Source organism: Chiroxiphia lanceolata, chromosome Z, assembly GCF_009829145.1.
Source record: "Chiroxiphia lanceolata isolate bChiLan1 chromosome Z, bChiLan1.pri, whole genome shotgun sequence".
Classification (NCBI taxonomy): domain Eukaryota; kingdom Metazoa; phylum Chordata; class Aves; order Passeriformes; family Pipridae; genus Chiroxiphia; species Chiroxiphia lanceolata.
The window spans coordinates 70978994-71122837 of NC_045671.1; the positions used below are offsets into that span (position 1 = coordinate 70978994).

Consider the following 143844-nt stretch of genomic DNA (forward strand, 5'->3'; position numbering starts at 1 on the left):
CCTTTTGCTCGCACAGCATGCCAGTGTCGTAAGTACTTCTTTCTTTGAAACTGTTGCCTCTGGCTGTCGTGGGCAGGGCAGCCAGCAGTGAACACAGCCTCCAGTAACCCTCTTGCAGTTGCACTGATGCTCCCTGCGCTGTAGCTAGGAGGCAGTAGGCAAATGATGGGGGATAGAGTGAAATGACCGCAGTTCCTGCTACTTCTTGTGTTCTAGTGGCTCCACTACAGTGTCTCAGTCTGTAGGGCATGTCCTGTTCAAGGCCCCTGGTGTTTTTTACTTCCCTAAGGACGAGGTATTTTCGGTGTCAGGTCTCCTATCTCTCTGCAGCCTGACTGCATTGGCTCTTTTTGTCCCCACAGGGAGCATAAGAGAGGGGCATGCAAGAGAGAGAAAACAGAAGGTAGTCACAACTGTAAAGAGAAAACAGAGCATTGCCTCAAGCAAGAGTGACTAACTTTTAAGCAGAAATAATTACACAGGAGTCTGGCAAGACTGGCAAATTATATAACCATTGAGGTGTACATCCCATGGCATGTTGAAATTGGGAGGAATTCACCTCCTGTAAGACCCACTGCTTTAGGCTGTGGGCAGAGCCTCAGTGATTTTCTCCTTCATTAAGGTTTCACAGAACTGAGGCCTGGTAAGTCTTCACTCTTTCAGTACTGATGAAAAACAATGTTGCCCATTACCATTAAAAATATCCACTAAAAGACTTCAGTGATGTTACGGTAGGTGGTGGTCTTTTATATGCTGTTTGAGGAAACCACAAGTGGAGAAACTTTTCACGCGTGGTATTGTGCTGTCGTATGTTTCAGGGTTTTATTTTTACTCAGAACACATTAGTAGAAGTGTAGCACGGTGCAGCAAAAATCCTTCACTCAGCACCCTTTGCGGTGAGTGAATCCACGGGAGACAGACTTTGTCCAGGCAGAACTCTGCTGCAACTTTATTAATCCATTTATATACACAATAAAAGTCTGAGCCATCGAGCCAGACCAGGTGTTACTTATCTGCAGACATACCACACAGACACTCCCGTGGCCACCTTCAGCCACAGAGAGCAATCATGCTTCAAGCAGCTTTCCAGCTTGACCTTGTGATTCTTTTTACACACACACTAATCTTAGCTCTTGCTAGCTCAGGACCACAATATTTTTGCTTTAATATTTTCTTCTTCTTCTTCTTCTATCATCCAGGTGGCTGGTATTGTCTTGCTTAGCTGCTCCTACAGTGCAGAAGTGTCAACTTACAGGATCAGGCTTGGGATTCAGCAGGCTCTCGTGTGCTTCATCTTGCCCACATCTTGAGTACTCACCGTAAAAACACAGAATAAGTCACCTAAACAGCATACACGACTGGTGAAAATATAATACATGGTAACAAAAATAGTTGGTAGAATTTAATGGCCTTCAGAACAATTCTTGCGCTCTGTGCAGTATGTTTGGGGTCTGTACGTTAACATTCCATGTTCCTGCTGTCTTTGTGCATTCCTGGGCAGCAAAGACAAACTGAATGTTGCAGTTTTGAGATGAAAAAAAACCAACGTGATAGGAAAAAGGCTACTAATGTAAGAGGCTGATAGGCCTCTCTTATTCAATATATATATATATATATATATATATATATATATCTATAAGAGCAATAGGCCATTGCTCTCATTCAATATGGTCTTAAATAGGAATCCAAGGGATATCTAGACCAGGATAGATAGGAATCCAGATATGTAACTGAGCCTAAAAGTATTTCAGAGTTGGCTGCTGTCTCAGCCCAGCAGGTGTTTGCTTTCTGCAAATTTAACTTCGCAGTCTTGAAAGACTCACAGGCCTGCTTAATGAGCAGCTGCTAATTAAAGGCTTCTTTGTGCTAGTTAGTTGGTGGTAGTGACTATTCCTCTTCCCCTTATTTCATGCTTACCTGTTGGTTCACATTCCAAAACCCAACCATCTTCCCAGTTTCCATTTCCATTTTCATTTCACTCTGGGTGTGAATCTGTTCTTGATACCACTGGCTTTGTGCTTATACACATCTATTTTCTTTCATTAATATCAATAATGAATAAGACAGGAGCTATTGTTGCAATCCCTCTGCAAAGTTTGAAGTTTTAACGGGGAAAACATTTTAACTAAATGGCTTGGGAGGGAAAAGCCTGATTCTTTACAAGATAGACTGCAATTTAGTAGGCTTACAATCACATAATTCAGTCGTATTAAACTTTTTCAGGTTTACTGGAATTGCAGAATTTTTAAAGCAAATGTGTGTGCCTTTCCTTCTATAGTATGCATTATCAGTCTTGAAAGATAAACCTTGCAGGTAATTGTTCTTTGAACTGTACAAGGTTTCTTCAATTGTTTGTTGGGTTTTTTTCTGCCAATGGTAGATCAGGGTAGGGACATTTGTATGACATTAGTACATTTGCTATAGACTGATACTCATAAAACACAGGTCATAGATTTAATCTATGAATTGATTTTATTTGCGCGGGTAGGATTTGAGTTTAACTTTTTATAGTCTTCAGGTGAAACACGGTGGCTTTTCTGATTTAACAAGGCCAAATTATTCCCCTTCTCTGTTCCTGTGCAATTTGGTAAAGGAGACATTTAGTTGCTATTTTTAAAGGGAGTGCCTTTGAACCACGGAGTGACTCCACAAAGAGCTGATCTGGAAGTAGCATTAAAAATTTAATTTGTAATTCTTGGCTTGTACATTCCCTAAGGATCCAAGTTCTCAAGCAGTTTTTCAGGTAATATGAGATCAGCAAACCTGTGGCAACTTCAGTAACTAAATTAGCATTAGCATTTTTTCTTTTTCTTAGAAGTCCTGATGGCTGAAGGAGCTGAAGTAGTCTGAATGCTGCATAACATTATGAGTCCTGTTTGTATCACAATGGACCTGTAAATACAGCTTCAAGTACTAGCAGTTCTTTAAACTTCCTTTACAGAAGGGGAAAAAAATATTGACAATTGAAAACTAAAAATAAAGGCTGACCAACTTACAGGAAGAGCTGAGTCCTTGTACTTCCCAGCCTTAAATAACTCTTTCCAAACTACTTGCAAAATTTGATGCTAAACTCTGAAGTTTGGTGGTCTATCAAATCTTTGATCTTCCCTTTGATAAGGGAAAGGAGGTAAGGGTCAGCCTCTTCTGCCACACCTGCGGTGTGAGGACTAAAACTGAGACAGAGGAGATTCATATTAGATATTAGAAAAAAAAAAAATCACTGTTAGGGTGGCACTGGAGTAGGTTTCCCAGGGAGGTGATGGACTCACCATCCCTGGAGGTGCTTAAGCGACATCTGGATCTGGTGCTGGGTGATATGTTTTACTGGCTAAGGGGTTACAGTGGTAGTTCTGGGTTGATGGATGATCTTAGAGCTCTGGATGATCTTAGAGGTCTCTTCGAACTTTGATGACTCTATGATTCTGCAGTTACAAAAGTTTGATGTTTTGATAACTCTAGTAGAAATCTAGTCATCTTTGAGAGTAAAGTGTGTGTAGCTTTTATAGGGTAACTTTGTGGTTTAGATATCCAAACATCTGATTCTGTTGAGAGACTTCACCAGTGAAGCTTTTGTGATAGATTTATTCCCTGTTTTAGAATTCTGCTTTCCTACGTCTTTTTGTTGTTTTCCTGCCAGCAAGAGTAAATCTGAGGAGAGGACAAGAGAGGAAGGTCACACCTCTATACTTTGAAAAATAGCAATAGGTTTAAATAATTTGCTCTTTTTATAAGCAAATATTTCCCTTTAGTTGGAACTTCAATAATCTGGTTTGCAACAGGCAGAGGAGGAGGAGTGAAAACATCTACTTTTCAAATCATGCTTTCATTTTTCTTGCAGTATGTGCTTCAGCTTTCCACCTCATCCAAAAGGCTGTGGATTGAATCCAGGACTGGTCAGGATTAAATAAGCAGCTGGTGGAACTTCAGCCTCTAGAAGCAGGGGGAGAGGGTGGCGTGCTTTGAGTTGGGCCACGAAAGTGGGAACAGTTCCACTGTTACACCTGCTGCTGCAGCAGTAGCAGCCCTGTTCTCTGAGGTGGGTGGGTGAAGGGTTGACTCAGCTGCCCTCAACCACCCCTTCCAGCTGAAAGACATCTCCATAGCTGGCGTGGGGCTTCTGTCACTCCTCTCGCTGTGCACTGGAACTGTGGAAATGAAAACAAGCAGGCAGCGACCCACACAGCACTCTGCACTTTTTCCAGTCGGTTTGTAAAGCAAAAAGCCCAAAAAAGGCTCATTGCCACGTTTCTCCTTCCCTTCCTGAGTGTGTGTTTATTATGTCTGCAGATGAGGCAGCGCTGATGTTGCTGTGCGGATCTTTTTTTCAGTCCTTTTGTGCATTTTCTGTTTGGGAGGGTTGCTGTCCTTTGCTTCAGGTTTTCTCCTGATGCTGGGAGGTACAGTCTGAAGTCAGTTCCTTGGAAGAGTTTTGGAGGCTCAGCACAAACTGCCCATAAAAAAACAAGCGCTTTTAAGGGGAAGGGACACAGCAAGATATGTGCATTTTTCACATCTTGCTGTGTCATAATTCATAGAATGTGGCTTCCAGGCTTGTAATGCTTTTGGATGTGTTTCCAAAGGCTACATAATATATAGTAAATTCTTGAAACAGTTCGGCCTGTTATACTACAGTGTTATACTGTATCAGCATGGAAGAGATCGCTATAACACCACAGTACTGAGAAAGGGCAAAGAAGGAATCCCTACCTAGCTAGAAATAGTCCCTAAAGGAATCTCCCTTTAATGTTAAGAATATCACAGATTTTAACTTTTTTTTTTTTTTTCCCACTGTTATTTATTTATGCATGTGGTTTCCTCAGCAATTTTCATCTGAAAATGCTTTGTGGAAATACAAGCAGACAAGTGGTCTCACTGGGCCCTGCAGCATTGCCCAATAGTAGCTGAGGTGAATCTGGCTCCTGTCAAACCAACAAATGAAATCCAAAATGAATGAGCATATGAATGAGGGTGAGAGCATTAAAATGCATAGAAGGAAGAGTAAATGGAATAAAGGGATATTAAGCACCACTTTTGCACTAGTGAAACAAAAATTTCAATGTACTAACTGGTTCTTTAAACAACTTTCCTCTATAGATAAATGTCAGATTGTCATTGTTTAATTATAGTCTGCAGTGCAGACTGGAGGTGAAAGGAAGACTGATTGTATTTGGACTGAAGAGGAACAGAGGATTGAACAGAGAAATAATGAAGGCCAAGAGTTTATTTAATTTGTGCTTGATCTGGCTTCATTGCAGTCATAATTAAGTCTGCAGCATGTTCAGAAAATAACTTATCTGAACAGAAAGGTTTAGGGTCAATTATCTGTTTTGCAGACATTTTTCCATCTCTGCTTTATTTCTGTTGCATTCAGTGGGACTTAGGTAAATAAATTCTCGGCTGTGATGACTTGTGGAGATTTCTGGCTGTATTTTTATTCCTTATGGAGAATGAAGGAAGAGAATTTCTCCTGTAAGGCGACTGTAAAACTCTTAATTAATTAAATGTTATAATGAGGAAGAGCACATAAAAACTTCAAATGTACCCATATTACTTTCTGGTGACATTGTAGATGTGCATACATTAGGTAGTAAACTCTCAGCTTCTCACAATTTCATCAAAATATGGAATCAAATACATTATAAACATGGTAAGTATGAGAAAAAGAAACATGGCAACTTAGTGTCAGACTAACAATACAAACTCCAAAAAAAAAAAAAAGAAGAAAAAAAGGGCTCCAGAAATTGTGAAGTTCATTTTACAACTTGGCACACAGTTGTAAAGGTGCATTACCTGCCTTTGTCAGGTGGGAAGCATCAGTTATGATGCACCAGCTGCATCAAATGATGAATCATACTTAAAGCGCACTGTTTGATGTATTTACCATTCCCCTAACACAGATTTATTTGAAATTCTGTTTTAAGATGCATGTTGAGATGTCTTTCACTATTTTTTAAACCACATTTCAATGAATATTTAAAACTATAAACACTTAAAATGGAGAAAAACCATGCAAATGCTGACACATGTTTTTTCCCCATTGCAGGGCAGAAGACCTCAAATATACAAGAGAAAAAGAGTGCAAAAAAAGCCTCCTAAACCAGGGAACAAAGTACACAACACTGTTTCTGAGATCAAGATATCCAGTAAAGCTTGCTGCAGATTTTATCACCTTGTTCTTGTACAGTTCCATTTATTTAAAACTTAATTTTCTAACAGATAAAGTAGTTACCTAAGTAATTTGTTAAATATACAGTAACTCAAACCACAGAAGTTAAGTCAGATGATCTCTCAGGGATTTCTCTTAAGTACCATTTCCTCTGCTGCATGTCAAAGAAAGAAAATAAACAGGGAAAGCTAAAATTTTAAAGAAACAAAAAAAGCACAAGAGCATTTGAACTGAACTGCCTGTAACATCTGGAATGGTTTTGAAATGAAAATCCCATTTAATCCTATAAAACCCACCTCTGTGGAACTAATGGGACTTGGTAAGTTTTAGCAAGAAGAAAAAAATATGAAGAATTTTGTTTTTTATTTTACTTAGAGGACTGTTTCATAAGTGGAAATTGCTGAAGTCAGGCTGGAACAGTGTGACAGCCTACAACTGGGGCTAAGAGGAAGTGGGGAAAATGTTGGCTGAATATCAAGAAAAGCATGAAGTGCCATTCTTATGTCAATTAGGCTGTGATCAATGACTTACCATAGCAAAGTATTGCCTCCTGGAAAATGGGCACCCTTTTGGTTAGGATGTTTGAAGTCTCAACTCCCACAGTACCAAAGCACGCTCAGTAGAAACATTAGAATGAGCAGGAATAAGGATTCAGCTGGGAAAATAATGAGTTGTACCAGTTATATGTATGTTAATGTAGCAGCAACGTGCTCAAAGACACTGAAGGCAGCAGAAGCTGAAAGGGAAGGAGATTCTTACAGCTTACAAGAAAACTCGGAGACAAGGAGAGAGACAGTCCAAAAATGATGCTGTGCTGCACTTGGCTCTGTGGGAGTGTATCTGCCTGTAACACCCATGTTACAGTTCATGGTCTCTACTGTAGAAAGTCGTCCTGCCAGGTGACATAAAATGAAACTTGTGTGAGGTGCTAGTCTTCTTTTTTTTTTTTTTTGTCTTAATAGTTTATGTATGAACATTGCACGTTTGACTTCTGCCTGTGGGGGGCCAGGGGGTTGACACTGGCAAGATGCCAGGTACCCATGGAAACCACTCTGTTTATCCCATTCTCATCTGGACAGGGGAGAGAAAACTTAACTAAAGGCTTGTGTGCTGAAATAAGGGCTGGGAGGAATCACTTACCTGTTACCAGGATAGGCAAAACAGGCTCGATTTGGGGAAATAAGTTGAATTTATTACAAATAAAATCTAGTGTAGGATAATGAAAAAATAAAAATCTTGAAACACCTTCCCCCCACCCTTCTCTTCCTTCCAGACTTAACTTTACCCTTGATTTTCTCTCCCTCCTCCCTCTGAGTGGTGCAGGGTAGCAGGGAATGGGTTCTGTTCATCACACATGGTTTCTACCCCTCCTTCCTCCTTACACTCTTCCCTTGCTCCAGGGTGGGGTCCTTCCCATGGAAGACAGTCCTCCACTCACTTCTCCAACATGAGTCCTTCCCATAGGCTGCAGTTCTTCACAAATTGCTCCAGCATGGATGCCTTCCAGGGGGTACTGTCCTTCAGGAACAGACTACTCCAGCGTGGGTCCCCCGTGGGGTCACAAGTCCTGCCAGGAAACCTGTTCCAGCATGGATTTCCTCTCTTATTGGGACCACAGGTCCTGCCCATGCTGCAGCATGGGCTTCCCACAGGGTCACAGTCTCCTTCAGGTGCATCCACCTTCTCCAGCATGGAGTCCTCCATGGGCTGCAGGGGCACAGCTGCCTCACCACGGGCTGCACCGTGGGCTGCAGGAGAATCTCTGCTCCACGACCTTCCTTGCCCTTCCTTCTTCACTAACCTTGATGTCTGCAGGGCTGTTGCTCTCGTGCATTCTCACTCCTCTCTTCTCTGGCTGTGATTGCTGCTGCACGGAGTTCTTTTCCCTTTCTTAAGTACATTATCCCAGAGGCAATACCAATGTCACTGATGGGCTTGACCGTGGCCAGTGATGGGTCTGTCTTGGAGCTGGCTGGCACTGGCTCTGTTGGACACAGGTGAACCTTCTGGTATCTTTTCACAGAGGCCACCCCTGCAGCCCCTCCTCTACCAAAACCATGCCATGCCAAAACAATACACTGTGCCCCTCAGGAGCTCTGTACAGAGCCAGTTTCCACAGAGGTTGTCAGGTACTGGCTGTGAACACCATATTAGCACAGGTTATTTAATCCCAGATGGATTCTGAATGTACTACCCCTGGAAGAATAACAGCTAAGAATCATTTGCAGGGACTCTGCTGTTGCTTCCACCAAGTTAAATGTGAGGAAACTCAATCACACTTCCATCAGTGGGATTCCATTGTTTTCACTCCACATGTTTCAGGTTCATTCAACAGCTATTCCAGGAATAGGAGAGGATTTCTTGTAAGTATGAAGTTCTGATTCTGCTTTCCAATGTAATTTTGGCCCCCAGCAAACTCTGACTTGGGTACAATAGTCAGAACAGACTTAGACTGTGTACAGAAAAATGTCTTTTTTCTCTATCTTTTCTGTCCCTTGGCCACCATCTGTCTTGATCTTCTTCCCTCAAGACTGGTTATTTTCTTGCTGTCTGAGAACCAAAATTCTCCTTTTTGTCAATATACAGGGACCGATGCTAACCATGTACCAAATATCTCAGATGATTCTTGTTGAGTGATTGATGGTTTTTTTCCACTCCTGCTGAACTCTGAGAAGAGTTAACAGCAGCCTATTCCATGCCAGATGCTATATGTGGAACTTGCAGATCACTGTGGATATCCTGAGTCCATTAAAACCAGAAAGACCAGTGCTTCTTGTTGCCATATCTTTACCCATCAGTCTCACAGCAAGGAAGCAGAAAGATGCTGTATGGAAACACCATTTTTAAACCCCTGTTTGTGTAGCCCTCACCCACACCATTACTTCTGCAGCAGTGGGAGAGGACTTTCAGTAAGGAGTGTCTTACTTAGAGCATGACTTTATATGAAAATTCCAGCAGTGGCATAGAATTCGAACTGGGGCAGCATTTGAGCAAATACATGCTCTCACTTATATAAACAACCCGACTGAATCCACTGCTTAAAAGCTTGCAGAGCTGGCAGTGTGCTTTATAAGGACAGTTTGCCAAGGAAATAAGGAACTTGGGAGCAAATCTTTCCTGCCTTGTGTACAGAAGCAATATCATGGAATTCATCTCCGCTCATAGAGCAAGAAGAATTTGGCATAATCTTCAAAGTGTGCCCAGCTCCTGTTGGCACTGAGTGCCTTTGGGTACGTAGTTACCTAAAAGCAATACAGAAATCAATAGAAAGAATGTGTGACCACTCATTTAATTTCTGGAGCCATTTGAAATCTTTACCCTGGAAAATATCTGTATAGATCTTCGCCATGGTGACTGATTTCTTTTCAAAGAAAATAGCTCTGTGGCTCATGTCTTGTGTGTTTTGTCTCTACTGACAATGAGGCTGTTATCTAAGAAGTGTACCTAGTGCAGTTAAATATATACATATGTGTGTGTGTGTGTGATGGTAACAGTCCAAAAAGATTTAGTCACAGAACCAGCTGCAGAGAGCATCAAACCTTCAGACCTTCAAACCTGCACTTACACATGACATTTTGGTAAGGAATAACAATATTGTCAAAGAAACTTCATAAAGCTTCACATTACTGAATACTTGCACAGCTGTGCATTTGTGGACATGCTGCTGCAAAAAGCCAAATTAGATGGTGCATCAAGTTTTTTCACTTCCCTCATTTTTTATGCTCATCTTCCTGCCTTTACATATGGTAAATTAATGCTTTAACAGGTTCTAGGGGGTAATTGGAACATATGTTTGACTTTTTGAACTGCACATTTGACACGATAAAGAATTCTAGTTTTCTGTCCATCTGTGTACCTGAACATCCTCAGATAACCTTAGATGAACAGAAGCACATCAAACACAAACACCAACACACAGCTGCTTTATGGCTTTCATCTGTGCTCTTGGCTCCTTTACTGTGTGTAATAATGTGTCCTTTCAGGAAAGAGAGGAAGCTAGAGATGCGAGTGGAGAATTGATCCTTGGCATTCTAGTCAAAAACCTGACTCCGTATTTTAGAATTGCCTTCTCAGAGCTCCAAATGGCACACAGTATTCTGGACTATTTCCAGCTGACCCTAAGGAGCCTAATGAATGAAATCAGGTGAGGGGCAAGCGAGTCAGTCCCTGGGGCCCTGCTTGGAGAGGTGCATGGAATGGGATCAAGGAGGGCTAGTTGTACTCACACTCACCCACAGCTGTTGTTACTGGCACTTAGGAGTATGTTGTGCAGGACTTGGTGCTTTTTAGTGTCCTAACCTTCCTGCACAGCCATCCCCAGCCCCCAGACCAGTCACAGTTTCAACATCCCAAACAGTGCTTGATAGCCTCTCCCATAATCTAGCAGGCAGGACTGGATCCTCTCAGCATCGTCGATCACCCTGGTCATAGCTGACCCCTGGCCTGTTAGACTGGGGTGCTGGCAGTGACCAGCCCCAGGCAGGGCCATTCTCAGTGTCTGAGCACCAACAGAGGGAGGAGGTACTGGGGAAGGCATGGCAGGTGACAGGGGATTTGTGGGAGGCAGACATCTCCCCGATATGCAGAGCTGGGTAAGACAAAATTGCTGAGGATTTCTGGAAAGATCAAAACGCTTCTCAACAGCTGCCTCCAAAGGTCTGGAAATCCACAGAAATTTTGTAATTCCCTTCAGCTTCCTGCTCGGAGTTTCCTCACCAGTTAAACCAGGTGAGTGGCAGCAAGCTGAGGAACAGCTAGGAAAAGCTGATGTTACTGACCACAGAAACTCTTCCTTATTTTCTCTCCTTTAGCCAAAGAATTTAAAATGATCCATCAGCTATACACCCATACAGCCTTCTCTCATTGAAAATCTGTCAGCAGCAGGTATTGCCCATAGCTGGACCATTTGCAAGGCACAGTTCAGATTTGTCCCTTTTGTTGCATTAGGTGTAGATAAATATTAGTTTTACTGTTTTAAGTTGCAAATGCTGTGTAACTGTGCAGATTATGTTTGCATTTTGATTCCAGTATAAAGGCTGAGGACTCAGTGCAGTCCTAGAATCCTGAAGATTTCTTCATTATTCCTTCTTGACAGGACCAGTAGTCCAGAATATAAACTTCTTTTTTTTTTTTTTTTTTTTTTTTTTTTTTAAAATTTCAGGATTTTTGTGCTGGAGGTAAACTGTCAAAGGGGTTGAATGTGTGGTATTTGAATGTCAATACCAATAAATTAAGCAAAAGAAAGAAAGTGTGTCTGTTACTCTTCATATTTGTCACAGTAGCAAAACTAGTTAGATTAGGTACTTCAAAGGAGGATTTTTTATTCAAGCCTCAGCTTGATAGGCCAGGTGTTGAGGGTAGAGCTATCGTTATTAAATGGACAAAGAAAATAGCAAGAAATTGAGAGTAAGGTATCACAAATGATAGTCTGTTGAATTTCATTACTCGGTGATATTTGGCTGGTTTTTTTGTAGTCTCCAGAAAGATTAGTTTGGTGTTCCAGGCCAAACCTTGCAAAGCCAAGAGCTGCTGTATAAATGAATAGTAATTACAGCTATTTAGAATTTTAAACAGTAGTAAAAGCGAATGTGTGTGGGGGGGAATGCCTTAAAACGCAAGGAAGAGATTATAAATTTGTTTAAGATGCAGTGCAGCAAAGGTAGAAACGGTGCTGGATACAACAAAAACTTGACCTAGCTGCTCAGCCTAACACCACAAAGTTTTATTTTACAGCATGTATGTATCTATCATATCATAACAGAGACAAATAAACTGAGATAGAGGTATGGAATAGAAATGGGAACTAAGGAGACATTTTCACAAAGAAAAAAGCTGTAGATAGTCAGAAAGTGACCAAGGGCACCTTCAAGAGGAGAAAACCATGACGTGATGGTAGCAGCCTAGCAGCGTGGAGGGTGAGATGAAGCAGAGGCTGAATTCCTGGGAGGGAGCTGGCTCCCACTTGACTAGGAGGTCAGAACACCAGCCCTGAGCTACACATAATGAAGAGGATTGACAGGGTCAGGTTTACAGCCAAGTTGCACATTTTTAACATCTGCTTTATTCAATAGTAGTGGGGAGCCAAAGGGAAAGAAGTTTTAGTAATCATGGCAGTAGATTGTGGGAATTTATACTGACAGTTTGGTCAACAGAACAGCAGAAAGAGAGCAGGTCTTAAAATTTTCTGTAGGAAAAAAATATTCTGTGTGTTGTTGTTTTCCTCGTATTCTGATTATAGCGATGGGTAGTGTTTAGGATAAAATATCCCTGGCCTAGCTAGGATAGAAATACAGCACTGGTTGTGATATAGGACTGTTTTGAATGGAAAACAGGAAATTAATATCTGATTGAGATCTGTTTCTTATCACCCTTGTCCTACTTTGAAGTTCCTATGTACAAAGCATTATCCCTGCAAGCACAAAATTGTTGTCATAGTAATAACTTCCCACCCTTCCTCCCTTCATGAAATTAGCTGTTGATTCCTTTACATAAACTCTCTGTAAAAAACATCTGAGGTCGAGGCAGGAGTGAGATACCCACGTCAGGGTCTGGAGGGTCCATCTGTGTGGTAACACAGAGGCACCAGGGAGTGTAATGAAAGCTGCCCACGCTGCCTGGTTCAGAGCAAAGGAGAGGTCAGATGCCACTGAGCTGCCAGATGTCTGGCTAAGCGGGGGGATGAATGTTGGCTGTGTGTCTGCAGTGCATTAATGGCCCGTGCACAAGTGGCAGCTGAGGGTAAAAAATAGACACTGTCAGCAGAAAGGACTAGAGGAGGTTACAGTTCCCAAAGGCAGAGAAAGCTAGCCAGAGAGCCACGCAGTGTGACACCACAGTTGCATTTCAGAATGACTGTGTATCTCTCTTTTGTCTTCTGCATTTAGCTGTAGGAACAGGACCAGGGTAAAACTGAGCAGCGTCAGGAGCACGTTTGCATCCACAGCTCACAAGCAGCAGAGTGTGCACTTAGTACAGTGGCTGTACCTGAGTATCCTGCATAAGGTCAGGATAAAGGGGTGGGGTGAGAGCTGGTCCATGAGGCAAGTGAGTAAGAGTGATCAGCAGCTATGGACATGACCACAACAAAGAGGACACGTCTTAAACTGGAATAGAACATGCAACACGAACAGCCAAAGAAGCAGAACAGCACCTGCTCACAGCTGGCCACAAGCAGACCTGTGAAAGGGGACTAGGAGAAAGGAAAAGTGTAGTGGCATTGCAGAGTTTCCTTAGGGGGGACTATCTCATCCTTATTAGTGGAATCAAGAGCTTGGCCCTCCAGGGTACAGGGGTAAGGCTATCTGTTTAAAACCCTTCCCTTCAGCATGCACTCCAGGACCTGCTCATGCACCTGGACAACCTTCTCTGTGTGGAGACATATCTGCAGAGGCAGTTCTCATTTCTCACCTTTAAACTAATTTGTGCCTGAAGAGGAAGTTGTATAAAATGACATGGGGGTTTTTTGCTAGTTTGGTGAGAGGAAAACACCTCTTTACCTGGCCTTCCCATGACATGTCCACAGATCTAAGACTGGGACAAAAGGCCTGGAGGAAAGGCAAGGGTCTGGGAATTGGGGTAATGTTGTGCAGGTCAAGTCCTTTTTTCACAGTGTGTATCTGATATGGATGTAACAATACTGTCAGGGGAGAAAGGTCCTGCTCATACTTCTCATGGATCTTCAGTCCTTGAGGTCACATCCTTGTTATTCTTGTACAAATAACTATACTTTGTCTTATTCATCTTGTAATGCCCAGTTTTAGAACCCTGCCCCCTTACATGAGGAGGCTGGTACCTTTGTATGTGATTTGCATGTTTGTGTATGCACTCACCAACACATCTCACGCACAAAATGTCTTGATAACAGCAGTATTGTCATCTTGTCATACATTAGGCTTGATAGCTTACTTTCAAATGGTTTTTTTGCAGTGAAACAGTAGTACTTTTAGGGCTTTGTATCCAGAATAGGGAATCTGGGAGCTGAAGAATACATCTGCAGGGGCCAAAAACTGTTCCAATTTTTCTGCTTCCTACAGCAGTATTTTTTGTTAGAAATTGCTCATTAAAGTTGATCCAGTGAGATATGGTGCAATGCTGTAATTCCCTGACGAATTGCATACAGCATCACTGTGGTACTACAAAAAAAATATTTCACATCAAAAATACTTTCTGAGCAATAATCATTTGGCAGACATGCACTATCCATGACAGGGCTGGGGAGAATTTGCTGGTGTCCACAACAGGATAGCAAAGATTATACAAAAAAATTGCTATAAGTTTATACATCAACTTAATAGTTGTTGTGTGTACTGTTTGATGCTGTATGCTTCTGCAACATAGATAAAAGGAAAAAACACAGCCTCTTTGCCTTCAACTTGTCCTAAAAGAAGCTCTGAAAATTATGTTATTAATAAAACGCTTAGATTATGGTGCATGCTCTGTGTGTTCTTGCAGATTTATATATATGTAATTCTTGAATGTCTTGAGCCATCAGGTGAGACTTAGATCAGAGGATCTGACACTCTGTAGCTGCCCCAGTCAGTGTGGAGCTCAGCTCAGGATCTGAACTGTGTCTCTGTGGGTTTCTTGCTCTAGCACAAGCTAGACCTTACCTGAGCTGTGTAGGGCCAGTGCCCTTGTAGGGGTGCAAGGACAGACCCAAAGGGTTCCTACTGCTACATGCAGGTTTCTCAGGTAAGTGTGGTGGCTGTGTTTGAAGTTGGCTTAGCAGGTGCTGACACTGTCAGGCTGTGTTTGGTGAAGCTGCCTTTTGACAAATGTGTAACGCTGATGGAAGTTACACGAGGGAACACTGAAGACAAATCCTGGTGGTTCTGGTGGAGCAGGATTTGTTCAAGACATTTTCTTAGCATAGTGTCATTGCTGGGTGAAAATTGCTCTGTGATAGAGTTGCCACTGAGGGTGGCTATGCCTTGCTCCCAGGTACATGTTCTCTTTCGTATCAAAATTAGGAATTTCTTGACAAGTCAGGTAAGTTTGTTGATCTGGTTGAAAACGATGCCTTTGAGCCAGAGTGTGCCCAGGTGGCCAAGAAGGCCAATGGATCCTGGTCTGGATCAGGAACAGTGTGGCAGCAGGAGTAGGGAAGTGATTCTTCCCCTGGACTCAGCACTGATGAGGCCACCCCTGGAGTGCTGTGTCCAGCTCTGGGCCCTCAGCTCAGGAAGGACATGGAGGGGCTGGAGCAGGTCCAGAGAAAAGCAACGAGGCTGGGGAAGGGACTGGAGCACAATTCCTGTGAGGAGAGACTGAGGGAGCTGGGGCTGTTCAGCCTGGAGAAGAAGAGGCTCAGGGGAGACCTCCTCACTCTGCAACTCCCTGACAGGAGGGTGTAGCAGGTGGGGATTGGTCTCTTCTCCCAGGAACCAGCAGAGGGTTCAGACTTAAGCTCTGCCAGGGGAGGTTTAGGTTGGACATTAGAAAAAAATTTTTTACAGAGAGACTGATCAGATGTTGGAATGGGTTGCCCAGGGAGGGGGTGGAGTCACTGCCCCTGGAGGTGTTTAAGATGAGACTGGATGCGGCATCAGTGCCAGGGTCTGGGAACCACAGCAGGGTTGGATCAAGGGTTTGACTTGATGATCTCAGAGATCTTTTCCAACCCAGCTGATTCTGTGATTCTTCAAGGAAGAAACACTGGCCCTCAGAAAGATATGTCCCGTGGCTGAAGGATCCCTAAAACAATGTGAACACACAGCAAGCCTGAGCAGCTGGATGTCACAGAGGAGGGCAATTGCTTCTTTTAACAGCAACATGGCCTAAGATCAGCTCAGGGTGACACTGAAAACATACCCTCACTCAGGATCAGCACAGTGCTGCTCCTGTCTCTCGGGGGATAACAGAGTACCCGGAAAAAACAACTGCTGACCTGTTTCATGACAAATCTCCCTTTTGGGTTGTAAATGTCATAAGGAGCCACAGACAGTTTACACCTCTGTGTTTCCTTGGTGGATGTGATTCTCATAAATTGAATCTCTCTTTTTTGTTTTTGATTTTGGTTTGGGGTTTTCTTTTTTTTTTTTTTTTTTTTTTTGTTGTGAGGCTTTGGAGGGTTTTTTATTTGCTTGGTTTGGGGGTTTTGGTGTTTTGTTTGTTTGTTTGTTTCAGTTGCAAGCTGGCTAGAAGTCTAATAAGGCATTAGTAGGAAAAGTTAAATCTTCATTTTTGAGGGAAAATAAATGAACATTAGTTGTACCCTCTCCAGCAGCCCTCGCAGCCTACACTTATATTTAAAATTATCTGAGCATATATTTCATGGCTTTCTAAAAGCCATAGTCAGAATAGTTGTCAGAAATTAACTGATTCGTAATCAATGTTGCCAGGAAGGCATCCTTGATGCAAAGTAAGTATGTGGGCAGTGTAATGAAATAAACCTATTAAAGGAAGCAACAACAGCCTCCATATATAGAAGCTGGTGGTAATAAATGTTAATAAAGTACCTCTTCTTGGCACCATTCTCTACTTTTCCCAAACCCTCCATGTGTTTCTCAACTCCAGAAGATATTCAAATTGGGAGCCAAATAGTATATATTCCAAAAATTATGTTCATTTTCAAGATGCACCAAAAAAAAAAAAAAAAAAAGAGCCTGAGAATTTTAATAGATTAAATCCCCAGGGCTTGGAAAGTATTGCCTTTCTCATCCTACAAGTGAAGAAACAGATGCAGGGAGGTTAAGTGGTTTATTGAAAGTCTTAGATAAAGTTGGTGGCAGAGCTGAGAGTGTACTTCAGGAAGACTAAATCTCATGACCTTGATCTAACTGACTCTCGCTTTGGAAGGCATCATTGTCTGCAGTTGCTTTTTTTTTTGCATAATAGCAATACTGAATTTCAATTACAGGAAAGAAGAGCTATAAAAAGTGGTAAGTTATGAAAATAAGGCTAAAATCACTAATAAAACAGAGGAGGATGTTTACTGCTGAGAAAAGTACGATGTTCAGTAAGCTGGGATCATGAACACTACTAGTTCTGGCTTCTGCAAACAGACTTTGTTAAATTAACAAGTGGCACAAGGGATCCTCTGCTTCATTTCCAGATATGGGCTTAGTTTCCCCAGGGCTGTCTTCCATGCATTCATGTTTAAATCATATAAACCATGACTTCCCGAAAATAAAAATAGCTTTGTTAAACTTAGACTGTTAATAAACTACGTCAGATTACATGAGGCAGGAAAAGTATTTCTTTGCATAATAAAAGTTTCTGGCTAGTAACAAGACATTTTAAGACTTAAAACATGTACAAAATTCTGAGCCTCCTTTTGTGTTCACCAACTCTGAGTAGAATGAACGCCACTTATTTCCAAACTTAACTTCCTCCTCATGCTGAAGCTTTTAACAGTAATAAAACCCTAAACTCTACATCTGAATTCTTCTATCAGACAGAGAAGTGAAACAACTTAGAGCAGCATCAGCATTTCATATTTTCTTCTCCGTGCACGGCAGGACTTCAATCTGCATGCAACTTTGTGAACAGCCTTGCTGAAGGCAAACTTAACTGTTCTCCTGCAAGGGGATAAAGAAGAAGAACACACCTTTTTAGCTTGTGAGGCAAATTGCCATTCCAGCATTATCCACAGGTCATGTGTTAGGTGAAACTGCAGCTCTGGAAGCAGACTGCCAGGTCGTGTAGGTAGTGTTCGACTGCTGGGCTACTTGCACTCGCCTTCAGAACAGGCACTTGGTGAATGCAAGCAGCACAAGGTAGAGCACCGTGACAGGCAGTGCCAGACACAAGTAGCTTTGCGTTTTCAGACATGCTAAATGAATGAGACAACTTGTCTGTATGAAGTCTGACATGGATGTGTGAAGGACTAAGGCTTTAGTGACGTATTAGACTCATTGCAATTACATTTTCATGGAAAAAAATGAAAAAGAAAGCTAAATTCTGTAGAAATCTCCTGAGACCCAAATAGGCAATGTACTATACAGTCTTCCTGATTTTGTTTGCAGGTCTGAATCTCAGAGAACTGCTTGCAGTGCATTTTGTCTGTTCGTCAAAATGTGTGTTTCAAAAAAGTCAGGGAATTTGTGTTTTATTCCCTTTCTGTGCCTAACAGAGCAGGGGACCCTTTGCATCATCAAAGAATGGGTGTTCATTCAGCTTAGCCCAGGCAAAAGCACAAGCCAAGGAGATTATTCGCATGCTGAAGAAGATGCTGAAGAAGGAGCCCTTCTTCCATGGGTGCTTTCATTCATCCCTGTCAGTAGCTCTCTTTCGTTCACTTCTGTGCTGCTGCAGGAGGTCTATAACTGTTCATGATTGTAAACCCACTTCACCACTGACAGCAGAGACAAGTGACGACTGGAAAAGATGTATAGGAGAGGCAGCAGTTAAGAACACACCTTTCTATAGCACTTGCTGCCAGCCTGACTGGAAATTATAGAGCTATGCACAACATCTTCTGCAGTAGTTATTTTATCTGGGATAATAGAAGCATGAAATGAGAAAAAGTCAGCTTGCAGGATTAACAGCCTTGCAGTATTAAGATATTGTGGCCATATAAAGACAGCTGAAATTGCTTCAGCTGTTTTTTCTCCGGATAGCAGCATTGGCAATGACTCAAAAATACAGTAAAAATCGCAGCAGAACCACTGATGCAAAAGGGAATAAAGAAGAACAATGGGGATGTTTTTTGGTGAACCACTTGCTCTGCTACAGGCAGTTTCCAGAGATTAATTTTATGATTAGTTTACACACTGTTATTTGCAAATGTGCTCTTGCTAGTACACACCCCTGACTAAGTTTGAAAGGCACTTCTCCATTCTTTATGCCCTCACAGAGTTTATGGTTGTTGGAGCTTCATGGAACTGGTTCCTTCTCTCTGTCAACCATGCATGCATGCACGAGTATTTGATCTCAATATTTATTAATTCTCTGTAGAGAATATAAGTACAACAGTCAAACAGTCCTTTTATGGCCAGGGTCCGACAGTCTCATTTTTTGGAACAATATTGAAGTGAAATATTCTGTGCACAGCTGTTCAATTTACATCTTTTTTTGTACATCAGTGAATTCAGGTGGCCTAAGTTAACTTTTAGGGCCCTTCTGTATTTTGAGATCTCTGTGTCACAGTAGGTTTATCTGAAACTTAAGTGTATATGAATGCAGTTTTCTTTTTTTGTATTGCCAAATGAGGATGCAGCTCTACCTGTCTTTTTCAAATGTGAAAATAGAAAATAGATAATCTGCAGAATGGGGCTGCAGTGATATCCTGAGTATAGGCTGGGAAGCCAATGGCCCCGAGTTCTGAACCAAGTTGGAAGTTGCTTTCAAACTCTGATGACAAAGTTACATATGTAAATCCACACTTCAGCATTATAATGGAGTACACATTGTGTCAGGGCTGTTTAGGAAAGGCAAAAAGCCCAGCACACTCCAGCCAAGTTCTGTCTATGGGTTGCTACAGTCTGCTGTGTGACGTGCTTTCTGTAAACCTGGAATAGTTCAGAAAGACAGTTGCTACATGAGTAAGTAGCATGATGCAGCAGCAGCAGTGCAGTAAAGCAAAGCATCCAGTTCAGAGGACCCAATGTTTACACTACACACATTGTGGAGGTTTTGGAAGACAAATGTAGGTGTGAATTAATTGGAAATTCCTGAATCCACAGTACTTGAAAAGAAAAATTATTGTAAGCAAAAGAGACAATTAGGGGAAAAAAAACAAAACAAAGCAAAACACTGCGCGCGCACACAAACACACACACACACACTAATCCCCTCCACAAAAAAAAAAAAAAACAAACAAAAAACTACCAGAAAATATGTCTGTGGTCCAATTTTATTCGATTTTTTTTTCTTTTGTATTACAGTTCTGCATGAATTGAGCACCAGCAAAGGCTCTTTTTTTCGGCATCAAATTGGGTTGAAACGAACCATTCTGATAGAAACCTGGGCAGAAAGATCTGCCTTTTTGTGGGTAGCCTGAAACTGTCAGGCTGGTACCAAGGTGTGCTGGCTTTGGCTGGGGTAGAGTTCATTTTCTTTGCAGTGTCTGGTATGGGGCTGTGTTTTGGATTTGTGCTGTAGGCCAAGGCCTTTTCTGCCTTACCTACTTGCCACATTGGTGAGGAATTTGGGAACACATGGGAGGTTGGGAGGAGACACAGCCAGGAGATGTGACCCCAAACTGACCAAAGTGATATTCCAGACCATATGACATCATGCTCAGTATATAAAGTGGGGGGAAGAAGGAGGAAGAGAGGGATGTTTGGAGTGATGGTGTTTGTCTTCCCAAGTCACCATTACACGTGATGGGGCCCTGCTCTCCTGGAGATGGCTGAACACCTGCCTGCCCATGGGGAGCAGTGAATTCATTCCTTATTTTGCTTTGCTTGTGTGCACAGCTTTTTCTTTCCCTATTTGACTGCCTTTATCTTAACCCACGAGTTTTCTGTCCCTGTACCCTTCTGATTCTCTTCCCAATTCATTGGTGGGGGAGCGAGCGAGCAGCTGTGTGATGCTTAATTTCCACCTGGGCTTAAACCATGACACAAGATCACCTAGCTGACCATTTAACCATTCTCACTTCCTCCTTCACAGTTGTTTCTTGGTTTTGCTTTTTCTGTTTTCTTCTTCATCTTGACTGTGAGCTCCTCTGGGCAGGATCTCACAGGTTTATCACCCTCTACAACCTAAAAGGATGTTGTAGCTGGGTAGGGGTTGGTCTCTTCGGCCAGACAGCCAGCAACAGGACAAGAGGGCATAATCTTAAGATGTGCCAGGGGAGGTTTAGGTTAGACATTAGGCAGAATTTCCTAACAGAAAAAGAGATTAGGCATTGGAATGGACTGCCAGGGAGGTGGTAGAATAACCATCCCTGAAAGTGTTTAAGGAAAGATTGAAGTGTTACTTGATGCCATCATCCTGGTATGGTGGTTGGACATAGGTTGGACTCAATGATCTCAGAGGTCTTTTCCAGCCTAATTGATTCTGTGATTTCTACATACGTGAGAACTTTCTTTTTTTTATTTTAAATATGCCATAGTGAGGCTTTTGGAAGATGGCCTAAGGTAAACAGTAAACAACAACAAAACTTGAAGTAATCATATTTAATATCCTGAGTTTCCACTACATTTTCAGCCTGTTTCTTCTCCCTGTTTTCAAAGCAGTTGTCCACTTTGAGAAATGAATACATAACCATTTCCTACTTCTGTAGATTCAGTTTGTTGTACTTATAAAATATATATGCAGGGGTGAACTCCAAATGGACAGAAAAGCCAGAGAAACTGGTTCAGACAAATACGTATCAGTAATTACAAAATTTGAACTGAAATTTTACACTTGTGTTTTTTGTAACATTAATATGGGACAAATAAACACTGTCTTCGCTGTGGGGTAAGCACACTTTGTGGCAGACCCCATTTGATACTTTGAAAGTTCCCCCTTCTCTTTTTTGCCCAAGGTAGACAACTATTTTCCTATTAAAGTTCCTTTAAAACTAAATAGGTTTAATCCAGTTCCCACTGAATTTAGTGGGAACTGTTAAACTGATTTCACTAGGAACAGAAACAGGCCTCTAGGATATATCTTTGCATTATTATTTATTTTATTTTCTTTGGTCAGATTATGTCATCATCAGTACATCTTCGTTCTTGAGGAAGTCACGCGGGAGATAGGTAAAGAATTTCACCTCCCAGGCAATTTTTACAGATCTAGAATTGTCTGGGCAAAAAGACTTGGAAGAACACACTCCAGATCTGTCCTATGATCCATGAGTTAGCACATTTTTTTGTTTAAGCACCCGCTAACATATGCCTAGATATTAAACTCAGCTTGCCCCTTCAAACGGGGGCTTATGAAGCGTCCTCAAGTATCCAACAATCTGTAAACTTTTTCGCTAGAGGCTAAAAAATATTTTGTCAAAAACTTCCAGCATTTCCTGAGTGGTGTGAATCTGCTGGTGTAGCGTTACAGGGAGAGCCCTGGCAGCTATGTGGAACAGGTCTGAGCAGCCTTCATTGCCAGCAGCATGTCTTTGCCGTTGTTCCCACTTGTTCTCCACATCGCTGAAGTTGCCCTAGCACCAGCAGCATGCAGGTTAAAAAGCACCTTTAAACAAAGGCTTAGTGCTTGAGAGGATTTAAATAGCTTTCAAACATGATCTCACATTGCACGAGTGAATTGCACTGATTTTTTCCAGCAGCGTTTTGGTTTAGGGCCAGATCTGGCTATCAGCACTTGAAGTGCCATAGGGACAGGGCCTCAAAATCAAACTACTATGTATAACCAGATGCTGACAAAACTCTAAAAGCTGGAGGGGAGTCATGAAGCAGAATACAATTTCCAGCCCTCCACACACAACTCCCCTGCTTTTGGTGTCCTACACACCCTTGTCCACCCAATAAAGCCCATAACAGCAGCCTGTGTGATACTCTTCCATGTTTTGAGTTCCTTCCTGCCCGGACAGGGCAATGCAATGTCTTAACAACCAGGATGTCTCAGCTGGTTCTGGTGTAGTCACACAGGTAGGCTTCATGTGGTCTTGGTGCAACAAGTGGTGGTTAGCTTGTTTCCAAATGTGCATTTGGACCAATAGGTCTAAAAATGCAGAAACCAGAAGGGAAGCAGTCACAGGGTGGACACAAGGCACTTAAGTATATACTGACTTTTCAAAATTATACATCCTTATATCCTCCAGGGCACAGTCCTGCTTGGGTATTGTTGCCAAGTACAGCTCAGCTGTGGGTTGTTTGTGGAAAAGACCCTTTACAGTTTCAGTGAGGTATTCAGCACAAAAATCCTTGGAATGTTTTCCTAAATATGTAAACAGGTAGATAATTTTATATAGTTGTTCCCTACTGCTATCCTCCACATTTTCACTATAGCTCTTTTTTTAAAACATTTTTTGTTTGGTTGTTTTTATTTACTTACACACACTGTAATCCGTCTCCTTGTCATGGATTTTCAAAGTTGAAACCAATTCATCAACAGTTTGTTTGGGTTATTTTTGGGATGTTAGGAAAGTATCAGTTGTATTATTTAGCAAAGGGTAGCCTATTAAAACCGCTGAACCTGTTCTGGTAGAATACTTGCTTTGCTTATGAATGTTGCCTACACTAGTGTGCTTTGTTTACAGAACGAACTGTACGGGAATGAATGGCTGAAACCTACTCAGACACAATAAAAATCCTATTGCTTTTTAATAGGAGATGTTGCTGAAGTTGCTGTAAATTTCAGTGGGGGTTCAATATCTGAGGCACCTCCCACATCTGGCTCCTGATTTTGAGCCTGAATTACACATACTATCGATTCGAGGCCTAGAGTGTTTTCAAGTTTGTCCACCCAGTCTTGTCATGCAGTGCCTGTTTTTCCTTTGCAATTACTCAGAGTCCACCCAACTCTACTAAGATTGCCAATTAGCAGGATGTGAATGCTTCTATTTAAAGGGGAAAATCAGGTGTGCATTCCTGCAGGCTTTTTCACTTAGTTGTATGAATTAGTGTGGTTGTTTCATTACTTTTCTTCAAGCAGTTCCATAATAAGATGGAGGTAAGGCTTGGGTACAAGTGGTGAATTCTGAATGGCCCGAGATTTCTCTGAGTGACTGCGAGGGAATGTTTCTCCTCACTGCAATCACCTCCTGCTGTGCTGCTGTTGATGTCTCACCAAAAAAAAAAAAAAAAAAAAAAGGAGGTTCCAGGAATATGTGCAATACAACACAGAGCAATAAACGCTGGTTAAAACTACTTTCAGTGCCATTCAAAGTGTTTGTTACCATATTAAAGAGTGTCTAAAATCTTGTCTCACTGAGTGGAGACCTGATGTAAGTGCCAGCTGTAGTAGGAAGGAAGCTTTGTCCATCACACCCTCGTTACACCAGCACCAGCCCACTGCACTGCACTTGCTGCTGGCTGCCAGGTGAAACCCCAAAGACACAGCTGCTTCCACTCAGGGTTCATACTTCTGTATTTCTGAAATCCACTTCTTCTAACACTTCTCAGAAAGCTATAGTTGATTATGTTTTAGTTTGCAGCTTCCCAAATCTTCATTCGACATGCCTAGCCATGAGTTTTCAGCTTACCAATTCGTTCAAACAGGTGAACCTTTCTTACCTTTCTTTTTTTTTTTTTTTTAAGCACAATTTCCAAGGCATTAAGTCCCCTTATTTTACAAGTATATTTGTACATACTTTTGTCTTTCAATATACTAGGATTGTATTTAATTCAGGTTACATATCCTGACGCTCTGATATGTTATACAGAAATATTGTTGCAGAGAGCTCGGCAGCTCTGAGGAAAGCTTCCTATGTTTTGCATGGTTTCCTGAGGAAAGGAACTAAATTAACCATAGACTAGTAAAGGGAAACAAAATGGTTGAATAAATGCTGCCTTCTCAATTTCGTGCCATAAGGGAGAAAAGACAGTCACTCAAGACAGTGAGGAAATAGAGTTTCAAAGAATATTTGGATTGCAGTGTGATTTCCTGGCAAATCTTATTGTCATCATATATTGTTAAGGGCATAAAGCTGGAAAAAAAAATCTATTCTGGCTGCCTATGGCAGGTATGATTTTCATCATGTCATTTGGGTAGTTGGGTAGACTCATTTCCTAGGCCAATTCTCCAAAATATATACATGTGAAAACCAGAGATTTTTTTACAGCTATTTTCCTGTTACTCTACTTGCTCTCTTTTCTCAGTTTTGTGGCAGAGCTTTTTGGGGGGTTTTGTTGTTGTTTTGTTTTGTTGGGGTTTTTTTGTTTGGTTGGTTGGTTTGGGGTTTTTTTAATTATTTTTTTATTATTACTTTTTTTTTTATTTTTTGTGCCCACATAAGTAAGGCTCTTCTTATTTTAGTTCAAATTGTACATGCTGTACCTGTCTATATGTTTATTATAAAAAGGTAAAGTCCCAGTTTTGTAAGTCCCTACAAGTTTGAGTAAAAGAGTTAGCCCAAGAGATAAGAGAAATACTGTCCAGGAGATGGAAAACAACAGAATATTTATTAATCTGTGGAGAAATCCCATAGTAGAGACTTTGTGAATGTCTCCACTGCAAGAAAAACTTCAGTCATCTGACTTTTTTATGAGACACCAGGGAATAATCACAGAATAAAAACTTTAAGAAACTAGAATATATGGCTTATAGCATTCATGGAACTGCATACTGTTCTCTTATTGATAGTCCATCTTAGCTCATATTTCAACCTACATGCACACATCTGTCCTTCTCTTTTGTAGTTTTGGCACAGATCGAGATATCTCTTCCCTTTGCAAATCTGAGACCAGCCTTCAGAATGGATGCTAGCATCCATTTCCATCTCATGAAAACATTCTCCTACACCATTGTCAGTGTTATTTGCTACATCAGTGGACTTGTTCAGTTCAGCAATAAAAGGGCAGGTGTTTGGGTGCTGGCCTGTGCAGACAACCATGCCCTGTTGTGGTAAATTCTCTCTGTCTAGCAGCGCAACTGGACGTGCAGAACTGCACCTTTCCCAAGAATGAATCAGTGAGGCTGATGGCATGGTGATAAAAAACCTCTGTAACCTCACACACACATTTTCTGGGGCGTGAATAGCATCTGAGTTTAATTTTTGAGGCAACTTCATGTATATCCTGCCTCTGGATTGATCGGAGAGTTTTCTGAAATAACCCTTGCAGTTAGCAGGATTCCCGTTCTAGGAAAAGCTCAGTGTGTTTTTCCTAGCACATCAGCTAGTTCTGCCGTAAGCCCCACCTCTTTTGACCAGTACTACTGGATGCGAAATACACCACCTGAACTCAACACTGTCCAAAATCCCAGCTGCAGGTTCGAAGAGCCAATGTTTCGAGGCACAGAGTCGCTGCTCTATGAGATGCTTAGGGTGGTTGTTGTTTTCTCATGAATACAAACGTTCAGTTCAAACCAAATGTTGTCAGCCTATGGTGGCCTAGGACTGAAAGCAATTCCGAATTGATCCAGAACGTTTTCAAGAGATCAAAAATACCAAGGACATATGAGTTGATGCAACTTACTGCCAGTTACATAAACAAGGAAGGCATCTTAATGGAATGGTTGTTGGCCCAGCCAAATACTGCTGCAAACAGGCTTTTAGTACTACCTACTCATCAGCTGTATAAGATTCTGAACAGAATGAACACTTGCTTAAAATTAAATAATTAAATTTAACTAGCTACAATAAAGAGCATAGGATTAAAAAAAAACAAAACAAAACAAAACAAAGCAAAGCAAAAGTTACACTGTATTTCATAAGATGGAGCGGAACATGGAAGCCCCTGGTATAAAAAAAATAAAGACCCAAACCCACACAGTGCTGTGGGTTTTTACATTTTTACATTTTTTACAATGTGAAAAACTGGTATCACTGAAGACAATGGCATGTCTTCCACTAAGTCATTCAAGTATTAAGGTCACTTTGCTGTGTTTAGGAACTAGAGAACATTTAATGGGTATGACAGAATTCACCTTAGAAGCACAAAATACCCCTGACACTGGATACAGCATCCTACTGCATTTTTTTAAAAGTCAGAAATAGAGTTATTCTGAAAGTATTAGGAATGCTGGTTTTCTTTTCAGTGTTCCTTTTATTCTGGTGACGGGGCAAAATGGATGGCTTAAAGCGATGGAGATTACTTTAAAAGAAATGGAGATTTATATTCTTATTAGATGAAGACTTGCCACCTTGTCATTAATCCTCAGCTACACTGAGCTGGTTCTATTGCAGGGACTGCAGTTAGAATGTGAGTACACCCGGTTTGCAGTTCAGAACAGGGCTGCTATGGTTGCTTTCAAAAAAACAGTAAGTATGAATCTGTCGTGGAAATGGTAATTAAAAAAGAAGAAAATGTAATAAGAAAATTAACTGAAAGATCAAAAACAAGGGAACCATGTCAGCTTTCAAAGTGCTGCCTGGATGCTAGAAGGGATGATGGTAAGTGGTTCAGAGGCCTGGTAAGCCACTTACCCACAGGTCCTGTTGACTTAGGAGGACTTTTTCCCGGACAAATAAAAGCTTCCTGGGAAAACACTTGAACCTAGGTAGGAGCACTGATGAGATAAGTCTGTAAAACTCTCCGTGCCATTAGCAAATCACCTAGCATTATTAACAGCAGTGGTAAGGAAAATTAGATGTCACAAAGGATTCCAAATGGTTTGGAATTTTCCAAACCGTTCCCAGACCGTTCTACCTGGTTTTTTGTAGTGCCATGTTGCAAGGCCTGTAAAATGCAAGGCCTGTAAAATGCAAAGCCAGTTTTTTACCGTGCCTAGTGGAATGCCCCCAATCTCTGGCATAACCAATAAAACTACATTTTCGTAAAAAGGAAACCAAAGTAAAGCCCTAGAGCTTCTGAAATAATAACGAATTTTAAAAGTGTGGAATTATTTGCTATTTGTATCACAATAGGAAGCAGAGAAGTCAAACAAATTGGGAGTTGCTTAATACTGGGCAATGTGCAAAGATAGCACAAACATCCCAGAAATATGCAACCTAAACAGTCCAGACTGTTTAGCCAGAGGGTGATAGAGAAAACACAGATGCATGTTAAACAATTATGAATTTCCAAAGCCAGAATAAAAACTAAGGGAACCTACAGAAAATACATTAGAGACCTAATTATCAGCAGGTTTCCTGCCAGTGTAAAAAATGCTATTGTTTGTGGAGTTTCATTTCTACTGGAGAAAAAGGGCAATGAATGAAGGTATCATGCAGATATTTCATTGCAGGCTCACTGTGAAGCAACTATATAACTGCAGCTACTTAGCAAAGTTCCTTTCTGATAGAAACTACTATTATCTGAGAAAATCCCATTGGATTTTCACTTGGTGAGCTTCTTTTGTTTAAGGATCTTCTTTTTATTATGCAGAAAAGCTCTGAGCTACTTTGCTCAGGTCTTTACATGTTGAGTGAGAACTTACTGAGCCAAGAGGGCACACATTCTTTTCCTCTCTCTCCACACTTTCTTGGTGAGAGGTAAATCCGCTTCACATTACTTGGTGAAACAGCACCTCAGTTTGTGTTTCAGGTCTCTGGTTCCAATTCAGAAAAAGACATTACGGTACCTACAAGGCCTTCAGGGAGCAGGCATGGTGCATCAGCTTCCACATGGGCAGTTATTGGGCCACATAGAGGGACTTGTATCCAAAATACACACAGATTCAGAGGCTTTGCTGGGACTTCTGGGTGAAACTCCTACTCTTCCGGAAAAAACAGCAAGCTTTTTCCTTACCCTGTCTTGTTCACAGAGAAGAATCAATTAGAGAAACAGTGGAAGGTGAATATCCCCGCCAGCTTCTTCTTTTACCATAAAAGAAGACAAGCAAGAAGTTAGCCCTTCTTCTCTGCCCCCACCATCCCCACTCACTGGGCTGAGCTCCTCTTAAAGCTGGTGGCTGTGACTGGACTCACCTTCTGCATTGGCCATGGACAGACCCTTGCAACTGACTGAACGAGCAAAGCATAACACGTTGCCTCTTGTTAGCTGAGCCACAAGAACAGGCTGTATTCCTGGTTTCTTGCCTGTGGCAACTGCGAAACAAAACATGTTTGCCCAGGCTGCCATCACGAATCACACACTCACAGAGTCATTTAGGTTGGAAAAGACCTCCAATATCATTGAGTCCAACCTTTGACTGGTCACCACCTTGTCAACTAGACCATGGCATTAAGTGCCATGCCCAGTTTTTTCCTGGACACCTCCAGGGATGGTGACTCCACCACCTCCCTGGGCAGTACATTCCGATGTTTAACAGCCCTTTCCATGAAAACATTCCCCATGAAGGTATGAAGGTACGCAGTTGCCACAGGTAAGGAATGTAGGTATGGTCAGCTAACGCAACTCAGTGAGTAGCAATTACCACTTGTAATTGCTTGTACACACCTTCACTGACTTGTATGTGGCTACAGTAGAAATAGAGGAATCCCATGGAGTTTATGAGCGTTATACCCACACACTATTATTTAGTCACAGCTAACACATTTGTTGTATTGTTCATTCAAAGGAGGGAACAACATAATGTTAAATTTGGAATTATAAGGTAATTTTTCCCTTTCGTAATCCATCTTTTTTTTGTTTTGGTTTTTTGTTTGGTTGGTTGGGGGGTTTTTGTGGGTTTTTTTTGTTTGGTTGGTTTTGGTTTGGGGTTTTTTTTAGGGTTTTTTTTTACAGACACCATCAAAGCCAGCAACAATGGATTTTTCTATTTGTTGTGTTTGGTATGCTAACTAGGAAACACTCTGGCCCACAAGGTGAGAATAATGTTGTTTACCATCAAAGCTTCATATAAATATTGATTTATTTCTGCCTGACCATTTTTTTTCATGCTTTGGCCTGAGGCCCTGAGAACAGCAGGAGAGGAAGAGGTTTTTGAAAGAAAAAGTTCTTGCCCAAATTTGGATATGGAAGAAGTAATTAGTGAAAATAGATAGTAATATGGACAAGACTGTCACTGGGGAAAGAAATCAGAAGAATGGTCAGTATTTAGTCAGAAAGACACAAGAGAGATACTTGGAAAGTGGTAAAAGCACCATGACTGTGCCTTTGAGGAACTAACCCTAATGAAGCAGAACACAAACTATTGGTCAGAGTACATTTGTCCAACTCAGTTCAATCTACTGAAGGCTTAATTGAGTTTATTTGTAAGCATGGCAGGCTCTATACACAGTTTGTTCTCACACACAACACGATTAGTACTTCATTAGTGACAACAGCAGAATAGGTACCATTGCTGCCAGAAGCAGCCTGGCACATGACTGTCTTTGACAAGTGTTTGGCACATACTTTCACAACACAGATGAATATTTTGACTCTGCTGCTGGACCTGGTTTGAAAAGGTTGTCTTCTCAGAGGTTTATGCTACTGGCTACACAACGTCCCTTTGGGCACACTAGTGTGTGTGGAAACACGTGACAGTGGGGATGCCTGAAACCCTGAAGTTGTACTGGAACCATCTAACACAGATGACTGTGGGTGTAGGCACTTTGTTCCTTGAGAGGAATTGTTCAAGCCACGTGTTACCACAGTGCTTGATGAAAATCCCACGACTCTAAAGGAGTATAATGGTAATCGTAAAGTGGATAATCCTTCAGGATATCATTGCTATGTTAGGTGCTTTGGCCAAAGATTTCTGTGATGTTTCTCCAATTCGCCTGCTCCTGCATGAAATTTGACCAATAAAAACGGGAAGTTCTTACATCACATATCTTAAATATACAATATTGAAACAGCACATTTCATCGCGTTCACGTTATTGGTTTGTACGCTTAAAAAACCAGGACAATGTTTCTGCTGACATTTTCTGTGTAAATATGCCTACTCTCAACATTTCAATTCAACTACACATTATTTTTTGTGCAAGTTCAACAGAACTTCTTGTAGCGTGTCTTCTTCAATATTGCTTTGTTCCTTCTCCCAACAATTTTTCAGGAGTGGAGTCCCAAGAAACAGAGCTTGAGAAAGAAAATGAACTTGTGGTTTAGACTGACTGATCTTCACTCAAACGCTGGATTAAGTTTCTGGTTTTACCACATCCTATATGTATGACCCGAGGCAAGCTTTGTGCTGCAATTTCTCATCTTGAAGGTGGGGATAATAATACTTTCTCTACATCACAGGATTCTTGTGAAGTAAAGTCCATTAACAGTAATGAAAATCTTCAGCAGAGTGGAAATAACTGTTGCAGCTGTTCTTTGCAGGTATGAATAAGGTGAAATGCCAGGTCCTCCACTTGGATTGCAGCAATCCCAAGCAGTGCAACAGGCCTGGGGAGGAATGGCTTGAGAGCTGTTCTCAAGCAGGGACTTGAGGAAGGGACTTGGGGGTGCTGCTTGACAGCTGGCTCCATATCAGCCAGCAGTGTGCCCAGGTGGCCAAGAAGGCCAATGGCATCTTGGCCTGTAGCAAGAATAGCTGTAGCCAGAAGGACCAGGGCAGTGACCATCCCCCTGTACTTGGCATTGTTGAGGCCACACCTCGAGTACTGCATTCATTTCTGGGCCTCTCACTTTAAAAAGGACAATGAGGTGCTAAGACTTGTCTAGCCAAGGGCAACAAGGTTTGATAAGGGTCTGGAAACCACCTTTTAAGAAGAGCTGACAGAGCTAAGGTTTGTTTAGTCTCAGGAAGAGGAGGCTCGGGGGCACCTGATCGCCCTATAACTACCTGAAAGGAGGCAGTGAGATGGGGGCCAATCTCTTCTACCTTGCCTGCAATGAGAGGATTAGAGGAAATGTCCTTAAGCTGAGACTGGGGAAATTCACTTTAGATATTAGAAATTTTTTTTCACTGTTAGGGTGGTCAGGAATTGGGATAGGTTGCCCAAGAAGGTTATGGAGTCATCACCCCTGGATATGTTTAAAAGGCATTTGGGTCTGGTGCTGGATGATATGATTTAGTGGCTAAAGTGGTGGTACTGAGTTGATGGTTGGACTGGATGATCTTAAAGGTCTCTTTCAACCTCGATGATTCTGTGATCTAAATAAGGGTGTTCATAATTTAAACACATGGAACAGAAACACCATTTGCAGGGCACTGAGCTGAAACTGATTTTTTAGTGACTCTCTCTGCAAGGTGAGATCAGTGGCAGGGCATGCCTGATGCAGATGTTCCTTACACCATGTCCTTCTGAAGGCAAATTAGACATAAGCACATCTGGTACCTCAGCAGACACAAAGCCCTCTTATAAAAATGTCCAAAATTGTAAAAAATTAGTCTGGAAAAATAATAAAAACCAAACGTTGTCAGTCAAGAAGTCTATATTGTTAGTTAAGTGCAAATGTCAGTGACGCATACAGGCTAAAAAAAGAAATCAAAATGTTTTTAATTATCTTTTATATGTATGATACTCTTTTCACACTATTTTTGTGGATTTACGCTAGTTTGTGGATTTAGGTATAGACCAGGAAATTTTCCACTCCACAGCTGGTATCTCCAGTTGCTTTCCCAGTGATATCCAAATTCAGGTTACTGGCAACTCATTAGCACTGCCACATTTTCCATTCTAACTCATGCCACTGAACCACAGGTGATGTGCAAAACTTGGACAAGTAGTGCACAGGTGAGATGGCAACCTGTCTCTGTGTGGAGAGCCACATCTTGACTGGGTCACTGGGTAGAGCTGTGCTTCTCTACCCACAAGGAATATCCGATTTTGTGCATTCATCATATTTCAGATTTGAGTAATGGTTGCCACCTTTAGCATTTTCGCCCTCCTTTCTGTTTTTAAAAGACAATACATGAGCTGGTGGAACAGAGTGGTAACAGCTCTCTTCAAGAGTCCCAGTGGCACCTATTTTGAACCAGTAACCATTCACAGGTGTGGAGCACCCACGATGAGCCATCACCTCTCTGTCACCGACTGAAGCGACTGCCGGGGGCGGGGGGATGTAGCACGGGGAAATTTCACTGACGGTCAGAGTGCGTTTGCTGCTGTCAACAGAGGGAGATCAGAAGCCAGAGACCCGGAGGTCCGGCCACAACCACACCAGCTTTCGTGACCTGGTACCCGCTACTCCTCTCCGCCCCGGCAGAGTCCGGCCGGGCGGCGGGGACCGCTCAGCCCGCGGGCGGCGGGGGCGGAGCGGGGCGGGCGGTGGTTTGAAGGCGCGGCGGCGGCGGGGGAGGAGCGGGGCGGGCGGCACGGCGATAGCGCTGACGGGCAGCGGCAGCCGCTCTTTGTCCCCTCCCCTCCGCGGCGCGCCCAGCCCAGCCCAGCCGGCAGCGCGGAGCGGAGCGGGCCGGGCTGGGGATTCCCTCCCCGCGCCGCCGAGGTCGCCATCTTCGCCCCCGAGCTCGCCTCGGACGCTGCCGGCCGGGCCCCCCGGGAGCCACCGGGAGCCTGCGCCGCGCCCGCCCGCTGCATGTGACCGCCGGGCGGCAGCGGCCTCCTCCTCCGCCGATCTCGGCTGCGTCCTCCTCCGCCCCCGGCGCGGCGGGGAGGGGGCGCGGGGCGCCCGGCAGCGGGACACGGCGGTGCCGGGGCGCGGCGGGCAGACAAAGGAGCGGGCGCCGCCGTGGGCAGCGGTGAGTGGCGGGGCAGGGTGCGGGGACCCCGCGCTCGCCGCCCTTCCCTGTACCTGCCGGCGGGCTGGGCTGCGCCGCGGCCGCTCCCTTCCCCCGGGGGGCCGAGCGGAGGGATGGGGAGGGGGGCGATGCGCTGCCGCCGCCGCCGCCTGGGACAGCCCGGTGTTTCCCGGAGCGCCGACCCCGCGGCCGGGAAGCGGCGAGTGCGGGCCGAGCGGGGTGCCCGGGGGCGGCGGGGGCCGGTGCTGGGCGGGGCGTTGCGGGGGAGGCTCCGGCCGCGCTGCTCGGGCAGTGCCGCGGGCGCGGCGGGGGATGCTCAGCGGTCGTCACTCCTGGCGCTCGGGCGAAGAGAGGAGCGAGCGGCAGCACATTTTCTGGTGGGCGATTAAAAAAAAAAAAAAGATGAAGAGGGGTTGTTTTTTCGTGATGTGTGTGTGTGTGTGTGCGTGCAGGGTTTTGTTTTTTTTTTTTGGGGGGGGGGGTGAGGGGTTTGCTTGCTTGTTCGTTCGCTTTTTTAATGGTCGTGTTCCCCCGCCCCCTCGCCCGAGCGTGCGGAGGCAGGGCAGGTGCTGCTGGGGTGCTGCTGTGGGCAGGTGGACGAGCGGCGGGGCAGCGCGGCCTGGGCTCGGGCTTTGCTGGGGCTGGGCTCGGGTTTTGCTCGGGCTGGGCTCGGGCTGTGCCCGGCGCAGGGCGTGGTGCCGTGGCGGGGATGCCGCGGCGCCTCCTCCCCTCCCTCTGTCGCACCCGCGTCCCCGAGCCCCGCGGCGCTGCCCGAGCGCTACGAGGCCGCCCGGGAGGGGAAGGAGAGGCGCTGGGATACAACAGCTATGAATTTCTTACGCGCCCAGAGAGGTGAATTAGTATTTAACGCGGTTACTTGAAGCGTGGCGCTTGTCCTCTGGGTGTTAAGCGTGCGGTTTTGAGGCGGCCGCTGCGCGTATGTGGCCCTGTGCTCTTACGGGAATTATAACTCTTTCTCTCCTAGGCCACGAGAACGTGAGGCTCTGTGACTTTGAACTCTGAAACTGGATATGCATTAAACTGTAAGTCTCCTGATTTTGTTCCTGAACTTGAAGTCGTGAATGAAAGGAGTAATGATTTCATGTTTGTGAGACAAAAACTGGAGAAGTAATTTAAGTGAAACCCTAAGCAGGCTTTTCCCATGCCCATTACAAGTATATTTCCCTCCTGGATTGTGATAAGTGGTCAAAAATAGAAAAGTAAAGAAAGTCTGTAAAACCTGGGGGAAGGGGTTGCCTTAAGCTTGAGTTGTCTTAAGCTCTTTCATTAGGTATTGTTTTGGTGATTGGTCTTATTTATTCCTCAAGGGCTGACAGTCACCTTTTAAGGAAACACCTGTAAGCGTAATACTAGTATGTTTCTCTGTATTTGACTGAAGTAATTGAGGTTAGATACTGTTTTTTCCTCACTCATAAGCAATATTTAGTCAATTATTTTGTTTAGGTAATAGTAGCTCATTGAAGGTACAGATACATTTCTGAGAGTTGTTTTTTATGATTTTGAAACATAGATCGGTTTTTGAAAGATGTAATAAAATACTAGATTTCTACTATAATAATGTTTTTTGAAGGGCAAATGGGGCTATTGTAGATGAAACTGCAGAAAGTGATCCAGCAAACTATTACAGCCACTAATGAAATAAGTAGGAGCTCAAATAAGCTACAAGTTAATTCACTGTATAAATTTAATATGTACATAAACTGAATTGTGTGTCAATAGATGCATCACTGCTCTGTTAAATTTGGTTTCTCCCATTAGCTTCGGTGAGGAACTAGAACCTGTATATAGTTTCTGTATATCTAGGTCGAAGTTGTACAGCTTAGAAATTACATCATGCAGTCCAGAAAATATTATATGGCATTTCTGCACCAGAGGAACAAAGAACCGTGAAACTGTTGTTGTGCGTAGCTTGTTCAGAAACGTCACAGCTCTGTCGTGCATTATCTTTTGACTTAAAGGCTGTTTTTCTGAAAAAATAATTGTTGATTTATTACGAGGGTGTTGGAAGTTCCACATGCAGTCTGTGGAAAGCCGTGTGGGCATGTTGGCTGGTCAGGATAGGGAAAAGACAGTTATAAGTGTTTTGAACGTCCTATAATAGCTTCTGCTGTCCAAAAACCAAATTGAGTTGATTTAGAAACGGGAAAGGGAGATGAGAAATTGAGTGTCTTTCTAAATATTTTGCTGTGCCTTTTTTTTGCCTAAATATCAGAGCTTTCGTTGCAGTGATAAAACATTAACCCTAGAGTGGTGATCATGTGGTATGGAGGCATTGCAGTAAACAAGAAATATTAAATGTCTCATTTCATATCTTTCCCCAACAAGAAGTGTAAATGACACTGTCCTGGGTTTCTGGGAGCAATGGTTTGTGGTGGTGAAATAATGCTAATCAGGAGTTGTTGCTGTAGTTGATTATCCGCTGAGGAGGAGTCCCTGTAACACCTGTTAACTTGACCAAGATTTTTAGAGCAAGCCTGCACAAACCCCTAAGATATTTGTGCCAGACCTTTTAACTCCCAGAGTTGGGGTGTGAAGGAGTTTCTTTTTTTGCCTCTTTAGTTTCTTCTTGCTAGAATTATAGTGCACTATTAGAAAAATACTTTTTTCTGTAGAAGGAAGGAGAAGGAAAACAGGTTTCGTTCTGTGATATGTAATTGAGATGGCAGTTCCTTGGAGTTGAAGAATTTTTTTCAAACTATTAGGAATATCACTGAGATATTTGCTTTGCTTAGTGTGATTTATAGACCAACCTTTAGGCATGAAGCATAATGTGAAATTAAATGAGTCAATAATGTAAAAAAAGCCCCCAGTGTTGAAGTACTCCATGGAAATAACTCCCTTGCTGATATTTTTTTTTTTTGGGTGGTTGTTGTTACTTTCATTTTCAGTGAACTTAGCTTGATGTGGAGTGACAAATTAGGTGTAAACTTAGCATACCATATTGCTAAAGAAAATCTCATACCAGTCTGTTTTGCAAACTCTGTCATGCTTCCCGTTAGCTCTGGGCAGAAACCCATAGGATCAGTGTCCTTTGGATAAAATTCAAATGTAACTAATTTTTACTAATTTTTTTGAGTGATACTTTGACTCTTCGAATTAGTTTTCAGTAACTCAGTTGCAACTCTTGATTAAGCTTGACAGGCTGAGCCCAGGTACTAAGTAGCAGTTTATCATATAGTTAATTACCGCAACACATGTTTTTACTAGATAGGGTTCTAGCTAATGTTATAGAGTGTTGCCTTGCGTAAACATAGGTCTGAATGGCCCCGTTATCTTTGGTCCCTGCCATACCTCTGGGTGTCTGTTTCCCGTTCTACACCTCTGTGTGCATAGATAGAGAAAATGGATGAAGACTAGTGTGGCCTTGTTGTACCTCTCTGTGTCACATTCATCAAAGTATGTTTGCTGGTAACTGCCCTATGTGTTTAACATCAGTCTTCTTGTGTCTCCTAGTTTTGATATTGACCTTTAAAGGGGATAAAGAGTTTGAAAAGAACTTAGGGTGTTGTGAAAGTGTTAGTCGCTGTTTTGATGCTTCAAAAGTGAGAGAAACGCTTTCTTGTATATGTTGAAGGGCTGTAGAGAAATGGCTACTGTTTACCCCACAAACATGGCTGAAAAATATAAATGCCTGTCTTCCAATGGAATTTTACCAATTCTCAAAGTATATTTAGCAGGGTTAACATGAATGAGTTTTTTTTAATATTGTAGCTGTCTTGCTGTATTACTTTTGCATTAAAAAGTACTGAAGCAAAGTGTACACGATGACTGCACAAATAAATGAATGTATTTGTTTTTAAAAAAGAACAGATTTTTGAATTAACTAGACGGAGATGCATTAGAAAAGCATGGACGTGGTGTTCCTTCCTGTAGCCAAGCCTAGGAGGAAAATAAAGGGGAGAGGAGGAGGAGAAATGCTGCTCTGAAAGATGCTGATCCTGAGAGAGGTGGATTGGATTTCTTTTTCTTTAAAAAACTTCAGTAGATCTGAAGAGAGGCTTGTCATTATTCACAGTCACTTGGAGGTTTCATGTAATTTTGATGAAACAAGTCTGTCTTACATGATTAGTGTGTCGTTTTATTGTGTGACTAGCAATGGTGTTAAGAAATAATGACAAATTCAAGGAAGGAGCAACCTGAAGCAAATGGAAGTGGGTAGGAGAACAATCAAACAGCTGCATTGAACATGTTCAAGTGAGGGCTTCACATAAAGGGCAGATTGAAGAGGAAGTTCAGCAGCAACAAAGCTGGCTGTTAGTAACAAACTGAATGGAGGAAAGTTAGGCTGGTGAGTATCCTACAAGAGGGTCTGTGCTCAGTGAGTTACACAGATGGGTAACTGTGCCTGAGCACTCCTTCAGTCTCTTTCAAGTTCAGTGTTTTCTGGGTGGTTGTAAGTGGATGTGTGAGATGAAACTCCCAGCCAGTCCAAGGGTAACTATTGCTCTAAGAGGATCAGTAGTTTCTGTTGACCACCTAAACATCCAAGGGGAAGAGGAGCTCTCTTGCTCATATACAAGGCACAGTTAAGGGAGTGCAGACCTACTTCAAAGCAACATATTCCTTGTCAGTGTCTCATTAACAGAAGGTCTTGGAAAGGAGGTGTAAGGGGGAAGATGTGAGGTGTCAGTGTGATCGTCAGCAGGTTTTGCAGGCTTTTTCTGGAAACATGACTGAATTGTATTAACTTTCTCTTCTGATTTAGTTAGCTTTTTGTCCAGTCAAATTGGCAGTATTTCTTGTGAGATGTCAGAGGGAGAACTCATACCTTCTCTCTGCATGTGCAGTAGGTGCAGGAGTGGTGCATGGGAGAAAGCAGGCTGCTTACAATTGCACTGCCTGAAGAACTAGGAGCTGCTGTTCAGCTTGCTTCAAAGTTATGGCTAAGCTATATTCAACAAACTACTGAAATGGGTCTCTGTGGGTTGTGTTCAGTGGATGGCTTACTTATCTGGCTGGTGTTGAAAGTAGGGATCACTTTATAGGCCAACATCTAGTAATGTCAAAGTTCTGTTGGGTTGCAGTTGCCCGAGCACCAGATCTAATACTGTGGTAATTAGGAAACTGTGAACTCAGTGTTTCACTGAACAGAATTTGAATCCTTTCCCCACCATTTGTAAATTGTAACAGAAGTGTTGTGGCCCAGGGTGAGGTTTATCTTCACTATATAAACCAATGCCTCTGTGCTGGGGGAGAGGTGCTGGAAAAGAAATTGCAATTCATCTTCATAGTAAAGGAGAAAGTTTGAGCTAAACAATAAGGGGCTTGTAAGGCTGGGAGAGTATCACACGTGGTGATGACCACTGCGATCCAACAATTTTTCACAGCTTAACAGTTACAGTACTTAGAGTTTCACTTAAGGCAAGCAGGGGTAAAATACTGTAAGTATCTCTGGCCATTGAAACTAAAAGAGAGAACGATTTGTTTTATCAGTGTATAAACAGTACAAGGACAAAACAGTGCATGAACCAAGTAGCTGATTACAGACTTTATCATTGTTTCCTGGATGTTTTGGTATCTTATGCTTTTTTACAAATTGCTGTACAGCTCAACCTGTTTTTTTTCTCACTGTACGTGCCTTGAACTTTATCAGTTGCTACACAGAGTTCAGAAATGTTTCCTTAAGAAAACTTTCTTTCCGTGGAATAGAAAGTGTTTTGTCATCAAAGCCTTTGCAGTCAAAATCCCAATTGTCCTCATACTAAAAATAAGTGTGTCTGCCTTTTCAATGAGGTTTGTAATTTTTGACTTTAATTTAGTGCCTTTTCTATCCCAAAGTACTGGCCTATCAGGTATGGGCTTGATATACCCTTCCTTTTTGGAAGGGGACCTTCTATCATCTTTCTTGTACTCACCCACTGAATTTGGAGGCCAACTGTTTAAGTCTTGTGTAAAAATAGGACTCCTCTAAATTGCATCTGGCTTCCTTGTCAAAACCGTTGTATTACTAAATACTGAAATATTATATGCAGAAAGTGCCTTGTTACATTTATTGGTTGCTTTTATCTTACAGCTCGTTTTCACTAATTCTTGTGCTGACTCTTTTAATTGACCCTACAGTGATGCAGCTATTAGCATCAAACACCAGTTGCCAAAGGAATTCCACCTACTCCTTTAAAGCTTCCCAAGAACTATTGCTCACATGAGCTCGACTACCTATTTCCCCTTTTAACTCTTCAAGTCAACGGTATCTTGCCCTGATTTTTTGCACTAAAGCTCTTTTCTAATAAGCTGAGTTTTATAAGGTTTGTTCTGCCTTGATGTAATTAAAAAAATTAAAATTGATGTAAGAAGATTGTTTTAAGTTAAGAGTAATTCTGTTTATTTGAACTGTGTAAACAGATTTTGAGATACAATAGGAGCTGTTTCCTCCAGCCAAAAACATGTGTAAGTATTTCAGAAGCAGGAGTTTACCCATTCTATTTGGTGTTGACATATCCAAGAAGTCAATGTACAATGGACTGGAAGAAAAGTTTAAAAATATGTGTTTTAAGTAACCTCTAATTTTTAAGCGGAGAGAGGAGGGAGCAGGGAATGGTCTCTCCATACATTTTGTTAATGTATTTACTGTTTAGTTGGGGCACAAAGAATCAACAATTGTCACCTTTGCTCCCAGTCCTTTGCCGTCTATGTTGTCAGGATATGTACATATTCACAGTAAGATGATCCTTATTTCTTAAGATTTTTTTAATTATTGTTATGTATTTCAGTTGAAAACTGTGATAAATTAAAGGAAACTGCATCAAGGGCAATCCCATTTGGGAGAAACAATAGGCACAGATCTGTTATAGTCCAAAGTCCAAGTGTGCCTTTTACTTAAATAGTATATAGTATATAAATTAAGAATTCCTTTGAAAAAAATACATTGTTCTGAAAGTGACACTTCTATAGAGAGCTGCTCAAATATTGACTGAGATAATGGATGATGCTAGATTATGCTTTTTATACTGTTTATATGCTATTTCTTTTTTCAAATTATTAAACTTCATTCCCTATCTTTCAAGCACAGAAAGCATGATGTGAAAGCTTTGTTGCTTTCTTTCTCTTGGTTGAGGTCATACTGAGATGTTTTTGTCAGTGTTCTTCTGTACAGACAACTTTATCGAAACTATTTGTGACTTACTGTCTCTTTAATTGTAACTTAATTTGTGTTTGCATCTATTCAAAGATGCTGAGGGCATTTCAAATGCCATACTGTTCCAAAATCCCAGGCAGCAAAATTTGCACATCACCATGGTAATGTGTGTGCACATGTGGGAGGAAGGCTAAAGTTGGAATCTGCATTTAACAGAATCTTTTAATATTACATATGCTCAGTGGCACTAGCACTGCTTGTTCTTTGACGTAGATATGTTCTTTGCTTAATTAAAAACAAAGTAATATAATGGACTTAAAACTCCCCATCTTCCTTTTTTTAATTGTTGGGTTTTTTCTTTTTTTTTTTTTTGCGATTCTGAAACAAATCCACCGAAATAATCAGATATGTGGGTAATTATTGAATCGTCTTTCTGTTCTGAAAATGGCACATGATAGTCTTGCAATATAGCAAAGAAATTTCAAAAGTTCTTTGTTCCCTCTCTGAGAACTTATGGACAGGCTTAAGTCACTGTTTTCCAACTAGAGCTACCTAGCAAGGACACTTACTACTGATAGCACGTCCTTGTGATTTCTGCCAACTTACTGTGAATGTTTAAGGTTCTCGATTTTTGGGTAAGCCTATCTGGATACTTTTGTACATGCAGTTGTTGCCTCAGTCACAGAATTAGTTCTGAAGTGTCATCAGTACTAGTTTGTTTCTTTTTTTTCAGGGAGGAACTGTTTTGTGTTCTGGAGTGCTGAAACTGGTTCTTAATTGCCCTTATTCAGTCAGTGCTGATGACAGATAAACTTATAAATGCCTATGAATTTATAGGAAGAGTGGATAGGAGTGAAGTTAAATCTGACTTTTGTCTCTTTACTACTGTAGTCTAAGTAAACTGGAGATATAAATATATTGGAGGCTTGGATGAAGAGTGATTTGTTTTTTCCATTACTATATTGATTGTCTGAAACCTCTAAGTAGGAGAGCTATGAAGATGGTGAAGGGCGTAGAGTGGAAGCTGTATGAGGAGCAGCTGAGACTTGGTTTGTTCAGCCTGGAGAAGAGGAGACTGAGGAGAGAGTTCATTGCAGTTGCAACTTCCTTGTGACGGGAAGAGGAGGGGCAGGCACTGATCTCTGCTCTGTGGTGACCACTGACAGGACCCAAGGGAATGGCCTGAAGTTGTGTCAGGGGAGGTTTAGGCTGGATATTAAGAAAAGATTCTTTACCCAGAGGGTGGTTGGGCACTGAGTAGATTCCCCAGAGCAGCAGTCACAGCACCAAACCTGACAGAGTTCAAGAAATATTTGGACAATACTCTCAGGCACATGGTGTGATTGTGGGGTTGTCTGGTGCAGGGCTAAGGGTTGGACTGTGATGTTCCTGGGGGTCCCTTCCAACTCAGGATGTTTTATGAATCTATGAAATTTTGATGAGTTGCAATAACTTACTGGTTTAAAAACACTGACCCACTGGCATTGAGAATTACAGAGGCATTGATATGGGTTCAAAATGTCAAGTCATGACTTTTGTGTTAGATGGCCTGAGGGGGTGGGCTTCTTCACGCTGTCGTTGCATAGGTAAACCTAAAGCAAAACCACCAAGAAGGATGTGGAGTTAAAATGCTCTTGCTGCATAGGAGTTCAGGTGACTCAGAGGAGGCTCATGAGAGCTGCCTGTGCCACCAGCAGAACAGAGTCATTAGCCTGGCGTGACATGAACCGTCAGACTGTCCTGAACTTACACGGTTGTCTGTAGATCTGAACCATCTGTGTGTGCACTCACATTACTTGGAGTATTTTGTTTTTACAATGCTATTCGCTTGTTGTACACAATCTGTCATAGTAATAACGCTTATTACCGTGGTGTTCTTCCTTCGAAATGCCAGGCCTCCTTTCAAGAGCGCCGGTGTGGGAAGTGATGACTTTGACAGTCTTTGCCTTAAGAAAACAACTTGTGTTTTTTCAAGGTTGTTTTTGTGAAGGCTGAACACTGTAGGCAGGGGAGTCATTTGTATATCTAGTGACTTGCTTGTGGAGGAGAGAGACCTTTAACATCCGCTAACAGACTATCGCTCTTCCCAGTTCTTTAAAAGACAAAACTTGAGGGTCAGTAGGACTTCAAACAGTGGTTTGGGTGGGATTTTTTTTGTTCCATTGATTCCCTCGGACTTCTGTTTCTGTTGTATACAGTATTTGTAGTAGCACACAGGTTGATTGCCAGCTGGGTGACATAAAGCAGACAGCTAAGGGATTATTCATACTAGAATTTGAAGGAAGATATAAGTAAATTACATCCTTTACCTGATACATCAGTGAACCTACCATAGCAGGTTCTCAAAGTCTGTATTGGCAGCTGTGAAAACACAGTAACTGCTTCTGAAAAATATGCTAAATGCACCTTCCTCCCACCAAAACTCCTGATAGTCTTAGACTCCTTCAGCTATTTCCTTACAAAAAAAATGAAAGCTTTTATGATAGTAAAATAATCTGAGAAAGAAGCATTAGGGCACAGATACTTTTTCCTTCATTTTAGAAAGGCTTAGCCTTTCAAACACTGTCATACGTACTGAGTGTCTCCATACTAAAAAATTAGTTTGTCTAATTAGAGTGAAATATTAAAAAACATTTCACTCCTTATGTAGCTGAATTTCTGCGCTTCCAGCCTCTGACCAAGGTATCTTTCAGTCTTCTCTTTAGTGTATTCGTGCAGCATTGTCCATTCATCTTCCAAGTAGACATGTGTGTCACTGATGAGCCAAGGAGTTTCACTGGTATAGAGAAGAAATAGGAAAGCCAGATACCAGCACAGATAAACATGACTTGGAGGTCAGTCTTCTAGGTGTCTGACACTTGCTGGTTTCCAAAATAATTATTTTATTTTTTCACTTTTTTTGTACTCGAGAGGAGATTTCTGGATGCCAGCTGAAGTAAATGTGAACATTATGAAGAATTGAAATGTCTTAGAGTTGCTGTCTTCTAAGGATCTCTTGAAAAAAATGTTTGAGGTGGGGAAAAGATGTTCAGAGATAAGTTGAAGCAGGCTACTCTTCCCAAGTCCTCTCCTAGGTTATCTTCCACCTAAATATGTATCTAACTGTAAATTCTGTCTCTAATTTGTTCTGTAAAGGACTCTAATTTTGAGATTTATATCCCTCTGATAGGAATAGGAGAAAGTAAAATGAACTTTTATGGGTTTTTTTTGTTTCTCAACTTACCTTTAATGTTATGTGCCTTATGGCCAAATATGCACAGCTCTGAACTCACTGACATTTCCTGACTCTGGTACACCAATTCATTTAATAGAGCCATAATGAATGTGAACAGTTATAAGCTTCATAATGAAATAATAAAATGTGCTTTACTGGCTATCTCTTATCTTCTGTATGTATGTGACTTTGCCATTGGCTGGAATAGGAGGATGGTTGTAAATCTCTGTGTATATACTGTTTATGTCTGTGGGGGTGAACATTACTTAGCAGGTGAAAGACTAGTCCTTGATATTTTTTCCCTTTATGTTTTTAATAGCTTGCAAAAAGATGAAAAGGTTAGATGTTATAATGAAGACTGTAAAACCCAATATAAAATTTAGGGTATCATTTTCTTGTGGATAAACCAGTGAAACTGCTAGAGTTCACTGCTTTTTTTTTCTTTCAATGGAAAAGACTGAATGTTTGCAGGCTATTTAACTAGTTGTTCATGTACCTTAAACTTATGGTCTCTTTAGCTTAGAAAATAGCTTTTCTTATGACACAAATGCATTTTTAAAGCTTACTCTACATGTGTAGTGTTTTCAAGTTCTCTACCAAATTTCAACCTGTTTTGTGTAATTAGAAAACAACTTAGAAAATGTTGTGGGGCTACACTGACGATTTTCCTCTCTGAATTTGATACTTAGGAATAACAATATTAATTTTCTCAAGTCTGTTAATGCTTATGGTGCTTCTGTAGCTGCCCCATTAAAATATACTTCTTTGGCATTTAAGTTCTCTAAAATAATATGTGTCTCCTCAGTAGAAGCACTGTAGATATGTTTCACCTTTCTAAGGTAACCTGTGTCTCATTTACCGTATTGATTTGTACCTTGTCATCTTCATTTTCATACACAGGTTTCATAGTGAACTCCTCAAAAAAAGGCTAATGTGACTTTTAAGCTGTGGTGGACTAAGACAAATAAGAAATCATCTGACCAGATAATATCAGGATGATGATAAAATGACCTGCTAGTGTGGCGACGTTAGTGATTTCTTGTAACTGGTTAAATCAGTAATTTAATTATTACTTAGAAACACAGCCCTGAAAACAAGGCTTCAGACAGGCATAAAGCTTCAAATTCTCATGCAAATGATAACAGTTAGACACTTGCTAGTTATAACTGACTTTTTTAATGAAAGAGTGATGTGGGCAGATCTGCAATAAGCTGTCCAGACTTAACAGAAAGTGGGCACGGCTTGATTAGTGGTGTGCCTTGGCAGTACCTGCAAACAGCCATTCTTTCCCCTCTGCTGTCATTTAATAGCTTTTCAAGCCAAAAGTCTACCATTTATAGAAATGGTTTTGTTAATTAAATTCTCCACTGTGATGTGGGCTTCTTTCACATGAGACTCCAAATAGCTGTGACATGATAACTTACAACCACTGGTCCAGATCATCTCATTTGTGACAGACTTTTCGAAATGTTATGTACAAGGATGGCTTTCACTGTTCTGTCCTGCTGCTCTAACAGCATGGCCCTAGATTTCTAATGCTACAATTTAGGAAAGTCTATACTTGGCCTAATTTTCTTTAAGGAGAGGGGTGGAGGAAGGCATTTGTCTTAGAAGTTGCAAATACAGATGCTCTTATTTTTACCCTTACCTCATTTGTTACATGTTGAAATTGTTTATACAGAATTGCAGTCTGTACATGTTCAGGATGTTACGTATGCTATCAATGTGTACTCGGTGCTAACATCTCATAATTCTGAATTGTCTCAATTTTCTCTTAGTAAAATTTACTAATATGGATCTTTCTCCACTTTGCTTTCAGTTGCATTGCATTTGAGTGAGGAGGTCTTTGCTAAACTGCAGTTAAACTGGTTGTTTCTCACAACTGTATATCAGATTTTGTCTACAGAGTCTTGAACTGGAAGGTAGCTAATTTTCAGTGACAATTCAGTTACAAAATAGACACCTGCTTTCAAGGTGCATGTCTGTGTTGCTGGCATTAAGGGGTTTGTTTGCTTTCATACTGAGGTTATTAAGCAACCAGTGTGGTATCCTGTGCTATAAGCTGGTTGCTCGGTTGTTTTGTCCGAGGAACAACTTATTATGGTATAGTTGTCTTACTGGGGGGGGAAAAAAAAGTCATCATATCTCTGTTTACAGGTATTCTGAATATTTTACATAGTTTATATAGCTTATGTGGAGCCCAAGTACCATGCCATTGAAGTGTTTTTCTTGTGTGCTCTGTTGCTTTGCTCCAACTAGATGTCCCATCTTTGGGATCTGTAGTTCTCCAGCCCTCATCCAGCAACTCTGCACCTTTTATGTAGTCTGCTAAGCTTATTGTTCTGTTAATTAAAGTTTACTTGTGTCTCCACTTCATTACTCTGAGGTAACTAAAAATAAACAAAGAGTAAAAACCTGTTGTCTCACTCCTAAGCTGAAGGAAGGAGACTGGAATCTCATACTTTCTGCAGAGTCTCCTTGTGTCACTGTGAGGACTGTGCAATAATCCAACATTATTTTCCTGAAGGCAGTTATAGCCAATCTTAATACTGTTTCTTTTAGTAATCCATCCATGTGAAGTATTTGTTTTTTGAACACCCAGATTTCTATCCTCATAAAAAAGGTGCTCAGAGCTCTTGACATGTAGTGCTGTGCAGACAAGTTTCCCCCTTTCCTCCCCAACATATTTCTTTTGTTTTAGCATTTTTGTGCATTTGTAGTCTATTTTACTTGCTCTCATCTGCCTTAGCTCTTTGTTTCTAGTCCATAATTTTTCTGACAGTCTTTTCTGAAAACCATGTAGGTAAAGATAAAAACCCCTTAATTTTACTTTTTAAATCTGTCTTATGTCAGTCTGAGAGAAAATAGAAGACTCAGTTCCCTAGGTTGTGAACAAGGAAGGGCTGAAATATGACAAACAAGACCCCAGTAAATGTCAGCAAGCAAAAATGCCTTGCCATGTAGTGTGAAAATTAAAACATCAGGTATCTCAAGTGTAGCAGAGAGGTGGGGCTTTTTGTTTGCGTGTTTGTTTTGCTTCTTTTTAAAAATAAATTCTACAAAAATGCTGCCCTGCCTAACACAGGAAATGCATAAAATCTGATTTGCTGCTGCATTTACCTTGTTTTTGCGTGCACATTTGAAGTGTGAACTGGATTGTTTGGGGTTTTCAGCTTTCTGTGCAGCTTCTGTCTGTTTTGAAGCCCACTTCTGATATATGAATGGTGTCGTGACAGTTTGTCATTACAGGTGGATGTTCTCTAAACACAGGCTGTTTTCTGATTTATTGTGTTCGCGTTTTTGGTTTTGGTTTTTTTTTTTGGATACAGGTTTAACAGCAGTAAATAATCTGCTACCACTTCAAGTAGCAGTGATTCTTCTTGTCTCTCAGAGCCAACTCTTATGAATGTGTTTCCTTTCTGTTATTGCCTGCAGTACTTGTAATCCATCCTTCCTTTAGCTGAGAACTGCTGAACTTGGTAACAGATGTCATGGATGATAACTCAATAACAAACTTGTTTGCTAAACCTCACACACATCATGAGATTTAACTGCCAACACATTTTTACTGGGACTTAGTACAAACTAGTTATTCCCTGAACTACCTGGTATTACCAGTAATCTGAAGTCTGATCATTAAGAAAGATTACCTAGCTAATCTTGCAACAACAACAACAAAAAAATTGGAATATGTGTCTGGTTCAGGGCCTTTCCACATGCTCCTGCCAATATTAAAGTCTGAGCCTAGCACAGAAAGCAGCCAGAGCTAAGTAGTTACTGCTTTTGTACCCTTTCTCCTTATTTACTTTGTATAACTGTCATATGTATGTATATACACATATAAATTATTTATGTATTTTAAACAGTGTGTGAACATATTGGGATAAAAGAATAAAGAATAAAGACCTGAGAGTCACAAGTCAGTGAAAGTTTCTTCCAACACTGCTGTGAACAAGGTAGCCTCTAATCCTTTAATTCATTCATATATGGAAGTAGCTCTGTCATTCTGACATCTCTGGTGCTCTGCAAAAGAGAACTATTGGAGAAACTTTTCCTCCTTGGTAGCTGTTTTCTTCCTGGAAACATGAACTTACATTGCTCTTCATTGTGAATAATTTGCATCAGAGCTGTAATACATGGTCACTTATGTAATTTTTTTCTCTTTTCCTTTCTCTCTAGTATTGGGGATCTCTTCACTGAATAACTTGCTGCTTAAAGAAAGGACTAGAGTAACTGAAGTTGGGAAAGTCAGGTAGGTAATACTGTCACTTTATATTTCACATTAAATATTGATGTAAACACAGATGACAGGTCTATGAATATTCACTGTGATACTAAAACCATCAAAGCATGATATGGATTTTAAGCTTAAGTAGATTGGACCTGGTTTCATGGCACTTTTTGTGAATTCTAAGCAGCATTTCAAGTGCTTGGTGAGAAGCCCCCGATAAGAAGTCCAGCAGACTTATGATAAGCAAATGTACTTTGTGATCATAATAAAAATAGATTAATATTCATATCTAATTGAGACTAATTTTGACAGGAGGTCCAGGTATAATTAATTTAACAAATTATTTTTGTCAGCATTGTCTTGTTGTCCCAACATACTCTGGTATTCATGGTATGTGCAGCCACATACACTCTATCTAATTTCCTTCCCCGATGTTCTTACCAAAGTAATTTCTCAATGGATTTGTTAATTACATCCATTTCTATACCTTCGTTTCAAGTAAGGCTTCTAAATAGATCTCCAATATGTAACTCTTAGATAAGATGGCAAAATTCTTTTAGTGATCTTTGTGTAATACCTTTCATGGCTTCAGTAATTTGATTTGTGATGCCATATAATATGCTATTGTTTGTCCTGGTTTGCACTGATTTTAAGGACCCGTCCAGCTTTCTTTCCTTCGCTACTTTCTAATTTCCATCAAGTATGCATGCTTTGGTGTGATATTAAATAATCTGTATGAATGGTCAGTGTTTTTAATCAGTTGAATTTGGCTACACCGAAATTCTGAGATAGGTCTGTTCCTATTTGACTTTAGTAAGTGATTATGATTGCAGTACATTTATGTGGGGGAAATGTCTGTGAATTACGTGAATACTGATGGAACAGTTAAACCCTGAAACTATTGCTGGTTTCTTATGAGCTCAGTTCTGTATAGCAACTTTAATTTTAGAGGCTTGTGGATTCTGCTTTGATACTGTTTTCTTGTTTTTGTCTAAAAATCCCAAATGCACTGTGGAAAAGGATTCTGTAGGGTGCCAGTGCTTTAGGAAATGTGCATAAAAATCTCTTACACATGCTGTTTCCTCAGAAGGAGGTGTAGCTTCTGGAACACGTTGCACAATTCTCTGCATAGTGTTTTGCAGGCTTTGCTCTCAGCTTCATTTCTCAGGAGCTACATAACAAGTATCTTTCTATTTTACCTTGCTCTTTGTGCTGCACCGTTCAGGCAGTACATAATTCTCTTTCCCTTCCCCCATGTTTCTTTGACAACTCTCAAGTGTTTTCAGTGCAGCTGAAGATACCAGACATGTTTGGGCTTATCCTTCATGTTGTGCACTTCCTTTCCATTATCACCTGGTCTTTTTAGTTCTGATTTCACAATGACTTGTAAAATGTTTCAGCTAGAGAGGCTGGGGAAGAAAGAGTATGCATATGAATTTGCATTGCCCTGGAGAAGTATGTGACAAGGAAGTGGTTGTATTACCAGCATGTGAAACTGAAGTGTTTCCCAAAGTGGGGGCAGGAGCTGCAGCCTCTGTCACTGGCCCTGCAGTTCCTCCTCTGGCTTGCTTCTCGCTGCTGTGGCTCAGGAGCATCCCCAGGTGTTTATGTACCCACCCTGTGAAAAAATGTTCTGTTGCAGAATGAGGAGGGGCTGTGCAGGTGGGGAATCTCTGTCCTTGAGACTCTGTCAGGACAGGGGAGAGAGAAGAAGGAAATAGTAGCCTAATCATGTAACTTTTAAATAGTTAAATAATTTTAAAAACTACCAACCTTGTAAAAATCCACAGCCAACCTTCCCTCCAGCCCCCTGCCCCAAGTTAAAGGTGGATGGAAGGGGGAGAAGGGAAGGCAGGCAGTTGAGGTAGCATGTGGAGGGATGATAAGGGCAGGTACAAGGTGGTGATGTCTCTTTGAAGAAGAAGACTAAGAGGAAAAGAGGAGCAATATTTAATACCAGAGGGGAGATGGGGCTGTATTGCAAGCAGCAGCAGGAGACCACAGGCATGGATGAGGGCTGATGCAGGAAGACCAAGTGGGGAAGAGACAGAACTTCTGGAGCTGGCTCAGTCAGTGGTGATCCCCACTGGAGCTGGAGCAGGCAGGAAGCAAAGAGAACTCCACAGGGCAAAAATATGTGTATTTCATTCTTGTACCAGAAACAAGTGAAGTGCACTGCGTGTTCCCAACCTGTTGGCTGCCCTTTCTGTATGTGCTCCAGGAGTGTCTGCAGGAAGCTTCAATCACAGGTCAGGAAGTACAACCTTCCTGACTTGCCTTGCTGGCAGCTATGAAGTTCGTGAGAGTAAAATCTCCATAAACATCTTACATTATGACCTATTCCAGCCTAAAAAAAAAAATAGTCCTTTTATTTTATCCTTAGCCTTAAGTCCTAATAAATTCTCTTCATTTATCTTAAGTTTTTGAGGTTCAAACTGATAGATTGTAAGACAGTGATGCAGGGCAGTGCTCTGCCACTATTTCCTGCTACCTCTTTACCTAGAACTCTGAAACTTTTCCTTCCTCTGAGCCACTGCAATTGTGTGGTTGGATTTGCATCTTTGTTCACATGCCAATGTTTTTTGTCGCATGACTTTGACCACGTGCTTGGTGCATGTACTTCCAGTCATGTGAAGTAGAAGCATTAAGGCTTGTGGCTCTTCTTCATAGTTAGTATATTCCTCATCTGGTCTCGTGATACTCTGAAACATATACTTTCCAACTGCTTGGAGCAAACCTAGAGAAATATGGGAAAAAAAAATATAAAAATAGTGTTTTTCTCAACTCTTCCTTTCTAGTGATTCACTAAGGTTCTATAATAATGGGGTGGTGAAAAAGATGGAAAAAAATACCTTCTGGAGGTAGTGTCAAAACGGTAATGAATTTTAGATAAATGCTTTTACACCAGGAAATTACTTGAGTTTGTTGAGGAAGCCTTTGTTCCACTCATGTCTGGCACAAAAAGCTCGTGCAACACTTCTGCAGTTCACTCCTGCAGCCAGAAGAACTACGTAAAATGTTAATGGATTGTTTGTGGGTTCTGTGCACATCTTGATACCACCACATATCTTCAAAATCTGAATTATGTGTTTTCTGTTATTTTGCTTTTGTAGTATGCTGTTTTCAGATTTGGTTCGTGGTCTGGCTTTTCTGAGCAAGATTTTAATGGATCTTAGTTTCTTGTGTAAGGAAATGTTTAGACTTCATCCACTATGCTATCATCAATTCTGTGTGATTCCAATTTTCAATTTAATAATTGTTTCATAAATTTGGAGCTGTGCCATAAAGAAAAATTTTATTTCATTTATATAATTGAAATTTAGCTCAGTGCTGTTCACTTTTAAGGACAGAGGAAGAAAACTCACATAAGATGTTGGATTTCAACATTTTTGTTTCATGAAGGGCCTTTGTTTTTCAGTTTAGCTTGACTTCTACCTTTAACTCCAGATTTCTGATCGTTGCATTAATTCTGTAGAATAACCCTGAAGTAACACCAGTGTAAAACTGTCCTTCTGTTACTATGTTTCAGATGCCCATTTGTGCAAACACTCACATTTCAGTATTGCTGTCTCTTGTACCATCTGTGTTTGTATCTGACTGTCCTCCACTTCCTTCATCGTTAAACTTAGGTCAGAGCACTGGGGTGCAGCAGGATTATCTGACTGATTTGAGCTTCTCACATAGGTCTTCAAAACTGGTTTGTTGTTTGGTTGTTTTTTGTTTTTCCCCTGAAGTATCATATTTGCATTTTGAGGTAGAACACAGCTGATCCAATTGACCTATATTAGTGTAGAAGCCCCCAGTGCAATTTTTGCTCTCACTTTTCACAGTGAGGTGGAACATGAAGCACGAATTCTCTGAAGCTTTGTGCCACTGGAAACCATAAAACAGGGGAAAGTTAGGAATCAAAGACTGTCAGTAAGAGAATTGAAGTCATGGAAGCCAACTTTCATGACACCTGTCTGTGTGAAGAGAACAGTAAACAAAAAGTAGGAAAGAAAAGTGTATCAGGAATGTTGGTTGATGTCTAAATTAGATACTTAAACCGGTTTGTCCTCCTCTGTGATGTAATGGGGAAGAGAAGGAAAGCACAGGGCCCACGAAGAAATTATGCTAGGAAATACATCTGCATGATGTTCAGTTTCTGTAATTTGAAGTATTGAATATCCAAACTGAGAGATCTTAAATTTTTGAGGTTTTGTATTTAGGTTTCTAACTAGCTATAGAATGTACTTTATGATGATATTTAAGTATCTCTAACAGATTGGGTAGATCTCTTCTATAAGATTTTTTTTTTTTTTTCCTTTCTGGAAGCACAGTCACATGCTGTAATTTTTTCCTTAAATTGGCTAATCTTATATACAGTGTGAGCTATGGCATCCTGAAAAACCCATATGTGCTTCCTGCTCTGTAACACACACTGCCCTTTGCAATCAAATTTTTGTTTTTATGTAGGAAAAAAATGTGCCATTTTCTAGTTAAGGCACAAAGCCTAAGAAGCCTAAGAGTATAATTCTGGCTTTTTCCACTATGAATAATCACATCTCCACGGAAAATGCCCGAAGTCCCTGTAATAATGCTTGGGACAAAGTGCTGTCTGCAAAGAGAATGCCAAGGACAGTGTCCTTGGACTACTTGAACGTTGGCATCCTGTTTCCTGGGAGAGCCCAGGCTGAGTGTTAACAGTCCTTGTCACAAATTGTTTAGCACTTACTGTTTGTCTTGTCTACATCAGATTTGTAGTTACCCCCCAGTGCGTGATGCTTATTCATTCAGAAAAGTTACCAGACGTGTTATGCAGTCAGATTGCTATAGGTATGAAATAATTAAGGAACGCTATTCTGCAGCAAGAAATTACTTGAAATACTTAAAACCTATTAAGTTAGGTAGCTCAGAGGCAGAGAAGAGCTCCTGTAAAGTCTAAGAAGCTGAATCTTTACAGCAGGCTGAAAGCGTACACAAGTGGAGGAGATCTGTTTCCCTTAACATACCTTACTGTTGGTTTTGAATTCTGGGTTGGACTTCTAACCATGACAGCTGTCCATTTTCTTTAAAGGAAGGAGAAAGATAATATTCTCTCCTATATGAATGATCTAATATCAAGACGAAAAGAGCAAGCCATGAACAGATCTATATTAATGGCAGAATTTAACTATCAGGCTCATCTTTGCCACAGAAAATACTCTCACACTCTGTCTTTTGGACCAACAGTTGCTGCAGCACACTGAAGGACGTAGAATAGATTATATTCTCTCTTTGTTTCTTAACACTATGTACAACTTAATGAGTACTCCCTTATTAGGAAAAACACTTTTAAACTGTATTCCTTAAAGGAATGATGTGTTCCGATAAGCACTTGTTCAGAATTTTGACACATAGTTCCAAGATACCATCTTGAAAAATCTTGTTAAAATTAAATTTTGGACATGCAGATTTCAAAGGCTTCTTTCTTCCTTTCTGTCATTTCATAGATGCCTAATTTGGATGGTTTCTCATGTCCAGAATCGTTTGGTTGAGCTGCTCTCATGCTTGGGAGAGACTGATCTGGTTTACTGGCATATGCTTCATTCAAATCATATTAGGCTTACCACAAGATATCACTCAGTTATGTAATTTTCTTTTTTAAAACGTAATCAGTGAAGCAATTCCTCTCTGCTCCTGACTCCTTAAACATGAGCTACAGCATTTTTCAAGAATCTGATTTCTTCTTTTGACTGAGGCAGTCCAAAAGAAGCACATCTTGCCTTTAAGTCTGTCTTTGTATTGAAATGTATATCAGTCTTTAATCCTTCCAGTCTTTCTTCATTCTCAGTTATTAATCCTGCCAGGAATGTTTTCTGTTACTGAGCATATTGGGGAGGAAAGGTAAATAGGCCAGTATTTCCATTATTCCTGTTGCATAATGGATCCATGCCTCTTTCTGACTGTGTTATGCATGGCTGACCTTTCGTTTGGGACTGGTTTGTTAGACTTCATTTCAAGTATCTGCCAAGTTACTTTGTCAGTCACAGACTCACAGAACCATAGAATATGCTGAGTTGGAAGGGACCCACAGGGATCGAGTCCAACCCTTAGCCTTGCACAGGACCATCCCCAAGAGTCACACCATGGACCTGAGAGTATCATCCAAAGGTTTCTTGAACTCTGTCAGGCTTGGTGCTGTGCCCACTGCCCTGGGGAGCCTGTTCAGTGCCCAACCACCCTCTGGGGGAAGAACCTTTTTCTAATATCCAACCTAAACCTGCCCTGACACCACTTCAGGCCATTTCCTCAGGTTCTGTCACTGGTCACCACATGCTCTTCTCCTCTCCAGGAAGTTGTAACCACCATGAGGTCTCCCCTCGGTCTCCTCTTCTCCAGCTGAACAGACCAAGTGCCTTCAGCTGCTCCTCATACGGCTTCAAATAAAGACCCTTCACCTTGAGCAGTTGCAGTGGCTTCACCAGGCTTTTGTTTGCTTTTTAGTTAAAGCGAGTGGACTTCCCATATAGCTAGAGATAGAGGGAGAAGCTGGTGCTCAGGAACTGTGAGAGAAGCTTTTCGAGCAAGTTACCCCGGAGAGTGACGGGAAGAGAAGACAGCAGCAATCGCTGATCAGAACCACTATTCTCAACCCCTCATCATTTAACCCTCGGGCGGTTCAACGCACTGCTCCAAGCTCTTCCTGATATCCTCCTCGAGGTAACTTCAGAGAGCACGTCACCAGTGCTCCCCAGAGGTGTGGAGAAGCATCTCGGAAGAAGGAAGAAGTTTTGTGGGGGTTGTGTGCTGAGGAGGAGAAGATGGGCTGGAAGCGCTGCTGCTGCTGGGGAGGCGGAGGCGCCGGGGACCTTCTCTGCCAGCTCATCCTAGTGCCAGGGTTCCTGCTTCCCACCTGCAGGACGCGCCTCTACACCAACCACTGGGCTGTGCGGATAACCGGGGGGCTCCCGGAGGCCAACAGGGTAGTGAGCAAATATGGATATGTCAATATAGGACAGGAAAGTTTAAGCAGTACCTTTCAAGTGCCTCTCTGCATTCCTGAACATCTCTAGAAGAAAGTGGCAGTTTGACAAAGCTGGAATAGGCCAACAGATGATCTTTCTTGATAGTTCTCCAGTTATTTTTATCAGACTCCAAGTCTTGTAAAGATTCCAGATATTCCTCAAATGTCTGCGTTTTTCTTGCCATTATCTTCCCTTTCTTACTGGCTTGTTGTTACCTACATCCTGAGGATCCAGTTACCTACTGGATGTTGTTACCTACATCCTGAGGACCTTGCTGTCACTGTCCAAGCTCGCTCGGCCCTGGCAGATGAACCTTAGGATTAAAGAGTGGGTCCAGTTCTGTACATGTTGCGTCTCACCTAAAAAATCCACTGCACAGGCTCGAAGGATATATCCACATTCACAAAGCCCTGTAGCGACAGGCAAGGGTCGAAACGGCAGGTGAAAGGTGCCCTGGAAGCTGCAAACCCAACCCTGCATGCAGGCGGTTCAGGACATTGGTCACCTGAGACTGACCCCGGAGATGACAGTCTCTTGGGGCAGCACCCTGAACGACCAAGCAGCCTTTTCAAGGAGAGCACTGCTCGCTCCACGTGGAGAGGGGCCTAGAAAAGGTGGCCTAAACAAAGCTCATCTCCACTTTCACCCGGTTGGTTAACCGCAGACCAACGGGCATCTTCTGATGTGGTCAAACAAAGATTAAGAGACAAAGGCATACACTTGCCTTCAAAGGTGTATCCAAATTGACACTCGCATGCTGGAACATCAGAACCATGCTTGATAATGCAGATAGTGGACGTCCTGAGCGTCATTCTGCTCTAATTGCCCACAAACTGTCACGACTCAACATCGACATAGCTGCTCTCAGTGAAGTTTGTCTCCATGAGGAAGGCAGCCTTATAGAATATGGTGCTGGTTGCACACTCTTGTGGTCAGTTAAACCCAGAACTGAAAGGCATCTTTCAGGAGTTGGCTTCACGATTAAAAACTCTATTGTCTCTAAACTTGAAAACTTGCTGACAGGTCACTCTGACCGCATTATCTCCCTACGCCTTCCACTACACAACAACCAACACGTCGTCGTCTTTAGTATATATGCCTCAACTCTCCAAGCTGACCCTGCTGAAAAAGATAAATTTTACACTGATCTGTGCCGCCTTACCCAAAAGGTGCCTGCAGATGATAAGATCATTATCCTTGGTGATTTCAATGCCACAGTAGGAAAGAACTCTGAAGCCTGGAAAGGAGTATTAGGCAAGCATGGTGATGGAAACTGCAACGATAATGGTCGACTTCTGCTAGAGTTTTGTGCAGAGTAGCAGCTCACCATTACCAATGCTGTCTTTCAGCAGAAAGATAGTTTGAAGACAAGCTGGATGCATCCCAGATCCAAGCATTGGCACCTCATCGATTATGTCTTGGTGCGACAGAGAGACGTTCGCGATATCCACCATACCCACGTGATGCCTGGTGCAGAATGCCAAACAGACCATCGATTGGTGCGCTGCAAACTTAACTTCAACCTCAAGTTCAAACTTAAAAGGGGCAGTATCCCAAGGAGGAGACTCCAAGTTTATGATCTTCAAACAGCCACAGTGTGAGACCGTTTCCAGGCAAATCATCAGACTAGGCTTGAAGATCATTCCATAGATCCCTCTCCCGAAACACTTCGGCAACATATTAAAAACAGCATCCTGCAGTCCTCTGAAGAATCCTTAGGGTTCTCCTTCAAGAATAACAAGGACTGGTTTGATGAAAACAATCAAGAGATCCAGGAATTGTTGAGGAAGAAGAGAATGGCTCACCAAGCGCACCTTGCACTGCTATCCTGTCACATAAGAAAAGCAGCCTTTCGTCTTGCATGCAGCAAGCTCCAACAGAAACTCTGTGACATCCAGAACAAGTGGTGGGTCAATTTAGCAGAAAAAATTCAATTATACGCAGACACACGTGATCACAGAGGATTTTATGAGGCTTTGAAAACAGCGTATGGACCTACACAGCAGGTCCAAAGCCCTCTACTCAGTGCAAATGGTCAAATGCTTCTGAATCTTTGGTCTGAACACTTTCAGACTCTTTCTTTTCCGTACTAGCCGTGTAGTCCAAGACTCAGCAATTCAGTCCATCACACAACAACTGGTGGAAAATGAATTGGATATTACCCCTACTATGGGAGAAACCCTCAAGGCCATACAGCAGGTGAAAACTGGCAGCTAGGGTTGATGGAATTCCACCTGAAGTCTGGAAACATGGGGGCCAAGCACTCCATGCTGGATTTCACGAGTTTCTCGTGCACTGTTGGGAACTAGATGAACTACCATCAGACCTTCGAGATGCAGTCATCATCACTTTGTATAAGAAGAAAGGAGATAAATCAGACTGTTCAAATTACTCTGCTCTCCATTGCTAGCAAAATCCTGGCAAGAATACTTTTGAACAGACTAATACCCGCTATAGCAGAAGGAATTCTACCTGAAAGCCAGTGCGGTTTCAGAGCCAACAGGAGTACCACAGACATGGTATTTGTTCTCAGACAACTGCAGGAGAAGTGCAGGGAACAGAACAAAGGTGTCTGTGTAACCTTTGTTGACCTCACCAAAGCTTTCGATACCGTGAGCAGGAAAGGTCTGTGGCAGATTTTGGAACGTTTAGGATGTCCCCCCAAGTTCCTTAAAATGATCATCTCACTTCATGAGGATCAGCATGGCCAAGTCAGACATGGCAATGCTCTTTCTGAGCCCTTTCAAATAACCAATGGTGTGAAACAAGACTGCATTCTTGCACCAACTCTATTCACAGTCTTTTTCAGCAGGATGCTCCAAAGGGCCATGGCAGACCTCGACGAAGAAAATGGTATCTACGTTCGATACTGTACTGATGGAAGCCTATTCAACCTAAGGTGACTGAAGGCCCACACTAAGACCTTAAATCATCTTGTCTGGGAGCTCCTTTACGCTGACAACAACGCCCTCATCACCCACACAGAAGCAGCTCTGCAGCATTTAACACCCTGCTTTGCAGAGGCTGATGAGCTTTTTGGGCTGGAAGTCAGCTTAAAGAAGACAGAAGTTTTCTATCAACCTGCACCTCAGGAAGTCTTCCACCATCCCCATATCACCATTGGCCAATCAGAGCTCAAATCAGTCCAGCAGTTTAATTACCTGGGCAGCCTCATCTCCTCAGATGGTAAGATTGATGGAGAGATAGACAACAGATTAGCAAAGGCATATAATGCTTTTGGAAAGCTTCATAAAAGAGTTTGGCAAAATAAACACTTGGTACAAAAGTACCAAGATCAGTGTTTACAGAGCCATAGTGCTGTCTACTCTCTTATATGGATCTGAATCCTGGGTCATCTACCGCCACCACCTGCGACTCCTCGAACGCTTCCATCAACGCTGCCTCCGTACAATCCTAAACATCCACTGGTCACATTATGTGACCAATCCATCTGTTCTAGAACAGGCACAGTCACAAGTATTGAGGCCATGTTGCTGAGAACACAGCTGCGCTGGGCAGGGCATGTCTCCAGGATGAAGGACCAACCACCCCCTCCCTAAGATCCTGCTCTATGGTGAACTTGCCACTGGCTGCTGCATGAGAGGAGCCCCAAAGAGAAGACACAAGGACTCCCTGAAACAACATCTCAGCCTTGGCCACATTGATCATCATAACTGGTCTACTCTGGGCTCCAGTCGGGAGGTCTGGAGACACTCCATCTATAACGCTGCTGATGCCTTTGAGAACGCAGCAGGATCACCCTTGAGGAGAAAAGACAACATAGAAAGAGCCATGTCTTGTCAATACCATCTGAGGAGTCTTTCTGCTGTGCCTTTTGCAACCAGACTTTTCTATCTCACATTGGCCTTTTTAGCCACCAGCATGCTTGTAGCAAGTGTGGGTAGAGTCCTTCCCCAATCTTCGTTCGCGAAGCCCAGCCATGATGATGATGATGAGTTAATGTGAGTGAATTAAAAAATCAGAATGCTAATGCCAGCATAGATCCCCTTTTAAGAGTAGTTTATTCAAGTTAATGCCAGTATTGCAGGGAAGGTGCTTTTACTGTGGTAAGGAGGAAATGTGAAATACCTTCTCTTAAAGAAGACTGCATGGGTCTTATTTGCTGTAGTATTTATAGATAGATAGATACAGATATGAAAACATATTAATTGCCTTATGCAGAGGAGGTATTGGAGGCACAGAGAAGCATTGTAATTACTTATTGGGGGGTAGGAGTGCCAGAGGAATTGTCTGATTTGTAAAACAGCAAGCCACATCTGTAGTTGAATAGCACCTTCATCTCAAAAGATCTGTCAGGCTTTGAATGAAAACTGCTGAGTGCTTGGCACTTCTGGAAATCTAGCTACCTAACTTTCAGTTTGAGTTTTGAGATGCTTTTAACATAAGGGTCCTAATTGGAATGCCACAAGAAGACTACTGTATTGAATGTTTTCTGTCTTTTAATGGATTGTGACTTAACACATAAATGAAAAGCCACACATTGCCATGAATCTCTAGTCCCAGCTGATTTTCAAGTGCAGATCTAGTTTTTATACAGATGTTATTACTTGATTTATCTGTTGTAGAGCAAACAAACTCATGGAAGATAACTGAAATTTCTTGTTGTTAACAGAGTTGCCTTGGAAGAAAAATATGATTTGCTGTCAAAATTTCATTATTTATCTTCAGATAACTCAGTCTAGAGAATGATTTTGTCAGCAACTACTCTTTTATAAATATGATGGTTCCTTTGTTTCTGTACCCTGCTTCTTCTCCTCAATATCTCCTGCAACTATCTTTGCCCCTGAATATTTAGATAGATTTCAGCAAAGCTTCTTAATGTAGTAGGTTATCTGTCGTGTTTTTACTTTCCCTCCTTTAATTTCTTTTATTTGTTTAAAAACAAATCTCCCACCCAGTTATTTTATACTGTATGTAGACTTCAGACCTGTTTCATAAGTGTAGTTTCTTTTGCTCTGCTATGCTCTGCCTTGCTTCTCCCCCTCCTCTCTCTTTCCCCCAGCATAACACTGGCTTTTCCTGTTACCCCCAATATAACACTAACCTTTCCTGTCACCTTTGTGCCTCTTCCTGTTCGTTTCTGCTGCTTGTGTCTCAATATAGCTGTAGTGGTTAGTACCACTGTGGTGATGCTTGTTAGCTGGACCGAGAATTTGAAGGCTGATGGATAATGTTACATTATGAAGTCCTTTGTGGGGTGGTACAGGAGACAAATTGTAACTAATTCTGTTTTAAAAGCCTTAGAAAAAGCTGATAGCTCTGCAAAAACTGACTGTGGTGCCATTTAAGGGCAAGGGACTCAGTATGTGTTACAAATCACAGAATGGTTTGGGTTGGAAGGGACCTTTAAGGTGGTATTGGAGACTCTTGGATTCTCTTTGTTAACCTCTCTATTGGTTTGCTGTGACCAGTAACTCTTTGTAGATAGGCATCAAATCCCAGGTGTAAAGTTTTGTTGCAGAAAAATTTTTGTTATATATCCCCAAAACAAGCATGTACTTGTTCTAGTCTTTACAGGTTGATGTACTTTCATTTCCATATATGTTTAAAGAAGTCACGTACTGTTAACTTACCAGAAGCTTCTACAACAGAGTAGTACTGCAGCTATTGCTAATTTGGTAGTTGAAGCTGAGCTCAAGTGTGGAAGTGGTTTTTTTGTTTGTTTCACTGCCTTTTTTTTTTTTTCTTTTCAGCTGAGAATCCTCTAGTAGGAAGACTCACACATATCCAGAAGTAATAGCTTGTTTTGCTGAAAGTGATGATATTCTGAGGTTGTGTTCAATAGCACAGTTACTAATAACACGCAGTTACAAAAAAACCAAAAGCCCGTCACTTGACAAGTTGAGAGAGGTAACTTTTCAGATAAGCTTCTGGAAAGCTTTTCACTATTTCTTTGTTTTGCTGTTAGTATTTGTACATTTAGAAAGTACTTCTTTTTGAGATACTGCAGTTTCAATATTACAGTAAAATAGGGTATTCATCAAGAAGTGGAAGACAGTATTTTATTGTTTTCAGAACTTTTTCAAAAATCCCAAACACTTTGTCTCGTTCCCCTTCAGAATACCAGTATGAAATTAATGAGTCAAAGTTGATGACCACTATCTGCTAATTGTTATTACTGGTGTAATACCAGCACTGTCTAAATTTTACAGCTGCCTGGGATATCTATATATTATAAAGCAAGTTAAATCAGCATTTGTTTTGAGGGTGGTAGCTTTGTGCACGTCTCACTGAAGCAATTGAAATGCTTAAGATATCTATTTAGCAACATAAAAATATACACACATACTAGTTAATTTCAAATGTTCAAAAATAGATGTACTAGTAACATAAAAAGCAGATTTACTCTCTTTTGACAAATGTCAGCATTATTCACTACATTGCAGGTCCAAGAATTGCAGTTGTGTCAGCACCACTTTGTGTTATTCTACTGCTCCTCTAACTTTTATCCCTCTTTATTCTTCTAGTTACTTCTGCCTTGTGTGTTGCTTAATGTGAAATAACATGTGTGGTTTTATTGTTGTTGGTGGAGTTTTCTTCCCTTGGACTCTAGCTGATGTATATGTTTAACATGGAAATTGAAATTCTTTCTACTAGTTGTTCTACCATCCCAGTTACAGAGCTATACAATAGGAGGTGGGAGAGAGGTATGAGATCAAGCTAGATAGAAGAGCAGATGGATTAAAGTATTAAAATATTATTATATGTAAACATGATAGCTCTACCTTTTCTTGATCTTATTTTGTTCTTACTTTTAAGTATTTATGAGATGTTCACATGAAGGAAAGCCCACAATTATAGGTTAAGGCATCACAAATTTTAGACTAGAAGAAAAATTAACTTTTTGTGGCACTGGAAGTATTTCAGTCATGGTTCTTGAATAATACCAGTTGTATTATTCTTCAGGATTAAATGCTTTACACAGCACTGAGACAGTTAACTGTAAATGTGTTGCTTTTGTAAGTTCACAAATTAGAAATTAGGTTTGTTCATCTCTGCTTTTCTTTGTGCCCTTCAGAAATAACCATATGAGGATCAAAGACCTCAGCAGAAGTACCAAGGGGAGACATATTAGGGAAGATCTCTTTCTTAAAAGATTACCATGAAGTAGACTAGTCTGTCCTTTGTTAAAACAGCATACTTCTGTCTATGGTCCTTCCAGTGCTAGGTCACCATTGTCAGATCTTGGGACAGGTAGCAGCCTTTTCATTTCAGGCTGTGTCTGGAAGTCATCACCTCCTGACTGTTTAGGAGTGCAGCATGCTCTGGTAATCTTATGGGCAGGAAATGCTGCAATTCTTATTGCCTTCTGTGGACTCTTGGCTTCCTCAGAGCTGGCACAGATCCCACTGCTGCTGCGTAAAGAGGCAGACCTTCAGGTACAGGACTGATGATTTGATGACATTTAGTGAGAAACTAGTTTGACCTTTAGTTAAGGCCTAGAAAAACTGTGATTTCCTTCTCACCTTTTGTTATGTGATAGTCTGACACCCTAGGTGAGAATGCTTTTGTACCCCATGTAATCTCTGCATGTGCTATTAATGTAAAACTAAAGATCACTTCAGCTTGCTCACCATGCAGTTAATATTCTGTTTCCATTGTAAACAACTTATTTGCACATAGACTCAAAAAACATGTTTTATGAGTTATGTGTTGGTACTCAGGGTTCTAATGAAGAGTTAATATCTTTCTCTTAATAGTTTTATGCTCTTTAGCAGTGAATTTTTTACCCTGAGGAGGAAGAGTCCAAAATGAAAAACAATTAATTTTGCTTGTTTTCTTTCTTCTGACATTAGAAATGCTAAACAACTTCTTTACAGAAAATTGCTGACAGCATATTGGCAAGCAAGATGGTACCAAAACCAGTCCATGAAACAATTAGTTTTAAAATATTTTGATAAAAAAAAAAATATTTATTTGGCTACGTTTTCTGAATGGAAACACTGCCCATATCCCTCTCCTTCACAAGTGACACAATCATGTGAATGCGTTCATAAATGAATCCAGCTGTTAAAGCCAATAAAGATTTTAGCTGAGCCCTGGGAAGGTGGTTCAGTGTGAATGAACAGGGCTTAAGACCACAGCACAGTATGCTGATTCAGTCATTGAGTCCTTTTCTGTTTTCTGTCTTTAATCTGTATGTCCCAGAGAAGGCTAGCACTTTTTAAAACAGACTTCTTTCTGGAAGGTCGGGCATATTAGGGTATTGTTCTAACTGGTTTTAAAAGTACAGTTCTCATCTCAGTAGTTCTTAAAGTGCAGTGCGAGCTTCCCGAGTCGTTTAGTCAAGACTGGATCATAAATGAGCAGCTTCTGAGGAGCATCCCTGGAGGGGAGCAGGCTGTGGGGGTGACAGGCAGCTGAGCCGGGGCACCCGTGCCTTCTGCAGCTCTTCACATGAGCAAGGTCACGTCTGGCAGCAGCGCTTGCCTGCCTGCTTTCTGCTGGGGGGGAGAGGGGGGAGTGCTCTAATCTGGCGGTGCTGTGCCTGCTCGGAGGAGCAGATAATGAAACCCTTTGTGTCCCCCTCTAGAGACATGTGCTCCAGCAGCAATGGGCCGTGCAGCTGCAGCCCTGGCAACAAGGGCCCGGAGGAAAGAATGAGGGCAGCTTCCCAGCGCAGGATGGCCGGAGGGTTGGGGATGAGCAAATTAAACCGGTGGCATAGTGTTTAGACCAACCTGTGTGCCTGTTATCCTTCCTATGGATGTTTGGTTGTTTTTTTTTTTCCCTAATTTTGACCCTTAGAGTGAAATCTGTGGTTTTTAGTGCATAGATAAATCAATGGCTACAGGCTTGCCAGTGTCTTTGTTGCTTTTAGAGTCTTGATAGTGCATTTTCTGGAGAATTTGCAGTGTTGGTCTGATACAATGCACAATTCATTGTCACCAATTAAGGAGCACGAAAGAAGTCAGTTTGAGCTGATTTTTGTAGCATAGGTGCACGAAATACTTAAAGAAGCCACGGTTGGAGAAACTAATTTATTTTTAAAAGTGTATGTATGTGTATACATATTCATGGCGATATTTGCATTGGTGCTTCTGAGGTGGTTACGCTCATTGTGACAGCTGTCTTCTAGAAAAATTAATGTTGAATGTTTCATTTTTCAGATGCGACAGTCTGATCTATTTGCATGGGAACTTCCACAAATGAGCTGGGGATAAGGCTGCTGTTGATGTGAATATGATAGGCTCCATTAATTACCTTAGCTGTGGGTAGTGATTCACAAGCCCCAGTTGGGGCTGCATGTCTGGGAGAGCAGGGGCATTTGTTTGAGGGAGAGACAGAATAATGAATATCTTAAACCAAATGGTCTGTGCCTGAGTGGCAGACAAAGAGGGCTTTGGGGCAGTGGCTGATTATTCTGCGTGAAAGGACCACAGCCATATCTGCCTTTTGTACTGAACCTCTCATGTGAGCCATCGCCCCCTGTTTTTGGGGAGGAAAAGGGGAGATCAAATCCACTTAGGAAGCAAGTGCACCTTGCCAGTGAAGGTGCTGTTTCTGACTCCATCACGTGCATCTGGTTAGTGTAGCGAGGAACGGAGATGTGGAAATTTTGGTTATTTTATTTCTGTTTTCTAGTCTTTCGACAAATACAGTAGGCACTTTTGAGCAAGTTATGTACAGCCCTTTGTTTGTTCTCTCTTCCCCCTTCCGTACCTCCTAGATGCAGTCTCTAATGTCTATGCTACAAGCTGATTGTAAGTCAAGAGCCCAGAGCAAACGGAGCAGCAGATGTGATATGATTCCTGGACGTTCTCTGAATCAGGCCAGAGTGCTGACCTGAGGCAGTCACAAGTCAGGACAACGTTCCCTTCCACTGACTGTGCTACACAGGCATTATTGTCCTGCACAGGAGCTGGGTGAAAAGCTAGTACAACTCCATCTTTAACTTCTCAAGCAAGAGTTAATGAAGCTTGATTGTAGACTGAATGAGTTACTGATTTCTTGAGTTTTCTTTTTTTTTCTCTTTTTTTTTTTTTTTTGTTTTGCCTCTTCCCTCACTTGTTCTGTGTTCAGCTTGAGCAGTGAAAGAGGACTGAAGGTGAAAGCTGGGGAGAACATGTTCTTTTACTAGGTGTATTTGTTGACTTGCTGTAAAGGCAAAAGGAAGGGTCTTGCACTTAAATATTTGGAAACACCTTGAGTCTCAAATTGTAGAATTCTCTGTCTTTTTTGAGGGATAGGAAAAATGAGGGAAATGCTTTGGGGCTGGGAGACGACTTGAGGCTGTACTTGAATGGTAAACAGTTGTATCTTGTGCTCTTTTCAGAAGTTGCTACTGAAGGCAAAGCTACAGATTTAAAGTTCTTTTGTCCTCTTTAACAGTCCTTTTCCTTTATTTGAGAAGCAGCAACCATAACAGAAAAACATGTTCAAGAGCAATTGCAACTTTTATCTATATGCATACTTCTTACACCTTAATCTTAAGCTTCAGATAAAAATTGTTATCCCAGGCAAAGAAATTGGTGTGTGGTTTTGGGTTTTTTGTTTCCAAATATACACAGAAAATCCTTGTCAGCAGATACAAGGAGAATGTCCCCCACCCCACCCACATCATCATGGCTGGGCTTCGGGAACGAAGATTTGGGATCCCACCCACACACAGAAAAGAAAAAATGAGCAGTTGTGTGACATTGGAGGAGATAGGATCTCATTCAAAACAGAGAAACTTTGTATATCAGACTGAATTGTCACCATGCAGCTGTTTGACAGTTTATTCAAAGGAGTTGCTGCTTGCCTTTCCTTTGAGTTGATTTTCTTAAGTCAGTTCTACATGCAGATTGGATTGTACACAGCAGCAAAACCCTAATGACAAATGAAATACTATGGTGTTAGCAAATGTTTAAAAAAAAAAAAAACAAAACAAAACAAAAACAAACAATACCAAACAGAATTAAGACAAGTGTGAAGGCAGAAAATACCTTTGTTTTCCCCATCTTGAACAGAGGGGCTTCCACTAAATTTTACAGCTGAAGTTGTTGGTGGTGGTGGAGTAGTGTGCAGAAAGAATGCTCAGCACAAAGCTTGTGAATGTCAGTAAGAAGATATTTATCAATTGTATATACTCCAAATATATTACAATGCCTTCTTCAAAAGTGGTTGCAGATTTTCTTAGGAGTTCAGGTTAATTGGGGGTAGGGGAAAATGTCTCCTTAGGACTAAAGAAAATAGTACATCTTCTCTTAAACTCAAAAAATCTGCCATTGTAGTTCTTTTGTGAAAGGCAGTGTGCTAGTTTGGGCTATTGTAGTCTTTCCAAAAGTTGTCTAATCCCTGTTTCTTGGTCATTTGCCACAGCAGTTCTTGAGAGAAAATGAAGCTGTTGTACTACTTAGTGGTTTGTATCTCCAAATTACTGCAATGCTGGCATGGTACAAAGTTCCACTGTGTTTAATGAGACTATGCCCATGTTTTAAAAGGGAAGCATGTGCTGACCGTGGCAATACCAGTAAAGGTAGTGGATTTGTGTGTTAGGAAATTCTAATGGCTTGTCCTGTTTCTCCATAATAACAGTTGGAGCCAGGATGATAATTCTGAATATATATATACCTTGTGGTCTAAGGAACTAAATATTCACCAAGAGAAATAACTCTGATTAACCAACTTTACCTGTCAGAAGAGCAGAATAAGATACCAGATGGTGAGAGTAGAGTAGAGTAGGTGGTGTTGGAAAAGCTTTTTTTTTTTTTTTCCCAAGCTTAAACTTGGAAGCATCTGATGTGAAACCCATCAGGAGCTAAGCCTTGTCACTTACTGTGCTGTCTGTGGCTTTTTCAGGTCTTGGAGGAACCTGATAGTCCTTCCTGATATGAAGAGCCTCAGTAGTTGCCCCTGCCATTTTCCTCATGGCGTTTTCTTTATGGCTTTGTCGTGTACATCACAAAAAAATTGCTGCTTATGCTGCCTGTCTGAAAAACTTCCGTAGTTGATCTTGAGTAAAAGGAACTTCTATTTCCCTGTTTCAAGTGGGCAAATGGTTTTGAGTGATGTGAGAAACACTTGAGTCTCCATGCTTGTATTTACTGAGAGTCTCACTCTGTGTGGCAGCAGCATTCTTTTCATAGCGAGGCAGCACAAGTATTATACCTCATATTTGTTATTCAGGACCGTTCAAGTTTATCAGCACAAGTACTCTGTGGGTTATGATTGTTTTGGCATGAGAAATACCATGGTCAAAACACTGTTTATTATATACGCTTCCACTAGGGGTTCTCTCGAGGTCAGAAGGTTGGAGAGAAAAGGACAGTAATTTTTGCCTGTATTTTCTTTGCCTTCCTCACCTGTTGGCAAGCAGGTAACTAACTAAAATACCGTAAGAAAGATTGTGTGGAGATAGTATGCCTCTGATCCATATCACAATTGCTGATACTGTTTTCAAAGGTGTTTTCTTATAAATAAGCTCACTTATTCCTTTTCCTCCCTCCCAGATGAATTCTCCAGAGCTAGGTCTTTGTCCCTGAATGTGTTCACTCAGTGTGGATAAGCAAATATGGACAGATAACATGACAGCAGAATTGAAGTACCCACAATGGGAAAAAGAATGTAACTTCATTGCTGTGCCATCTTACAGTGATAAGACTTTATTTCACGCTGATAACATCTGCTATAAGTAGATACTGTTTTGACCAGTACAAAATGAAATATCTAGTGAATCCTTTTTCCTTGCCTTATGTGTTCATGGAGGAGAAAGTACAGATATTCTTGAGGAGGAAGAGAAAGCAAGAAATAGGTAGGAGCAATGTCTGAAGACTGTGCTGAGCTAGTGTGGAGACCTGGACAACACAGAACAAGAGCAGGAAGTACAGGCTCCTCTTTTAACAAAACTTCTGGGAACATAAGTGTAAAAGGACTCTGTAGCAAGAAGAACCTGTTTCTCTATGAAGGGCAACACCTGTATGGGACATCACTGTATGGAACAGGTGGTGTAGCACAGAAGGGTTGCTCTGTTTGTTCTTTCTACTTTGTTTTCCAACTTTTGGCTGCTATCCCTTCTGTCCCCAGGATGTAACATGCCTGCTTCACAGTGCAGAGCTGCAGGAAGAACAGAGGCAGCACAAAGAGGAAAAACACTAGAGACTGAGAATTTGGCAGCCTGACACATCTTGACGGTGATTATTTTGTTTGTTTGAAATACCAGCAGAAAGATAAAAGTTGCACAGAGTTCTATTATCAGTTTCAACCTTAGCAGCAGCATAACCATGCAGATATCTTGAGGGAAGAGTTAAGGAATATGCTTAGTAGTTTGGGGCTCACTTTTCCCAAATTCTGCATCTCTTGTCACTCTAGTATCTTTATTTCTTTAAGATTTGAGCTGTATTTCATAGACCATTTTACAGAAGCTAAATGCGTAGACAAGACCCAACAGAATATTCATTAATTTAAAAAAACCTCAAAACATATGGAATACATCCACAGCAAAAATGTTGAGGTAGATTGCGAAGCAGGGAAAATTACTACAAAGCTTTGATTATTTGTTTATAAAGAAAACAATATATGTCTTTACTTGGAATGTCATACATAATGAAAATAATAGTAAAAGGCTAGTGATGTATGATCTCCCCCAACGTTCACACTTTCCAGATGCTTATTTGTACTTCTTCCTGTACCTTCCCTTTTGAAAATTGAGGAGGTAGAGCAAATGTTCTTTGAGAAAGCAGAAAACAAAATTAAGGGGAGAGGGAGGGATGAGGAAGTGTTGTGAATTGGAAGGAAATGGAGGGGTGCATTTCTAAGACTTGACTGGCTTAATCATTAGAATAACTTTCTAAGGGTACTAAGAGATATGCATCATTTGTTTTCTTCAAATGTGATTTGAATGCCTGTTTAAAAATGTGAATCATGAAACAGACTAGAGATTCACTAAAGGTCTTCAATCATGACATCAGTGTCTCTTTGTGTGGGATATTGGATGGCAGTGTTGTGGAGACCTTTTCAGATCGGAAGCACATTGGTCTGTTTCTCACTGTTTGTAACTAGAAATTCCAGAGCAGGCCGTCCTTAGTTTATCTAGCATTTGTCTACAGAGTGAACTTTCAGACTCCAGGGAGATTTTTTCTGCTACTTAGTTTACAAAAACAAACAAACAACAAAAAAACAACCAACCACTCTTCCCCCTCCCACCCCCCCAAAAAAAGAGGGGAAAAAAAAAAAAGACTGAACATTTGGCTAAACACAGAGCAGTACAAAGTACAATATAAGTGGCCACAAATCAACCAGTGACTTAACTATATATTTGTTTGTTGTTTTGACTTGTTAAGAATCTACTTTCGACTTAATTCTCCTTGGCAAAGAGCAATCACACAAAGAAATGTGGTTCCAGCAAATATATGCATCAGTAAACAGGATGTTGTTGTTTTCCAGGTAACTTCTGTAGGTCAGCATTAGTAAGTAAGCTTTCTTTTCAACCTGTATTTTGTTTCTTTAACCTGCTTTTTCTTGTGTAACTTGTCTGACTTGCAAGGCTTTTGACTCTTAGTTATAATCTCAAGCCGTGAATATAAAGTCTTTGTCTTGAGAAAAAGATTAGGCATTTAAAAATCCTGTTATGTCATATGAAAATCATTTCAAAATAAAATACAAATTTCTAGTGACTTACGCAGACCCATGTATTAATAAACAATAAGAAATACAGTGCTATCTGGTGCAGTTACAGTCACTTGTAGCAAAGACAACAAATCTTCCTTCATATTTTTGAGATATCTTTGCTTGACATGTACCTGGCAGGTAAACATTGATAAGTATAACAACTGCATATGTGATATATTAATGTTACAGACTCGCTGTGTCCATTGGGGTTTTTTTAGAAGTTTGTGCAATGAGGTTTTGTCAAGGGCTGCTGAGGATGCTGCAGAGCCTTTATAAATACACAAGACAAGGTTGACATAAGGGAAATGAAACTACTAAAAGCACATAAAACTTGATAGGTATCATACTCTTAACTCCCCATGTCGATACTGTAATTTCTCATGTCTAATAGAGAAGTAGTATCCGTGGATACTGCAGCCACTGCAATATGTTCATAATATGGTTTACTACAGTCAGTCTTTCCCACCTAAGGAAGGATTAAGCCTAGTCTTTTCTTAAAATTATGATATTAATTGAGAACCAACTGCCAGACATGCAGAAGACTACTTGTTATATTTGTTCTGAGCAACAAAATCGAATATCTGAAAAGACTCCCTTTAAAAATAATGTTGATTCCATCAGGAAATGGTCTGATTATGTATCTTTTCAGTTGTGTTGGTAGAATGCAACAAAAGCAGATATGAAGACAGATGTGTGGTGGTGGTTTGTTCTTTTTAAAACCATCACAAATGAAAGCAATTCGTGGCAACCGCAGAGTTCTGTGAGCAGAGTTCAGAAAAACTTCTGCCGAGGAACATTTTTTTTTTTACTTTCTGTAAAAAGGTAACATAGCTTAGTTTTGTTATATCTGTTCAATAAAAAGGTAAAAGATTAACATACAGAATTCTAAAGTAATAAACATTTGTTGGCCTGCTGAAAGGGTGAAGGGTTGACCCCTGTCTTTAGCATCTCAGAGCAGTTTCGATGTCCTACCTCTGTGATAAAACATATGTTGAAATCTGTACAACGGTGCAAATGCATGTGCTTAGAACTAAGTTGACTAAGAATGTCCTTGGCTATCTTGAGTTGTAAAATAATACTGTTGTATTATTTCTCACAGATGTAAAGTGGAAGAGGTTCAGGAGACTTTCTCAGAGTCAGAACGGTCATGACAAAGGCTCCAGAGCCTGTCAGAAATCTCCTGTTTCTCAGTTTATTTTTAGCAGTTAAATTAACTCCTGTTAAATAGTTAGAAATAGAATTCATGATATTTGATTATACTCAAAGGTCTTTTTATGTATGCATGATGTTTCCTTTCAGTAATTACCACGTTTTGCTGTGACAATCCTATCTCCAAACTGACTTCACAAATTCTATCAAAGAAGTGACTGGGGCTCAAGATGAAGAGTTATGCCTGTGTTAGAATTGTGGGAAATACATTAAGCAAAAAATTGTGGTTTACTTACCTGCTTGATACTATTTCTCAAAGTTTTTGTGAAGTCTTTAAATGGTTACTGAATAATTTTATTTTTTTTTGGTAATGTAACTTCTTAACATACATTAAGGTCCTTTGGATTTTTTTTCCCCCTGAATCATGTGCTGAGACTTCTACTATTTGCCTACAGAGACTGTTCTACGATTTAGAAAAAAAAATTGAAAGATTGTTTGTTTGTTTTTTTTTTAATACTAGCTTTCCATTTTTTCTCCTATAGCATTTAACTTGGGTAAATTGTGTTAGAGTAGGAAGGGGACCTGGGGGCTGGGTGTCAGAGTACATAAGTGCTTGTTTGCAAACCTACCTTCGGAAGTAATTACCCAGTTATATCAACAATGTAATTTTTGTTTTGGGAATAATAATTATTTTTGTAATTAAAGTTGTGTTTTATGATTCCATCTTTCATTTGAAAGCATGGCCATGCAAATAAAAAATTGTTATGTTTGGTAAGTAATCTAGATAACCTGATCTCATGTTTATTCTTTGTAATTTAATTTTGATTTTTTGTTTATTGGTGAAAACCCTGCACTGGTCTCTTAATTGCTCTCAGTGATTAAAAATATTGAGTTAACAGGGGGCTTTCTAGCCTGTATCAACTAAATGAAAAATCCACATCTCTGTTCAGCTTAGGCACCTCTTTCTCTTCAGAGCAATTGTATCTTTCTGTGAAATTAAAACAAGCATCATACACAGTGTCCAAGTTGGCAACATGCTCTGAGCTTCTATAGGTGCTGTGTAGTAGTTACTGACAGAAGAAGTAAATGTTTGATAATAGCACTACACTCACTCATAAATGTGTCTGATTGAATGAAACAGATTTATAAGCACAGTGCTATTACAAAACATAAACTTAGAACAAACCCAAGATCTTTTAAATCAAGATATTTTTATTTTTATTATTATTATTATTATCGTTATTATTGTTGTTGTTACAATAACCTGGGAATAGTTATTTTAGTTTTGATATGATGCAGCTCTGATTCTTCGTGCACCATAGCAATACACAGGAATTTTCAGGAGGAGAAATACTAGTCTGAATAATTTTTAACTAGGTCCTACCGCATGGTTCTGCTTTGCAAACGTCACGTCTTATAAACTGAGTTAGGTCTAGCCCTTGATACCCAGCTATCAACTGCACACAGATGCCCATGCAGGGGTTGAGGTACAGAGCATGTGAGGGAACCTGTGAATCATTTTAAGAACAGACTTTCCAAGGCAGAAGTTGTAGTGTAGGAACACAACTAACTGAAAGCTAATACGATGTAAGCGGCAAATGCTGTCTGGCTTTGAGCTAAAGAAAGCAATATCCTTATTTGGGGGCAGGTAGGACTGCGATGTGGCTGTTTGGGGGATTTTTTTTTGGATGGTTAGGATTTTTTTGAGAAGGTCTTGTGTTGTCGTGATAGCTACTTACTCATTCAGAACAGAGCTATCTGGTCAGTCTAAGGAACCAAACCTGATAAGAAGAGCTGGACATCTTGTTAATTTTTGTTTAATGAATTTGGAGCCTAGTTAAGATTGCAGATAGCTCAAGCACAGGGGTTGAATGCATTCACAACATCTGTTTCTGAGCACCTGGTAGCAGGATACAAAATAGTGTTTTTCAAACTGCACTAAATTGAGAAGCAGATAGCTTTGCTGTGAGTTGGGTTTTAGTGTACATAAAACATCTTCTACCAACAAGAAAGTTAACAGTTAAATCAGGGAATGTGAAGGTAAATTGAGCAAAAAATGTCATGTTATTTAAATCTTCTTTATTGCCCTGGATCGAAACACAGAGGAGATTTACAACTCTGTGTGTGCTCTTTGCTTTAGAATGGCTTATTTTTTTATGTTGCAGTGGCCTCGCATTTGAACAATATGCAGTGTAGCAAAGGTAGCACTGAAAGCTGCAGCACTGAGATTTTTGGTGGGAAAGCTTTGGTGTACCTTCTCTTTCTCATCTGCTGGTTGGATTGAGGCTGGAACCTGAAAGTAACTCTCCATACAATTCTTTATGTCTTCTGGTGTACTTACCCCCACCCCTCTCACCACCCCCCCCGCCAAGCTTGTGCCATTAGGAGCAAAAAATACTGTTCTGATTAATTTTTAGCTAGGTTGTGTTGAGTCTGGCATGAGTCTGCTTTGAAAATGTCATGTTCTGCCTCTGGTGAATAGAATTGCTGTTGTGTGACATGAGCTTAATCTAGAATGTATTAGGAGAAGAATAGGAAGGGTGTTTCTAGTGCAAAATATGCCTAAGAGCAAACAAAAAGCATTTTTAAGGAAGAGATCTAGCATCAGATGCATGAGTGCGTCAAAGCCAGCGGGCTGAAGCACTTCTGCCGTCGGAATAAATGAGTAAATGTGATGCAGGTGAATCAGGCTTTGTTACTGGGGAGAAAAATAAAACCTTAGTAATCTAAGTATCCGTCTGTTTTCTCCTCCAGCTTTTAAAAGAGTTGTCAGCTATCTGCACTGAGGGTGATTGCAGATGTGTGTGGCATTAGTGAGGCTGTAACCTGGGGGTTGGAAAGCTGAGTGAGGGTCCCTGGCCCAGGGCTTGCCCCCTGGGAGTCAGGCTGGTCTGCAGGCAGCAACCTGTGTGCCCACTGGCTGCACACACCCACCTTCTTGCACCCTTGGCCAAGAAGCTGCTCTGGATCTTGCCAGTTTACCTGTTCATCTAGTTATCTTCCCCTGCTGTCATATAACCCAAATCTTAGAGAAACCAAATTATTCCATGTCACAGAAAACTTTCAAACTAATGGTGAAATAGACACAACCAAGAGAATTGGTATCTTGAGGGCGGACAAGAGACCACCTGCCAAATCCAGATGTATCCTGAGAAGTACCTCTGGCTGTGTCCTGAGGAACAAAACAGAAAGTGGCCAGGTGTATTGTCTCAGTCCTCTCTTGCTTATTAATAAAATACATAGAAAATACTTCCTTTGCATCACAAGGAACAGAATTACGATTACATTTTGAAGTAGCTTTTGTTAATATCACTAGAAGTTCATGGTGGAGTTCAAATAGTGTCATCCTGTGGTTATTTGGTGTCAGAGTACACTTTTCACATTGCCTGCTTGCTTCCTTATGGCGAGACACTGATTAAGAATTGAGGCACGTTAAGTTTTACTTTCATATTTAGTAGCCATGTACTGCAAGTTGATTATGATTTTGTCAGCAGCTTTGAGTTTGGGGAGCTGAAATAAACCTATTAACATTTAAAGGTATGAACAAGCTAGCCTAAAGCTTGTTGGAAAAATAACTTGTGGCCTTGACACACCTTTATTGTAGGTTTTCCCACTCACTGGATACCTAACAGTGCAGGTAAGCCATAACACCTCTGTATATGTGGGTGTTTCCTGTGGAAGCCAAACCATTTGAGGTTTACAGGGGTGTTACATTGGCTATAAAACTCCAGGTGAGTTTTACTCTGGCACTGAGATATGTCCCTCAGGGCGTTTTCCAGATAGACATTTTTAGCAGTAATGGCATTGAACTTTTTGTGGGTACACAGGGAACACGATTCAGCATTCCTTGGCAGGACAGGCAGGTCACTTCTGAGGAGACAATTTAGCTTCTTTTGTGTTCAGGTCTCAGAACAGCACTGACTGTTCCGCTGAGAATACGCACTTTGTCAAAATGTTTCTGGAACATTTTGAAACTCCCTTTTTTTGCACAGCACTTTGTTTCTTAACTAGGTCAATAATTTTGGTATCTTCACTGAAATTGCATTTCAGTGTTGGAAATCTGTGCACCATGTATTTTTATTTTAAGATGACTATATGTACCTAGCTATTCTTCTACACATGTAGGAAAGACAGTGTCTTTTGGTTTTAAAATTGCACATCTCTACCTTATTTAAATTTTAATAACTTACAATTAAACTTTACTTGGTAAAGTTGTCTAGTTGTCTAGTTGTCTAGTTGTCTAGTTGTCTAGTTGTCTAGTTGTCTAGTTGTCTAGTTGTCTAGTTGTCTAGTTGTCTAGTTGTCTAGTTGTCTAGTTGTCTAGTTGTCTAGTGTATAAAATGACGTGTTGCAGGTGAATTAAGAGAAATCATGGTTATAATGTTAACTAAAAATGTTTTGCTAGTGATTAAATGGTGATCAAATTATAATTAATCTGATTAAATGGTGATCAAATTATAATTAATCAGTGGTTGATTGCAAATTAAATGGTAATCAATTAAGCAGTAATTGAATGGGAACTAAGCAGTGATTTAACTCAGTTTTCAAGAAGGGTAAGAAGGAAGACCCTGACAACTACAGGCCTGTCAATCTCACTTCAGTATCTGGTGTGGGAGTTACTGGAAAACACCTGAAGGACAACGGAGTCATCAGTCACAGGCAGTATGAGTTCATGAGGGGAAAGATCTGTTTGACACACTGGATTTCCTTTTAGAACAAAGTAGCCCACCCTGCTGACCAAGAGAAGCCAATTGATGTAATCATTTTGGATTTCAGTAAGGCTTTTGTCACCGTCTCACAGGATCCTTCTGGCCAAAATGTCCAGCACACAGCTGGATAAACACACCTTGTGGTGGGTGAGCAATTGGCCCATGGGTTGGGTGCAGAGGGTAATAGTGACTGGGGTGACAGCAAACTGGAGACCTGTCACTAGTGGGGTTCCACAGGGCTCCATCTTAGGGCCTGTGCTCTTTGATGTTTTTATAAGGGGTCTGGATGCAGGTATTGAGTCAGTTGCATTGCATTAAATAAGTTTACCAATTACACTAAATTAGGAGGAGCTGTGGACTCCCTTGAGGGTGGAGGGGCCTTACAGAGAGATCTGGTTAGACTAGAGGGATGGGAAATCACCAGGAGTATGGAGTTTAACAAGAACAAGTGTCAGATTTTGCATCTGGGTCGAGGTGTTGCTGCTTGAACATACAAACTGGGGACCAAGAGTCTGAACAGCTGCCACTCAGAGTTGGGAAGAGATCTGTCATTTGGGTTGATGGCAAGTTGAACATTATTTAACAGTGTGCCCTGGCAGCCAGAAGGGCCAGCTGTGTCCTGGGGTGCATTAGGACAGCAACTGACAGCTGGGTGAGCGAGGTGATTGTCCTGCTCTGCTGTGCACTGGTGCAGCCTCTGCTCAAGGGGGGTGTGCCATTTTGAGCCCCGCTGTTCAAGAAGAATATAAAGCTGTTGCAGAGGGAAGGGTGACCAAAGCAGTGGAAGGTCTCGAGGGCAATACTTCTGAAGAGAGGCCGAGGTCACTGGGTTTGTTCCGCTTGGAGAAGAGAAGGCTGATGAGTAACCCCATCACAGCCAGCTCAGCGTGGCACAGTTTGGTCCTGGTAAAGGCATGGCCGAGATTCCATAGTCCCTGTGAAGATACAGCCTGGGACAGGTTTGCACAGCGGGGCTGACTTCAGTCAGACCTTCTTGTCGGTGATGCCTGAACCAAAGCACTCCTCGCTCAGAGTATGTGCATCCACCATGGGCTTGCCAAGCAACAAACTTGATCTGCTCTTCCAACCAAAAAAATTAGCAAGCAAATATCTGTCACAAAATGAAAGTCAGCAAGGATTTTCGAGACTTTGTTTGCAGTTACATTTTTTTCATGCTCTGATGGTGGGGGTAAACATTTTATCAGTGTAAGCAGCAAGAGCTTTCTGTGGTCAAGTACTTATTTCAAAGAGTAAATTAGATACTCAAATTCAGCTGAATATTAAGGATCATTTGCAATGACTCTCAACTTGAGAGAGGGACAAGCAAAGAGCAATAGTTCCTCTTAATTAATGTGCAGTATCTGAATCAAGCTGCAGTTCAAAGGTGGTCCCAAAATAGGATATTTTGGGAATTACAGTATTTCATCTATGATAAACAAATCTGTATAGGTACTGGTGTTAATGCTACTAATGAGCTATGACTATGTGTGCATGTGTAATGCCTTGGTGCAAGCAACTATGGAGAGAAAAAAAATCTGAAGAGTTTCTCATTTTTCTCCCCTCTCTGAATTTCATTCTGTTTTGAAAAATGAGTGTTCCTTTCAACAAAAAAGAAAACGTACTGTTGACTTGGAAAACTTAATTTCATACTGACTGCAACTCTAACATGAACTTCTTCTTTACCAGCTGACCTTAGTTCTCCTTAATAGAGCCTGGTTGTCCGAGGTTTGTAGAGGTAAAAGCTTGTTAGCTTTCTCATTGTTTACATACTTGCATGATAGCCTTGGCCATGGGAATGAAATACTTTATGATTGCTGCAGTTACTAATTACAGGTTATGTGTGTATGGATATGTGCATGCACATGCAGTCGTGGTGTTTGGTAGGTTTCTTGTGTGTAGAAGTGTCTAAGAAGGGTTATCTGTTCTGTGGAAGTCTGAAAGCTCTCTTGTGTGTACTTGTTAGTAGTTGTATTTCAGTTCATTATTTTCTTTGCAATTGTTTAATTGTTACAGAATTAAGACACTCTTCTATGCTTTATGGCGTATTTGAATTATGGTACAGGAACCAAATTTCCTTGTTGCTATGGTTATGTCTAGATTTTCCTTTCCCTTAAGTGACTTAAGAAATGTCTCAAGGCAGGGGAAGAGAACCATTTCTTGCTGTATGCTGCTAGACAAAGATGAAACCTGACCCTCCTGTCCAGGTGTCACTTTGTGCTGCATGTTACACAGTGCTGTGCTGCCAGATCTCAGGCTATTGATGGACGACTAAGAAAAAGCCAGGCAATTTATCAGGTTATTTTTTGGTTGGTTTTTTGTTTGGTTTTTTTTTTTCTCCACATGGTCTGGTTTGAAAGCACACATAATGCTATGGTAAGCATTTTTACATGTATGCAGATTCCTGACTAGAGCATTCTTTTTGAGACGTGCTTTGTCAGTCTGTCTACTGGTGCAGCTCCCCATGCTCAAGTTTAGAGCAAAATCCAAACAGGCCTAGTTATCACTTACCACCTCTCACCAGTTCTAAAATTTCTGTGCTTTCTGGCTCTGCCATATGCCCCAGTAACATCCTGCTTTTCCTGCCTGACTTGGGTGGTATTGCATGTATTTCTGCTCCATTTTCTGTCTGAAGATGGACTTCCTGTAAGATAAACCAAACATTTAATATACTGCTCTGAAGTGTCTAGTCAGGAAAAACTGATACCACTCCAGACCAGTTGTAGCCTGATTTAGACTTGTGTATGTGTGGTTCTTGTGTGAGTGCTCTTCAAATGAGCAACCAGTAAGGGCAGTAGAAGTTGAAGCCAACTTCTGTAACCTGTATTAAGCTGCAGAGTGGTCATTTAATGTGATTTCTGAAAGTACAGTCCAGTGGACAGTAACAATAGACTGTACTGCTTCCTGGGAACTGATACTCCTGAGAAAATGGGCTGCCTGAACTAATAGGTCTCTGCCTACAGCTTCTGTGACTACATACTCTAAAAGTCCTGAATTCCACTTCTTCTCTACATTGATCCAAAGCGTCTTTGAAAATGTGATTTGTCTCTTTTAAGTTTCTTTAAGCAATCTCCCATCTGCCTACATGTGAGTGCACATGCAGAGTTCAAATCATCTAAAGCAGCTAATAATAGAGAAATTATAAAAGGGCTAGAGAATAAAAATATATAAATAGTAAGGCTATTAAAAAAGCAGATTAAAAAAGTACACAGTTCTGTCGCACCCTGAACAAAAAGCTGTTGCTGTTTTTGTTGCTTGCAAGCTGTGGAACTGAAAGCTAAAGCAGAGATGTGCTGCTTGAGCTGATGCACTCTTCCTATTTGGAATGCTGCATTGCCATGTGCCAAGGGCAGCTTGAACAGAGGTGTTTCATCTGGCTTTTCAAACGGGCGTGTGAACCCTTAGATAGCGGCACTGGGCGACTGAGTGAACGTAGTGTCACAAAATGTGATGCTGCTTTTGCTTACTGTAATTGGTCTCATAATTTGAGACCTTGAGTGGGAGGTGATGAAGTGATGCCCAGGTATTAGATAAATTACTTGTTAGTAGAATTGCCTCGTTAAGGTTTAAAGGCCTGACGTGGCTCCATGATCTCAGACTTGGGGAGAAGTTAACGAAGACTGGGGAGAAGGATGTGCTACTGACAGTAGACAAAAACAATGCAGAATTCGTAGGCCACGGGGACTTCTGGCAGAGCTCTAAAGATAAGGAAGAAACTAACAAAGCCAACTCAGCAACTGTGCTGAAATCAGCTCCAGCTGAATAAAAGGTAATTCTGGCAGAGGGAGATTGTGACCATTGACTCATGGCCCACTGACTCAAGAAACCCACTGACTCAAAAGAAGAAGCTGACTGAGCATGCTGACTAATTAACATGAGAAGTGAGAAAAATCATTTAACCAGTAGAAGATATAGTACTAATTAATAAGAGAACTATGTAACTTGTAGCCAGTGAATTTATTGTAACCAGTGATTTATTTGTGTGCTAAAACGTATAAATAGTGTAAGGTTTTGATGACTTGGGAGACAGCCCTTTGTGGGTTACCCATCAGCTCCCTACTTTGTGCAGAATGGAACAAAGAAATAGAAACACCTTGCCTCGGTGTGTAAATTGGTGCTGCACACCGGCCTGCCTTCAGAACAGCAGAAGTGACAGCAATAATTTGCTGAAGTGCCTTAAAATGTCTTCAGATGCAATGTCAGACTTGTGTTGCAAGGCTGTTTTACCATAGGTGGTGAAAATCTGCAGTAGTGCTGTGCCATGGTGATTGATTTTTTTGACATGACACACTTACTGTGTACTGGTGAGAGTTTGCCTCTTTGAGTTGCTTGCAGTTTTAATGACCTTTTCTCCTCTTGTTCACACTTACTCCTTTCCTCTATCCTGAATCTTTCTTGAAAATTGCTTTGATGTGTTTGTTTCCTGTGAATAAAAGAATATTATAAAGGCTGTGAATAATGCTTTTTATCTATTGTCATATTAAAAAAAGGTAAGGGTCCCTATCTTGTATGGTCTGCATGCAGTTTGTCATGAGCATGACTATTCCCCTCCTTTTAATGCTACTCTGTTTTTAAAATTATGGTCTCTCTGGATGAGAATATTGTGGATTCCCAATCATTACTTTAGAATTAGAAACTGGGGGTTCTTCAGGGAGGTTTGAAGTTTGTTTTGGGTTTTTTTTTCTTTCCATTCTTTATGGAAATGGTACCTTGTTGATAGCCTGCCTTGAACCTTTACTTTGCCCTGGGAATTTTTTCCTCTCTGACTGATATTACCAGCTAGAATTAGCAAGGAGGCTAGCTGAGAAAAGCATTCTTTTGTGTTACTCTCAATAGGGATTACCACTTAAGAAGAAAATGTTATTGACCAATTAAAACTTCGACTAACAGGAATTTTTTTTTTTTTTAAATATAATATGCTATCAGTGACCTGATAGGGAAAGCCTAGTATTTCTCCTTACAAACTTACTGTGGTTTCCTTCCTGTATCTTTTGCTGCACTCCCATGTATTAGCCAAGGTGGGTACGTTTTTTTGCAGGGAAACTTTTGATGGCTTCCTAAAAACTGAAAACACAAAAGCTGGAGGTGTTCTGGTTCCAGTGAAAGATGAGATTCTTTGTAAAGCCAGACTCTGTTCTATTACCTACAACAACATTTAAAAAAAAAAAAATCAACCCATCTGTCTCTTTAAGTATTCCGTAATAGTGCCTGTATCCTATTCCCTCATTTTCATCACTCTTTCAAACTTTTAACTCAGAAGAAAAGTACTGTCATAGTAGTAGTCATTTATGGCTATTAACTTGTGTTGAGCTTGATTTGAAGTACAACCTTGTTTCTATGTTGAAAATATAGTAATGCAAGCCATTTCAGTATAGATAGGGACAAAAAGTAAGAACTGATTCCAAATTACCAGTAATCCCAAAATAAAACCCTGTAATAAAATCTTATAAATGGCTTTACTCATAATGTGCAAAACTATATTATAAAGACGTGGATAAAATAACCTCTTCACAGAGTCAGGACCTATGTGTTCAGGACTTGAAAACGTACAAGAAAGTCTAACTCAAATGTTGAAGAAGTTTCTTAGATGTCCTTAAACTAAACCCTAAAGCACTTGGCTGGGGGTTGGGACAGAATCGATATGGGAAAATTAAGAGGAAATGAAGAAGGGATTTCAGCCTTATTTGGCCTGTGTTGATGGTGAATGTTGTCCCTCTTTTGTCTGGCAAGAGTTACTTGCAGCTCAGGTTTCTCAGGACCTGAAAGTGCAAAAGATAATTAGTGCATTGATATGAGTGCCAGAGTCCCCAGAAGTGCCTGTTCTGGTAGCAGTGAAGGGAGGAAGAGTGTTTCTGTAAGTGCAGTGCCCCGGTGAGGAGATAGTTTCTGATACAAAATTCATGCTTGAAGGCAACTTTCCTCATGGGTTGTGTTTGTTTAAAACCTCTTGCTTCTTGTAAGTTGTTTTATTTAAAAACATGAGACTGGCAAGGGAATAAACACTTCTCACTTCCTTTGAGGGCTGGAGATCATCCTCCAGTTGCTACAGCTGTAAGTGTATGGAAGTGTGCACCACTGCAACCCCTCTGTTGGTTTGGACACACCTTTATCCTCTTTCCTCCACTTCTGGCTGCCACTTGACTTCATGTACTCATCATCAAGAGGAAAACGTGTGGCTGCAACAGAGGTTTAAAGTGAAAAACATGAAGTCTTAAAAATATGCTCAGAAATGATAGTTTTTCTACTTACAGCTTGCAGGACTGAAACTAATTATAGCTTTTTAAAACCTTTAAGGCAAAAAAACCCCAGTAGAGAGCAACCATGTATTTTAGTGAATTAATCTCCAATATTAAGAATATTAAGAATAACTGTAAATTTCTTTCTTATGAAGTACTTGAAACTAAAATGCTAGTAGATCTCCTTGTGACTGTGCATACATGTGCACATTATCATGTACAAGTCATCATGTTGTGTCATGACGTGGCATACTTAATTATGATTTTTTGTTCACAGTTTGGGGTTTTGTTTTTTGGGGGTTTATTTTTACCTTCCCCCCCTACCCTTCTCCTTAAGCAGTAGTCTGAGCTTTGAAGCAAATCTAGCTAAATTCAGACACTAACACCTGCTGTCATTTTTTTTCTCTCTTCCTGTGGTTTTATTTGCTTCAAGTAATTGTCAAAGAGTGTTGTTACTGCACTTCCTGTTTGAAGCCGCAGTGAACAGTGTGCAGTCAGAGGACACAGAGGGTTCACCCTTAAAAGGAACTATATAGATTTTTTAAAAAAAAAAAAGTGACTGTTCTTAAGCTATATAATTAATAAGTAGCTTTTTTTTAACTGACCCTCCACTGCATACAGCATATTCCTGTATGGATCAGCTAAGGTAAATGCTGCCTAACCAGCTTTTTATCAGTAAACATAAAGAGCTAGGGGGGAAAATTGATTTCTTTGTTTACCTTTCCTGCCCTGTATATTTCCCACAGAGAAGTTAATGCTGCTTTAGTAAGAAAAATGGGTGATACTGTAACAGAATGTGCTCTGACCCAACTATTCGTTAGTGCTGCCTTTATGACTGGTATTTTACAATCAGCCATGGTTTTGGGTTTTGCACTAAACCAGTCACCATGGAATAAACCTTAGAGTAATGAAAATTACCTTACTGGTTTTCACTCTAAATATTAAACAATGTATTATTTTTTTAGTATCTTAATTTCTCCATACTACTTAGAATGTCTGTAAATGGTATGAGATTGAAATAATAAATAAGGTATAAAAGCCTTAAGATGCTGAACAACTTTGTTCATCATGATAGTCCTGTGTGTTCTTGCAATGTGAATCACACACTCTAAAATAAATTGCACTCAGAGTTCAGAAGGTTTACGTGGGAAAAGCAAATAGGTGTTTCACCACTCATCACTTGATAAACTTACCGGTTCAGACAGAGTAAGTACCTTATCTTTTCCACATGAGCTCTACAGTGTTCTGCAGCTCTGAGCACCCTAAACAGTGTAAAGAGCAAACACAAAGGGTGGCAGAGCTGTGGTCATGAACTGTGTTCTTCAGCCTCTGATCTCTAAGGTCCCTTCCAGCCCAGACCATTCTGTGGTTCTATGATTCAAATCTTAATCCTATGACAAAGCAGGGAACTAGCTGTAAAATATTGCACTGATCTTGGGACCTCATAAACTGCAGCCAGGTTTGAGGTGCAGTTCAGGCTTTGGAGGAACACTTTCCCACGAGATTGCTAATGTGCTGATGCTGCGTAGTTACCTGACTAGTAGCTGTAGGTCAGTGTGATGCTTTTTATTTTCTTTCTTTATAACCAGTAATTTGGAAAAGAACAGCAGAATTTTCCTGTTTCAACTTGTTCTTTAAACAGGAAACTAGCAGTGTAAGACAAGTTCCTAATGTGTCGCCATTGACATCGCAGTGCTGATACGCCTTTTTCTTTTCAGATTAATTGTTTTTTCTTTCCTTTTCAGTGCAGCAGATTTATACCTTATATTTTATATTAATTTTGCCGCTGTAAAAAATCATGTTTAACAGGCCGGGGTGGAGTATGAAATTCTGGAGCTCTAACAAATCCTGCTAAGTATTTGTTTGGCTTTTAAGAGGTGCTTTTAATGTTAGTTTTCTCCAGACTTAGTGATATGTCAGCCATGTTTTTTTAATTAAAAGACAGCAGATTGAAAAAGTGTTGTTTAAGTGTTGAAATCTTGAAAAAGAACCATGAAACTAAAGGCAAATATAGCACCATACCAGGCAATAGAAGATAAAATACATTTTTAAGAATGAACATGTTATCAGAGACTATAATCTCTGGGTTGGCTTTGTTATTCAGCAGCTTTTAATCTAAGGTGAGGAGTCATTGCTGTGTTTCAGAACAACTTGGAGCCTATCTTCTCAGAAGTAAACCAACCACATTTTAAGAAGGCATAAGCTGTACAGTTACTGAACTAGAACTGTCAAATGTTACACGCTAACAGGAGTCAACCGTGTTTGAATTCTGATTTTGTTACATACTGAATGAAATTTAGAAAAGAAATTTGTGTAGCATGCAAATGCCAGTACTGCAGAGAACAATAGAGTATTTTCTTGTCAAGGTTTCCTTTGTTAGTCCAGGTCTTGCTGTTTAAAGTTCATCATATTTTCAGTCGTATAGAGAGCTGATGAAGGTGGTATCAAAGTGGAACTGCTCTGACACAGAATGTGTGTGTATATTTATATATATATGTGTGTGTGTGTGTGTGTAGTTTTATGCATCCCATGGAGTCTCCAAGCCACTTCATACTGTGATGGATTGCACTGAAATAATGATACATAGCTATGCAAATGTTTGTACGAGTGAAGACACAGTCATATATAGAATTATTAAGGAGTATGGGTGTAAAACCTTCTGAGTACTCATTATCTTGCTTTCTCTTAAAGTCAAGTTTATGATAAATTTCAAGATAAATGAAATCTCACAGGAATTTTTATTGCACTCCTACCGAAAGAAACTGGAATGGAGATTTATCAATAAACAGTATTTTAGCAAAGGAATGGTTGGAATCTGGAGCCTCATTTGTTACACTGGAGGAATTTTAGAGCTTTTAGGAAACAGTTTCCAACTCTACGATGTCCTATTTTGAAGTCAGTTGTACATGAAGTGTAGGGTAGAAGAGAATGGAAGGAGAATACATTGTGTAGACCAAGTCCAACCATTTTGCAAATTTTTCATGTACATAAATTTTATTTGTTTCCTCAACATTTAGGAAAGCATCCCTTGGACTGACAATTGTGTGACAGGGTTGAGGTAATATACTATTTAAACCTCACACTGTGAATGGACTGAGTAACTTTTCCACTGAGAAATATGATGTCAAGAGGCACATTTCCCTAAGAAGTTTAAAGGTGTGTGTGGGCAAATTATCACTTTCCAAAATGACATTTGAGAGTTAAAACCAAATCAAACCAAGATGACTGCCAAAAGATTGGATGCCAGTTCTTACTATCACTTCATGTAACCAAAGCTGGAATGTAGGCCTCATATGGATTTTATGGTATATGCCATTTTTGGTAGTCACTGCAGAAATAAGCACATGACTTCAGTCTGTGATTCAGGATATTACCAAGAAATTGGTGCTGTGGGTGGCTGGCTGGGAGCTTGAGATTCTGTGTATTCTCTCTTTTTGATGTAATGTACTTCTCTTTTCAGGTTCACATAACGCTAGGGACCAAAGAAGCATACATAACATTTCTGTGGTGCTGGGATCAACCTTCTGAAAGAAGACTAAAATAACCTTTTGCCTTCAAGTTGTTTGTCTTGGGACTGACTTGTCTTTGGAGAAAGAGCTCAACAGAAAAAAAAGATTTTCACATTGGAGCCATTATAAATAAACCTGTTTGAAGAATTTGCTATCTGCAGACAGGCTTAGGAAGGTTGAGTCCTGCATTTCATCTGCATTCCCACTTCAGACTGTAAACAATGAGTGAGTTTTGGTTGTGTTTCAACTGCTGTATTGCAGAACAGCCTCAGCCTGTAAGTATGATATTGGCACTGCTTTGTTTTAATATAATTAACTACATTGTTCACATTTTCTGGTTTTCTTATGGCTTTTTAAATTAGTGCTGTTTGGCCAAGCTTGGTGAGAATTAATTAACATCCTGCCTTGTTGGGGACAGAAAAAAAATCTGTTCTAAACTGCTGTCGTACTGGTGTTTTCCTGTCCTTAAGATCAGATCTATCCCTGGAAAGAGCCTGTATTTGTTTGAATTGAAGAGGAGGAGAAGGGAAGAGTGATGAGGGTGTAAACTGTCATCCCAGAGTAAATAACTTTTTAGTGGAAATCCGTAAATGTCCCGACTTCTGTATGGCTGAAGGCCCACCTATGGGTGTGGCTAGATTATGACAGGAGAAGGAATCTGTTAAAAAGTTCAAAGTGAAATCCAGCCCTCCACTGCCTTAATTTAATCAAGGATTTCAGCTTTAATAGTTCTGTTAATTTTTAGAGTAAACCTTTAGAGAGTGAAGGGATGCACTTAAGTGGAATTTGAAATGGTGATTGTGTGAAAAACTACGTAGTGAACAGTTGGATGAAAGAACATTTCAGAGCACGTGTAAGGAAAACAGAAAAATTCTTGGGAAATGTTCTTGGGTTTCATATACCTTAAGTACCTTTCGAGCATGTTTCCGAGTTCAGTGCTGTTGGGAGAAAGTCTGCCTGCATGAAGGTAAAATTAACCAGGCACATGGTTAGAATTGTGAGAAAAATCCTTGTATGGTGGCATTCAGATCAAGTTAATAAATGTATAGAAATGACTGTGATCTTACCATTACGTGAAAAAAAACCCAGTTACTGCTAAAGGATATGCTGGTATTACAGTGACCAGGAGAATCCCAGAGTGACTAAATTCATGTTAATATGCTCAGATGTTAATATTTGGCTTTGGGGAAGCCAGAGGACTGGGGGGGAATCTCACATTAGGCGTTGTCATTGCACAAAGCCTGAATGCCAGACTGAACCTTGGATGGCATGCAAATATTAAAGTGTGACCACTACCATTTTGAACTAATAAGTGCAACTTCATCGCAGTCCTAGTGAAGCAGAGCTGTGGGAGATGAACTGTGAGAGACCAACATGGGAAGCTGTGATCCTCTCCTGTTGCTTGTGTACCATGCAATCGTTTAAAATGCTAGCTGCATCCATATATAGCCAAAGTTATTTGCCTTGGTTTCTGAACACATATTTGAATAAGATATGAAGTTCAAAATATTTCAGGTAGAAAAATTGAGTGTTCTGTTTGGTTTTGAGAATCCCAAGGCTCAGTTCCTTACAGAATCTTGACTCAAGCTTCACAGTACATTTAAGTTACTGCCCAAAAAAAATGCACATACATTAATATAGTGGAGATCTGTGGGTCATGACTCATGGAGCAGGTGGGAAATTTACTTCAAAAGGGGAGAAAAGGGAAGCAACCCATTTTTTTGTTTCTGCTGATATGGTGGTGGGCATTAGCTTGATAATTAAAACCATCCTTGTGTTTAAGATACAAATAGCACATTGCTGAGCACTGACCTAGTTTCTGAAATCTGCCTTTCAAATGCTATAGGAGACTTGCTTGTTATGAAGTGCCAAAATTCTTAAGGATGCATCTCAGAAAAAAAAGGAATGTGTGCCCTTTGTGGCATGCTTGACAAAAGGCATTTAGTTGTCCTTTCCCCTGTTGTGTTGTGTTGTACAGCCATTGCTCTGCCATACACTTTTGCACTAAGAGGGGTGTTTAATCAGACAGGTGTACCTCTGAGCAAGTACAGGAACATTTTCTGTCTCTGATGTGTAGCGAAGCAGGTACTGTAAATGTGAGGCAAACTGATAAACGAGACAAGTGGTGAGGAAGCATTGTTTCCCCTGTCTCTGCAGGTGCTGTGTGATTGCATATTTGGGAGACTTACATGCCAAAAAACCCGCTTGTTTTTAGCCCAAAATACTGTTACTTATTGCCCTGTTTTATCATAAGCTAAGTGAAACATGCAAACTTGCATAAAAGTTATGTGTCATTCCCTTGCTCTGCACTCAGCCTGTCAGTTGAGTCCAGTTGCTAAGGAGAAATGCCTAATCTGCCCAGTTTCATCTTTTTCATGTGCCTTCTTTCGTTTTAACTCCTGCATCTCAGCTTTTTCGTGACCTGCCTAACAGTGTCCCAGCTGAACTTTCATGTTCAGCCATTGGGACATGTTTAAGTGTACTTCTTCTGTGGGTGGACTAATATGGTCTTGTAGCAAGACCAACAACCACCAGCCTCTCAAAATAGACCTTGAAAGCAGGAAGTTAACTTGCTGCTTGTTCTAATCAATGTTCAAAGTGTTTCTTCTGTTTTTAAACTTATATTTGTTGTAGAATCATTATAGAATCATAGAGTTAACTGGGTTGAAAGGGACATCCGAGATCATCAAATCCAATTCTTGATCCAACCCTGCTGTGGTTCCCAGACCATGGCACTGATGCCACATCCAGTCTCTTCTTAAAAACCTCCAGGGATGGAGAATCCACCACCCCCCTGGGCAGCCCATTCTAATGCCTGATCACCCTTTCTGTAAAGAATTTCTTCCTAATATCCTGAGTCTGAAGTGACCCACAAGGATCATCAAGTCCAACTCTTAGCCCTGCACAGGACAGCCCCAAGAATCACACCATGGTGCCTGAGAGCATTGCCCAAATGCCTCTTGAGTTGTGTCAGGCTTGGTGCTGTGACCCTGGGAAGCCTGTTACAGTACCAAACCACCCTCTGGGTGAAAAACCTTTTCCTAATATCCAGCCCATGCAGCTGCTGACACAGCTTCGTGCTGTTCCCTCAGCTCCTCTCACTGGTCACCAGAGAAAGGTGGATCAGCACCAGAGAAAGGAGGAAAATCTTGTCTACATCATCAGTTGTCTGTCCATCCAGTTCCATGCCTGTTGTATAAGGGCACCTGGGAAGGTGAGGCAGGCTGGGAGGGGACTTGCCTGCCACCACAAACCTGCTTCCATTCTCCCCCGTCTCCTAGGTCCTCTCTTTCTGCCTGGTGGCATTCTCTGAAAGATGAGCTTTTTAATCATTTTCTCTGGCAGTTGCTGATGTCTGAGACACCTTTAATGTCATGGATAGTGACATAAATCGAAGCATGTTCCTGATAGTGTCCTTAGGTCTTGCTTTTAAGTAGCCAGAGGTTTTTACCATGGTAGAATCCAAGCAAAAGCCGATGGAAGGTGTTCTTGTGTGAACTTCTTTTTTTTGGATTGATAACATATTTTACCACAGTTAAGCCTCTTCACTAGAGGGGGAAAAAATGAAACTTCTAATAGTTGCATGTTTCTGTCGTATTTATAGCATCCATTGAGCATCCAAGGAGTTTCCTTCTCTCTTGAAATCCAGGATGCAAGAACTGTCTCTACTTTCTTCTGGCACAATCATAGCATACTGTATTAGAAATTGTCAAGTACAGCATCTCTGTTCTTTTCAGCTATAGTGCACTTAAAATGAAAACTGTGTACGTGCATGAGCCCTTTCAGTCAATTTTATAGAAGAACAATAAGAACGTATTAGTTGCTGAATTTCACTGCCATTACTTCTCTAATAGAGCAGAACAGTAACAATGTTGCAGTTATATACTAGTGCACTTTGAGGTTCCTTAATTCAAAGACAGTATTCGAGTGTTACCATCATCTTTTAGTGATCTGTACCACGGCACAGCTTTTTGTCTGTTGTCGGTGCTAAATGGATACACCCTCCAGCTGTGAAACAAAACACAGATGTCTTAGAAAGCAGCGTTCTACTCCCTCTCCTAAAACATTACTTTGGTTGCTAAATATTTCGCTTGGTGTATCGAAAACTGCAGTACTCATGGTCATGGAAGGCACATGTTTGAAACTGGGTCTCCAAGCTTCTCTGAAATAGGGTGATGAATGAGGAAAACAAGTATTCAAAGAAGCAAGGGTAATCAGGAATGCAGTTGAAGGAAGCATGTTCCTGATAGCGTCTTAGGTCTTGCTTTTAAGTAGCCAGAGGTTTTTACCATGGTAGAATCCAAGCAAAAGCCGATGGAAGGTGTTCTTGTGTGAACTTCTGGTTTTTTTGGATTGATAACATATTTTACCACAGTGAAGACTTCAGACAACCAGTTGCTTTCATATCTGTTTTTGTGATACCAAGGAGGTATTGTTAATCTCTTAATATCTATGTTCAGGTTTTCTTGGTTGTTTAAGTAGCCTGGATTCAATCACTTATGATCTGACCCAAACCTTTATTTTGAGAAGAGTAGCTCTTTCCGTGATTCCATCAGGTTTCTTACACCTCTCACTGGTACCCTTTATAGATTCTGTAAGCTGATTTTGCATTTCCCAGTGCAAGATCATTCTTCCCATACTTTCTCCTCGTTATAATCTCATCCACTGCTCGTTTCACTAAACTGCCAAATCCCCACTACCAGATGCATCTCTTGATAACAGAAATTTAGAAAGCCTTTTGTCTTGCAGGTTTTCAGAGGTGTCCATACTTTCTTTTGTAGGCTGAGCTTGTCACCTACAGCAGGAACCTGTTATTTTCCTATGCTTCTTTTTTCCTGTTCTGTCCATTTTTAACTTGCAAAGTTGATTTTTGGTCTGAGAAGCCTTTGGTCACAATCTGGAGCACTCCCACCTGGTTTGGGCCAGAGCTCAGTATATCTGAGCTTTTCAGTTTGCTTTGACCTTGCAGTAAAATTGCTGCTCTTCTACAAAAGAATAAAAAATGGTTTCTTCCTTCTCTAGTTAATTAGTTGCTGTTTTGCTGCCTGTCTTTTGTTTAAATGATTTCCATTTTGTGTTTTGTCAGGAGGCTGTTATGGTTTTGTTGCATGCTATGCTGTAAATGTTTAAAGTGGTTTGGAAAATGAAGTTTGCTCGGTGTCTCTCTTGATGTATGAAAGAGGATTGAGAGATAGGTGGGGAGAGATAGAGTGGGGAGGCCCATCTTAAAATAAAGGCCAAAAAAACCCTGCACATACTGGTGTATTTATCAACTGAACTGAATGCTGATTGTTACAGAAGACATAAATGATCTTGACCCTGGTTGCTTAAGGAAATTAACCACTGATGGATATTGTCAGCTCTAGCTTGCTTTCTGGAGAAGGAGTCATAGGTAGAGCTAAGGACATATCTACAACTGCAATTTGTGCAACTCTTAAAAACTTGATCACAGTAAAGATAGTGAAGCATTCAGTATGCCGAAGAACTGCAGAATAAATCACCCTCAGTAGGCACACATAGCAATTTTGGTCTTTGCTGCTGAAGAAGTACTGGTCCAGGCTCCCTGTTCAGTACAGCAGTACTGTGCAAGTGCAGCTTTTCGCTTAAAAACTCTAAAACTCAGTCTCTCTTTTTCATTACATTTGATCAGCCCATTGCATTCAGTAAACCCGTGAAGGACTCGTGTAAAAAAAGGTGACAACTTTAGAGAGCCATCAGATTTCAGAGTTGTCCTACTGAGTTACATACTGAGCTGTCAGTTCAAATATTTCAAATTCCTTCTTTTTCCTATTCAGTGCTCTTGTTAGAAGTAGCTTGAGGGAACACCTTGTTGAAGGGGACAGAGTTTGGCCTTTATTTCTCAAACCTGATCTGCTTGTGCGGCTTTCAGCCTGATAGAGCGGTTTTGGGTTTTTCTTTTACCTTTAAATTAGCCTCCACATGTCTTAAAATATCTGGTGTTCAAGTATTAAAGTGTCCACAAAAAAAGGTAGCATTTTTTATTTATACATAAATACCTGAATGAAAATTAACTGAATATTTTACGATATTTTATTATGGCTGTGAAATTTTTTAGCTCTCCCTTAGCTTTATTGACGCTGTTTACTTAATATAATGCCAGTTGATGACATGGAAAATAACTCTTTGGGGGAGGCTGGAAAGAAGAATAATGCCAGCTTTCTGTTGATGAGAATGTGTCTTGCCATTATCAACATACTTGAAGAAGGACGTAATAAGCTTTTAATATCTGCAGGCTCTACAGAGCCCAGGCTTTCCACTTAAACACGGAGAGGAAGTAGATTTGTGCTCTTTCTTGACCTGGATACCAGTGTTAGAGCCCTTGAATTGCTTGGTTCTCTTAAACCTTGAAATCTTTCAGTGAGAAGGCATCTTCAAGAGCAAACCCCCACCCCCCCATAAGAGTCACTGACAAAAGGAGCAGCTGCAAGAACTAGTTGATACTGCCTAGAAAAAGTTGATAGGTTTTTTTGCAGCCATCCTTGGAGACTATGCTGAAGCATTTCTGAAATTACCAAACCCAGTGCAATTTTTTGCGATTTCTTTTTTTTTTTTAATGAGAGTTGAAGGTACAAAGCCCCGGAATTTTTGGCATGTCTTAGTTCTAATGCTTGACAGTTCAGCTGGTTTTTTCCCTGTTCTACTTTTCATGTCGTAGCAGGGGAGATGGGCAAGCATGAAGGCTTAGGGACATTTCTACTTGCCAACAGCTAGAGGCAGAGGTATTTTAGGCATAGTCTGGGAGATGTGCACTTTCACTGACACTACATGGAAGTATGCTTTGTGTTAGTGAGTAGAGAAGTCAGTGACTGCCCTGAAGCTAAGTGTTCAGCCTTTTAGCTTTAACTGTTTTTCATATGAAAGGGTCTATTGAGACTAGAAGCTTCCTCTGCTGCTATGTTACTGTAAAATCACTGCTGTATTTTCATCGTAACTTTTCTGGAATGGATCTCTGGATATTCTGTTGGAGGTAATTCCTAAGACTAGCATGCAGGTCACAGAATATGCATTTTTAAATGGCTGTTTTAAAGATCTCTGCCCGTACTTACATTTTCAATTCCCAACATGAGCATTTCACAATGCTGAAAGTTTTCCTTTTTCAGACTGTTCCTCAAACCTTTGGTTCTGCAGTTCCTGTCTTGACACTTACTTATGCATGAGACATGCATGACAACAAACTTCTCATTTATTTATGTTATAGCTATTCTTCAGGTATTCTCAAAGATCCTGAATTTTTAAAGTACACATAAAGCCACAGACTTTAATATGTAATCACTTGCAATGATTTTCTTGCCTTCATCTTCAAAGTATCGTATCTGATCACTTTAAAATGCTGACTTCTGTAATTCTGGGCTTATATCCTGCCACAGAGTGAGGAGAATAAAAGAGTGGAGCTTGGGCAGAAAAGCTGAAGTTTGAACTGCGCTCTGATGCAGATTCAGGGAAGTGATGAATCTGAACCCATTGGGGTTTTTTTTGTTTTTCAAATAATTTTAGAGAGGTTTTTTTAGCTACTTGGGCGTATCCTCAAGAGATCTGTAGTTTACTGTAGCCAGGGAAAGATAGTATCTCTCTTTGTGTTCTCTCCCTTAAATAAATGTGTGACACTGAGTGATTTGTTAACTACCATGCTCTGAGAGTCTCCTCACATCAAAAGGGGTGAGGCTCGCATGGAATTTTTTTAATAGTTTTACTACATTATCTCTCTTCTTGCAATTGTAACTTCAGCTCATTCAGGCTCAGAAAATAATGTGGGTTTGTAATATGCTGTCTTTAGCAGGTACAGAGTCTTCATAATTGTATGTTTCTGTTGCTTGTGATATGACTTTTTCAGTGTGAACATAACAACCCTTTATGTTCTGCTTGATGGTGTATCAGAAAGGACTACCTGGTTCATAATTTGCGTGTTCTGGGATGCTCTCACATCAGAATGTTTTAATTTTGCCATGTCTTTGTCAGGACCACGTTACAGTTTATGTGTTTCTAACCAAGAAACACAAAGATTGTTTCAAGTTAGTATGTGGCTGTTTTGTCTCCAGATATTGAGAAATTAATTGGGACCAAATTGTGATTTGTCTTTTAAGTTTGCCCAGACCAGCTCTTCTTTGCTGACACTGGGGTGGCTCTTCATGCTTTACAGCTCAACCAGCTGGAGCTTTCCACCTGTGAAGCAGAGGTGCAGAGCTCATCATCATCACAGTGCATAGGAAGAAATACTGTTGCTTATCAGTCTGCATTCCCCCTAAGTTTACATTCATCTCTCTGAGGGGGATGTGGTGCAGCACAGGGCTTTGTGGTTTCACTTTGTTAAAAGACATTGTGACCTTTGAAAGTATTGTACTTACTTAAAAACACTTCCCGTGAACGTTGTGTCGTGACCGCTGAGTGTGCGCTGGAAATTTGTAGTGTTCTCTTATTCTGGCTTCAGACTGCTTTAAGCACAGGCTCAAGTCTCATCTCTGCTGAAAACTCTCCCAGTTCTGCCACTAATGCCGGGTTCAGGCCTTCTTGCAGTCCAGACCTGACTCATTCGAAATGTCAACATTGCTATGTCCTCGTTCTAGAGCTGGAAGGAGTCAGGCAGGTTGTTTGAAGAGCTATATGGTGGTCTGTCAGTGGCTTCAGAGCCTGGGACCTTAAATGAAGAAAGAGCAGAAAAATTGGGACATGAATCGAATTTTAATGAAATGGATGGAAAGACTTCAACAGGATTTATGAATAGATGTTAATTGGGGATTACACCAGAATGATGGAATTTTAGAGGTGATGTCACAGTCAGGGTTTTCAAAAAGACAGTTGCATAAACTGTGGTGACCAATCTTTACCTCACCATGTATATTTGCTTAAAACTTGCCTTTTGGGGTGCTTTGTTAGTTTTGTGAACTTTCAGGAATTAAATTATCTAAAGAAAGCACACTTGGCTACCTTCAACTGGTAACTGAAGTTGTGTATCAAGGGAGTGTATTATTTAGAGAAGGAAATTACTACTATGACAACATCAAGTTCTTCTAAATGTAGGGGGCTTACAAGCTAAAATCCGCTTCAGGTAGATTTCTTGCAAGACTACAGTAAAATTTATATAGGGCATGTCCTATTTAACTCTGTTTGGAACAAATATTACTTTAAATACAGCTTGCTGTACTCCGCTTACTGAAAAGACCATTTAATTCCTAGGCTCTAGGATGGTGGTTAAGTAGTGGATTGCTGTTAAAATGGGGGAATGAATGCTGCTAAGCATATATTCCAAACAAATCTGCTAGGATATGTAAACACACACACACGTGTGTGTGGAGGTATGTGACAATACCGGGTTGCTTGTGTTTGTGGTAGCAGCTTGGCATTGCTAAACCTGTAAAGAGAAGAAGAAATGCCAACACAAGAACAGGCATGCTGATCTACAGATCAGCAGGCAGAAGAGCTCACAGGGCCTTTTATTCTCCGTGGAAGAATACCAAATGCATATTTTCTCTTTTTTAACATCAGAACGAAGCTTTGAAAAATGAAATTTCTCTAGGGTTTTTAGTGGAAAGAAAGGAAGACTTGAGAGAGAAAGAAAAACAAGTTACAATGTGTGTACTTCAGAGATTAAAGAAACAACACGAGAGAGAGAAGTGGACCTAGTTAATTATTGCTTTTAAAGACTTTTAAAACCTGTAAAACATTTCTAAGCCCGTTATGCTGTGTGGATATTTACTTTTCTATAATCTAACCATGAAGACAGTGTAAATCTTCAAAATGCTATGCAACCAATGCTTGGGAGGGAGAAGAGGTTATTCAAGTGGCCGTGGTAAAGCAGTGTGGACTAAACTGACTGCTGGAAGGCTAGAAATGTAGTTTGTGTGGTCCTGCCCCTAAAGAAGTAAAACCTGTGTGCATCTCAGGTCAGTGAGATTCAGCTGCTCTTTTTAATTCAGGAATAAAATGCCAACATTTCCGTTATTAAAGGAGATTAATGTTCCTACACAGGGAAGATTAAGGAAGAGGAAGTTTACACCTTTTCGTACATACACACCTAGATTAAAATCTGGCAAAAACCTGACTGAACTGTGAAGACAGATGTGTGTTTAGCTGATTTAGTGGTTAAAGAACTGAAGGTTATGGGGTTTTCTGCAGGCTGCAGCACTTAATGTTTTTTCCATATAGCAAAGACATTTTCTCTGATTTGTAAAAGCATTTGTTGGAATGTAAGGTTGGATTTTGGTGTTTAGTTGATTTTTCTTTTGTCTGTTTTGGTTGGAGTTTCTTGTTTATTTTGGGTTCTTTTTGTGTGTGTTTTGGGAATAATATTCTGAACTGCAGCAAAAACCAACTGCCAGAGTATTTTTCTTGGTGCTTGCCTGGGATCCTGCTGATTGCCAAGATACTCTTGGATGTTTAGTAGTAGTTTTTATGGGCAAAAAATTTACTCTAGCTAGATTTTAAAATGGATGATGCTACTTCTTGGTTACATGTACATTATTTTTTTTTTTTTACTTTACTTACTTGATGTTCACTGTGAACACCTTTTCTATATCTAACTAGATTATAAAACAAGAGGTCCTGAAGCGATCAATATTCATTGTTATGAATCAATGTGCCATTACATTTTACAAATGTGAGGGCATCTTGATCATCCATTGAAGACAGTAAAATTATTCTCCTTGTGTGCTGCTGGTAGCATGTTTCATATCAACAAAATTATATTCTGCAATATCTTTGTCTCTTTCTCACTGTCTGTGAGCTTGACACCAGTGTAAGCACTGTTTACTCTGTTTAGTCAGAGAAAACACAAGAGCTTACATCAGCCTGTTCTATCTCTCTATAATAGGAAAAGTGACCCGGTACCCTACAGTACCTTACATTACATAACAATTTACGTAATTTTGTGTTCAGGAATTAGTCAGCTCACATCATTCTCCAGTGAAAATGAAAGAAAAGATATAAGGGGAATGAGAGGACTTTATTTTGTTTTGTTGTGCTTGTAATTTTTGTCTGAAAAAAGGATGCCCTGATACACAAGTCAAAAACCTATTTTACCATATGGTTGTTTGCTGATCACTAAAATGTAAATCAAGTGATTAACTCCTACAAGGACCCACTTTTGAAAATAAGTAAATCTCCCAGTTGCCAGGTCTACAAGCTCCATCTGGGTTCAGAGAGTCAAGCCGAATCTTTTTCCCACACTGGTACAGTAAGTTTTCCATGAACAATCCCTCTGCTTCAGCTCACTGGAATTTAGTAAATAATTTGGTCATGCCCAAGAAGGAATAGAATTCAGCTTGGGCTCTTAGCAATGTTGACTCTGCAGTGCTGAGTATTACTGACAATTTACTTGTTATGACCAAACATAGCAGACACTTTATGTTTTTAATGCCTAAGACAAGAAATGCTGTAGGATGCACTGTCTGTGGTACGGATCGTGCTGTTACTGTTCCCCAGATAGGCAGCCACATCTAAGTTTTACACTGTGGTTTGTGCAAGTTTGTGTGGTTTAGTTTGTTAAACAAAAATGAACTGTGACTATACAATCTCTGAACGCAGAAGGAGTGGTCTGAAAATGAAGCCTGCAGGGAAACTGCTGGGAAGGGCAGAAACATTTGGGTTTCTCAGGGTTTTTTCTTAGAGATCACAGAATCAACCAGGTTGGAGAAGACCTCAGAGATCAGCAAGTCCAACCTTTGACCTGACACCACCTTGTCACCCAGATCATGGCACTGAGTGCCACATCCAGTCTCTTCTTAAATACCTTCAGGAGTGGGGACTCCACCACATCCCTGGGCAGCCCATTGTAATTCCCAGTTACTCTCTCTGTAAAGAACTTCTTCCTAATGTCCAACCTAAATCTCCCCTGGCACAGCTTAAGACTTGGGTGTAGCTCTACAGATAGTTTGGGACAAAGAAAGATTAGGAAATAGCCAAAAGCTTCAAGTGACATGATTTCCTAAGAGTACTCTGTTGTCTTCTAGCTGTACAGCCTTTGTGATCCTTTATCCAGGTGACTTGTAAATCGGTTGTTCTCTGCAGTAAGAAAAGCCAGCAGCACTTGGGTAAAGTTCCTCAAAATTCTCAAAAATATTTGTAATGTGCTATTTCCAGACGTGTCAAGGGAGAGGTTAAAGGGGTTCTGAGGGTAACCTTACAGGCACCACTGGTGTTTTACCAGTTCCACGGTAGACAACTCAGAATATGCCTGAAAAGTGAGACTTTTCCTGTCAGTGCAATTCTTCTTACCCTGAAGTATTTTGATGTAGTATACAGCTCTCCACAGTGTAGAGCTTTGCCACAGTTGAGAAGCATGTGTCAATGTCTGCTCATGACAGCAGCTGCAGGTGGCTCCTCTAATGCCTCTATGGATATTGTCAGAACTTCAGGGAAGCCTGGTGAAATAGTGAACCAAGGTTGAGACACAGAAAACGTGCAGGATATCTGAGAAGAAAATTAACTTGTGGGAGATTCTGTACCTTGATCGTGGAAGCAAGTGTCTGGGTGGTATAGCCTGGTGACAGCATGGCATAGGGAACTCTTAAATCTCATACTACCAACATTTGGCAGTTATCATACTATCGAGCCAGTGGTTCAGATCTAATTTTTTTTTTTAATTGGCATAAGCTACCATAGTCCACTGAAGACCTGTGTGTTAGTAAAGGATACCTGACACTTGGATTATGAAACACACAGTGGGGGTGGTGGCAATATTTTAGGTTAGTTGTTGGTGTTTTCCTTTAATTTAGGAGCAACATATATCCTACTACAACGATTGCTATTCAATTCTGTGTTCACAGCTCTAGTTGTTGGGAAAATGGAGTTGTGTCCTGTCTTTATAGGTATCATATGGTTCCATTTGCTGAAGAGTAAAAGGAAATATATTTACTATAAAAAACCTACACTTATTATTATGCAGCCGGTTTAGAAATTCCCAGCCTGTAGCTCTTTAGAAAACCTGATTTGGCTCTGCGTGCTTATTCCTCTTGCTGCTCTTCATTCTGACCTTAACTGCCAGTGGCTGTAAATCTGTAGCCAAAAGCTGATGTTGGTTGGCTGTATCTTGGTTCTGGTAGAAGCTGACTACCCTTGTGGAGCTGGGAAGCAGTTGCCCTGAAGTTGCCAGTAATGCATGACCCTGGAGGAGCCTGAGAGATCTCCATGGTGCTCAGTGTTGCAATGCTAAATCTTCCTGTTTAGCTGACAAAGAAACATGCTCTCCTATTCTTCCTGTCATAAGAAGCTCTGGCATATGGCTTTATTCTGGCAAGACTAGTAGATCTGACACACGAAGAAAGCCACTATATTTCCCAGGTTTCTACAGTGAATCCAACTTCAGCATTGCCAGCAGTAGGCTAAGGGAATAGTATGAAATGGTATTAAAAAGTATGCAAGTAGAAGACATGGTAAGTCAATAATAGAAAATCTACTTTTTTCAGGAATAAATTTATCATAGATAACTTAGTGCAGAAAACCTGCAAGACAGTGAGGGATAAGTTTGCAACAGAAATGGACTAGTAAGTAGAAAGGTTTCTCTGAAAGATTCAAGCAGCCAACACTGCATCTGTAAATGAATTTGTGATATGTTGTTGATCCTACCCATGACTCTAGCAGTAAAGTGGGAGTAGTGAATATATCTGAGACTTTGTCCTCTACAAAATTTCTGTGTCTTTATAGTGCAGATAGTGGAATAGTAAGGAGCTGTTGCTGCTACTGCTCCTGAATACTTCTTTTCAACAACATTGGATTTAGAGTAGAAGAATTTGACAAATAAATTAGGAGTATGGAACACTTTTTGACTTGATGAAATTAAAATAGTGATTGTTTACGCTCAAGACCTGTGGAATTGTGGCATGCCTCAGCAAGACTATTCAAAAGTGCCTGTACATGTTTGGAACTGGTGTTTTTCTTTTGAGGGGACACTGGACAAAGCACTAAGGATTCCTTTGTTTTGCCAAGGAAAGCAGAACACTCCTTGAAAGGGCTTCCTTTTTATGTTCCTTGTAATGAAATAGGTAGGCTTACAGTGCTTGACTAGTTTTCCCTCACAATGGCCTTTTTCTTTATTGTCTGTCTTTTGAACCTGCAGATTTGCAATGGCATATCTTGTTGCTCTTCCTTTGCTGCTGTACTTCTGTTGGAACTTGTTAATTAGCTCCTGATCAGCTTCCCTTCTGACTTTGGGGGTTGTTTGCCACACTTCAGGCATAGGCTTTTGTGTTGCTGCTCAGTGTCAGATACTATTCTGAATATGTCAAAAGCTGAGCAGAGAGCTAATTTAAGTCTAAGTGCAGCTGTTGATGAGAACATTCCTAAAGAGTTGCTGGTGAACTACTCTTCCAGAGATGCTTCTGGAAGATTCTAAGTGTGGGCTTGGCGTGTAAGCATCCCTAAGCATCTACTTGGCCATCTGTTGCTGAATTGTTCTGGCTGGTTGTTGTGTTGTCTTGTTGTAATTTCATGTGTAGTACCATCATTTCCATGTCCATTAATGGAAATGATGGTACTGCACATGAAATTACAACAAGACATTTCCATGTCACACCTTTCAGATGTGTGACTTTTTTCCATAGCATGGGAAGAACATGGGAGGCTGTTCCTGCTTCCCTTGCGTAGGTTCTGACTCGTTTTTGCCTTGATGTTTTAGGAGCAAGCAAAGACAGACTGTCAGATTATGATGTATTTTGGGATGCACTTTTCCCAGTGACTTACCTAAAATGAACCAGATGAACAGATTTCCAACACTAACAGTCAAATCTGAGAGCTTTGCACAAGTCTTCAGAGGAGCAAGACGTGGGATGGCACAGAAGGAAATCTGTGATTCCATGCTTATGAATGCTTCTCCCCTACTGCAGAACAGGGTATCTGAGGCCATGTGACAGCACTCACATATGCTGAGGAGGTAACTTGGTCAGGATGCCTTTGGAGCAGAAAGGACAACCCAGAGATCATGCTGAGTTTACTCAGGTGACAGATAACTTCAGCAAGGAAATGCCAGTGGGAAGAGCACCAGAAAGGTCAGCAGTCAGGAGTGTGTCTCATAGAGTGACACACAAAACTAATGGGATTTCTTCCCTTAGAAAGGGATATGTATAAGAAAAGATAAAATATCTTCATTCAGAGCACACTCATTTTGATAAAACTGCACTGAGAAGTAAATAGTACAGTACACCTTTAGAAAACCAGGAGACTATTTAGGTATTTCATATGTATATAAACAAACAAGAAACTGCTGCTATCTGGGCAAACTGATGCCAGGTTTCTAGGATGAATACTCACGGAGGTATTTAAAAGCTGACAAATTCACTGTGTGTGTGTGTGTTTGTTGACTCTTGAGGATATTGCTATTAAATGTTGTGGCTTTGTTTTTGCCTGCGGCGCAAGTGCTAGAGATTCCACTCATTTCCTGCTGCTGACAAATACCAGTGCCATAACTTGTGAAGATCCACTGTCTCCCACTAAGGGATTACTGTGAGTTGTGTACAGGGGTTTTCTGAAAATCCAAGGTGTGCCCTGATTTATTGTAGTAGTTAAAGGGGAATGGCAACGTTCAGGCTTGTGAGCACATATGACAATGCATTTAGAGCTACTACCTCCAGTGCAGTGGGTGTTTTAACTATCGGGTCCAGGACAGTGTTAGACTTATTAAGTGATTGATTCTGTGTGGTGAGTGTGACTGAGGATCCTGTATCCAAAAGTGACTGTTTCCTGTTACCTATTCAGAGGTAATATTTCAGTATGTTTTGTGTTCTTTTATTTTCTGCAGTGGAGTTTGGTATGTGCATATCCTTCTGGTTTAGAAGATCATACAGAGTGTACATAGAAGTACAGAAGGCTTGTATGTGATGTACCTTCTGCAACATGTGTGCTTCCACCTAGGTGCAAGTGTGTGCAGACACCTGCATACTCACTACATAACAAACTTGTTTATATTAGTCAGCTAGCTCTAGGAAATTATATTAGAGGATGTGCAAGCATGAAAGGTAATTTCTCAACAAAGCAATTTCAATATACGGTGTATTCAAGGACACCCAAAGCTTTTGTTTTGTGTTGTAGCTGGGGAGTAAAGAGACATTCATTTGGCTGAGCAGGAGGGGCTACATGCAATCCTGACACATGTCCTCTGGAGAGCTACAGCTCTCATCGTGCTAGATGATCTTTCATCCAGCAGTATTTCTTGTGTTCTTGTTGGGAAAGGTCAGTGAGGGAAAGGAAGGAAAGCTCAACGTGACACAATTCGCGTCGTGTTCTTATCGACGCTTGGGGATTTAATTTTTATCAGAAGCTATCAGAAGTTTCCAGAAAGTTTGTATTGTGGTGTGTCTTTACATCATCTGTTTAACCGCTGCTTTATGTCGTTATGGTTTTGATTACTGGGGAGAATATACGGGAGAGTCAATTCCAGCCCACTCTGCTTTCTTCATCACCATCTGAAGTTAGAGACTTGGAAAGTAACCTAGGTGACAGGACACCTCTGGGTATCATCTAGTGCAATGCACCTGCTCAAGGCAGAACCAGCTAGACTTGGTTTTTGCAGGGCCATGCCCATTTGTGTTCTGGGGATCTCAAAGAATGGACTTCTTGGTCCAGTGTTGGACCACCGACATAACTATTTATTGTATTTATTTGTTTAATCGGTATTTTCTATGTTGTAGCTTCAGTTTGTGGATTCTCAGGCTGTCACTGTGCAACTTCAAGTCTGTCTGTCTTCTATACCCTCCTATTAGATAGTGGAAAACTATTAAGACCACAAGCAGATGTCTCTTCTCTTCTCAAGGGGAAATAAACCCACTATTTCAGTCTCTCTGTGCCCTGTACAGCAGAATTCTTGTCCCTTATCTGTGTCACAGGTCTGGTTCACTCCAAAGGAGCAGTGATTAACTTTGTTTCCAGCTGTGTGGGCTGGTAATAAGCACTTGATCCAAGCAACAGGTAACCTATTGGAAGTTGTTCAGCTAGGCAACTGTAAGGAAAGAGTTAATACATTAATGTTAAGGTCTGATCTTTGCTGAGATACTACAGCCAATATCACAGACAAGGGGGCCAACAAAGGCCTAAAAAGGCTGGAGAGGGATAGTAGAAAACCGGTATTATTATCTCAGATGTTTCGAGTTTTTTTAATTTATGTTTTATTTTTTAAATTATGTTAGAGACATTAATCATCAAAAGTAATTAAAATAAAATTATTAGAAAGATATGTAAGAATTATTTTTGTGGTACAAAGTGGCAGTCAAGTTGAAAGTTCTAAATGTCATCTTAAAATTGTACTGATGTGTATTTTTAAAAGGAGTACTTAGAAGTTATAACAAGGAGTGAGTTCAGATTTACTGTGTTAGTTAAAGTTGGTTTAAGCATCTGGAATGGAACAAATTCCCTTTGATGCGTGAGCTAAACACATTTCTTAAAAGACCTATTGTGTTTCAGTCATTTGACCTCATCTGGCAATTTTTTCCTGTTTATTTAGAAAACATAGGCTACAATTGCTAGTTTTGTCATATGATGACTAACATCATCATAATACAACGGAATATTGTGTAAACAAATCAAAAAGCTTATACTTCAAAAGATTCAAGAAGGTGCTGAATTTTCTAAAAGCAAAGGAGCTGTTTGAGATAATATGCAATCCAGTTTGATGTATTAATTTATTAAATAGATTAATTTGATGTGAAGTTGAACATAAAATCAGTCTGGAAGATTTGATAAAGTCAGCTTTGCTGCCGTGTTAGCTTCTTTTTCCTTTTACCTTTGTTTTTTTCTCTATATGAATGGAACTGCTAATTGTTTTACCAAGGAGTTCAGAAAGCAATCAGATTTTGTAATTCTTTTTATTTCCACTCCAGTCAGCCAGTACATTCCAAGTGATTTTGCCACAAAAGCTAAATCCAGCCACCATTTGATAATCAGTTCATTAGATGCTAGTTATAACAGCTTACATTATTTAAAAGTTTAGATTTTTTCAGTCCTGGATCTCCATTTCCTAACTCCTTTAGCTAGAGAAGTCATGAGACATCCTGAATTTTTGGAAACTTGATGAAAGCTCAGTGTGCTGGACGCCTGCTACTTGTCACTGTTGCTTAAGAGCTGGCGTGAAAACCTGTACTGGTTTCCTCCTGCTTCTGTTCTGAGAAAGCCTTAGTTTGTAAGATCCTTAATCAGACAAGAGTCTCTAGGCAATCTGCTCAAAACTGCCAGTGTAGGAGACTGAGGAAAATGTGATGTTAAGGGCAGCAGCTTTGGTGTTTTGCAGTTGATGAAGATCACAGCCCTGGTCAGAACATCATTAGGCCAGGCTTAGATACCACATCTTACTGCTTTAGAACAAATCTGTCACTGAAATGTGGCTGTTTGGAGGGAGTGAGTGGCTAGCATTTCAATTTGCCTTGCATATTATCCTAGTCGTGCTTCTCTCTGTGCAGTAGACCTTCTGACGTGAAGCATATGAAACTTACAGGTCTAGTCCTTCATCCTTGCTTATTCAGGGAGGATGTGGGCTCCTGCGGTTCAAATGGTCATTGTCACTTTATGGTTCAAAAATGGAATTAAATGTTCGAAACTTTAAGCATATGCTAGTGCTTTCTGGAATTTTAACATTACTCTGTATGGTGCCTCTTCAATTTCGTCAGCTTCTCTACAAACTGCAAGCACTATACAAAAGCTGGACTTTGCAGTGTAAGTTCACAGATTTTAAAAAGCTGAAAAAAAAATTGAAAATGCAGTATTCAGGGAAACATTTTGGGAGAGTGCAGCCTTTTCTTCTTCAAAAATAACACACTGGCTTTGTGCTGATATTACACATCCAGCCATTGGTTTCACAGTGTTAGCCTGCTACCTGATGGTCTAGTTGCTCGAGATGGGAGTGCATTAGCATTCCTGATTTATACACATACATGGTTTTTTTGTTTTTAACATGAACCTGTAGGTTCCTAATTAGGGAGGAAAGTGTGGAGAAATGCATCTTAAACGCACAACGCGCAAAAACAAATACAAGGGACACCATTGCCCCTACAGCCCCCTCATGCAGGGTTTGGTGAAAGACCCTACAGCCTTTTTCGGCAATTTTGATGGGTCACTATTGGGCACCCAGACACGTCACTCAGACCACAGCTTGCTATGAGAGACAAACAGCCATTCTGTGCACATGAGACTATTTTGGAAGCTGAACAGCATGCGTGTGGGAGGACAGAAAGCCACCTCTACAGGGTGATGTGATACTTCCTATTCTGAGCAAGTCCCTAGCCCTTCCTTTGTGTTAGTCTGTGGAGGATCAGAGTGCCACAGCACAGGGACTCTTTTGCTGCTGGTGTTCTGGCAGAGCAGATATAAAAAGTAAGAAAGATCAAAGAAGGAAAATAAGGCAAAGGATGTTTTCTCTCTTTCAGTTTCTCCTCAACCATCCAAATCCCCCATCTTGAAATAATTGACTATCTTGACTTTGATTAAATTCTTTCCTTAGGTTTCTGTCTTAGCTTTTTTTTTTCTGTCTTTGGCTTTCACTGCTTTTGAAGTTTCAGCTGAGTTCTTGAAAACAAAGCTAGCAAACAACTCCTTTTCAACAGAGAGTAGTATCACTGAAACATTTAGTAGATCACTTTGTCCTCAGGGAAGAGTTATGAAACACCTATCTTGACTGGTGACAAAGAACGTGGAGAGTAAATCTGCACATTAAAAGGGTTTGCTTTTCTATTTGGTAATACTGAAATTAACACTAGAATAAAAAGCAGCAGAAATTCTCAAAAAAAAAGGTTGCTGTTTGAGGTTTTTTTCTGAAAAGTCAAACGCAATAGGTGTGAACCTCCATATAAATCTGATAGTTCCTATTTAATTTTAAAAAATCCATATCATATCCATATTATCTCTGTCTTTCACACTCATATAGTGTGAAAACAAAATATTGTGAAAAAAAAGGTATCATGCAGATACAGTGGAAAACCAGGAGTATATTCCTTTTTTGCATATTCCCCGTCTACCCTAAGAACGGCAGTTGTGGTGGCTTAAGTGGGATTTAGTTTCTTTTAGGAGGGCTTGGGATTTGAATTGGTTTAGTATGGAAAGATGTAAAAGTGCTGGATCTCCTAGCGTAACAAAGGATTAGATGATGTTGTTAAATATTTTATTATGTTCAAATTACTATACTGTTACTTAAAAGTCGAGCTTGTAAGTATCAGAGAGTGAATTTCTTCTTATTGTATTTGATGCCATTGTAATGACTGAGATAGCAGTGACTGGGCAGACTGAACAATTGACCCTTATGTGGTGGAGATAAGTTTAAAAGCTGCAGTAACTTTGTAGTGTTTACAAGTGCACAGTCACCTTTCTGCTTTTAAAAGAGGAAAGTTTTTTGGAGGCAGTAAATGTTAAGTGATCATCCTCTGACCACAGAAACTCATTCCGCAAAGCAGCTCTTTATGGCGTCCAGATTGAGCATTCAGTTCTCTGTTCCCAGTGGGGAGTTAGCAAGTAAATTTATTAAGTCTTGAATGAGGCTTCAGAGAGAAATTAAATGTTCCTTAGGTATCTTTTGCCAACAGAGATAAGCCTGTTTTATGACAGTATTCTTTCAAGAAAAGGGGAAAACTATTTTTTGGCTTAGCTAAGTTACTGAGTCTGCAAGCCAACAGTAAGCATTGCTGATTCCATGAAGGCCATCCCAGCAGGTGATGCTCCTGCCATAACCCACTCTAATGTGGAATATTAAGAATATCTTGCTCTACACAGTCTCCACTCCTTTTAGATTTTTTTTTTTTCTTTTCGATAGTCTGAAATTAGAGAAAAGACTGATACAAGACTACAGAATTAACCTTGGGAAGCTGATGCTTCTACTCTGCATCAGTTGAGGTGCCAAAGCATGGTACATAGTGTTGTTTTTTCTTGTGTATGTATCAAGCCAAAATAATATGTCATGAAAAATAATAGAGAGTGTCGTGCAGAATAAGGAGAAATGATGACAAATTTGGACCAAAGTTCCTCTTATACAGATAATTAGAATGAGAGGCAAGACAAACTTGGTCAAAATAAGGAAGGTGCATCACTTGCTGTTTTATATCTGGATCACTTCGTGTTGACTTGGATCTGATTGGAAGCACGTTGAACAAAATTAGACTAAATAGAACATATCAGCATGCTGTTTCCTTTCTAATATATTTCACTGTGCCCTAGAGTTTTTGGAACACAGATAAATATGACAGGACTGAAAAAAATGCCTTGAAATGCATTATATACTGATATAATTCATGTAATACATAAATATTTATGTAATACATAAATATGTAGAATGTATTATTACTGCATACAAACCGGGACACAACTATATCTATAAAATGTCATTAAAAATTACACATAAAGATTGGGTAACGGCTACAAAGTTGGCAGCAGGAAAGTTATCCTTTCCTTGCGGTGTGTTGATGATATTAATAAGTAACAGTTAAAGTTCTGCTCCATAGAAGCACAGCTGTGTCTGTGTTAGTTTTAGAGAGGAGTGATTAAAACAAAGATTTGCTGCTTGTGACTTAAATACCAAATTTTGTCGTTCTAAATGTGAGGTGCAAAGATCCAGCCTGCCCCTGCCACTGCTGTGTTGCTCACGTGGATGCTGAGGGCAGCAGGTATTCTGTTGCCTGGTTCCTTACAGTTTACTGAGATCCTAAGATATAAAAACCCGGGACAACATACAGCTGGATAAAGAGCATTGCTGTGTGGGGGAAAAAAAAAAGAGTTGGCAGGTTTTCTTGTTTGCAAAGCGGAGATAAATTAAATGGGTAGGTGATAGGGGAAAAGTGCCACGTGGGTGAATTTTAATAAGGAAGTATTGTTTTCAGAAACTCTGTGTTCACAACGTGGTAATAACTTATCATCCCCTCTGAATTTCTTGAGTTTCCCCCATGGATCTCTTTATGCTTAGAGTGCATATTCTTCATCTGCACTTGCAATACCACTTTCATGTGAGGGCTGACTGGGGCTGAGATGGAGCCTTCTGCAGGTAAAATCCACGCAGGCTTTTGTGTTGCAGGATCCTTTGCAGTGCTGTGTGTCACTTACACTCAGATTTGTAACACGTTTCTATCAGCTATTTTATAAAAAGTCTGGTGTAGATTTAGCAGAACATGCTCTTCTGCCAACTAAACAGATTTCTTTGCTTTTGACTCCCAATGCATGTAGGTTGGCACTTGACTTTGGAGTACCTTTGTATGATATTCTGTTTGGCTTGATTTGCAACTTCAAGTTTTAACATCTTCCAGAAGAGTAATTATCAGCCTCCTAGGATCTAAGTGACATCACTTAAATAGTTTTTTGATGTGTTTGAGACTGTGATTTTACTCTGCATGTCTTGTCTTTTTCTTTTTTTTCTGAGAGGACCTCTCATGAAGAGCAGAGAGAGATGCATAACTGTGCCAAGGGGAAAAAATTCCAGAACTTGTGTTTTTTATATGTGTATATATACAGGCAGAGAAACTGTGTAGTTCACAACTGTTGCCATCACTTGACCTAAAGAAGCACAGCCCAACCACTGGGCAAAATTTGGAGATAGTGACAAAAGATCACTTCTTCCCTGAAAGCCAAAAGTAGAGGGGAATAAAAATTAAAAATTAAATTTTACATACCTCTGGACCCACCAGTGACAATTGTTTGTTTAAAAAAACAGATTACAGTTCTGAATTTTTTGCCATAAGTAGTCCTCTGAACTACGAAAAACAGTGTTTCAGTAAAATGTTTGTGTCTTTGCTGAAGGGCAGGATCAATACATGGTATAATTAGATTTACTTTTTAGACAAAGGTTTAAAATGGTTTATAGTTTCAAGACACTTGCAGGGTTAAAATAAATTGTGTGATGCAACTGTTGGTGGCTGTCTGAATTCTGATCTGGCACTTTGAAGGAAGTAGTGGGTACAAAGCATGACTTGCAGGTTAAGAATAGAAATGATCAATTTTTACTTCATTTCTGTGGGAACCTAAATCTGATCCTGTTTCATTGCATTTAGTATATGTTCAAAGCAAAGCTCCTCAGATTGCTTCCATTCCTGTCAGACATTTAACACACAAACCTGCATCTCTTCTGCTTCTGTTTAAAGATTAGTTCTACTTTTCATGGTGTAAATATTACCTGGTACGTGCTTTGCAATCCAGGTTCTGCAGTTCTTTGTCAAGGGAACAAACTGAGTAAAGGCATTAAGTGATAATAGTTCATATACCACTTCCATGATCCTTTTGCTGGTCTTTTCATCTCGTCTTTGTTGTGCTCCTTGCCCCCTTTGTAAAGGGGTAAATGCCTTGAGACAAGGCAAAGAGGAAAAAAAAAATCATATTCTTCAATATAAATTTTAAACCTTTTTGCCCATTGATGCCAAATGGTTCAGTAACTTGATCCAAACTGACAAGAAAGATAACAGATAAGTTAGCTAACCATAATATGAACTTCCTTCTATTTCCCCCCTGCTAAGAAAAAAAATCCGCAAGGAACACAGATACAGGATACATGGTCTCATTGCAGTCAGACTGACAGATCTGAGGCATACATTTGTTCTGTCAGAAATGTATTGAAAACAAACCTCTAGATGATACAAATATTCGGGGGGGGGTGTATGTTAAAGTTCTTTGCACTAGCATCACAGGCATTCGTTGTTTTTATAGATTCGTTATTTTTATAGATTACCTTTATGGTGAGATCTCATTATTTACTCATTACTGAGTTAGTGATGTGTAAATAAGGCTAATTATTTATGGTATGATACTAAGTGGAGTTTGGGGTGTGGGTGAAGGTTAGCAGGATTAAATTTTGCTAGGCTCTGTCAGTATTTTATTTTTTTTTTAACGCAGAGTAGTTTATAAGTCTTCCCCTCCTGAAAGTCGCCGTGATTATCTCAGCTGGTCAGCCACAGCTGCTGGTGGCTCTGCAGAAAGCAGTGGCCAGTTCCCAAGAACAGTATTTTTAACTCCCAGAACACAACCTAAATCAGTCCTCCACCACAACAAATCAATCACACAGGCAGATTCGTGGCTTATGGAGAGACACAAACGATACACAGAGGGCAATGAGCATAATTATACATTTAATTTCTTCCTAAGTAGGAGATGAACTGCTTCTCAGCCTCTTTCAAATTAAATTTACTACAGCATCCATCTTGTGTGTTAGTTCTTACTGTTAATAGAACAGTGGTATTGCATGTACTGCTACAGGTACAGGAACTCAGAAAATACAACTTCACAATAAAATCCCGGCAAAACTTATGTTTATAATGTCCTCTGTAAAAGCTCTGTAACCTTTCTGGGTACGTTCCCATACTGCTTTCCTCTGCGTTACATTCTTCACAAAGGAATGACTTTTTACAGTGTTTCCCATGTCCCTTTAAGCATCCTAATTGGTCAGTTTGGTTTTAGCTGAGACTGGGTCTCTAGAAATGGCACACCCTGGTAGGAGAGCACAACAGTTGGTGTTGGGGAACCATGACATGCATTAGATGTCTTTTGTCATCTGCTCCAGACTGGCTCACCTGGTTCATTGGGCTCAATGTCTGTTAGCAATGGGAGGGCATCAGTTAATCTTCTAGTTCAGCTGCATCCAAAAAAAAGAGTCTAATTTGTACACCCCAAGATTAGTATGAAATTAAAATTGAATTGTGGTAAGTGGGGACTGGAAAAGTTGTTTCAAAAACATTCTCATGATCCAAGCTAAAACAGTAATGTAAATGCAAACTGGGTGCTCAAAAAGGATAAAAAAAAAAAAAACAAAAACAAAAACAAACCCCAAACTACTTTTTATTTGCTTTCAGTGTGAACTACTTTGTGGCTTTAATACAGCAAAGCACTTAAATACTGTTGCATTGCTTCATGGAGCTCGCATCAGTGGGCACATGCTGGGGTGTAACAGGCTGATGGCCTCTGATAAGGAACTCACTTGAGATAAGAAACATGGTTTTATGACAGTGCAGTTTAACTAGTGGTTACTGGTTGACTAGCTGATGATTAGTGGAGAATCATTTACAGTGATTCACAAGATTCAGCACTCTGAGCCTGTTACTGGTATGCCAGTAACGTTAACAACAAGGAGGAAAATAAGTCAAGTTACCCGAAGAAAGAGTTTGATTGTTTGCAAAACGCAAAAACAAGAAAAAGAAATTGAAAATCCTTGGGTTTGTCTGCATTTTCTCTGCATCAAGACCCTGCATTTCAAAACTTTACTAAAACGAAGAAATCATGGATGTATTGTTTAGATATATAAATTTCACTGTTAATTTTTTGAAAAGGAGAGGGGCAACTACCACAGACCTGAAACTCTTTTAAGTGTTTCTGTTGCAGCTCTCTAGGTCTTCTTTCTGTGTCAGTGGCACAGCACATGACAGTAGTAGATTGTGTAAATGCAGCAGTGTGAGCTCTAAATATTCTGTACCTGGTAAAGATGCTCCTGAACAGGTCAGATGAGCAGTCATTGTAGTTAGCTATTTCTGTGGGAGAATTTTATGTGTTCCTCCTCATCCCAGCTATATATATGATGCAATAAGGTGCTGAAACCTACTGAAATCTGATTTTGTAATAGAGAAAAGGTGCAGGACAGGATTAAATGTGTTTTGTACTTGCTGGCTAAACCCCATGATGTATTTGCATAGTTGTGGGCTCTGATTCATAAAGATTTAATCTGTAGCTGTGTTTCAATAGAAGCTAGCCACAAATGAGACATGTACCTTCGAGTCTTGAGTCTGTGTGGTCTTACAGTCTCATTGCAGATTAGAAATGGAGATCTGTAAAAATGAGACCGAGTGGACTTTCAGATGATGGGAAGATTTTACCTGAGCTCAAACAGTTTCTTAGATGTTACACTCTATTGTGTACAACACGCCTAAAAGTTGAGATGTTGATACTGTGCTTCATGGATATTTTATTTTTTCCAAGCACAGGCATTTTTCAGGTTATGGGCACGTGGTGATTACACACTGCATGGATTGCTCTGTGTCAACTCCCTGGCTCTGGCCTAAGAAAGGAGGATAGGGTTTTCTTGTCTTGTTCCTTTAGATGCGATGGTTGGCTGGAGGCAGGTAACCAAAGCAGGTTTAATTAGAGGAAGTCTTTGCTGCCTCTAATTTTTTATATGCTTGTTATTATATTGATAAAAAACAAAGCTGTGACTCTGAGAAATCAGAAGCAGAGGTTAAGCAATTCTTGCCTTCTGTCTCACAGTACAGGAGTCTGAAGAGTCCCTGATCTGACATTTTGCCCTACTACCCCAGTGTACCCCTTCAGGTCACACTCTAGAATGCAGACTGAAAGTTGTCTTGTGTATAGGGGTTTCAGAGTTCAGTAAAGATATGCAACTAACCCTTATCAAAATCAAGGAACTATTCTGAACATCACTAGGAAGTATATTACAAATAGTGGCATAAGTGCCCATGGCATGCAAATCAGAAATTCTGTAAGTTAGTGGTTTCCTGGGCTATTCTAATGCTCTTTGTTCTTTGATTCTTGTTTTGAATGACTAAACCTCAAATTCGATCTGTCCTACCCTGACTTAGGTACAAATATAGGCAGAAGTTATTGCATGAAACATCACAAACATTGGTTAATAAACTGCAGAATTTAGTAAGGTTATTTACAAATGTTTTGTTGGCCTAAATGTTAGGAGTGCTATCAGTGCTTGTCTAACATCTTCTTTACGTCCTCCAAGTAAAAACAAAGAGCAGTGTTACAGCAGTGTAATTGGTTAACGTCAGAATTTGGTCCCTGCTTTTTGGCTCTATGGAAGTATGTTACAGTATATGCAATATCCTATAGAGGGTTAACTTCTGCATTTATGACACACACTGGTTTTGCCTTTGCAATGAATCTCAGTTGGATACTTTCCTTACCTTCCTTTCAGAAAAGGCGACGACGGATTGATCGGAGCATGATTGGGGAGCCGACAAACTTCGTTCACACAGCTCATGTAGGATCAGGAGATCTATTCAGTGGGATGAATTCAGTAAGTGTGAGCAGATGGACATAATTCGATATTAAGCAGAACACAAGAGCAGTATATGTGTATTGTTGCTGAAGCAATGGGTCTTTCAACTATAATGTGTATGAAACAACCTGCTAGCGTTTTAATTCCAAGTCCCAAACAGTTGCATTCAAGGATATGAAATATAATTTTTTTAATTCCTGTATTTATTGACAATGCATTTTAGATGCTGTATAAACTGTGCAGAATACTCTCTAAATTAAAAATTTATTCTGACGTCACGTGTGAACCAAAATAGAGGTACATTTGAAAGTATGCTAGAGTGTTATATGGGAAACTTTGTGTCTTATAACTGACCACATTTATTACCTTAAATGCTTAAAACTGTTTTAAATATAATTCTTGTAAAACTCTAGCTTACATTGGTTTGTAGTGCAAACACATTTTTTCTCTGTGTGTGTGTTCTTGTTGAGGTTTTTCTATATTCTGTAGCCCTCTTTGCAGTGTGAATTATTTCCAGAGGAAGCAATGTCATAGGTGAGGTTTTGTGGCTTCCTGTAGATGATAGGAACAAGAAATATTTTCTTCCTCTCTGAAAGTGAAAATCAGAGGCTAAGATGATGATTATGGAAATAGTTATCTTGCACAGCTTCAAATTTCTGTTCAATGTCAATCTGTTATTAAGGTCAAATATATATGGAAAAGGATTGTATGTAGATAATGGTGACAGACACGTCTTGACTTTAATAATGCTTTTTAAAGGAAAACATGTTTGGAGATGAAAAATACTTGTTGACAAAAGAGAAGAAAAATCTCTGTCAGAAGTATCAGAATAGAGAGCAGAGCTGTAAAGAGAAGAGTGTTATTGTAGGCAAGTGAGGTCATTCGTAGTTTCAACTAGTTTAAATTGATCTTACTGAGACTGGACAAAAATTTTTGTAACTCAGCATGTAATGGGGAAGGGCAAAGCTAGAAAATTTGACATAACAAACAATACACTACATTTTCCCTGAAACAACATAGTGGACTGAAAGTAATTTGTCCTAAACATCTGTGAGCAAGCTAAATGCCAAACAGCTTCAACTTGATAGAATTTAGGTACAGCTAATTACTTATTTATTCCAATGTATTACATTAACATTTAAAGCATTTCAAATTGAAATAATACAGTGATAATAAACTGAGCAGTTTTCTTTTTTTTTTCTTAAGCATGGCTTTTGCTTTTAAAATATTTGTTGTCTTTCCTGGGGAAACCTTCTTCACTCTCACAGCTGAGCTGCCTCATGAGGTTTGTGGCACTTGCCTGAAGCTTTGTTTTTTCACCTCACACTTTCCCCCTGCTTGTCCTCACCTTTGCCTTGCGTGACATTTCAATTTATCTCCAGATAGTAGGTAATTATTGTTGTCTCTCTGCATAGACTTTTTCATTTTGAATGCTCATAACTTGCTCCTTCTCTCACTTTTTTTCATTTGGATAACGTGGTGCATCAGTGGACAGAGGGATTTTTCTGATCCCAGATAGAAAGTATCTGTATGAAAAAATTAGCATTTTTTTTCCCCCTCTCTTGCTCCAGAAACTCAAATCTCTGCTTTTTCACACTGCCTATTTTCTGCCTCTGCTGTGGTGGTCTCCATGTTCATTCTTTGCAGTGTAATTTCCAAGACTGCAATGTTAACCTCCACATATTTTTCTGCTGCATAGTTTTCACTTGTAGCATGAAGATTATGCTCCTTCAGGAATCTCCTTGTACTTTCTCTCTTCTAAATACCCCAGGAAAATACCTGCAATTTAATTACAATTTCCCATATAAATTCGCTTCTTCATCCACTTTCTGTCTGCTCTGTGGCTTTTTTCATCAGTGTTATTCTTCATTACATATCCTTATGATTTTGCATGAGTAGTTTTCTGACTACTGAGTTATTTGGCTGTTTTGTTTGCTCTCTCTGTAGAGTGCCTCATTCCTTTGTCAAAGGCACACTTAAACAGCAGGAGAGCCCCCTGTGCACTGGTTCTTTTTCATTCCCATCCCTTTCTTCCCTGTTTTAGTTTCATACTCCATGGTGAAATCTCCTGCTTTCTTCTGCTGCTTCATGTTCTTCAGTCTAGTCTTTGATTTAATGTATTTTTGTGTAATTTTCAATTGTTTTCTTTCTCAAGGTCCATCTGTGCTATTTCCTATTTCTAAAAGGGTGGGAAAGAAAAGGAAAGAAGGAAATTAATGAGACACATAAGCAGCACAACAGTTTGTATGATCTTTAATTGGTGCAACCCTCCTTCCCTTCCAAATCCTTATCCCATCTAAATTAACCATAAGGGAAAAGAGCCTTGCTGTTATGTATCATCAAAGAAAGGCAATGACATCTTTGAGAAAGGATAAAAAATGAGTTTGATTTCAGCTCAAATTGCCTCAAGAGGAGGGTGCTTGAGGAAGAATACCACCCTATATGCCTGCTTCTGCAGTTAGGCCTGCTTTTTGTTCAGAGTTTTTAACACTGTCTGTCTCCTACAAAGATTTTCATATACAAAATAGCCACGGAACTGTTAATGCAGTCAAATTTAATTTCTTGCATTCTCTGCTTCAAGTGCAAGATCCTCTGCATTTTAGACTGATAGTTCCTTACCCACAAACACAGGCATTTATGTGTGTGACTCAGGAACCAGGGAAATTATTCTAACCTTTGGAAGAAGTACTCATAAAAATTTATGCTTTAGCCTTGCAATTTGTGTTGATTTGCTGCTCTTAGAAATTTTAAAGTCCTGTAGGCAAGTTGTCAGGCTGAAAGGTGATGTGGCCTGGAGGCTTTCCTAGTCCTTTCTCACTGGAGGCAGGGTTCATTGAGATGAAATTAACAACATCCTGAAGTCACTCTTTTGAATGCATTTACGTGTAGATTAACCATTTTCTGAGGGAAAAAAAAAAACACTATTAAAGTCAAACTCCTTTGTTTCAATGGGCAACAGAAGATGCTTGGTGAAGAAGAAGAGCAGCTTGGTGAAATGTGAAAGTTATTAAACACATCCCCATGAGTTGTGATTCCAGTTCTCCACACTTCCTTACGGAATCTGTGGTCTCTGATGTCAGATGCACTAGAGTATTGGCTCTGAATGCTTTTCCCTGAAGAAAATTGGAATAGTAGTATTGCTTTGCTGCAGATGTATCGCTTATTTTAGCAAAAGGCCAAGGTAAAAGATGGTTTTGCATTGCACTGCTTAAATATGTAAAAACACAACCTTTTGCACAGCACTGCAGTATGCCATGCTGTTGAAGATAAAGACAAAAAAAACCAGGCTCTTTCATCACACAGGTTTGAAAAACTGTGTGGAAGAGAGTTCTGCAGATTCATTTTATGTGTGCTTGTGTTTTGCTGTGCTGTGGGAAAAAAAAATGTACTCCTTTTGTCTTTGTCGACAGGGAAAATATTGTGCAAGCTACTTGGAAATATTTCTCCTGTGCTGTTTTAATACAGCTTTCCAGTGATGATTTTAGGTCTCTGCTAAGGAGCATACATGAAATAATTGCAAATGGTGCCCTGCAGGCATGGCCTTGCATGAATGCTGTTTTCTGCTCATTGTGTGGTTGTTATGTATGCTCTGGGGTGCAGAGAGAAAAAGGCCAAACCTTTAAGGTTCTAGTTGTCTTCCTGCAGGCACTTGGACATGGTTATTTTGTCTCATGCAACACAAGCAGAAAAAACTATGGATTCCCTTTTTTTTGTTGTTGTTGTTGATAGAGGCAGTGCAAGTCATAGTGGGATATGCATGTCCTGGGGTCATGAAGGGCATGTCTTTATGTATTTATTTGCACCCAGCAAAAATACTCTCAAATAAGCTATTTTCAGGGAAGTTCAGATTGACTATGATTTGAATAATAAATGCCCTTCCATTTAAAGGAACAGTAGCAATCAATGAAAGCATTGTGTGCTGTTACATAAATAGATAAATCAAAAACATTCCACAAACAAAAAGGTCCTTTTTGATTTAGAAAGTCCTGTTTTATCCCTATTTCAATAATCTGAAATTAGCTGTACGGTGCAGATACTATCCAGATATTTGAAAGTTGTCTGTTATATTTTTAACATAATGGTGTTAACTTCTCTGGTTTGTCATACTTGCCAAAGAACATTTTCCATATAACAAGATGAATTATAGTTTGCGAGGTGGAGTCTATGCCAGTAAGATATTTGAATTTTTTTATATTTATTTTTTGATTCATCAAGTGGGTCAGTGAAAGCCTGAATCAGCCACTTTTCTTTGGGAGAGAGGAAAAACTTCTGCCTCAGCACCAGTTCTTCCATCTCTCCTGCTGAGCTATGTGCAGATGTTGGAATTCCAGCAAGCCTTTGCTGCACATACCTTCATGCAAAAGTAATGTAGCTGTACTGTTAAAGGAGCACTTGAAAACTAAACCTACAAGAAGAAACAAAATTGGAAGCAAGAAGATACCACAGCTCACTGTCTTTCTTCTTTCCTCTGCTCCCCTTTTCCGTTCTGTCTCCAGGTCAGCTCAATTCAGAACCAAATGCAATCCAAGGGAGGCTATGGAGGTGGCATGTCTGCAAATGTTCAGATGCAGCTTGTAGATACGAAGGCAGGATAACCTTGGGGATACTTTTCCAGTAAGTATTGCACTCTGGTTTTTAGGCACTGATAGAGTAGTAGGAAAAACAATCATGCGACTCCATAATTAGCTGCCTGTAAAAAGCTGTGTCTTTATGATGACCAATTTTAAAATCCATTTCTGAGTAAAAAATTTGATAGTGTGTAAATGTGCTAATTTCTTTACACAGTGAACAAGAGATTGTTCTGACTGTATCAGTCTGTCCTTAAGCCTGTTTTAACCAAAAATGATATTGTAGACTAATCTTTGCAAGTGAAGTTAGTTGTAAAACAAATCATCTCAGAAGTATGCTAGCATATGATTAGGGGTTTTGCAATGGTTCCATAAAATGTATGGTGTTAAATCAATGAATAGCAGCGTTACAGTTGGAAAATTGTTACTCGGAATGCTCAAAACTCGGTTTAATAACGTGCTTTCTGTCTTTCAGGTTTATGTGAATTCCTGTGTCTTCTTTCCTGTTTCCTCTCTTTTGCCTTGGTGACTGCTTTCTGTGCTCATGACAAGAGAAGTGATGGCTCATTGTTCACCCTTTGTGATTAGTCCAGTGAAAAGTTGCTGTTTTGCTCTGATGATGCCATTTATCAGATTGGTCCAACTGTGCCTTTCAGTGGCATGCACGCATTGGCCTCTACCAGTATCATGGATGTAGAGCTGTTTAGGATTGGTTTTCACTTTTTTGTTTGTTTTAGGGCAAATTAAAGCACCAACCTTAGCTTTCCTCATTCCTCACAGATACTAATGCACAACATCGTGTTGCTTTATAGTGTTTTAATCTTTTTCCCTCCACTGGAGTAATTTAGAAATGAATGAGTTTCCATTAATGTCTTCTTCAATCACCTGATGTTCACACCCATTTTTGAAAGGTCTGGGACCTTGCAAGCACAAGTAATTATTTCGTACAAAATCAACAGAGTAGATGACCGCATGCTTTGTGAGGTTGCTTTGTATGGTGGCCTGCTTGGTGCTAAAAGAGAAAAAAAAAAATTGCTTACTGCAGATGTGAAAAATTTTGCTGTGGCACCAAGTCATGCCTGTTTCTGAAAAAGGACTTGTAACTTAGCTGCTTCAGAGTTATGTCTTTATTTTAGTTTTCACACAACTGGCCTTGAAATAATAAAGAGAGAACTTGCATTCATGAGGCATTTGTTGTAAATGTTGGGTATATTTATTTTGAAAGAGCTGACCTTGAGACTGTAAACCAGTGTAGTACCGTATCTAAGTGTTGTGGGATTGCTTTAGTCTATTTAAAAAGAAGAGCAACATGTTTGGCTGCTTCTTTTTCTTTCTACAGTTCTTATTAATTTTAAGCTGTACGGTCATTTCCAGTAGCAGCATGTCAGACTGCCTGCAATATTAGCTGAAAAGTTTAGTAGACCTTTCTAAGTAGTTGGCAGTTTCTGTGTACTGAATATTTAGGGGCCATGGAAGTTGCTAAGAGCAACATACTAATCTGGCAGAACAGGTGCCAATGAAAACAACACACAGGGTGACTTTTTATTAAGTCAGTAAATTGCCTTTTGCTCAGGTTCCGAAGCATGTTTCTTTTATATGTTGTGAAACTGCATTTTAATACTGCACTGTTTTCGGATTATCTCTGTGAATGGTCCCTTTTTTTGCTCCTTGTTGGTGGTTTGAGAGGCATCAAAGATTTGAGTCCTGGTTACATGAAATTTTTACGTGAAAAAAAACCCAAAAACATCCCATCAAATAAGGCATTACTGAGTTCAATCAGATCCATTTTTGTATGCAAACATGCATGTAGATTGTTGTCATAAATGATTTTTTTATTCTATTTCCATCATTTCCCTGATTTCACGTTGCAACAGCTGTTGATTTAAACGTTTCTGAACCTACCAAATCTCCTCTCTCTGTTCATAAACAACACATAAAATACAGAGCCATGGAGGTAGTTTGCCTTCCCTAAGTTGTATTTCAGTGGTAGATGTCACTTATCTGGTTGAATAGTTCAAATTAGGTTGGATAGTGTTCACTGATAAAGGTACTGACTCCTGATGACGGAAGATCGAGATGTTCAGTTGTCTGGCTGCATAAACACATGGCAGTGCAGTGATATATTTTTTTTAGGGGTTAATATTTCCAATGCCACTTTATCCATGACTCTTAATTATACTACAAAATTATTACAAAATTATTTGATCTTTGTTACTGGTAATAGCAGCTTAAATTTGCTTGCCAAACCTATCTTGCACTTGCCAAAATGTTTTCAGCTCAAAAGCCAGGAAAAAGAATTGACATATTTTTATAACAGACATACTTTTTTTGTACATTGTGTTCATTCTTGAATAAAGTCAGTTCAGTGTTGGCTTGTAGATATTAAAAGGAAAGTATTGACTTTGATTCAATAAATGTTTTCTTTCAGTTGGTGGACTACCTTTTTTCTTTTACATAAAGTACATTTGCTTTAGAAAAACACTTGCATCTTACAGACAAATTAGTGTTAAAAATTCTCTGAAGAGTAGGGTATTATTGTCAATAATTTCCAGGCTTGAGTCTTTTTCATGTCACTTGACCATTTTGCTGCCAAGTGGATTAAGCCATAATTTTATCAGCAGTATTGTTGCATTGATTTAGCATGTATCCCGAGGAAGGAAAAGTTTCTTAAAAAATACATTGGAAATCTTTCCTTTTGACTGGAACTCATGTGTGTGTCACTTTCCTGATTGTGATGCAGATTACTGTGGTGATCAGTAGAAGACTTCATTGTCACCGTAAATATGCTCATCTGCATTAAAAATACCTGCAAGGCACAATATTGTCTACTCTGTATTTGGCTCAATTAATTTTTGTATTTGACACTCTCAAAGTCAGTTCCTTAAGCGGTAATATACTGCATGAAATTTCATGCTAAATTGTTTTAAAAACTGATAATGAATTCTTCAGCTCATGCCAAGTTCATTAAATTGCCAGTTGAGATAAAAAGCCTAAATAGGAAGCAGGTTCCTAAAGGGAAAAAGAGATAAAGCCATGAGATATCAATAATCTAGAGGGTTCTTTTCTTTAGCTGTTGAAGTTATAGAAACTTAGGACTGTCTACGAAGATGTGTCTGAGTTGGGTACTAACCTATAGTAAATGTTGGGAGTTTATGGCCGAATTGGTTAGTTCTAACCTGAATCGGTTTCTTAATGCTTGTCCAGAGTAAGCATGGGAGCAAGTGTCATAGGATCAAAAATAATCTGTTATGGGAAATGTTGGTAGCTTAGCCTAGCTGTGGAAAAGCATCAAGATTTCTGAATTAAAAAAAAAAAAAAAAAAAAAAAAAAGCACACCACCGAAAAAAACAACCCACAGAACATTCCACCTAGTGGCAAAGTTTAGCTCCCCCTGTGGCTGTGCATATGTCCACTGGAAGGAGTACTTCTGCATTTTGAAATCTCTCTTTCCAATGTATTTGGCTCACTAGCTTTGTCCAGGTTATTCTGTTCGGTTGGGGGGCACAGAGCATGCTGAACATGTTGCCAGAAAGTCAACCACATCATCACCAAGAGTCAGCCAACCTCAGGCAGCATGATTAATTTCTGCCACCAGTGGTGATTCTGTCTATCACCACTACACAAGACATAATTTTCTGCCTTCATGCAAGCCAGTAGAAATGATGAGTTCAGACTTCAAGTAGGTTTCTCATTAAGCCCAGAAAACTCAGAGTGCTGGTTTAGTTGGCAATAATTTGCTGAATACCAAGCTTGCTTGCTTAAATATGCTGCAGATTGGTATAAACACATTCATGAATGACTGAGCTGTCATGCAAAAGGTGGATTCATTTGTAGGTATTTAGGCATTTATGTGAGGTTTTTGTGGCATGCATTGTCTGTAGACAAGTTTATGTTTGGGCTTTTTTTTCAAGAAATTTGATTATCTATTTTTGGATATAAGACAGTAGCAGAGCCCATTAGCAGAAAATAAAAGTAGGGCATTACATTTGGTTTATCAGTTCTCTCAAGTGAAGTGGACGTCACTTTTGGACTTGGCCTGCTATGGAAGACACTTCTGGTGTGCCATGGCACACACACACAGCAGGGCTGGGGATCTGGTAAACACTGAAATTAGCCTTCTGGGATTTTCCAACAGGCTGGGAAGGTGTTGGTGTATGGAAGGGTCATGGTAAGCTTTATTAGTCCCACAGTGTCTTTGAGAGTGGGAACTATTTCAGCATTAAACAGGGAACCACCCACTATGGATACTATGTCACATTTCCTCAAAATGCTAAGCAGTGAGAAAGCTCCATTTATTGGTGTCAGCACTCCAGGAGTGCTATTCTTCTGCCAGTGTTCTGCATGGCAGTTGTTTCCCAGGAATGCTCTTTGTTTTGCCCATGCTATGCCTTCAGTGCCAGGAAGGGGCTGTTGGCTTTTGATTTGGTTTTGGTTTGTTTGTTTGTTTTTTTTTTAAATCTCTCACCATTACATCAGCCTTTGTAGGTTATAGTTGATTTGAAATAAACATATATTACATTTGTGCATTTTCTGGTGGGAAGCTCAGATAAATGACTTCTGTTGACAGAGCAATGGTGAGAGGAGCCCTCATGCAGCACACAGGAGCTTGGGTTAATCTTTTGCACCTGCTGTCACTCACCACATCCCTCATCAAATGCGTGAGGTCGTCTGTTGTTGTGCAAGGCCAGCTCTTAAAACATCGCTTTGGGGAGGAAAATGAGTATTACCTGAATTTGAAGTCCTCAGCTTTCTTGAAATGTGGCAACTCCAGGGAAATACTTATTCTGAAATAGGGAAGTGGCTGTTCTGAAATAGTTTTCCTTAGGAAGTCATCTTTGCAGAATCAATAAAACTATTCGAAGAACCATACTCCTTGGAGAAGAGTACGCTGTCCAGGTGGTTAATGCTAATGTACATTTTGGCACTCCACAGCTTTTTCCACTTGTCACAATTTCACACGCTGGAGCAGTAACAACCATCTCTTGTATGGTGTATGCATTAAGGAGCAGAGATAATGCATTGATATGGGTGCACTGTGCAGTGTTTTGATCCCTGTTCATGAAGGAGAAAAACATTCCCAAAGATGAACATAAGGAATAAACAATCACATTCCAGCAAGCAGCACTGGGTTTGAAACGATGGAGAACTGGGGGGAAGGCAGATACTAATGGTGGGTGAGTGAAAAGAAATGAGAATAAGTGGGGGAGAAGGATAAACTCTGATAGATGACCTAGCACTGTACTCAGGCCAATTCCCCGTGGCATTATTTCAAGAAGGAGCTATTGGCAACAGCCACAAAACCAGAGCCCAGTGCAGCAAGGCTTGTTCATTTGTCACTGTTTTAGGTAGTAGGTTCCAAGTCAATTACTCCTTCTGTAAGTTGCAACAGATACTTGCTTTCCAGCTGGCATAATTAGGATCTGGCATAACAGGTGATAGGAGCAGCCCAGGGGAACAGGGCTGCACGGTGAACAGAACTAGGAAATTAGGCTCTTTTTGACAATTTTCAAAGTCTTTGTTAAATGCAAACTATTTTTCTTAATGTGAACATACACAAGATGGTGCAGTGGATGCCCGTGCAGCTCCACATCTCTAAAAAAAACATTCAGGTGTCTGTTTCCAAACTCATTTGCTGGAGCTGGACAACATCAGGATGATATTTGGACCTACTGCTCTATGTCCAAATCCTAGAACTTTTGTTGGTTAGAACCACCCACTTCTATCTGTTTATATCTATCTGCAATTGCACAGATGCTGTTTTCCTCAGAGACTACTAAAATGCACCAAACCCAGTCCGTGGAAAGGAACTAATTGCCATGCCATGATTTGGTTGAGCTATATCAAGAAGACTGCTTACAAAAACAATTATAAATAGGATATTCAGCCTCTTAAAACACAGTTGCGTAGTCACTCAGTTAGTCATTTGCATCACATTCCTAGGCAGCACTGCTACGTTCCTAAGTGCAAGTTTGCATAGTACAGCCCTAAGAAAACCCTTTTCAAAACAGATTTTCTAAGTAAGGACTCTTGGTTAACTCTGTGCAAAGAAAGTCAGGTCCTCCTCTTCCGTGCCTCCATATAACAGGGTTATGCCAGCACAGCCAGCTAATGGAAGGGCAACTGTAGCTGTTTATTATCAATACAATAATCAGTGCTGTCACTGCTTGGAAAACTCTGATCAAGTATGTGCAGCTGCTCATTTGGACAGCTTTCTCACGGAGGAAAGCTATCCACACCCATGATGAAAAATCCTCCATGGGGCTGACATGCCTGCTAAATTTAAGCTTCTCTGTAAGTAAGAAATTTCCACAGTCCTGTCCAACAAACCATGCCACAGGGCCCATAACCTCCCCTCGCCCTGCCTCGTTATTTGCAATATTGATGTTCACATTACGACATGTTTAAAAAGCTGTAATAAATAGTTAGCTAATTAGAAAGTGGGCACTGCCCTCCCTGGATGGGCAATTGCTTCAGATAGCTCATTGTCCCATGATAAAGCCAGTTTCACGGCACACTGGACTATTTCCCAGTTGAGAAACCTACAGTCAAACCCTCTGACCATAAATGAACATGCAAATGAGAGTGGCCTTTTCTAATCAGGCCAAGAATCAGAGGACTGCAAAGAGTTTAGAGGATTTTACAGAACTAAGAATACATTTCTGTGGTTCAGGGTTTCATTACTTTGCTTTTTCCTCTGCACAACCTTTTGCCCAGATTTCTGGTCCAACACATTATCTGCATCTTTATTCCTTTGCTGTGTACTGCTTAAGGTTTTGGGTTCCTGAGAACTATTTCTAGAGAATTTATATGCCACTGTTGTTTCTCGTTTCACATCTGAGGTAAGTCTTAATACTCCCATCACAAATGGCATCATAGCCCCACCCCATTTACATGGATTATCAGGAATATGCAGCAGGAACTAATGAATTTAAGAGAGACTTGAAATAACAAACATGGGAAAGCTACCCCTACGCATCTGCAATGCTCCTGAAGTAGCATCAGTACTGTTTTGGTATTTGCTTGGGGGTTAACCCCCTCTGAAGGGTTACAGCAGTGCCACACTTTGCTTTTGTAGCATTGCATCAAACGACTGGTATCCCATGCCTCATCCTCCCCTCAGCCAGTAACATTTATTGAAAAGTCACTTCATAGCTTTCTAGTGAGGGGCACAAGCACACAGGGCATAATAGGCGCTTTGAAAAACTCACTTATTTTTTATTAATAAGTATATCAAATCAGCCATTTTACCCATAAACTAATTGCCTTATCCCTTGCCTGTGTTCTGTAGTCAGAATGATAAGACTGCTTCAGAAGCAGCAGGGTAACGAGAGTTCTCTACTGCTTCAAGCAATTACTGCGACGTAAGAAAAAATAGATCTTCTGAGAAAAGTAAAAAGGGTCATAGCATTCTTGTCAAAAAGCCTCATTTGTTTTAATGAAAAGATTTATTTGAACAAGGGCTGCAGGAACTAAGCCAGAATAGAAAAACTTGTCTTATCAGAGGTCACTGCAACTTACTTTTACTTTGTTCATTTATGTCAGTAAGAGCACTTAGGGTCATCTGGGTGAAGAGAGAGAACCTTTCACTCTTGTTAGAGCTTTTAGTGATGTCTGTCACAAATGTTCACTTGTTGGGACACAAGAACAAGATCTGTCCTCTGCCAAGCTTCTGTAGAGAGACAGTCCTGCTACTGACATCTTGACGTGATGGAAGAAGCACCAAAACACAAGAGGTAAGACTTAGGAACTTGCAGAGATAGACGGGATAATTCTTTTTCCTCTAATACCTATAAGCAACACCTCCAAGGAGAGATGGAAGAAGAGTGGAAGGGTAGCTGTCACAATCATGCCTGCTGTAAATGAGAGCTCTGTCTACAGGGGCTGCTCATCTGGCATTTTGCTCCCACACAGTGTCATGGTGTATCACCAGCTCTTTGCAAGAGGCAGAGCTCTCTGACTGTGCAGCCTTGCATGGTTTCAACAAGTATATCTGTGTGCCTGCATGTGATCGTCAGAGAGGTGGTGTAAGACACTAAGTCATCCCCTTAGTCAGCCCCAATGACACAACATTGATATAATACCATCTTAAGCCCTTATCTCCAAGAAGAGGGATGTCAAAAACATACCACCTATTTTCCTTACAGACAGAGTGATTAACTGAGGAATGCTATTGTGAACATGGCACCATGTCCTCATCAGAGCTAAATGCTTCAGGTCTTGCCATTTAGCTCCTGTGGTTAAATGCAAGGTCAATATTGATTTTGATTGTTTGTGGTTCTTTAATCAGCAAGTGGGTTTGATGTTTGCATTCATGGGTTATGGGAAGCAACAGAAAAATCTCAGCCTGCCTGGAGGTAAAAGTGCACTAAAAGGTGTGTGCTGCAGGGTCAGCAGTTTGCTAAAAAACCAGACCCACAGTGTGGCTGCCCAGCTGCTTTGAGGCTGAGCACAGAGCTCAGTGTAATATCCCACAAATATAAACCAGCTTTGGCAGCAGTTACTGGGAATAAGAAAAGGAAAATTCAGCAGCTACTGCACTTCCAGGCTCCACTAACTTTGTTTGGTCAGGTAAAACTGCCTAGATGGAGGGGAATGGGAAAAGTCTTTGGAGTGGTCCCAGCGCCGGTCCCTGAAGGAAGGAACAGTTTTGGGGCAGACACCTGGTCCTGGACTGATGAAAACATGGCAGTGTGCAAAGTCTCAGCTGACAGATGACTGTCAGCATCAGGACTCAAGGAAGATGGTAGGCTAAGTGACATGAGTTTCTTGTAGCTCATGGAAAACTGGAAACTGCCTTAGAACTCTGCATCTGCCTCCTTCAGCAGGAGCAAAGAGATGTGTTTGGTGCAGAAGTGACTATACTGAATGACACAGTGATGCCACCTAATGAACTGAAATACTTAGTCTGTTGCAGGAGCCTTTGCAACACTGATTTCATCATCAGCTTGTCTCTTGTCTTACCATGTAGTCTGAGGAATCATAATGCTCAAAACCCACTACACAGTCCAGCTCCACTCCCGTAGTCCTTGACCCTTGTGCCAGTTTGCCAGCTGTGGTGGGTTGACCATGGCTGCATGCCAGGGGCCCACCAAAGCTGCTCTATCCTTCCCCTGCTCATCTGGGCAGGTGAAAGAAAATATAACAAAAGGCTCATGGGTCTAGAGTGGATCACTCAGCAATTACCATCAAGCGCAAAACAGGCTTGACTTGGGGAAATTAATTTATTATCAATCAAATCAGAGTAGGATAATGAGAAATAAAACCTGAATATTAAAACACCTTCCCCTACCCCTCCCTTTTTTCTCGGTCTTAACTCCCAAATTCTCTACCTCCTGCCCTGCAGCAGCACAGGGGGAATGGTGTTAGTTCATCACACATTGCTCCTTCCTCCTCAGGGGAAGGACTCCTCACACTCTTCCTCTGCTCCAGCATGGGTCCCTCCCACAATAGACAGCCCTCCATGACCTTCTCCAACATCAGTCCTTCTCGTGGGCTGCAGTTCTTTGTAAGCGTGGGTCCCTTCCACAGGATATAGTCCTTCAGTAGCAGACTCCTCCAGTGTGGATCCACCATGGGGCCACAGGTCCTGAGAAGTCTCTGCTTTCTGCATGAGTCACAGCATTCTTCAGGCCAATTCACCTCCTCCAGCGCAGGGTCCCCCACCAGCTGCACTGGATGCCTGCTCCACTGTAGACCTCCACGGGCTGCACAGGGACAGCCTGCCTCATCATAGCCTTCACCAAGGGCAGCAGGGGAATCCCTGCATTGGTGCCTGTGGCATCTCCTCCCCCTCCTTCTTCACTGACCTTGGTGTATGCAGGGCCCTTTTGCTCACAGATTTTCACTTCTTTCTCCCAGCTGCAGTTGCACAGAGGATTTTTTTACCCTATGTTAAATACATTATCACAGAGTTGCTACCACTGTTTCTGATGGGCTCAGCTTTGGGCAGCAGCAGGTCCATCTGAGAGCCTACTGCAAGTGGCTCTGTCTGACAGGGGGGAATCTTCTGGCATCATCACACAGAGGCCATCCCTGCAGTCCTCTCAGGTATCAAAACCTTTCTGCATAAACTGATGCACTCCTGGTATTATTGGAGCTGGTGTTACTCCTGGTATTACTGGAGAGCTTATTTGAAAAATGTGATGGATAGACATTATCCTCCTTTAGACAAGGTGAACTGGTGAGTCCTAAGCTTCATGTTCTTCAAAACACTGCACAGAACAGGTGCTGTAACGTGTCTGCTGCCCACATTCATACCAACACCTGACCTGTATCTGAGAGTATACTGATGACTGCAACTAGTGCAGAAGCATATAAAGGTCCAGAGGTCCCCTGGCATACTGCACGTGGTGGTGTGAGTCACTGTGTAAGTCTCTGTGGTGTGCTACTGCCCTTGGTCCTCTACATTTGTCTCTGGATGAAGGCATCATGAACTAGTGAGAAGCACACTGATGTAGTTAGTGACGGGTTTCTCATTCCAAGAGAAAAATAGAAACACGTGAATTTAGAGAAAAATAATAAAACCCTGTATGCTTTTTTCCTCCCCCTTAACTTTGCTTTCTTGCCACTGCAGAACCACTGCAGAACACTCTGCAGCTTCAGGGAGACTTATCTTACGTGACAAACTTAGACCAACCCAGTTTCTCACCGAGCATTTGGCTGTGAGTCTTTAAACGGTCTAAAGTCCTGAAAAATTGTGTAAATGAAGAAAAACTGTGGTGTAACATTGCTTATCCACTAGATCCCAAATGCCTGATGGACTGCTATAAATCAGCTTACAACGGTTGGCTCAGCTGAGCTGAGTGAGCCCAAGATTCCTGCCGTGCTCCCATCTGCACCGTGAGCCCCTCTTCCTCTGGGTTATGCAGTAAGATTTTAGCACCTGCTATTATTAGCTCTGTGATGACACCCATGGAGCCCTCAGGTCAACAAAGATGCAAAAAAAGGCAGCAGAAAACACATCCCTCCTAAAGGGCAGAACAGAGTTGCACAGTTTGGCACAGTGCCATATGTGCCATATTACTGTCTGCTGTAATCTTTCACTTCAGCTGGAACTGTAAATCCTAACTGGCAGTGCCCATGGCTGTACACTGGCAACCCCACCTCCTCTTGCACTGTGCCTCCTCACTTCTAGCTGTGGGCCTTGTTCCTGAGCATTTTAGCACCAGTTCCAGACAGGGCCCATGACCTACCCATTTCCCACTAGACGCAGGGAGAAGAAGCATTTTACTGCCCTGAGATAATTACCAACTCAGAAACACAAAAGCTTCTCTGCATGTCCCTTAAGATTGTCCCAAATCTCTGAGGACCAAGCCAAAAGAAGTAACTAGAGACTGTGCTTTTTCCTCCCTCCCCTACAGCAAGACAGTAACAAGTTCCAAAAATACGTGCACGATGAGGAAAAAAGTTACAAGTTTTCTGCAGCATTTGGCCCTCAGAAATAAGCACTACTTAGCATAAAAATATGGATGAGACAGAAGAAAATGCATAACTCAGACTATGGTACTATCCTTTTCCAACAAATCTGGCTATATTCTGGATCTCTTTCTCTTGTCTCCTCTTAGACCTTGCAAGCAGCTGACCTGGCAAGCACAGTTGAAAACTATTGCTGGGTTTGGACATCTTCCATCTCTGTTACCTCCCTGTAAATAAATTCACAGAGATGTTGTATGCAACCACTTTTATTCTGGCAAGGTGGAATAAAGGTAATTCAGAACCAGATAGGAAGTATACTGGTTTTGAAATATGCTGTACAAAAAGAGTGTACACAGAACAAAACAGTACATGCATAAGCATGCCTGGTTCTCAGGTCATGCTTCAGCCTGGTACTGGTATTCAAAACCTTCATTTTCTCTAACTGCTTGTGAGAGAGATTACACTAGATATTATCAAGTAGTTAAGACAGCATTACTGGCCTTTCAGCCTTAGCTCAGGTAATCTTTGTGATTACCTGCAGTGCTTTGTTCTCACATCCCACTCCAAATTTCTTGTCTCAAAGCTGATCCTAGCAGTGTAGGACATGTAGGACCAAGGTGGCATGAACAGTCCAAAGTTAAAGGAGTGAGCACCATATGGAGCACATCACATCCACAGTAAGCCCAGGGGCCTCATGCTGCTCTGACACTGCCATTCCCCTTGGGAAGGCTCCAATTCCACTCCACTTGGGAGTGGCAGAGTGAATGATTGTTTCCCACTCTGGGTCCCTGCATGTGCTTTGCCTTGAAATACTTCTCCATGAGGACAAGCTGGTTTCTAGAACCACATGTAAAAGTTCCCTACCAGCACCAGGAAAAGAAAGTCCCCCACCCCTCAGCCCTGTCAATATACACTTTGTACAACAGCAAAGCTCACACTTACGCTTCTCCAAATTTGTCACCTGGGATAAGAAACCAGCTCTGCAGACACATGAATTATTTTGAGAGCAGATGTGAAAGCTGCCTAGCAATTTACAGGGAAATCATTGTTTCCATTCTCGATGAAGCCACTTACATTGAGGATATTCTGGTCAGCTACAAAGGGAATAGCTGTCCTGTGCTCTGTGCAGCTCTACTCTCATGGCTGTTTCCTGCACACCGAGAGTGGTGGCACTGCCACTGCTGGGTGCAATTGTTCCATCAACCTGCACACTGCCCAGTTTCCCCTCCCTTCACTCCCTGTGCCTGTACACCTTGCACTGTTAAAAGGTGCCAGGAACATTTATCACACAGATAAGGCCTCTTCAGTAATGACAAAATAAAGGTAGCACTCTGTAAAATAAGAAGCAGAGCAAGGTACGCTGCAGATATGGGGTGTGAAAAATATCACACATGCATTAGATCTACCTATAAAACTTGTTTTCTTTTGCCAGTCTGTAGCACAGCGAACTTCAAGATATCTGTGCAGCAACTGGCTTCTCCCCCAACCCTGTACTTGCTTCCACACTCCTCCTACACTGGTAAAACCACTCCAAACTTCCTCTTGAGCTGCATCACACAAAATGTGACTGAGACTTGAAAAAATGCACCAGAACAGGGGCGTTTTTAAAGCTCTGCTTGGTCTGAATGGGAACTCTGAGAGTGGGTCAGGAGCATCAGAAGAAGCCACTTTCTCAGTCCCTGCTCCTTCCCCTTCAGGTTCCTCTGTGATTCTGTTCCCTCTCCTGTCTGACCCTGTGGCCAAAGCTCTGGCTAGTCTGCTACTGCTGTCACCTTATGCTCTTTATGCCTTGTCTCCCTGCTTTGAGAGTTCCCTTATTTTTTTCTCCGTGTGCTGTTCATGACAATTTTCCTTTCCCCCTCTTTGGCACTATTTTAGCGTTGTGTTGCTGCAGAACCTCGTGGTGTGTGTCCCTTTTTCCTGTTCCTCTGTGCATAACCACAAAAGGGTAGTGCAAAGCACATATTCTCTTTTCTCAACTTTTGACATAGAAAAAAAGAAATCAGGGGGAGAGGGGCAGAAGATTAGTGATTATGAACAACATATCTGGAAATACAATGGTAGGCACACTGTCCCATAAGTGTGGTAAGCTACCAGCAACTATATCCTCGAGGGTTCAAAAACAAGATTCTCTAGAAGAAATGTCCCATTACTCTTGCTCGTATAATGCAGGTTTTTCATTGTAGCAATGAAGTACTTGGCAAAAGCTGCTCTGCAGAGACACAGAGGAGAAATATTTCAACTGCTGGTACACTTTGATCTCTGACCTCTGATGTTAGACTTATTTCCATAGCTTATTACCTCCTTTGGGTAAGCTCTTCTTGGGTCCCATCTGCTGGAAGGGAGCTTCTTCAGCCTGGTAGGTCTGAGGAGGTGGTGCATATCAGGGTGCCTTGGTTACCCATACTAAATCTATGAGTTTTCCTTGAGTGCTTGAGAAATGTTTAGACAGTTGAGGAAAGATGCAAGGAAGATGAAGTTTAAATGTTAAGAGTTCCCAAGCCCACGACAGGGCACAGTGACTGACAAAACAAGAGGACTGTAGACAGCACTTTTGCACTTGAACTTCAAGCATTTGTGCAGAGTGTGATGATTTCCTCAACCACTGCTGACCTATTCCACAGGCAGTAGTGATGGGAACATGCCTGTTGCAAAACAAACTGCTAAGTATACAGTCAATTCTTTTCCTGTGTTTTCTTTGTGTGGTTTTGGTTCTTCAGGTAAGAGTTTTACTAGGGATGAGGAAACAGCACCCTAGCAGCATATCTCATAAGAACAAGTAAATAAGGCACAGAGAGAGCAGTGAGCTCACAGGACAGTTGTGAACTCAGCTGTAAGGCTGAGGGTTGTGTGTGGAGCCTGATGGCAGCTAAGAGAAAATAGGGACCTAATGCAGCTACCAACAATGAAAACTTCCAATGTTCACCATACAAACATACATATGTGGACTCAAACAAAAGGTAATAACCATGGACAGTATTCTAACATTTCTTTGTTCTTCTTGCCATCAAGGATAGTCAGGCTTCTCCAATTCCTTTTCTGTAGTTCATATTATATGGATGAACTGTTTTAAGACAGTTTTGTCAATATGAGCCAGGATTGAACAGTTTGTGGAAAGTCATCATCCAGTAGCTGATGAGACATCTGAGGCACTATGTGCTTATATTTGGTTTTTCTCCATTTGGGCTTTCTGTCTTTCATGAGATATTCACCCTCTACATCCAAACTGCAGATTAAAATGGATATGTCTATATACAATACACACATGCAAGCAAGAAATTACTACCAAGAGGAACTTGGCTGCTGCAGTTTTGGACAATGTGCTGGAGCACCCATTCATTTCTTTTCCATGTAGTAAATGCAACAAGAAAGAGCTGCGTGTGATCCACATGCACTCCAAGGTGGTTATCTGTCACTGCTCCCATAAACCACTGAATACTAATTACAGATACTTCTAAAAGTGTTACACACCTTTTGTGAGGTTTTTGGGCAGACTGGCAAGAATATGCTGGCAGAAAAGTCTTTAACAATATCGAAAAAGAAGCCAGAAGGGCAGAAAAATAAGTGCCTCCCAAGAATGCAAAAAGTGTAGTTTTGGTTTCGTTGGCTTTTTCCTTTCCTTTATTGCTCTTGTTTTTCACTTACACTTTCAATACCAGCCTACATACCTGTGTTAACAAATATCTATAAAGATCATTATCAGTCTTGCTAAATTAAGAAACGCACTGCCACGTGCCAGAAAAACACTGTAATTTTGGCTTTAAAATGAGAGTGGATTGAAAAGAGACAGTTATTTTGAAGTAAAACTTGGAGGCTGTTTCTTGGTGACAGTTTTGGGGACTGTGGAGGAAGAAGTGAAGGGCAAAGGCAGAGAGGAATGGAGTCAGATCAGGTCACTCTAATCTTTTCTGGTTTTCCACTCTTCACTTAAAAGCAAACCCAAAATACAAGAGCTTAGTGTCACAAGCTAATCATGGTGTTTGTACACTTCTGAAGTCTCTGCTCAAGTATAAATCTTCCTTAACTGCTCAAGCCAGTTAAACTTTCAAACAATGCCAGAAGAGTAGGCTGCAATCTTGACTTCCAAGCACGAGCAGTGCAGGCATTCCCTTAAGGACAGACAATGTCATATGGGACAGAGAACTGTATTAGCAGCAATCTTCAGACTACGTCTGCAAAGTCATGCTTGTTAAATAATTAATATACTTAGAAGTTCGAGGGAGAACAAGTGCTTTAGGATACCTACAAAATCACTCATGTAGTACCCTGAACTATTTTTTTGCATTACAATTATGCCTAGAGGCTCCAGCTCAGACTGAGGACCTCATTTTCAATAGGCTCTGAGTAATGAGAACAGTCACTGTAAGCTCTCCAGAGAAATCTGAACCAACAAAACAAGAGATAAACGTTACTTTCAGGAGTCAGACCAAAAATACAAAGAATTTTTTCTCGCCAAAAGAAAATTTAGTGCCTTCAGGTTGTGGAATAATCTCCTGTGAAAGAGGCAACTGAGAAGTATTTCTGCAGAAATAGTTTGTGATTTGCTTTCATCAGTCCTTAAAACATGTCACATTTACAGGCTTTATCCTACCTTTCCATTCTATCACAGAATATAACTGATGCCCACACTGAACAAGAATTACTGGATAAATAAGTTTTACATCCACCACAGTTTTTCTCTAGGTGATAGGTGTGCCAGTCCAAGCTTTGAATTGGCATTAATATTCTCTTATTTTCCATAAGCCACCTCCCAATAATGAAACAAATACAAGCCAGAGGGCTTAGTACGCTGTAGGTGGCATCTGATGTAATTTAAAAGCTAGTTTAAAGGAAAACCACAATGGTTGCTCTGTCATACCTCCTAGAAATAGCTCTTGGGAACCTTTCCCAGTGAAAAAATATTTCTTAGAAGAACGCTACCGAAAAGGAGGAATTAGATGAAGGAACCTCCATTCCAATATTAAAATAGCCTGACTTCTTCAAAAGTGTATCATCAGCTCATATCTGATAGACCTGAAGTACAAAAGACGCATCATGCACTCCTTCTGCTCAGAATATCCTTATGTTTTATTTTCTTATGTTGCTACACAATGGTGTTAGGATAACCTCATGGCAAACCAATGAAATCTACTTCTTCTTCCCTGTCCCCCTTACTACATCAAGAGATCCAGTGTGTCACCTTTCTCTTTGTCAGAGGCACCAAAGGACTTCTGTCCTTCCAAACCCCTTTGCTAAAGGAAAAAGTGATTTTTGCCTAGCTCAGAAATGGTACCAGTTGAAGTCTTTGCTAGAATGTGTCATTTCATGATCCAAGTCCTAAGGCTGAAAAAACACTCAACAGTCATATGTAGCTTTTAGTGAAGCAATGGAGTATGTGTACAAAAGTAGAAAGGTAGAAAACACTCACTTTAGTAAGGGTTTTATTTATTTTGTACCTTAAGTGATCCGTTTTGTTGACTGGCAGGTTTGTCTCGGGCTGGAGCAAGCCTGGGTAACGCTGAACCTCTCAGTCAGCAAAAAGAGGCTACTGCAAACAAGAGATTTAATTACTCCCATGTATGCAAAGAGATAGTTTCCATGCATGCAAAAAATGCTAGATGAAAGCACGTGGGGTAAGTTGCTGAAACACAAGCTTCTCCATATTTTCAGATGTACGCCTGACAGCACACAAATGCACGCAGAAAAGTACAGGTTTCAGCTTTGTCAGGGAAATTTTTAGCAACTTAGCAAGGGAGAAGAGGTCATGAAGGCCATCACAGTTTTTTCCAAAGCGTGGTATTAGGTAATTCACAAAGTGTTGCATATTCAATACGCCAGTTTTCTTTCAAATCTGTAAGACCAAAAAGATGAAACAAGACAAAAAACTCCTTCTCTAATTTTATTAGACAAAACTGAGAAACTATTTAAAAATTTGCATTTTAACAACATCAAGAAAACTACTATAAGTCTTGAGATGTATTAAATTACTGGATTTACCTCAAAAAATGTGGCATTTGGTGAAGAAAGAAACCCTGAGGAATCAGCTGTCTGGGTGCCTAGTTCCTGTGTTGCAGTAGAATATTAAAAAGGATATGGATCAAAGAACCCAAGCAACAATGAAGTTACTTATATTGATGGACAAAGATATCAACATTCTGGGCTAAAATCATGCACATAGGTGGTGGAATAGTGACATTGTCTCACTGAAATATCTTGTCTTTATTGTGAATCCATGCAGCACTGTTAAAAACTGAGCATTTATTTTTAGCATGAAAGATAAAAATGGGGAAATTAAACATTCTTTACCCCAACAGCAGTTCACCCTTGTCACCTTGCATTTATTGTCTTACAAGAAATAAGAGAAGGTTTTTGACAATAAATTTTTTTAGTTCCTCTGAGCAGAAGTTTCTGACCATGGTGGCAGCAGATCCTTTTTCTCTCCATACACAGAGCTTTTCAGAGGAAATTTTTCCCAATGGAATTAACTCTGTTTTCCCTTTCACTAATCAAATATGACACAACACCTAAGAATTAGCAGAAATTGCTGATTTAATGAAACATGAAGGAGGAGACAGGAAACAGGTTTACTTCCAAACAGCTCAGAGCTACAGAGCAAGCTCAGCAGGTGGCAAGAATTACCTCTACTTCCATGGTCAGTTATTAAAAAATAAGGTACATCACAGCACTGAACATGCACTGGAAACATTTTCCCACGTGGCCATTGCTCTGAAGCACAGAAATTCTACAGACAGGTAATTGGCTAAGGCTTTAAAGGAAGTGTAAATGCAGATTCTAAAAAGCATCTGACTTAAAGGGTCAGTTTGTCTTTGCATGGACCACAAGAATTTCTTCCCCCCTTGCACTTCTCAATTAAAGAATCTGGCCTAGCACGAGGTAGGAAGCTTGGAAAAAAAGAGGAGAGCTTTGCCTCTCAAAGTGAATTAACTGAGTCCCTAAACAATTTATGGTATCTGTCTCATGGTGTTAAAGACAACCAAAGTCAATAACCCATAAAGAATGAGGATAAATATAAAGAAAAAGGCTTAAAGTTTTAGAAAAGACCATCCTAGAAGCATCCTTGTAAAAGCAATTAAAATATAATTCTTTAATAGAAGAGAGACAAAAGTTTGGAGGCATTACAGTGTTGTGTGGTACAGAGCAAGAATACAAAACGTGGACTGGGTATTAGTCACACTGTCCTTTTTTGCCTAAAGCCACCACCAAGGGACTGCCTGTGCCATCATTACACATGCCTTTCCAAAGGCAAACACATTTCAATCATTCCACTGAAGACTGAGCAGCCAGCAGGGCCACAGGAAGGCTCTTGTCAGTGAACAGCTGGAGAAGATGTGCCAGAAGCAATTCATAAAGTGCTGCAGGAGCTACAGGAGCAGCGAGTCACTGTGCAGAAGGAGCCTGTTGGTTTGCATGGGTAAACAGTAGCAGCAGCAGCAGCAGGAAAGCAACAGAATAAGATGCCTGTCCAAGTAAACCCACTTCCTTCTCATTCTGTCTTTTGACACAGATCACTCTCTTCATGGTTTCTGAGCAACTCTGTAACTCAAATACCCTGTCCTAAATCATTCCGAGGAAGTAAACCTTCCAGAGCTGCAGTTTGCTGGCCTCAGGCAGCACAGTGATAAAACTACAAAAAGTATTGTTACACTGTTTAGAATTATACAATCACAAGCCCCTGGGGGCTTTGCTTTAGAAGCTTCCTTTTGGCAGTAAATCTCAAAATACTGAATAGTAACAGTGCTCTGCTGACACAGGAATTGAAACAATTTGGGGATGCTTCTCCAAGGCCTTTCACTTTCTGACCTCAACATGTTTGTGTCTTACAAACACAAACCTGTGAGACACCATTCTAGTTTTCCTGGATCGTCAAACCAGTCACAAATTTCCAATTAACCTGCTGACCTAGCACTTGTAGATAGGTTTGAATTGCTGGTCAGATAAAGGCTTTGTCTCAGACAGCAAAGATCACATACAGTGCTACACTGCACTCATTCCTTGAACAGATAAATCAAAGCTCTGGGCAGCACTGTAAGTTAGGAAGGCCTGTTATCTAGCTTTTGTATCTTAAACTGCACATCCTGGATAATTTTTTTGGTACTGCCACATGGCAAGATTTCTTCCTGCAAACAAATGTGGAGCAAGCACTATTCTATCCTAAAGATTTAGCCACCAGGAATAGGAACTGAAACTATACAGGCTTAGCATGGCAATGGTTTGCTCAGCAGGTGTAAAATCCTGACTCACCAGTAGCCTTTTTTTTTTTGATTATTTGATAGTTAGATGTTCCCAGGTGATGCAGAAATGGGGTGCTTTCTCATGTGTATTTGCATAGAACTTGGCATCTTCATCACCTATACAATGCGAAGCAGGAATTTAAAAGGGCAATACACCTGCTTGATATACATGCAAAGTCAGGGTTTGCTTGTGCTTATCCTCAATTATATATAAGCACAATATAGTATGCCCTGTAATGCAGGCCAAATAACAAGTCCCAAGAAAAGTGCATCTCTGTGTAAGAGCACCTTAGCTTTGTCATGACACAGAAACTTCCCAGATACATAGGTTATAGGAATTTGAGTTGGAATCTGTAACAAAGTTTTGCTGTATTGATCAGAGCTCAAGGTCTCAGGAGTGAAGTCAACTTGCTCAAGAAGATTAAAAGTCATCCCAGCATTACAGGGCAGAACTTCAGACACTTTTAAAAATCAAGTTGCTTATTTTTTATTATTTAGCATACAACGACGTGATTTTTTTCAGTGGGTTTCAGGGTTTTTTTCATCTGTATTTTCAGGTCAGTGCAGATTTATATACTGCTGATGGGGGATTTAACATGAAAATCATGAAGATGATGCTCGAAACCACAGAGCTTCTGAGTTCAGTATAAAAGGAAGCATTTTAACACCTAAGAAGGCACTTGTGAACAGGGTTGGGAAGGTTACCAAGGTATTCTGCAGAGTAGTTGACTAGAGAAACAAGTTGCTATGGACTGCTGAGTTAGTTTATCCTTGAGCCAAATGGCCGAGTTCACACGCTGTATGGACAGACATTGTCTAACTCTACTTGCAGCAAGCTCAGCTGCAGGCACAGAAACATCTCCTGTTCCCCACAATCTCCACTGTCCCCTGTCTTGCTGCTGGCTGTGGTGACAGAGGCACTTCCCAGCAAAACTGATGGCAGCAGTTCCTGCCTCCCCGTCCTCTGGCCTCTTCCCCTGTCGCATTCCCTCCCAGTTTTGGTAGTTGTGAGGTTTGTGAGACTGTTTCTAAAACCACAATTAACAAAAACAAGGAACTGAGTAAGGTTAAAAACACTCTTAAATAAGCAAGTGAGAAACAGCAGCTTTGCTCTGAGGCCAGGTATCCATGGACCCACCACTTCTACAGTGAAGATGGTATATTCTTTATAGTCCTACCACTGCTTCCAGCCTGACATGTATAAACTGCTGACCAACTTAGCTTATATTATGAATTAAGAAGAACAGGGTGCAGATATGTGGTTGCATTGCCTGTTCCTGCAGTGCTGGGGACAATAACCTTGGGGAAGGTTTGAGGCAGGAAAGGAAATCAACCACTATAGCTCAAGTTCTTCGTGATGGTGAGTCAGCACTCCGGGGCTTCAAGTAGCAGCCTGCATCTGGTTCAATTTCTTGCATATTTATTTTTCCTTTTCAGAAATAATAGAGTGAAAATGAAATTTCAAATTCTGGAATGCAGTTCCACAGCAAGGGCATGTATGGAAAGCCAAGGAGACTTGCTCAGTAAATTGGTTAGGAGTCTGAGACTGGTTGTTTCTGCAAGTGTTTTTTTCCCTATCACTTCAGAATAAATCCAGCTTGGTGCTAGGCAGCTTTTACCAGACATTTTTTTTCCCCTTTAGACCATGAGATCAAATTTATCCTGAGCCACTCAATTGTGGTGATTTCTGTACCAGTTTCTATACATTCAGTATTAATCAAGTAATTATTCTTCCTGACTCTCATGACTAGTCAGGAATGTCTGTTTTTCTCATGGTTAGTCTTACACTACAGATTTCAGTCACACATTTCTGAGACATCTGAAGTTCCTATCACTGCCCACCATAGGTAGGTCAGGAGAATCCCCTTACAGAAGTACCATTACATTGGTCTCTTCTTTCTGCAGCAGAGGAGCACCGGAGACAGAAAAAAAAAGAAGAAAAAAACAAAGCTTTTTTTCCCACTTGTTACTGTAAAGAACAAAACTTAATATTAAGCAACAGAAGAGTTTTTGTTAAGTAGCACATATGCTTTTCTGATGCTTTTAATATATTAAAGCATACCTTCTTTAATTTTTTTTTTTTGTTGGTGAAGATCTGGTAACTACTTTTAGCACACATAAAATAAGTAAAGAAGAAGGGAAAAAAATCCCAAATAATTCATCTTGCTTTTATCTAGAATTTAGAACTAATATAACTTACAAAACCTGACTTAATTTTTATAGTAAAACAAGTGGCACCACTAATGTATTTAAGGCTTCAGATCTTACTCTTGGGAGTGCAGCTTAAAAACAAACATTTGCTAATGAAATAACATCAGCTAATTATTTTCTGCAGTCATATAATTAAAAAGAAAGGCATTCACCAGCTAATTCTGATATATTTATGACATCAAGCTGGTTTTACTTCTGTAAAACTCAAACTGCTTTGACAGTGTCTCCAGATTTCCCTCTGCTGGGATCATGGCAACATTGCTCACCAGAAATAAAACTGCAATCTGCTCGTTGCAGTTTTGCAGGGAACACCTCAAGTTTTTAGGTGTAAGAGAACAGTATGGCTTTTCCCTGTACACGGGCAGAAAGCTGCAAATAATCAGACTGATTAGGTAAGATAAGAGCTTAGAGGCAGCCATCACTCACTTTCGTCTTCCATAACATACCTGGCTGTTTAGGATGTGAGAGCAGATGTAGCAGATGAGGTGCTGAGAGATACATCTCAATGCTGCTACTTCTTTGGGAATTTTAGCTTTAAATTTTCATGCAGGTGTAGCATTGGCTGCTGCCCAGTAAAACATTAAACCCTTGCTGTCATGACCATAGCATCCAGTCTTCCCTCTTTCCTGACCTCCCATGAGTAAACACTTGCTCTGAAGGCCCCTTATTCATTCACATTCATGCCAGCAGAACTGGCATTGGCAGTTCTGGCTTTCATTTCTATTAAAGCAATTCACTACTAGTACAAGAAGGTAACATTATGCATAAGAGACTGATTGATCTGTAAAAAAACAAATTAACAGGCTAGGTCCTGTTCTGCTCCCTGGAGTTAAAGAGAGCAGGGTGAAAAGACACAGTGTTCATCCCTGCAATTTTCTTTCAGCTTGCTGTGTTGGAGAACAGGCTAGTTGGTGAATTCAGCCCAGTGAGTTCTCCAAACTTTTTTGGCTCAGCATGATTGTTGAGGGTCTCATATTCAAGGATATAACTCTGTGTGGGGGAAGGAATAGCTAATAGAGTTCATGAAGGCTAGTTTGACAGCTACCAGTGAGAAAAAGTGTAAAAATTCTTTATGCTCTCACGAGAGATCAAAATAGCTGTGCTTTGGACAAGTTGGGAAGCTGCTATGTTAAATATTAAATTAGGACCTCTCCATGTGTTTTTCAGGTTATACAGTATTTTGCTTCCCTTTATTTCACAGTCTATTTCAGATATGCTTTTTTCCCCCCCTACTCTTTCATTTTCTACAGAAAAACATGCAGATCACTGACATTACTCTTATTCCGCAGAGGTCAGTATTTTCAGCTCAAGGTTGTCCTTCAACCACAACAGCTGACACAAACAGCATGCCCATTAGCTGGAAGGTTCCTCTACAGCTCTAGATCTCAGAGAACACTGTGGTCCTGCTCTGCTGAATGCAGACTGCATTTGCATGGCTTGGAGACTATTTCAGTATTCACACTCATGGACAGTATTAAGTTTGTACAACTAGACAGAAATTTGGTTCAGATACCACCACACTACATAACATTTATTTAGATACTTACTGCTGTAATATTCCTATGTTCCTGCAGTTACTCTCAGACAAATCACAGAGCTCACTTCATCACAGTGTGGTATGTTTGACTCCAGGATATGGATCTTTTCATTCTTCCCCGTACTGCAGCCTGTTGCAGAACTATACTACTCCAAATAATGCATGTAGAAAACATTCCTTTCAGCTAACACTCATCTCCCACATTGCCCCTCCTCCCCCTTCTTTAAGGGTGTGTGAATTTTATAGGCTCAGATTAGCTTTTGGATTGTCTAGGAATCTAATTGGTCTGAACGGTTTAGGAGAGTTCATCTTTCCCAGGACTAGGAGAGTGAAAATTAAAACAGAACTAGTTTGAACAAGACTCCCACCACTGACTCACTATGGTATCCTGCTCAGCTGGAGGGAATGAACTTAACTTTCTCTGTATCAGCTCTGATAAGGCTGTGCTTTGTATTCGCAGCTAGAAAGGTGACAACACACCAGTGTTTTGGCTGCAGGCCTCCCACAGCATCAAGGCTACCCTTCACTCAAGGTTGTCCTTCAACTACAACAGCTGACACAAACTGACAAAGGGGTAATCCATAACCTGTGACATCTGCTCAGCAATTAAAGCTAAGAGAAAGGGGTGAGAGGCATTGGTTTTAAGGTGTTTGTTTTCTGGACCAACTGCAATGTGTACGGAGTCTATACTTGACTGAACATAGCCTGTTGGTGAGATGGAGAGAAAACATATTTTGTTTTCCTCTGTTTCCATGCACAGACCTTGCTTTATATTTGTTAAACTGCCTTTATCTTGATCCACAAGGGGTTTTTTCATCTTATTTCCTCCCCCCACACAATATCCTGCTGAGGAGGGGGAGTGGTAGAGCAGCTTCATGGGCTGGTTGTAAGGCCTAAACTCATTCAAGAGACTCTGAAGCTCTGTGGTCCATCACACTAAGTAGACATGCTTTGACAAGAATGGAAATGTTCTACATTTTTTACATTGTGTAACCTATACAGTGTGAAAAACAAAATCCCTGGTCTCATTCCCACCCACGTTGCTTAAAGACATAAGGTAAACCCCTTTCAGAATGCACGTACAAAGAACCACCTCGTCATATGAGACTGCCTAATTTCAAAACTATTGCTTCTGTGAACTTGTAGCAACAAATCGCTCCCTGTAAGGAATCTTTCTTCTCCTGATGTGTTGGGGTCTGGCTGAGCTGGAGTTCATAACAGCCCTCTCAGTGCTGTGCTTTGCATTGGTAGCTAGAAGGGTGTTGACAACACACTGGGTGTTTTGGCTGCTGTTGAGCAGGGCTGGCACAGCATCAGCACTATCTCTCAGCATTCCTCCCTCTCCACCATCAAGGGCAAGATCCTGGGAAGGGACACAAATAGGCCAATCAACCCAAACTAACCGAGTAGCTATTCCATACCATATGACGTCAGCTCAGATTTAAAAGCTGAGGAGGAGGAAGGGGGGGGGGGCTTTTGTTATTTACAATGTTTGCCTTCTGAGCAACCACTACCTGTGCTGAAGCCCTGCACCTCAGGAAGTGGCTGGACATTGCTTACTTGTGGAAAACGGAGAATAAACCTTGTTATTCTCCTCTTTGTTTGTGCACACACAAACTTTTGCTTTTGCTTTAGCAAACTGCCTTATCTCAACCTACAAGTCGTTTTCCGCCTTATTCTCTCTCCTCTGTTTGGATGGGAAGGGGGAGTGATAAAGCAGCTTAGTGGGCACCTGGTGTCCAGCCAAGGTCAACCCACCACACCTGATCAGACTGAGGAAGGTGCAAAGAGCAAGTTTTTCCCATCCAATGCTAACAGATTTCCTCCTGTAGTACAACATCACCATGTGTGATCCTGAGAACTGCATCTAAAATAAGAACACTTAGCCAGAACTATAAAAATCTAGCATTATGTTGTAATATTTTCTTTTTCTGATTCATTATCTGAAAAAAAACAAAAGGCAGTTTAATTCTCTGGCATCAGAAAGAAGTTTATTATATTTATTTAAAAAGTGAAACATGTTGTTCTAAATCACCAGTGCTTCACACAGATTCTAGTACATCAGGATTGCCTGGTATTTGATGGAAAATGAGTATCTTGAGAGAGAAGTGAAGGGGGCTGGGATTTGAGTTTTCTGATTGCTTCTTTTTGTTTTGTTTGGTTTGGGTTTTTTTGGTTGGTTGGTTGGTTTTTTTTGCATGTGCCTCTGAAATATACAATTTTTCCTGCCTGAAGGGCATTCATAAGATTCAGCAGAAGTTTGACACTCCTCATCACGTGCAGCAGCATGTAGAAATTTAGTAGTGCTGCACAAGGGGTCTTTGAAGCTTTTAGACTGATACTTCTTACAAGCAACAAAGTTGTTTCCTGAGCAACAATGGGAATGGCATGGAGCACAGGAAGAGGAGAACAGCATTCTAAACAGGGATTCTCTTGCCACAGACAGGTTGAGGAAAAAGGCATTTCTTACCTACTGGTTTCACTGTTTAGTTACTTTGAAGTGGTTTTAGTTCAAGGCCTTCTTATTTGCTCTTTCCCTTTTCTATCCCTCAAGTTTCCTTCTCTGCTAAGTTCAGTGTGAAAGCACTAAAGAATCCAAAGTATTGGAGTGGTTTCCAACCTGAGCAATACCAGTTTTCAGAGACTTAGTGTCATGTAAAGGAAAGGTGAAGGAGAAAAGTACAGTACTTATTAAAATACATATATTCACAGAATATTCTGAGTTGGAAGGGACCCACAAGGGTCATCAAAGTCCAGCTCCTGGCCCTGCACAGGGCAGCTCCAAGACTCACACCACGTGCCTGAGAGCATTAGGTTCTGCACTGAATTTACTAGATAGCTTAATACACAGTTTCTTTAAAAAGAAGACACACAATCTTATTTTTAACATTGCCACAACTTTTCGAGACAGTGTCCTGGTTCCAGCCAGGACAGGGTTAATTTTTGCTGTAGTCAGGAGGGAGTTGGTTATGATCCAGAGGTTATTCCGTATCACCTCACCTGGTGGCCGGTGGCAGGTGAACGAGAGTCTCTTCCCTGGGTAGCAGGGGTTCCATTCTGGTTAAGAAAATGTGGAGAAGGGAGAGAAAGCAGTGGAGGAGGGAGTTGTCTGGTATTGTCTATTATCAGGGCTTTTTTCCATGTGAATAGTTTCTTTTCTTGTACCCTCCGTCTTTAGTGTTGTTGCTCTTACTGTTCTTTTTCTTGTCTCATTGCTGTTTACAGTAAATTCTTATCTCAAACAGCGGTCTCTGCCTTTTGTTCCTCCAATCCTCCTCTTCATCCCGCTGCAGCTAGGATCGGGAGGGGAGGCAGGGGAGTGAGAGAAAGTGATGTGTGGTTTTGGAGAGTCTCCGTGGGGGGCAGTGAACTGGGGAGTACCATTCCTAAAACCTAAACCACGACAGATAGACAGATGCCTGGAAAATCTATGTGAACATGTGAGTCTTGAGATCTTTATCACAGGGAAAGGAAGCAATACACAAATTTAAGGATCAATAATTTTCATCTGGCCCAATGAAGTTCTTAAGTAAAATATTTTTTTAGAAGAAGTAATGAATATATTTTGTGATGAATTCTGTTTTCACCCTGCATCAATCAGCATCATTGAGGTGCTGTAACTGTTGCAAAAAATGTGTTCTGCTTCTTACCTCCTTTATATATTTGTAATAGGCAACTAAGGGAACTATTCTCCTTGGACAAGAATTATCCCATTTTGTCTTTCCACTTTTCACAAATACTACAGTAAAAAGAATTAGAAGGTAGGCCAGATTCCAATCCATTAAGACATGTTCTATCTGGAATGGCTACATTGCAGCTGACACAATCTTTCTGGGTTTGCAAACTTATCACCAAGATCAGCCGCTAACTGTTGGCCTAGAGTTTTTGAGAAGATGAAGCCTGAGGTCACTGGAGTCAGGTTTGGACACTGGCAACTAAAGTACCCAGTGTTTTGCTGAACAGAAACGTCTTGGGAGACTGCCAAAACCAACCAACCAAAAAACCAGGGAGAAATCTGGAGAAGATAAATAGTTGCATCAGTACTCTTTCCTTCTGCCTCCCAGTGTAATTTCTGGGCAATTTATGTCACTTTCTA

General features: G+C 40.6%; 1 protein-coding gene across 6 annotated transcripts; it reads left to right on the forward strand.

Moving 5' to 3' along the window:
• Nucleotides 1-32883: 32883 nt before the first annotated feature.
• Nucleotides 32884-118789, forward strand: CDC42SE2 (CDC42 small effector 2). Of its 6 annotated transcripts, none has more exons than XM_032676007.1 (7): nucleotides 32884-33141; nucleotides 34127-34184; nucleotides 47631-47703; nucleotides 84833-85156; nucleotides 111703-111804; nucleotides 116283-116400; nucleotides 116830-118789. In XM_032676007.1, the coding sequence occupies exons 4-6, from the start codon at nucleotides 85103-85105 to the stop codon at nucleotides 116379-116381; spliced, it is 255 nt and encodes an 84-aa protein (XP_032531898.1). In that variant the 5' UTR covers nucleotides 32884-33141; nucleotides 34127-34184; nucleotides 47631-47703; nucleotides 84833-85102; the 3' UTR covers nucleotides 116382-116400; nucleotides 116830-118789. The 6 variants fall into 6 exon arrangements, 4 of the variants coding, with proteins under 4 accessions (XP_032531898.1, XP_032531899.1, XP_032531900.1 ...); XR_004354585.1 differs by lacking the exon at nucleotides 32884-33141 and adding an exon at nucleotides 33411-33518; XR_004354586.1 differs by lacking the exon at nucleotides 32884-33141 and adding an exon at nucleotides 33888-33993.
• The last annotated feature ends 25055 nt before the right edge of the window (nucleotides 118790-143844 follow it).

Bases quoted from the DNA above. Each gene is read 5' to 3' on its own strand.
- CDC42SE2 (XM_032676007.1), top strand. From the start codon at position 85,103: ATGAGTGAGTTTTGGTTGTGTTTCAACTGCTGTATTGCAGAACAGCCT. The intron at 85,157-111,702 runs GTAAGTATGATA...CCTTCCTTTCAG, and splicing joins TTGCAGAACAGCCTCAGCCT to AAAAGGCGACGACGGATTGA. The intron at 111,805-116,282 runs GTAAGTGTGAGC...TTCTGTCTCCAG, and splicing joins TATTCAGTGGGATGAATTCA to GTCAGCTCAATTCAGAACCA.